At 39.1% G+C, this 144,179-nt stretch overlaps 1 protein-coding gene across 2 annotated transcripts; it reads right to left on the reverse strand.

Moving 5' to 3' along the window:
• Positions 1-47,761: 47,761 nt before the first annotated feature.
• Positions 47,762-99,376, reverse strand: LRIG3 (leucine rich repeats and immunoglobulin like domains 3). 2 transcript variants are annotated; one of them, XM_047868270.1, is made up of 19 exons: positions 98,846-99,376; positions 93,106-93,177; positions 92,821-92,895; positions 68,876-69,007; positions 67,949-68,092; positions 66,793-66,936; positions 66,348-66,491; positions 65,811-65,954; positions 64,810-64,890; positions 63,861-63,932; positions 61,401-61,472; positions 60,739-60,902; positions 58,124-58,444; positions 56,312-56,593; positions 54,885-55,337; positions 53,964-54,122; positions 51,997-52,140; positions 51,628-51,903; positions 47,762-50,395 (listed from the first exon to the last, which is right to left on the reverse strand). In XM_047868270.1, exons 1-19 carry the CDS (start codon positions 99,088-99,090, stop codon positions 50,151-50,153), a joined length of 3,369 nt encoding a protein of 1,122 aa, XP_047724226.1. In that variant the 5' UTR covers positions 99,091-99,376; the 3' UTR covers positions 47,762-50,150. The 2 variants fall into 2 exon arrangements, with proteins under 2 accessions (XP_047724226.1, XP_047724227.1); XM_047868271.1 differs by lacking the exon at positions 51,628-51,903.
• Between the last annotated feature and the right edge of the window lie 44,803 nt (positions 99,377-144,179).

Consider the following 144,179-nt stretch of genomic DNA (forward strand, 5'->3'; position numbering starts at 1 on the left):
TCCTTTTAATATGAAAGGGAATTACATTTGTTTAAATGGTGATGGGAAGGGTGCTGTAGAAAGAAAGAACAAGAAATAACAACAACAACAAATAGTGTGAGGTTCTAGAAAAAGTATGTGGGATGTGTGAGCTCTAACGCAAATGGAGAGTTAGCTCCTGACCTGTCATGAGAAGGAACGGAAGCAGAAGAGATGAGACGTAGGCTGCAGAAGGGATTGTAGATCTGTTGGCAAGAAAGTGAAGTGTTTTTTGGTCTGTTGGTTTTATTTTGTGGTAAAGGTGGAAAAGAGGTACATGGGCTTGTATGTGAGTGTGTACATAGAATGACAATGAAGAGAACACACAAGTAAAGCAGTTGTTGGTAGGACCTCAGGTGAGCCAGCACAGGAGGAAATGAATAAAATAGTTCAGTGACATCGCCTAATCCTTTGGAGAAAGTTAATCTCAGGCTAGACTGTAAAACAGGAATATAGGCCATTCCACTCTCATTTCTAACTGTTTCTCCTTCTTCAGAGTTTTTATGCGTCTCCTTCTCTTTGATCATAATGAACAGAGTCTAATAAAGGAAGTTCACTTATCAGCCAGGGACTTGAGTGATAGTACCTCTCAGGACAGTTTGCATCTAAAAAGAAGAGGTCAGGGGCACCTGGGTGGCTCAGTCGGAAGTGTCCAACTTCGACCCAGGTTATCCTATCAATGGTTTGTGGGTTCAAGCCCCGCATCAGGCTCTGTGCTGACAGCTCAGAGCTTGGAGCCTGCTTCAGATTCTGTGTCTTCCTCTTTCTCTGCCCCTCCCCCACTCACACTTTGTCTCTCCAAAATAAACACTAAAAAGAAGATGTCCAAAGAGGGTAGTGCTCTCTGCCTAACCCAGAAGAGTGAAGTACTAATAAAGAAATGTAGTTCCAAGCAGAGTTTGGGGTAAACAGTTCTATCACTTGCAAGCTATGCAGTTTATCTGGGCCTCAACTTCCCCACCTGCAAAATGTAGACACTGAATTTAAAAGGTTGTATAGAGATTTGACATGATATATCACAAGTTCCTGACAGTCGCTCTTCTTCTTTTTATTGAAGTGTAGCTGACACACAATGTTATATTAGTTTCAAGTATACAACATGGCGATTCAACAATTCAACACATTACTCAGTGTTCACCAGTCGCTGTCACCACACAATGTTATTACAATACTACTAACTATATTTCCTATGCTGTACTTTTCATCCCTGTGATTTATGCATTTTATAACTGAAAGTGTGTTCCTCTCAATCCCCTTTATCTATTTCCCCCATCACCATACCCTCCTCTTCTCTGGCAACCACCTGTTTATTCTCTGTACTTATGAGTCTGTTTCCGTTTCTGTTTTTGTTTTTTAGATTCCATATGTAAGTGAAATCATATGGTATTTATCCTTCACTGTCTACTTATTTCACTTAGCATTATACCATCCAGGTCCATCCATGTTGTCACAAATGGCAACATCTCATTCTTTGCTGTGGCTGCGTAATATTCCAGTGTGTGTATGTGTGTGTGTGTATACACATACATACCACATCCTCTTTATTCATTCATCTCTCAAGGGACAGTTTTTTTTTCTATATCTTGGCTATTGTAAATAGTAATGCAGTAAATACAGGGGTGCGTATATCTTTTCAAATTAGCATTTTTGTTTCTTTGGGTAAATACCCAGGGGTAGAATTACTGGATCATATGGTATGTCTATTAATTTTTTAAGGAAGTTACATACTGTTTTCCACAGTGGCTGCACCAATTTGCATCCCTGCCAACAGTGTATGAGGGTTCCCTTTTCTCCATATCCTAGCCAATACCTGTCATTTCTTATCTTTTTGATATTAGCCTTTCTAACAGGCACAAGGTGATATCTTACTGTGGTTTTAATTTGCATTTTTCTGATGATTATTGATGTTTACTCTCTCACTCTTATTATACTCAAGAAAAATAGTAGTAGTTACCATTGCCACCAGGACTATTATCAATGTGGTTATTCATTCATCAAGCAAATATTTCTGAGTGCCTGTGTGACTCCTCAAACTAACAGCTGACCCAAGAGGGCGAGAATGCAAACAGTCACAATACAACATGCCAAGCACGACACCAGAGATAAAAATACAATGTGTTGTAGGAGCTCAGAGAAGGCAAAGCTAAATGTGCCCAGGAGAGTTAGGGGAGACTTCACAAAAATGGAGAGTATAAGATGGGTTTTGAAGAATGAGTGAGTTTGCTAGATGGAAAGGAGGTAATTGCAGACAATAGGGTTAGCATGGATAAAGAGCCATTGATCAGGAAAAAATACACCTATTATGCAGTTTTAAATACTTCAGATTCCTTGACTTCAGTCTAGGAGTAAACACCTCCTAACCGTTGCTTCTGATCTAGAAATTGGACTTTTAGCCTGAAAAATAGCTCCATAATAAGAAAAAGTCATTTTAGTCAGAAATAGCTGACAAATATCTATTACCTTTAAACAAAGTACAATGGAAAAACATATGAAAGTCCAGTTTTAATGAGTTACTAACAGTCAAACAAATTCCTTTTGTGCAAATGCATCGTAGTTGAGTTATGAGGCTAACACCCCAGTCCACATGCAGAACAGGAAAGCCAGCTCTGGCAAGGCTGTTAGTCACCCCCAGTAGTTCCTATTTTCCTACAGTAATAAAATCCCTAATTTTTATTGGATATGTCATCACCTGAATGCATTTTATTTCTCAGTTTCCTCTTTACTGGTTGTGGTAAAGTAATCTGTGGCCAATAACAAGGGGAGAGAAGGGGTGTGGCAATTTCTGTGATGTGTTCTTAAAGGGAAACTGTGTCTCTTTCTTCCTCTTGTTTTGCTCCTGTGAATGCATATCTGATGACCAGGGCTCCATCTTGAATTCTAAGGACCATGATGGCTCACTTTAAGGATGGTGGAACAAAAAAACTGGAGGCAGACTGGGGTTCAGAGGACTACAGAGTGATGGGTCCAACTCTTAATTGCCTATATACACAAAATTATATGAGATTTTATATTGATGTGTTTTTTATGTAACTCCCTTAAGAAATAACTGTAGCCAAACCTTTATTTGAACTAATACATCAACTAGGAAATAAAACTCTACTACTTTTGTATAATTTCAGATTGGCTATATATTTCTGTGTTCTTCACTCAAAAGGCTATCTTTTTAAGTTGGTGGATTTTTTTTTCCTTCTAAAGGACATGGCGATTATTATTTGATAAAAGCAAATAAATAGAAAGGGAACTCACTATACTTCTACATGGAAAGTAAAATATGAGTTTCTTACTCTGAACCTCCCTAAAAGTATAATTAACTGCCTGGCTCCCCACTCTGAATCTTCCAGTGTCTGACTTAAGTTCTTTCCAGGGACTCACTCATTCAATCCCTCCAACAGCTCTTTGAAATAGCTATTTTCAGTCCTATTGTATTTTCAGCACGGAAGTGAAGGAATTGACTAATGCCTCCCAGCTAGAACGTGAAGGACTTGGGCTTTTAGACCAGGCAGTCTACTCCATAGCGTAACTATTAAACACAACTCTCACCACGCTGTAGGTATGGATAGTCCTTCTAGAAATTCTGTGATTGGAGCTTGTTCACAGCAGAAAAAAATATATATAAGTAGAAGCAAGCACATAAATATCTTGGCATGAGACATTCTTATGGATGTATTCCTTAGTTCTTAGACTTTCTTCCTTGTTCCTAAAATATCGATAGACTGGATTCCGATTTTGCCCTCCATGACTGAATTTTCTGTTCCTCACTCCATAGTGTTTTCTCTAACTCTGCTCTGCATTGTCAGACGCTTGGGACCTGAACATAATTTGGATCATTTGTTGTCCATGATCGTCGTCCTCTTTCCACTCTTTTTGAGCTACTCTACCATTTTCAGTTCTGACTTCAGATTTGTGTCTCTCTCTCTCTCTCTCTCTCTCTCTCTCTCAATCTCTGGAAAAGCCAGCCTCTGGTTTGGAAGGCCATGCTTAGCTTCGGTTTTGGATCTGACTTAACCTTATTTCTAAAACTAGATTCTAGACACTTAGAACTGAGAACACTGAATTTGGCAGATGGTTTGATTCTACAACAAAAGTATGATTAGCTTTGGCCTTGTTGGTCACAATGTAGACGTCCTTTGGCTGGACCATGCACTCAGTTATTCACCATTCACTAAGCACTGGTCACATGCCAGGCATCTTGCTGTGTGCTGAGATAAAACCATGAATGAGTTGGTTCCTGTGCTTTCAGAATACTTACACTAGTAAACAATACTTGCAAGAGGCAACAGTGGTTACAATAGCAGCCATGGTTGTAACAGTAAACAAGTTACAGACTCTGCGTGAAGGATATAACAAGGAAGTCATCAGCTGCCTGGGGAGTGAAGGTTGAGCTGAGTTTTGAAAGCTGTGTGGTTCACCAGGTTGACAAGGGAATGTGGGGTATTGTAACCAAGGAAGCAGAATTTACAAACGTATAGAAGCATAACTGAAAGCTTAGAATAGGACAAAAGGAATAATCGGAGATGGTATGGAAGAGAGGTTTAGAGTTACATCAGGAAATGCTTCATATGCCATGCAGACGAGCTGGGGCTTTGAAGGGATTTAGGCAATCCAATGAAATGATGAGATCTGCCAGGTTAAACCACTCCTTCAGGCTTCTGCACATCAATGTGCCACCAGACGAGTGAATACAGAGAAGTGATTAATGAGCTCTGTGACCACCCAGAAAACATTTCTGGCAGCTGTAGGCCCCAAGACACATCGAGGAATCTGCTTCTCTGGCAACATTTAAGTTAGAAATAAGTCTATTTTTGAGAGTTTTTTTGCTGCTTTAGTCACATCTCTTTTTATCTGCCCCATCACCATATCATAGTTGCTGGTTGCTTCTTCTTTCTATGGATTATTTTCAGGGATTAAGATACAGATTAATTGATACAAAGAAGGTTTGTATTGCCTTAGTTTTGGGGTGAGCTGAGATGGATCATGCAAATCCAAAAATAATTTGGTAGGGCACACATATTCCTATTAGCAAGAAGTACATTCACTTACTGCTCCCCAGTGAAATGACAAAACTTATTAAAATGGAAAATGACAACGTATATGTGAGAAAGCCATGTTGACAGGCCTTAAGATCCCTTCAGCCTAGTCCTCACTTTCTGATGATGCTAGCAAGGGACACTTGCAGGGAGGTCCTAGAGTTACCCTCCCTGACTCCAAACCTCAAGGTTGATGGATAAAGCTGATTACACTTGATGAACTCAACAGCTTTACTTCCACGAGCATTTAACTTCAAGCGTCATTTTGCATCTCCTGTCAACACTGAAATATGTAGCAGATTAGTACCAGGAATTTATCAGGACAATGTTGTTTATTAATACGAGCCCTTTGGAGCAAATAGGAAGTATCCAAGTCTAATTTTTAGAAGATGGAAAAATGGTATGGTTCTAAAAACATCAGATAAATGTATAATATTCTGTTCATTTGGGGCTTTCTAATCTCGCCTCGGGGATCTGCTTCATGTTTCTATCTTTTTTTAACATGAGAACAGCGTTTACCTCCCATTTTACAGTGATTGAAATTCCCAATGCCTCAACTCAAGCCAAAAAAATGAAAAAGAGTACAGGCAAGGAAATAATGTTCCAGGGACAGGATACACATTTTTGCTCAATGTAACAATACCGAGAAGTGAGTATCAAGACAAGGATTACCTCCCTGGATTTTTTTTTAAACAAATGCAGAGGTGGTTATAAGAAGAAATAAAATGTTGAACAGCAGAAGCAGCAGGGAGGATTTCATATTGGATGGTAACTAGTTGAGACATTTTGGATATCTTCTTGCAGACCAGTAATTGGAAATTAAATAAATATTCCCTATATAAAGAAGAGGCACCTGCTTACAGCTTTGTGTTCTATTATTCCTGCTTTTCTCCTTTGATGCCTGATATCCATGTGCTTAGAATAATTCATGAGAATTACTTCAACATTTCAGAAAAGAAGCAATGGATAAAAGCTTGCTGTCTAGAAAAATATTACATAGCTGACTTCTGACACTATAAAGAAACTTGGAAATCTTTCCCCCTGCACTATCTGCAGTAAACCTGGTTTCATTAAAAAGCAACAATTTTAGAGTCAGGTGTCCTGGGCACAAGACCCCACTTCCATTGGTAGCTAACTGTGTACCCTTGGAAAAGTCATTCACTTCTCTGAAATTTAGTCATGTGGTCTAAAAAATGATGGAAGGTGTTTGATAAACAGTGAGGACTATGCTACCTTTAATACTCTATGACAATTTGTTATGTTTTAGATTAAACACAAATGAACTGAGAAAAAGGAAGGCAGAAATTAAGAGTGCCATCATTAATGCACTTGGGGGTATGGGGAATCACACACGAAAATCTGGAGTTGCTTTTTCCCCATACCCTAGGTGGGAATAAGCAGCCATGCATTTAAAAATGAAACTTTGGAACGTAGTGAAACTAACATGTAGGGCTAGAGAAAGAACCAAACCCACAGCTTTAGGGGTGGTAGAAATCCTGATACCAGCTGTATCCTATGGTTCCTGTGGATCTGGGACTCAGAGAGGGAGAATGTGACTCACAAGGAGAACACTTTCCTTCATCCCACAGACCTCGGTTCTTACGAATATTCCAGATCAGTGGGAGACCACTCTGTCTGCCTTGGAGAACCAAGCCAATTTCTGGGCTGGGAAGGAGTAGGTATCTAAAATGAATGCTTGGGTAATGAAAGAAAAATACATCCTCTACGATCCTGGAACATGGGTCTCACAGGAGGTCTAAGGATAGGATTCAGGTTATTCTAAATGAATTTTCTTTCAGTTTGTTTTTACTGCATTGAAATTGGTCCTTTGGACAAACTGTTGTCAAGTTATTAAGGTCCAATTATTAAAGTATTTATTGAGGCAACTCTACAGTGGATTGAGGAGTTACTATGGACAGTGAAATGGCATATGCTTCTCATGGTTGCCAAGTTATGATGTCCAGAATGATTTTTTTTATGAACCCTAGGAAAAAATGTATCCTACCAGTATGACTATAAATATCTCATTACAAACTTACAATATAAGGCACAGCTCAAGTTAGAAAACGTCAGAGAAAAAATGGTACAATGAAACTTACAGATCCTTTGGTTTTATTTTCATTCCAAAAATTAGGGGACAGAAACAGTCTTATTGAGTAGTTGTGCTCTTGCCAAAAGAAGCATAAAGTCAACCAAGCATGTTTTCGATGCATACTAAACAATGTGGGTTTCAGGAGGAGAAAGCTTAATTTTAAAAATCTGGAACTTGTACACTTTTTTTCGTTTACAACCATCCAAAACTTAACTCAAATTAATTCAAGCACCCACACACAAAAATAATATTAGGTTATCTCAATGAACTTAAATCAAGAATTACCTGGCCCCCAGAAAGCAACTAGAACAGGAGACATTAACTCTATTTGAACTCCTGGTTTTTTTCTTATTGTGTTCATTTCTGTCCATTTACTTTATTCTACTTCATTGCAGTTCAGCTTCCACCATTTTTCTGGGGTATGGTCTACATGATAGGAATATATGGGCTCCAACATACCTATATTTTCCATAATATTAATACGTTAAGCAACCTAGAAAAGATCTGCTTTTTTTTTTGGTACAATACCAGTTCAAAAATTCCCAGGCAGGGATCTATTTCACCTAGCATGGGGCAGGTGTATAAACACAGGCTGATCAACTCTGGCCAGGGTTAACATTATAGGAACATAGCTGTTCTTCCTGTCACCAGTGGATGAAAGGTGTAATGTAACCTCTTAGAAAAGAATTGGTATTACTTGGCTTTAATGCATAGAAATATACTGTACACCCTTGATCCCCCAGTGTAGATGTCAAAAGTGTCCTGCTGAAAGTTTTCCACCTTTCCCAGGTGAACTTTGGTTTTGGCCCAAAATTATACTTACCCTGCATTCTGATATAATGACCGGGGCAATGATTCTCTGTGGCCAGGCTTTATGAGTGCAGCTCAGCCCTACTGTATTCAGTTTCAATTACTTATTTATATAGTTCTTTATAACATGTAATATACCCAATAAACAATGGTGGGGAAGAAAAGCAATATAATTATAACAAAAATTTTATTTGATTAAAAGAATGAAAAAGTTGCAGTGTATATTGGCCACTGATCCTTAACATATCCTGATGTAAAGGGATATAAGGTGAATAATAAAATGAGCAAATATCTTGGATATACGCTTGTTAACTCTCTTCTCTAGAAGTCAAGTGGATGCTTTGATTATTCTATCCACTGATTGGGAGGGTTTCCTATAATGGGTGTTCTTCAGGAGTTGTCTTATGATGGGTGTTCCTCAAGACTTGCATTTGACATTGGAATTTGGGAGGATCTCTCCTAAATCACCTCTGTAATTCTCTTTTTGCCAGTACTCTTTTTACCAGTATGTGGGCCTTGCTTTACTGGGTTTTCTGTGAATGCAACTTCTATAAAATGTTTTTCAATTATCTGTCAATTTCACCAGCGAGAATTCTATTTTTAAATAACCAGTGAAAGAGATGTGTTGAATTGAACCTCTAGCCTGAAATGGTCTTGTCTTCTTGGATTCTACTTTAGAGCATCAGTCTTTAGGACTCTTCTCTTCCCTTTCTTTCTCAGTTGAAGGATCTTTTGCACGAATGAAAAACAATAGGTTGGGACAGGGAAGTTTGTGCCTTTATTCTGTACTGAGCCCTCAGCCCCCAGCTGTGTTCCAGCTCTAGCTAAATATACTTTACAAAGAGAGGGTCATCAATGTGTCCACCCCTGTACTATTGGTGCTTTGGAGGAGCACCTTAAGTTCTCTGGGACCGCCCAGATATTCCTATTCCAGTTTCTAGAATGGAATTTATTTGTTTTAATTTCAGAATAGAGTGCAACAGAGGATTTGGTTTTTGCAGTTCAGCAAGGTAAACAATTGATCCCTAGCTGGTCAAAGGCACAAGTTATAAATATGTACTACTGTGCTGACAGCACACAGCCTGCTTGGGATTTTCTCTCTCTCCCTCTCTGTCTCTGCCTCTCCCACACTCGTGTGTGTATGCACACACTCTCTCTCAAAATAAATAAATAAAATCTTAAAGTAATAAATATGTCCTATTGTCTTTGAGCTGCTTTCATTTGAGCCACCTCAAACTGAATATTATTCTTTTGTGAAAAAACCCTAATAAAGTCTGAATGAAGTAGCCAACATATTAAAATATTCTGACACTTGTCGCCAACTCCCCTAAACATCCTGGATACAAGATACAAAAGAAGATAACCAACTGCTATGCTATGTCAATTCTTCTCCTGGTCCCAGGGAAGGGATTCTCGCCATCCCACCCTACCTTCATTCAGTCAGTGTGCAATGTCTGCCCTTACACTCCTTCCTTGGAAAAACAAGTTGTGCACATCCATGCCATGGAATACTATTTGGCAATAAAAAGGAAGCACCTTAATGAAGCCTTGACTCAGTGATGCAAAAGTATGGATGTCAAAAACATTATCCTGAATGACAGGTGCAAGACGTGGCAAGGCATGTAGTCTGACTTCATTTATATTAATTACAAGATCAGGCAAAACTAATCTATGGTAATAGAAACCAGAGGTGATTGTCTCTGAGTGGGAAGTAGAGAACTTCCTGAAAAGGGACACAAGCAAATATCCAGCAAAATGTCTTTGTTGGAGGAGGCCATCAAGAGGATGTGACTGCCCCCTGACCCAAGAGCTGGGCCAGGGCAATTGGAGGCTCCTCATGCCTTCCCGTGGCCTTGGAATGTATGTTCTGCCCACCGTTCCCACATTATGAATTATTCCAAGGACATAGCCTTCAGACAGTGATGTGTTGTTGAGATGACCTGTATGGTATAACGTGATTGAATCCAGTTAAAGCCTTTATGTAAACTTTAAAAATTCTGGAGGGTAGGTGTGGACTCTACTCATCTTGTAGCTGCCCAAGGCAAGCCTCCTATGTAAGTTCCCTTGCTTATTAAACCTGCCACCTACCAGTCTGGTATGACCTGCCTCTTTCTTTGGTCTCTCTTTGGCTTCTTTGTATGGGCACCAGTTTACCCAGGGAACCCTAAGGTTGCAAGCCAAAAATTTTGTTTTGGGTAGTTATTACATTGATGCTTACACACGTGAAAATTTATCAAACTGAACACTTAAGGTCTGTGCATCTTACTATATGTAAATCACACTTCAGTTTAAGACAAAAAACTGGTTTTTCCAGTAGAGGTAATATAAATCTCACTCAAATTAGGTACAGCAAAAAATAAAGGAATTGATTACAGGGATTTGTGAGGGTTTGGGGAAGACAAATGGAATGCATGTGAGTGTAAGAAATGAGCTGGGACCAGAAATTTAAGTGCTCTCAGGATTCAGTCTCACACTAAAGCTGATCTTAGCACATCTCCTTCATTTCCCTTCCATCTCTGCACCTTCCTCTGCTCCTCAGGTCCAAGTGCCAGGAAATACAGATGACAGCAGTCCTTACGTGTCACATGTTATAGGATAGTCCAATCCTTCATTTGTTCAGCAAATATTTACTGATACTGATTATTGATTGTCACAGTGCGTCAGGTACTCTCATAGGCCCTGGGGCTATTTATCTGAACTGGCCAGACAAATCCTCTGGAAAAGTATATTCCAACTAAGGGGAAAGGAGGTGAGAAGTAAAAAACACACAAACAAAAACCACCAAAACAATATAATATTGAGTAGTAATAGGGACACTAAAGAAAAGGAAAAGAATATGCAAGTCAAATAATACATGCCATATTTCAGAGACAGAAGGATTAGTGGGGCTGGATGAGGAGTAGACTGCTAAAAAAACATGAGGCACCTGGTGGCTCAGTTGCCTCTTGATTTCGGCTCAGGTCATGATCTCAAAGTTATGAGATTGGGCGCCGTGTCTGGCTCCATGTGGAGCATGGAGCCTGCTTAGGATCCTCTCTCTCTCTCTCTCTCTCTCTCTGCTCCTCCCCCCACATGCATGGGCGCACACCGTCTCATAAATAAATAAATAAATAAAGTCAAGAAGGTGGGCAGACGCTATCCTCGAGAGCCATAAAGACACGGATGCAGAATTGGCTTACATTTTAAGAGCAATGGCAATCGTTGTGTGATTTTAATCACTGGAGAAATAGGTTCTGGTTGATATTTTTAGACCAAAGATAATAGACTCTCATAGGTAGTTCTGATATCCCTTTCTTAAATGTATGCTTTTCTTAAGTTCTTGATTACGGAAAAGATTTCCTTGTCCAGTCTGGATCAGGGCTCCACCCCTCAGTTCAATGGTTGTAGCCATTGAGTAGGATCATTTTACAGAATCAATGGTAGGCCCTGTACAATTTATATGTTTACAGGAACAAAGAATTTTTAGAAAGGTGTGGTAGACAGACCAACCTATAAATGCTCACTCTATATCCCAACCCAAAAACTAAAGTTCTCTGCGAATTTGTTTTCTTGTACTGCCAACTAGAGATGTGACATAACCTGGAAAGGCTTCAAGGAATCATGCTTTAGAAACACGAGAAGCAGTTTGTGCCTTGGTTTGTGGTTTGTGCCTCTGTCGACATTATCCACTCCAGAAATACAGATATTTCACTCCATATTTTGAAGGAGGTCTTAGAGGAATTGGCAGATGTGCCATTTTCCTTCAGCATAAACTGGATGGAATGACTGATGCGTCCAAGTGCAGATAGTTCCTAGCTTTCTTCCTTCACAGCTTACGAGAGGGCATGGGATCGGGTCTATACGGTTCACTGTTGCACCCACAATGAGCAGCATAGGGTAGGTACTCCATATGTTTGTTGAATCTGTAAATTATGATGCCACCAAAAATGCATTCGTATTTTATGTCTGTTCTGGAAACTTCAAGGAAATTGATGTCTCTGAATTGTTAAAATGAAAAACACAGTGTCTTGGACGGAAAGAAAAATGCTGGGACATTATGGTTAGGTAGTGTTTGAAATTTTTGGTGGCACATCCGGGTTTGTTTTTTTTTTTTTTTGGCCAAAGATACAAGCTCTACACATAATCATGGTTCATTGCAATAATTATCTAACTATTCCCTGCCATGTCTCACAATCTAATAGACGTCCTGATGTGTAGCTGTAGCTGGTACTTCATAAATATTTGCCAAATTATTACCAATATATCAGGATGTATTGACATCAAAGATTTTTTTTTCAATTATCTCAAAATAAGCCTTGTCTACTGCTATGATGTTGTCACTTGCTATTATGTTTCTTCAAGTGGTTTCTAAGAATTAGAACTAATAATGAATTTCTTTTTCATTATGTGCAAAAGTCTATGATTTTCCAGAAGAAAAATCTCACAGGTTTTCATTGATCCTGAGGAAGAAGTTACACTTTTATTGAGGATTAAAGAAAGCCCATGTGAAGCACTTTGACAAGGAGGGGCTCATTCCTGACCTGGATCGTTTGGTGGATAATTTTCACTATGTTAACCTGGTTAACTTTCGGTTTCAGTGCCCTGCAGTTAACTAACGTGCTTCGACAGAAGGCCTGTAATCTCTTTTGACCAAGATGCTCCAACAGCAAATAAAACTGGAGGCAGAGTGCTCTGAGCTGCCAAATATCAAAATAAATCCTTCTGTAAAGTGCAGGTTCTGAGGCAACAAAATAAAACTTGTGGCAAAGTTTTCTGTGAATAAGTCTTACAACACTTCAGAGGAGACTGTCAATAGCTTTCAGAGGATTCTCCATGAGCCTTTGACTCCAGAATGTGAAGAGCCACTGTTACCCCAACATTCAATTTATAGATGAAATGTTCTGTGAGAGACTTTTAAAGGAGGAAGAGAAGTAAGCTTCGGGCCAGGTACTCTGAGAGCACTTCACATGCGTTATCAGTCATTCTCTCTCTTTCTCTCCGTATGTATGTATTCAATGCTGTCATGACCCAGTTGTGAGCCCATGGCAAGAGGTTCAGTCAGTCCTGAGCAGACGATTTAGTCCACACCCCAACCACTTCCATTAAGCTCACACACTGCAGCTCGCTATGTTTTGGTCCTCATTCCCTGGTGCCAGATAGCACACAACAAGGGACAATCCCCATGACCTGAAGTCCATGAAAAATTATTCAAATTAGTCAATCCACAGACAGCCTGTGAACCCCACCCCATCTGGGTTCCCATACAAATATGCCCTCTATTCCCCTCCTCCCCGGGAACAACCCACTGTGCTCCCTTGAGGGGTTGTAAGGAACTTGGAGCTCTGTCTCTCACCTATCTGCGAGTCATTGGCTTGTGTTCCGCCACCAAAAGAGTCCTTAAATCTCCTAAAACACCTTCACAATCCTATGAAGTAAACATCATGGATTCTGTTTTGCAGATGAGGAAACTGAGCCTCAGAGAAGTTAATAAAGTCCCTCAAATTTAATCATCTGTTAATTGGTAGAGCTGACATCTCAGTCCACATCTGTCTATACACCACTACACCTGGCCCTGAGAACGAACTCTAAGTTTATAAATTCAAATATCCTACAAATATGGTATATATTGCAATGATTGTCCGAGATTTCTTAATCTTCAGATACAAATGAGGGAGAGAGAGAGAGAAAGAGAGAGGGAGAGAGACATGACCTAATATTTGGTTAAGGAAAACTGACAAAAAAGTATCAATATCAGTAATCATCACAAGTGATAATGAATCTTCACTAACAATGAAATAACGCTAATATTTGTCATTAAACAACCTTCCATTGATTTTTTTCCCCTTATGAAATACAAAATGAAAAAAGGTATTAAAAGGTTTCGCTAACAGAATATATATCCCTGCCATGCAGAGGCATGCCAGAGCCAGGGCTTATAAGCTTATAACCTGTTGTTAAACTTTTAGGAAATTTGTAAGGCAGTTGTTATACAATTGGAAATTTGCTATGGTTTGGAGGTATTTTAAAGGATCACTTATGTGATTGCAGACCAAATCATCTCTGAGCTGTTTTCCAAATTCCACTACTCTAACTAGATAATCTTACCTCCTCTTTTCTTCCACCTTAATTGCTTAATTACCGATCACCCTAATTAACCCGTTTTCTGGATTTCTATATTCCACATTCTATACTGTGCTACTCAGAAATTCTCATAATTTTTATATTTTGAAATAGTCTGTGAAAAAGTTACATTAAAATTTTTTTTAAAGCATCATATCCACATAGTGGTAGATCTGAATGGTAAGAAACAGAATTCTACTATGAATTACGAAGTAGAAAGTAGGAATTAATTATTTAATTTAACATCAACAAATTACTGTGTAAAGTGATAATAAAAAAACATATGTGCCTTAAGGACAGAGAACAAGGAGTATGTACAAGTGAGACTTTGGGATATCACCCAAGTCATTTGTACTTTAGTATCATTACCTGCAAGATTGAAAACTTCACTTTTGTGTTGACAGAAAAAAAAAAAACAACATTATGAAAGAAAAGTGCTTCGAAGGAAAACACACTGTCCCAGAGTAGAGGCTTACTATAAGGTGCATTAATTTATTTCTGTGATTCTGGTTCACATTTTAAGTTTTAATTACCTTCTCATTTAATGCCTAAGTTTCTCACACTAGATTGTAAACTTTCTTTTTTTTTAATGTTTATTTATTTTTGAGAGAGAGAGCATGAGTGGGGGAGGTGCAGAGAGAGAGGGAGGAACAGAGGATCTGAAATGGGCTCGTGTTCACAGCAGAGAGCCCGATATGGAGCTTGAACCATGTGATCATGACCTGAGTGGAAGTCGGACGCTCAACCGACTGAGCCACCCAGGCACCCCTAGATTGTAAATTTTCTGAGATCAGGCATGGAGCTTTCTCCAGCACCTAATTCAGTCTGTGGCACATAGTAGCCACTCAATAAATATTTCTACAATAAAGGGATGAATGCATACCTAATGACTCAGAATGGATTGCCAGAAATATAGAAGCGGATATACACCAAAGCGATCATTACTGTTTGTGTGAACATGTTTAATGATGTCTTTCGTGATACTGAGGATGTACCATCTGCCTCCTTTCAAAGAGAGAAGGGATAAGGTGTAACCTGGAACAAGAGGAAGGAACGAACATAGGACATGCCTGGTCCATAAGGCAGGTTGACATTGGTCAGTTTTCAATTAGAAGTAGCCATGTCCAGTGGAGAGAGAAATGAGAGCTCTGTTTGTGGCAATCCAGTACTTCCAGAACCCATTGCCACATCCCTGACTCCTCTCCCCCATTCTGCCACCACCAGCTACAACTTCCAGACTCTGAAAGGTCATAGTGGAAAATCTTTGTTCCATGACCTGTTTTCTGCTTCTATATCCTTGTCCCTCACAAATAATTCAATGAAAATCATTTTTTCCATTTCTACTTCTGAGATTTGGTTTCTCTCAAAAGCCAGACTGCTCTTGTGTCCTTACCTGAGGTGTTTTCTTAGCAAGAAAAGTCTGTGTACGTGGACGGTAATGACTAAATCACCTTCTTAAAAGGATATGTCCATGTATCAGATAAGAATAGTCCCCTTTAGAGAGTGCTAAAGAAAACTAGGGGAAGGGTAGGGGAAAGGGGCAGTTATTAAAAAAAGGTAAAATGCTGCTGATGAGTATAACTGATAAAAGCAATTAAGCATTAAGTGTGGAGTAGGGAATATAAAGCATGGCATAAATTACAGCCACACCTCATGTTTCCTTCGTCCCTAGACGTTGACATTACAAACCCCCGTGGCGTTCCAAATCAATAAATTCAGCCCTGTTTAGGATGCTTGTTTCCTTGTGAATGTAGGAGGTGTCTCTCCCAGTGACTCAGCTGCATGAATATCATTAAAGTTATGTCACAAAGAGCTGACCCGAAGTGAAGCCATTAGTAGGGGGAACGAGGTGCAACGGTGCAGAGGAATAGGATTTGGGCAATTAGGAGTGAAGAAAAGAGGTTATTTACTTAAAGCTACTCTGTCTCTCGTTGCTAAAGCACCTTAAAGTTTATCAGCAAAAACCATCTCTCTCTACCTGCTCTTTCACACTGCAATTATTGTACTTTCTTAATCTCAAGAGGATGCCAGTATCTTCTAAAGCAATAAAACCTGTTCTAGAATGATGTTATGGGCTTGCAAAGTACTTTTTCTAAGCCTCCCTAACAATGCCATCTCAAGAAGTCTCCACTTTAGAGATGATATCATATCCCACATATTTGACATATTCAAGGAGAGCAGAGATTTAAAGTACAATTTATTTCTAGTAAAGACAAAACGGAAAGTGTGCTCCATACTGATTGAAAGGCAGCCACGAAAATAGGTTTGTTTCAGACCTTTTTGTTGTTAGCAGAAGCCATAAAGCTCTGAAAAAACCAAAGATATATGATCTTAAATCTGAGTAAGACCAAATAAACCTGATGGCTTTTTCTGAGCAAGAGGTGGTGAGATGGCCTAGAAACCTGTGTTGTGTGACGATCGTGAGATAGATCATACCAATTTAATTGGTATAAAGATTGAAATGGTTGTACAAAATTATTCCTCTGGGGCTATTTTACTGCCAAGATAGTACAGATTTACACCCAGCTAGGTAAAACTTCTTAAAAAGGGCAATTTCTATCCCGAACACAAAGTCTAAAAAGAGTTAAGAATGAATGAAGTCATGCAAACTTATAGTTGACAGTTTTTTGGGGAGCCTGGATGGCTCAGTTGGTTAAGCAACCCACTTCAGCTCAGGTCATGATCTCACATTGGTGGGTTCAAGCCCCCGTTGCTGACAGCTCAGAGCTCAGAACCTGCTTCAGATTCTGTGTCTCCCTCTCTCTGCCCCTTCCCTGCTCGCACTCTGTCTCTCTCTATCACAAATGAATAAATGTTACAAAAAATTATAGTTGACAGTTTCTTTTTTTTTAAAAAATGCATCTATAACTACAGACTATAAAGTAGTCCTTGCTAATTGGATACAAATTCTGCAAACCTCTCTCATGCATGGATCCCAACTCAGTCAGTTACTAAAATGCATGATTATATAAAAATGAAACGGAAAAGAGAGCTTAAAAGAATTGCGTTCCCGCAGGTAGTTTGATGAGTCTCTGAGGGTAAGCCAGGTCCGCTCGGTTTGCTTAAGATCAGCGGAACCTACGGAAGGGATATGAAAGATTAATGACGTTATAATTCAACATTATAGGGTTTGCCAACCATATTTCATTCATTACCCGGTAAATTAATGATGGCCTAAATTAATGCTGCCAACAAGCAGCAAGACAATGCGAAGGAGAGAAAAGCCTGAGCAGAGCTACTCACTTGCTAATCACTCTAAAAAGAAACCCATCACTGCACAGCTCAATACAAACCACATCACCCTGGAATTCTTTGCCAAAGGACCCTCAAATGAGTGAAGACACAGAACATGTTTACAACTACCACTTCCCATAGAAATTGTAGAAACCCTTTCTCAAACCGCGTACCAGACAGCCATGCTGCTCTGGTCCCCCGGAATTGTTCCCTCTTTACCAGCACTAACCAACGTCCAATTGTTTATTTTATTTCACCCCCACAGCAGCTCTCTGAGGCAGGTCGTGGCCTGCCTCAGATGAGGTCGTGAAGTCTTAAGAGAAGCCAAATGGCTTATCCAAGGTCTCTGGCCATCAAAAGGGGAATTAGGACTAAGTCTTCTCAGAGTCAGGACTCCCGTAGAAGGTGCTCTTAGGTGGTGCTCCTCAAATTACCCGTTGTGAAAGGTGTTTCTAAAATTCCAATTTGTTACTTTTGTGATGATGCATTGGTTAAAAAAAAATTACTAGGAAGATGAGATTTTTTTAAAAAACACCGAGAAGATGTAGCATACAGACTCAAATATTTTAGGATTAGGTTCGAAAGGTGTAAAGTTACTCTGTCAAATTGCTACCTTCAATTACCAGTACAGACTGGTAACAAATAGTCCCTCGGCCCACATTGGCCCTAACCCACACTTTGAATAGCAGTGTGCTGAAGTGCTGGTTCAATGAGTATCTACGTAATGGTCCCCAAGCCGTAAGCATTATATGGAAAACTCCTACCAGCTACTAGTTTCGTCATGAACAGAACCATGAACCGAGACTGCTCACAGTCGATCATTCTGTCTTCACCTGGACCTTCCTCCAAGGAATCTTTCCAGGAGATTTCAACATTTGGGCACTACTTGGTGCAAAGGTAGGATCAGAGCCCACGCTTGTTTTCGTGACAACTGATCTGCACGTCTATGGGTGGCTAACGTTTCTCTTGTGCCCGGGCGAAATGGAGCCCAAAAGGGGCAGGGAACGAAGTCGGCTTTGCACTCACCTCCATGGGTCTCGCGTCCCTGCACTCTCACCAGTGAATGCCCAGAACTTGCGGACCACAGGGTGGACCCTGTCTGACAGCTGTGCTTTCTGGCAAGCACTTTGCCTTTACTTGGTTTGTATGTGAGACATCAATATAAATATCAATTTTTCTGAAGGCAGCTTTACATCTTTCTGCAACATTTAAAATAATGTATGCATCGGGGCGCCTGGGTGGCTCAGTCCGTTCAGCATCTGACTCTTGATTTCAGCCAGGTCATAATCTTGTGGTTTGTAGGATCAAGCCCCCATGCGGGGCTCTGTGCTGACCTCATGGTCAGCTTGAGATCCTCTCTGTCTCTCACTCCTCTCTCCCTCACTCTCTGCCCCTCCTCCCCATCTCAAAATAAATAAATAAACATTTAAAAATATATGCATTGTCTGTTTCTTCAACGTTTATTTATTTTTGGGACAGAGAGAGACAGAGCACAAACAGGGGAGGGGCAGAGAGAGAGGGAGACACAGAATCGGAAACAGGCTCCAGGCTCTGAGCCATCCGCCCAGAGCCCGACGCGGGGCTGGAACTCCCGGACCGCGAGATCGTGACCTGGCTGAAGTCGGACGCTTAACAGACTGCGCCACCCAGGTGCCCCTGCATTGTCTGTTTCAAACTAGGATGTTCTCCTTATTTTTATTTGGGGCTCACTTGAGAGAACTGAGGGAAATGACTGGGGTCAAGCTACTAAGTCTTCTCGCTCTTCAGTTTTTTGAGAAACATGTCCTTCACTTCACTTCCTTCTCTTGCCACCATCCAGTTTTGTTCCTTCTGTTCACAGTCAAATTTTGGAAGAAGCACTCATATTACTTACCACCTTCTATTACCCTGAACTAGATAAATTTTCTCGATTCGACTCATATCATTTTTCTGAAACTGCCATAGCTAAAAGTGCCAACCACCTCTTTACTACTTCATACAGTGGATACATCTTAGACCCTCTCTTATTTTATATATCTGAAGTGTTGGATATGATTTACCAGGACCACTTTTTAAAATTACAAGAAGCACCTGGGTGGCTCAGTCGGTTGAGCATCCCACTTCGGCTCAGGTCATGATCTCACGGTTGGTGAGCCCGAGACCTGCGTCGGGCTCTGTGCTGACAGCTCGGAGCCTGCTTTGGATCTTCTGTCCCTTTCTCTCTCTGCTCCTCCCCCGCTAGCACTCGCTGTCTGTCTCGCAAAAATAAACATTTAAACATTTTTTTTAAATAAAATTATGTGGAATAGAAAAAATAAAAAGCAAAACCTCTGGTCCACCTCCCATGAACCACACTTCCGTTTGAACTTTCCTTAAATTTTCTTCCAAATCTATTCCACAAATACTTCTGAAGTATTTATAAATGTAAGACACTGTTCAAAGCATTTTATCAATGTGAACTTATTTAGTCTTTGTAATCGCTTCACGAAATAGGTACTATTATTGTGGTCATTTTTGGGTGGAAGAAATTAAGGCTTCAATTGAAGCTTTTTTGTTTTTTGTTTTTTCCCTTACTCCAATCTAGACTGCGATTATCTGAACGTGCCAGCCAGCTTTCATCTTGGGAGCTCCCTTCACTGCCCTCCTGTGTGGGATCTACTGCATGCTGGATCTGACATCATCCTCTTTCTTGATTTTCTGTCTCCTTTTACTTTTTTAAGAAAGGCCACATGGGAAGTAAAAGTATTATGACTCCTTGCATATCCAAAAATATCTCTATTCCGCTTATATGCTTGAATGATCCTTTGGCTAGAAATACAATTTTGGATTGAGAAAAAGAATTCCCTTAGAAATTCAAAAGCACTGTTTTAATACCTTCTAAAAGCCATTGTTGCTGATGATAAGTCGATACTGGTCTTTTTCTTTAAAATTTTCTTTTTTAACATTTATTTATTTTTGAGAGAGGGAGACAGAGCATGAGTGGGGGAGGGGCAGAGAGGGGGGGGGGGACACAGAATCTGAAGCAGGTTCCAGGCTCTGAGCTGTCAGCACAGAGCCCAATGCGGGGCTTGAACTCACAAACTGTGAGATCATGACCTGAGCCGAAAGTCGGATGCTTAACCGACTGAGCCACCAGGCACCCTCAGTACTGGTTTTTTTCTCATTCCGTGGTACGTGACATGCTTTTTCTGTTCTGGAATCTTTTAATTGCTTTGGTGTTTTGAAATTTTGTATGAAAGGTCTAGTGAAGGCAGAATTATAAGATATCTCCCAAGATTTTCCACCTCTCTGATCTACATGCCCTAGATAATCCCGTGAATGTGATGAGTTTTATTCCCATTAACTGGCACAGTTGACCTTAAGATAGGGAGACTACTGGGGACTTGAATTAATTACATGAGTCCTTTAGAAACAAAGAGCTTTTTTGGTGGTCACAGAAAAGGAAGCCAGGAATTGGAAACACAAAAATGATTCAAGGCACCATTGCTGACTTGAAGGTGGAGGGGGTCACTTGGCAAAGAATGAAGGTGGCCTGTAGATGTGGGAGTGGCCCCAGCTGACAGCAAGGAAATGGAGACCGTACAAGAAACTGAATTCTGCCAACAAGAATGAGCTTGGAAGCAAACTCTTCCCAAGAACTTTCCAGATGAGAGCTCAACATGCTCAACACGTTGATCCCAAGTCATGTGATACCCTGAGTAGAGAACCTAATCAAGGTCCATTTTATTTTAAATTATTAAAATTTTTGGTCTTTCTCTTTCATGTCACAGTTTTTCTCACATATCTGGTAATCCTTTTAATATTATAAGTTACATGAGAACAGAAACTTTGTTGTTTTTCCACTGCTTATTAAACTGTCCATAATTCTTAAATTAATTGAATGAGTAAGTGAATGAATGAATGGAGTGATAGAACTTTGTGTACAAGGGAAGAATATTGATGACAGAGCTCTACCTTATGGTGAACAGACTAGAAGAAGATTTCTTTCAGAGATGAATCCTCTAATATTTTGCCTCAGATAAGTGCTTAGTCATTATGAACACAGAGATGATTAAAGGGACTCAAGAAGAGTCAAGGTTCGGCATACATATTTATTCTGTTCCCTTGTTCTCAACCCCCCTTATTGCTTCTGGTCTTCATTATACCCACTGTCCCACTATGCTAACTGCAAAGCCTCTCCAAGGTTACACTGGAAACACAGGCACCTTCCTTAACTCCAGCCCCCTTTTTTTCATATGTTGAGATAATTCTAGTTTCTTCTATGCTGCTTCATCAGTGAATACTTTTTAATGCACTTTCCAGAAATTTGTTTATGTGTTTATCTGCCAGAGATTCTCTCCATTCTCTTCACTGTTGAGAATTTATAACATTTATAACATTCCATTATTTTCATTTTAGTATAGTATCAAGAGTGGGAGAGGAAGGGAGGAGACACACACGCTCAGTTTACAATCTTGAAGTAGAAGCCCACTCCCTATTTCTCATGACTTTTTCCTACATTTATGGCCATGACATCACATACCTCTCATCAGAGTTTGAAGAGAAAAACAACCAAACTAAATCGATATTAATGTTCATATTAATTTATATTCCAACTAAATATTATATAAATTATAAATATATATTTGATTATATACAAATAATATATATTACATTAAATATTAATTGTAAATAAATGATGTTTCTATAAATGATGTTTTATTGTTAATCGCTTCTCTTTTTATTTTCTTTTCCACACTCTCTTGAGGACTGTGATACCCTAGTTACATATCCACCTTTTTTTAAAAATTTTTTTTTAACGTTTATTTATTTTTGAGACAGAGACAGAGCGTGAACAGGCGAGGGACAGAGAGAGAGGGAGGCACAGAATCCGAAACAGGCTCCAGGCTCTGAGCTGTCAGCACAGAGCCCGACGCAGGGCTCCAACTCACAAACCATGAGATCATGACCTGAGTGGAAGTCGGACGCTTAACCGACCAAGCCATCCGGGTGCCCCACATATCCACCTTTTAAGGAAGGGAGGCCAGGGGCACCTGGGTGGCTCAGTTGGTTAAGCCTCCGACTTCGACTCAAGTCACGATCTTGCAGTCCGTGAGTTTGAGCCCCGAGTCGGGCTCTGGGCTGATGGCTCAGAGCCTGGAGCCTGCTTCCAATTCTGTGTCTCCCTCTCTCTCTGCTCCTCCCCCGTTCATGCTGTGTCTCGCTCTGTCTCAAAAATAAATAAACGTCAAAAATAAAAAAAAAATAAGGAAGGGAGGCCATTTATGTGAGTCAAGTCCTTTTCAGAACTGCAACATCATGCCTATGCCAGCAACTGCTTGGGTCCTTTTGTTTGTTGGAAGCTTCTAGAACATTAGTGCTGCAGAAAGAAATTCTTGCTTTAGAAGTATGGAAATATGTCTGGACTCTTTAAGATGTCTCTAAATTGCTTTCTTGAGGATTAAAAGAAAGATAGCATTTAAATGCAAACATCAAATGTATCAGGTTTTTTAGTTTCTATAAATTTTTAACACAGTTATGGATTTCAATTCATATTATGCATATATAGGGCTTAAATATTTTATTTTTTTTCTCCAGGTAATGGTATAAAATCATGATAGTTTCTAGAAGCATAAAGTGATTATTTCATTTTGTCTTACTAATAAATACTGAGTGAAGCATTTTATGCCCTGTCCCAAAGTAGTATCTTAAATTGAATTTAGTAAATCCAGTAACTTAAACTCCTTTGATTCACCACCTAATCTACATAAATCAAGGTTCCTCAGAGAACTAATTGAAGCTATTTTCCCATTTGTAGTTGAAACAAGTTCTTTTGCAGTATAAGTCCATTTCATAATAAAATTCTTGCTGGTAAATTCTCTTCTAGTATGTAATTGTCATAGTTCTGAAGGCACTCTTAATTTTGGTAGGTGCAAACCGTTCATGCTACTAGGTGCAAAAATCATGAAATAAAGGTGAAATTCCTGATACACACAAATAAATTTGGATGTCATTATTTCTATTGTTCTATTTTATCTGTTTAATCTTTTATAAAGCTTCTTTTTGTTTCAAGAGGATAAATAGACACACACTTTTAAGAGGGATTCTGAAGTACATAGTAAATGAAAGTTAAAGAACTATGTTATATGCTTACATGAAAATATTTCCCTTTTTTCCCCTATTATTCCACTATGTACTGACTTTATCTATTCCTCAGTCTGATTTGGGCAGTAAAAGAACAGCAGTTGCAATAGTACATTCTTAATCTCTACTTGGGATTAAATACACAAATTCGTTTAAGCTTGACAATAGCCCTACCATTGTTATATCATATTACATTAGTACCATTATCTTACAGAAAAATAAACCAAAGATTTTTTTTAATATTTATTTATTTTGGTAGAGAAAGAAAGAGAGAGAGAGAGAGAGAGAGAGAGAGGCAGGGAGAGAGGAAGATGGAAGAAGCTGAGGCCTGATATGGGGCCCAAACTCATGAACCATGAGATCATGAGCTAAGCTGAAGTCAGATGCTTAACTGACTGAGCCACCCCAAACAAAAGTTTTTAGAGTAAGGTGGTCAAGGCCACACAGCTTACAAATGATAGTCAAATTACCAAGTCTGTTCTATCCGACCAGAGAGCTACCCTATGATAAATATTCAGAGACATTCAAGATCAACAAAAAGAAATAAATCATTGATATGAATTTAAGTTAATAAGAATTATTATAATAAACAATAATTTTGTTACAAGCATGTCTATAAGATATCTGGATCAGTTAGGGTTGGAAGAGAGAATTTAGTACCAGTTAATAGAGTTTCCACTCAACCCTCTTGTTTGTCTGATAAAAAATAAAAACAGTGATGAAATAACAGCACTATTTTCTCAGACTATCAAAGTAAGCAGAGGTCTTTTACCCCCATCTAACCTCACTTTTCCAAAATTTATAGGAACTCATACAACGCAATAGCAAATACATAAATAAATAAATTATCTGATTATAAAATGGGCAAAGGACCTGAGTAGACATTTTTTTCCAAAAAAAGACATACAGATGATCGGCAAGCACTTGAAAAAGCGCTCAGCATCACTAATCATCAGGGAGATGCAAATCAAACCATAATGAAGTATCACTCCATGCCTATTCGGATGGCTATCATCAAAAAGACAAAAGATAATGAGCATTTGTGAGGATATGGAAAAAAGAGAACCCTTGTGCACTATTGGTTGCGATGTACAGCCACTCCGGAAAACACTATGCGGGTTCCTCCAAAAATAAAAATAAATGAAACCTGATATGATCCAGCAAGTCTACTCCTAGGTATTTATACAAGAAACAGAAAAGTCTATGTCAGCAAAATACTTGTATTTGATTATTTCTCTAAACTTTATTTGTAAGAGCCTAAAATCTGAAAGAACCTAAATGTCTATCAAGAGGTGAATTGAGTGTGGTGTGTTTATGCAAGGGATACTACTCCACAGTACTGAACTGCTGAAATACACAACACAGTTGAATCTCAAGTGAAAGAAGCCAGATATGAAAGACTGTATGATTCCATGTATAAGAAATTTTAGAAAAAGCAAAAATATAGCAACAGAAATCAGATTAGTGGTTTCTGGGGGACTAGTTTGTAGAGGAAAAAGATTGGCTGCAAGTCTTTGCATAGGTAGGATTTTGGGGGGTGATGAATATGTTCTATGTCATGATTGCTGGTAATGATTATGCTACTGTGTACATTAGTAAAACTTCATCAAATTATACACTTACATCGATAAGTTAGTGAAGTTTACTCTGTGTAAATTATGCTTCACAAAGCTGACCAAATGAAAAAAGAAATGGTGAAAAAAGAAATGGCAAATATTCTAAGAGTTGACCAGATATGAACTTCCTTGAATTTTGTTTTTCTACAAACATACCTTTATCTGTTCTTCCCTCCTTCCCTCAGACCATAAGGTGTCCCTTCTCATATTTAAGACCAAACTCTTTATCTTGACTTGATTTCATTCCTTCTACTACCTTGATTCTCTCCATTTCCTCTAGTATACTGTCTGTGTGTTTTCTACACCACTGGATCTTCCCCAGATACTCCCTCTTAGCCTTGAACAATGATAAAGCAAATAAGAACACATCCATTTCAGCTGTGTTTTTTTCCTTCCCTCTTCAGCCAATCCTGGTGAAATAGGTTATTCTCTGTGCCTCGGCACATGCTCTTTCCTTGCTCAGAATTCCTTTCCTTGTCCCTTCATCCTGCACCTTGCATTTTCACATGATTGACACCTGAACATTCAATGTTATCAATTCCTCCCGGATCTTTCCATTATATCTTATGCAACATTGGGCCTAAATGTTTCATTTTGTGTTCTCCAATTTGCTTATCCCACATTGCTTTAAAACCAAATGATTTTGAGACTGTTTTGAGGGTATGGGATTTGTGTCACTAGTTATACCAATCTATAATGTAGCAAATGCTTTGTGTTAAATGTGAATAATATAGTTTTGTAATGTATAAAACATATATAAATGAGAGCCTCATTTAAAATGTGGATGGTGAGGGGCGCCTGGGTGTTTCAGAGGTTGAGCCTGTTAGGTCATGATCCCAGGTTGGTGGGATCAAGCTCAGCATCAGGCTTCACGCTGAGTGTGGAGCCTACTCAAGATTCTCTCTCTCTCTCTCTCTCTCTCTCTCTCTCTCTCTCCCTCTGCCTCTCTCCCCTTTTGAAAAAATAAAATAAAATAAAATAAAATAAAATGCTGATGGTGAGCCATTTATAGAAATTTAAATTAACTTTGGGGCATTTTTAAAAAATAACTCTAAAGATGGATGACATACTTTAGAAATACCAATCTCCAGCAGAGTTTGCAATACATATCGTGTAATATTTAAAGGGATAGTCTGATTCTGTTATACAGATTAACTAATTCCTCTAGAATTCTGGATAGACTTGGCTTTTGTCATATTCATTATGCCTTGTAGGAGTATTACACACATTTAAAAATGTTTTCATATACACTTTACCATTAGATATGGCCATCTGCACTACAGCAAAGCTAAGGCACGTATTTCCAGGTTATAATGTTATATCTTCCTCAAGTCATAGTGAAACTCCTGCCACTGGAGGTGTTGAAATTGAGACTAGATGACAGACTATCCCCACTGGGCCTTTCTCCATCTTCAAAAAAATACAAATTGACCATAAAAGTCAGTGTCCTCTTGGCTGTTGACAATGACCTTTTAGGAGGAGTTATTTTTTGTATAGGTCATATGTAACATAAAACTTAAAGCTTTCATTTTTTTCTTTAGGATTACAGAACTATAATTTCATCCCAAGCAGTCATATTTCACCAGGCAGCCTTCATGGAAGTATTTAATTATAATTCATGATTTTCCTTACTACTTTAAAAACATGCCTTAATTGTGTTTTTCTATAGGCCTTCTCCCATCTTTAATGACTTGCTATTTAAACGGGCATGGATTAAAATACAACTGCTGCTGAATGTGTGAACTGCCAATAAACTTCACAAACCAAATGCTGCTGGTATCAGATGTCCAATGCTACAAAGAGCTAGCAAGTACCACTTTGCATTAGACACGCTATTATTTATAGCTCATATTGTTGGCATAGGAATGAATCCGTGCAGGTGGGAGCAACAGGAAACACCAATGAACATCTCTTGAACAATAGGTGTCACTCTTCCTCCTGAATCTGAGCCCTATTTGCTTTGGAAGAGCTGAGGAGTTTAGCTTTGTCATTCACTGTTTGTAGATATTGTCTTCATAAGTCAAGTCTTTTATTAGCGTGAATAGAAAATAGTGTTTCCCTTGTCACTTATAGACAATAATCACCCACTTTACAAATTGCTGATTGAAAAGATCATGGTCATTAACATTTGTTGAGCAGCCCCTGGGTACAATGGGCTATAACAGGGAGAAGAGGAAGGAGAAATGAATGAGAAAGTGAAGGGCAGGTTCCAGAGAGAGTGTTTAAGCTGACCATCAAGACTCTTAGACCTACTGGGTGTGCTAGAAAGGCAATTTAGTTTAGCAAATATGTATTTACTATTAACTGAAGCACGGGGATGGTTTAAAAAGATGATTTTAAAAGACCCAGACATAGTATGCTCCCTCAAAGAATGAATGTCCAGCTATACAGACAGAACATGAACATGTAAAAAGTAACTGACAGTGCCATTCAGTAAATTAGGTTACGTGAGTAACGAAGAGCACGAAGGCTGTAGATGTGGACAGCTGTATAAGGAAGAACTTATGGCTTAGAAGAAATCTATTTTGAAGTGGCTCTTTAAAAATGGGCAACATTTGATGCATGGAGGAGAGAGAGGGAGGCTGTATTGAGAGTCAGTGATAGGCTTCTACTTCTACTGTGCTGGAAAGGGTGTAGAAGTTGTTCTGGAATAATAGGAGACAACCACCAGAAGATGGTTTGAGCCATGACTGTGGAAAACCCTGAGTAATAATAAATATTTAGCTTCTTTAATGGATTCTGCAAGACAAAAACAAAAGGGTAACAAAATATATATTTTTTTATTTTCCTTTTTGTGCCTGGAAAGTTGGTTTTCCTATTGTCTTTAATAGCTTTTCCAAATACTGACTTGTATACCAACCAACTCACCTATCCTGGGTAACTGCTCTGAAAGGCACAGGTCCTGGTAACAAACCTACATTTGAAAGCTTACTCTGGGAAGATAGAGACCTGGAACACAAATGACTCTAATCTAGGGAGGCAGAGCCTTATCTGTGTAAGAGAGGTTTCGGGCAAGATGGGATTCGGCGAAAGGATTTGTATCTGGCCGAAGGTATCAGCACACGTATATCCTATGCTTGTTTTGTCTTCGTGCCCAAGATGGCACCACCACTTGAATGTGAGAACTCTTCCAAAGGTTCCTCGCAAAACCAAAGAAGAGCTGTCCAGACTCAAGAAGTGGTGCAATTTCAGGCTCTATGACCCCCAAATGGAGGAGATATTTAAGGTGAGGTCTATCTCTGAGATACCTGATATCTTTCTCATCAGGTGACAGCCACTCTGTCTGACGGGACTCATTGGAGCACTAGGAATCCTTACCTCTGCTCCCTGTAAACGGTGGATTACACACTTGAGCATACAGGTCTGCTCCTGAGTCATGCACGTGGGTAAGCCCACAGGGTCCTCAGCTCACAAGAAAGGAGGGTCTGCCCATGTGCCTCTCAGGGCTGCTAGTGACCTTCTGGCATCTGTACCTACCTGTTAGGGAAAATGGTTACGTCAGCTTTCATATTCAGAAGAAAAGTACTCCACTGACTTTTCAAAGAATACGTTTATTATTGTAGAGAGGGAATGGGGAGAACTGGGTTTTGAATGGACACAGGGAAGATCTGCCCATGTGTCAAAAGAGTCTTTGCTCCTTCACAGAATGAAAATATTGATGTTTCAGAAGGAGCACCATAAATTGAATGTGAATGTACAAAATAATTTCTCTTTTATTCAGTTAACATACGTAGAGGAATTTTTTCCCACAATTACTGTTTTAAAATGATTCAATGCCTGTCAGATACTATGGCAACTGAAAAACATCTGCATACCAGTTTTTGGTTAATTAAAATTTTTTTCATAAATATTCGTTTCTGTTGCACAAATGATCTTAGCTATATGTTGGGCAAATATTATGCTTCCTTCTTGTTTTACAAAAGAAAGAGGATGAAAAGTGCAGTATAGGGAATATAGTCAGTAATATTATAATAATGTTGTATGGTAAACACAATAATAATAACCAAAACAAAAGAAAGAGAATCAAGAAATTGCTTGGCTAGAATTACATATCAAGTCGGTCCAAAACCCACATTCTTTCCAAACCATAACACTAAGGAACCCATAAAGTGATACTTTGAAATATGCCTTTACAAAATTAAGGGAGGTTAAGAATCAAGAAACCAATCTGAGTAGATGTAAGGATTTAGTATATGATAAAGGAAGCAGATTGGGACACCTGGATGGCTCAGTCGGGTAAGCGTCTGACTCCTGATGTCAGCTCAGGTCATGATTGCACGGTTCTTGAGACTGAGCTATGTATGGGGCTCTGTGCTGACAGCACGGGGCCTGCTTGGGATTCTCTCTCTCCCTTTCTCTCTGCTCCTCCCCCCACGTGCTCTCTCTCTCCCTCAAAATAAATTAAAAAAAAACTTAAAAAAAAAGGAAGCATTTTGCATCAGTAAAAAAGGAATGCATAGTTTATGAATAGTCTTTGAACCCTGTTAAATCATCTGGGGAAAAAAGGTCCCTTCCTCACATCAGCATCCACATAAATTCCAGATGGACTGACAATTTCAATATAAAAAAGTTCTTTCAATGAAAGAACTGGAAGAAAATATAGGTGGCTTTTTTGTAGCTCTAGTATGAAGATCACTTACTAAATATTAAAGCAAAGCAAAAGCCATGAAAGAAGCAAGTGATGATATTAAAGAAATACACACACACACACACACACACACACACACACACAAAGAGATATATTTGATTACATAAAATATAAAACTTCTTTAAGCCAAATTACCATATCCAGAATTAATACAAACGACTCACCAGAGAAACATTTGCAAACTATATCACAAAATATTTTATGGTTGGTATATAAATATTTCTTACATATCAATAAAAGGTGAACACCCTAAAAGAACAATGGGAAAATGTTTTGAATAGTAAATCCATAAAAGTAAGAGAAAGAACCAATAAATACATTAAAAAAATTCAATCTCACTGTCACAGGGATTGACTAAGCTCAAAGTTGGACTGTGTGTGTTCAAATCCAGGCTTGCAAAGCTAAACATTTTTTTTTTTTTTTTTTTACTCAGGATAAATTATTTAGTTTAACCTTTTAACCTATGAAGAAGAAGTTAACTTTTGTGTGCCTCGTTTTCCTTGCCTGTATTGCGATGGTATTAATTGGACATACCTCATAGTATCTACTTGATAGGATTAATACGAGGATCAGATAATGTAATTCATTCTAAGTGCTCTAAAAAGTGTTTTGTTTTGTTGGTTTTTTTTTTTTTTTTTACAACAAACACCGGGAATTTTTGTGTAAATTAAAATATCAACAAGAATCTATTTTTCACTTTTGGATTCTCAAAAAATGTGTAGACATCATAATACTTTTGATAAGGACTGGGAAACTAGTCCCTCATATGACTGCTAATGAGTATAAATTGATGAACTCTTTCAAAAGAACAAAAATATCAAGCTTTAAAATGTATAACTCCTTTGCTCTAATATTTCTTCTTCTAGATATTTATTCTGAGCAAATGAGTAATGTTTGTTAATGGGGTTTTTCATTAGGAAAAAATTAAGTAACTTAAATGTTCAACAATATGAAAATGATTTAATAAATTATGATACACATATGTTCTCTTTTATTGAGGTATAATTGACACATAACATCATATTAGTTTCAGGTATATAATATTATGACTTGATATTTGTATATATTGTAAAATACTCATTATAGTAAATTTAGTTATATTCTTTAAAAGTATGCCTGTGTTAAATATATACATGTAATATATATATGAATATATACACATAATATATGTATGAATATATACACAAACATTATATTTAATGCTATATATATAATTTGTATATATGGTGTTCTATGTGGAAAATAAGGTGCAAAAGTATGATCAGATTCCATGTAGATAATACATGAATATGATGGACACACAGGTTTATCACTGAACAGGGGGATGACAAATTATTTGAAATTTCTTTCTTAACCATTGTCTTTAAAACTTTACAATGATTACTTTCATAATAAGTGCATTGCTGTTGTTTTCCTTAAAAAGACAAAGAAGAAGTGGGGAATGCAATAGGCGTGTAGAGGAAGCTGGTTTCAGATACCCATGTGGTCCAAACGCTAACATGATAAATGGGAGCATTACCCCTAAGGCTGTACCTCATCCAAATGATGAGTGCCAACCCAGCTCTTGCTCATGTGTTTGTAACTAACTAGATTGAATGGTTCTTAAAACCAAGGCAGAGCGTGTGAATGTCCTGAGCTAAGACAAAAACCAACTTCTTGACTTTCCCATTAACATCATTTAAACTTTGGCAAATTACCCACCTACATGCATATGAATTAGTAACTCTTGTGGTTAATAGAAAAATTGCGTTCGAGGGGCGCCTGGGTGGCTCAGTTGGTTGAGAGTCTGACTTTGGCTCTGGTCATGATCTCACTGCTTGTGAGTTCGAGTCTTGCATCGGGCTCTGTGCTGACAGCTCAGAGCCTGGAGCCTGCTTCAGATTGTGTCTCCCTTCCTCTCTGCCCCTCCTTCGCTTGTGCTCTGTCTCTCTTTCTCTGTTTCTCTCTCAAAAAGAAATAAACATTAAAAAAAGTTTTTTAAAAAGAAAAATTGCATTCAGTTTTCTGACAAACAGTTATTGAACATCTAATTCAATGCCAGTGCTTTGCTAGGCCTTGGGGAGACTACAGAAAAGAATAAATGCTCTGACCTGCTCTAGTAAACCATTCCCTCAGGTGAAGGAGAGAGACACTTAGCAAGCATTGGTCGTAGAGAGTGGCAGCTGTTATGATGAGGGAAGGGCCACACGTTGCTACTCACTAGGTATTTACAAAGTGTCTACTATGTGCAAGGTGCTGCCACATACACTGAAGATATAGCCATGAGACTACTGATCCCTGCCTTTGTAGGGCTTACGTTCTAGTGAAAAAGAGAGAAAATTAAAAGAAAAAAAATAACCATGTAGGTAAGATGGTGGGAAGTTGTAAAGAAAACATAAAGCAGGAAAAAATGTGGGGGAGCAATTGTCATTAGATAAAGAATAAAGGGAACCTGCCAGAGAAAATAATATTTGACTGAAGACCCAATGGAGTGGAAGGAATGAGCCATGTGAATATTTAGGGTAGGATCACTTTGGAAGAAGGAAAGGAAGAGGAAGGAGAGTCAAGTAGAAGCCGAGGGTCCTCAGCAAGGGCAAAGGCTCTGAAGAGAGAGCAGGGTGGTGCTTTCCGAGAACTCTAAGTTGTGCGTGTGGTTGGAGGTACTGAGAGAGGAGAGCATATAGTAGATGGTGTCAGAGAGGTAAGGGTGGTAATCTAGACCCTACATGGCCTTGGAGACAAATGCAGAGGTCCTTACCTTTTCCTGTCAAGTCACTGCAGTGTTTTGAGCATAGGAAGGGCCCCCCCCGCCCCCCATAGGTCATGCCCTGTATGTCGTTAAAAAAAAATGACATCAACAGAGGATCACTCTGTTGTTTTCTTACAACAGCAAGGATACCAATTATGAGTATTTTGCAATAATTTAAGTGAGGATGGAAGTAGCTTGGAACAGACTGGAGGCAAGGGATAAGGTGAGAAGTTGCTGGATTCTGGATATATTTTGAAAGCTGAGTCACCAGAATTTGCTGACGGATTGGAAATAGGGTATCACAGGAAGGAGGAAGTTAAAAGTGATTATTATTTTTTTAAAACATGACCAAGGAAAGAATGGAGTTGCTATTAAATAAAATGAAGAAGATGATAGGAGGAGCAACTTTTGAGGGTGGCAGATAAGGAGTTCAGTGCTTAGCATTGAAGGCTGAGATGCCTGCAAGCCATCTAAATAGAGATGTCAGGGAGGCAGAGGAATAGGAGTTCAGGGAAGAGATTAGGGCTGGGGTACACACGTGAGCATTATCAGCATTTAGATGGTGTTCAAAGTGAATGAGATAGGACAGTGTTCAGAAGACTGGGTGTAGACAGAGATGAGAAACGGTTCAGACTCTGATGTTAAGAGACTGCGAATATGAGGTAGAACCACCAAAGGAGGGTGGGAAGGAGCAGCCCTTGGGATAGAAGGAAAACATCCCGGAGGCCAGGAGAAGAAAATGCTTAAAGAGATGGGATAGATCAACTGTCAAATGCTGCTGGGAGGTCAAGTATTGGTAGGACTAAGAAGTGGCCACCGGATTTGGAAACATGGAAGTCATAGGTGACCATAAACTGTAACAAATACAATTTTAGAGAAGAGGTCGGTACAGAAACATGAAGGGGGTGGGCCCACGAAAGGGTAGAAGGTGAGGAGTTAGATGCAACTGTTCCAAGAGTTCTGTGGTTTAAAAAAAATAGCAAAAAGGAAAAAAGGGAGGCAAAATGAAGCATATGGAGTAAGAAATGGTGTCCAGATGGCATCCAGATTTTTATTTTTAAATAAGAGAGAAATAACATTGGTCTGGATCCTAATTTCAGGAATCCAGAATACAGAGAAAAATTGATGATGCCTGCAGGAGAGGAGAAATTACTGCCTCTCTTGAGGAGGCAAGAGAAAAGCCCTAGTGTCTCAGTGTGGTTCTCTAGAACAACAATGCTTCATACGTTAACGTTTTGATTGGGAGGGTAAAATCACAAGGAGGCAGACATGAAGGTAAAGGGAGAGTGGTGGGGAAGGAAAGTAAGCAAACCTAAGAGAATATTACCGATCTGACCACAGCTTGGTGGCAAACTGATTGCTCAGTCCTGCAGGACATCTTCTGAGACGCCATACCAGAGAAATTAGCGAAGTTCCCAAACAGTGCAGAATTTGTTCAACAGTTCACACCTCCCTTCTGAAAACCCAGCGTAGGAGGCAAGAGACTGTTAGGTTGCTCGTGGCAGAGAAGCGCTGGTCAGTGCACTGATCTGAGGTGATGCAGACACTGGCAACAGAACAGAAGGCTCGGACTTAGGACTGGAGAACTGACAGCTCGTCCAAAATAACAAGAAAGACAGGAAGTTATTTGAGCATAGATGCATATAGGTTGGGGGGGGTGGGAGTTTGTGAAAATTCTCTTCTGTTTGCTTCTATTTTCTCAATAAAATCAGCTGAGTGAGGACAGGGGATTGATGAAGTCAGGGAGGCCCTTGGAGAGGGGAGGTTAAAATGATTATTTAGGAGAGTGGAAGGAATAAAAAGACCGGGGAGTCTGAAAGCACTCATCTTGTCTAGCAAGTCTGCAAAAGCTTCCTGGAGAAAGGGATCTGGGAGCTGAGACCTTAAGAATGAGCTGGAGTTAGTCAAACGGACAGGGGACTTACCTTCTGGAAAAGGGAATATAGTATGTGATAAGACCTAGGGACTAGAAAAAGCATAACACATGTAAATATTGCCAATCGCAGTGCACAACGAGCAAAGTGTAGGACTTTGTAAAAAACAGATGGGTGGAAGATTTGCTTTTCAGGTCTTTTATTTCATAGGGGTTTGGTCTTCTTAACAGCGATAATAAAATACTTGATGAATTGGGGCGCCTGGGTGGCTCAGTCGGTTAAGCGTCCGACTTCAGCTCAGGTCATGATCTTGCGGTTCCTGAGTTCAAGATCTGCATTGGGCTCTGTGCTGACAGCTCAGAGCCTGGAGCCTGCTTCAAATTCTGTGTCTCCTTCTCTCTCTGTCCCTCCCCTGCTCACACACACACACACACACACTCTCTCTCTCTCTCTCTCTCACACACACACACACACACACACACACACAAAAATAGACATCAAAAAATTTTTAAAAAGTACTTGGTGAATTAAGATTATTGAAGTGCAAGTCAAGTGTTAAGAAATTTATACATACTTGTGAAATTCAGATACACTGGGAGTTCCTGGTGTCCCTAATGAAAGTCACAGTTAGTCCCACGAGCAGAAAAGTAAGCATAGCTGCAATTCTCAAATACGAAAAGTATTAATCATTTTGCAAATAATAGACTACATTATCTTCAGGTCCTCTGTAATATCTTTCTAGCTATTACATCAGAGAAGAATTTAATGATATACTTATGATATTTAGTATCCTTAGTAAAAGTGTCCTAAGATCACATTCAGAATTACACAAACACACATCTATGCACATACATAGATATTCATAACTTTGGCAGGGAAGCTAGATAAAATGTGAAATGGAAGAATGTAAAAATAAAACCAATTACCATCTTGGCAATAAGAGTTCTTTCACTCTGCTTGGAATTTCTCTGAAAATAAGAGGATGCATTAGCATCAATTCAGAGAGTAATATGTTCCAATACTTACATCTTTAGGATGTTTTACCCTTCCCACAAATAATCAAAAGACACTTGGACATGATGACATCTTAAACTATAGAGAATTAAGACCAAATAGACACAGTAACGAGACTCCATTTTTTAAAAAGTCTCACTTGGGGTTTATTCAAAATTTAAGTCTTCAATTAAACATACTAATAGTGTCTTACTTACCTTGTGTGTTCTGAGATCAGGCATCACTGAGGACACCCCTTTGATTTTATTCATTCTTCACTGTCGTGTGGACGTGTCTACAGTGTTCTCAGAGTTATGTTAAAAGCTATGGAGAATACTCAAAAAAGTACCTGCCCTTGGGAAGATTCCCAGAGAAAACTCACGAGAACCACAGTTCTCCTTTCATCCCTCACTCAAATAAGGTAATTGGCTCAAGTCCATGAGGCTTCTCCAAGCGAAAGAAGGGTCTGGTAGAACCACATGAATCATGAATGCTTCCATCATCAGCCATTAAAATACAGTGGAAAATTTAAGTCACCACATGCACGGCATGCTGTGGTCCACAGAGGGGGAGAAGTGGTGTGCCTCCTTTAATTACTCCCACAGAACTGAGCACATGTCTAGCCATGGTCTTTTCTTTTACTATTTTCCAAATAATGAGTACTCTAATTGCTTCAGTTCAAGCAGCCCTTGCTCATTTTAATGGTTGGCTGCCAGTGTTCTTTCTCTTTCTTTCTTCCCTCTATTCTCTACACACACACACACACACACACACACACACACACACACACACGCACACACAGAGTCTCCCCTCCCTCCCCCGTTTTTGGTCTGAATTTGATGAAAGTCTGGTTTCTACTCCCTGAAAGTTTAAGTGGTTAAATTAAATCACAACTTGCTTTGGTCAATCATCTAGGGAGCTCTTTAGGAATTGGGGAAACATTTTATTTACGACTCAGCTTTCCACCTGTGCTGACATGGCACGGGATTTACAGCTATATTGAAAGCGTTATAACCAGCACCTCAGAAATTCCACATTCTCCTGAGCTGTATTATTATGGAACATTTGCCAGGCAGCCAATTGCTGTGTCAGCCCCTAATTGATTTATATTAGCATCTGTAGGAACGAGGTGGAGTGAGGATGGGGGTGAGCCCAGGCCGACTTCAGACTACCCCATTGCTGGGTCTCCTATGGACACGAGAGATTTGCAAACAGCATTGAACAGAGATACTGTGTTTTCCTTTTGTTTTGTTTTTAGGCAAGATGTTTAACATTACAGATGTTAACACAGCCAGTATAAACTTTTACTACCTTGGGAAAGGTTCGGGGAGCCTAGCGTCTCCCTGCCAGGCTGTCACTTAACTGTAAAGAACACGCGGCCCTAAAAGGTGAGCTGCATGTTTCCCCGGAGGGCAGGGGCTGGGGGTTGTGGATAAAGAAACCCAGAAACAACTTCAAAATGTTTTCCTCTTTCAGCCTTCATTTACAAAAATAGTAGTTAGCTCTCATAGCTCTTTTTTACACTTAGATTCCCCACCTCCTGGATTAGAAACCTACATCTACCTATATTGTTCATTCAGAAACACCCGGACTGAGGTTGGGTCCACGCTGAGGGACCCTGGAGAAATCAGCAAAAGGGACCATGGTGAGAAGGCCCAAGACACTCGTTCACTACAACATGGGTTCTTGGAGACAAATGGTTTGCACAAGAGCTTTCAAACAATGGTGCTCCCGGAGTGTCTTGGCCAACATGATTTTAGATGTTAGCATCCTTGATGGACGTCACAGTCTCTGCACTCCCTAACGTATCATGTCTGGTTCACAGCATACATTTAGATCATGGGCCTGGTCTCTGATGTACATGAATCTGCAATGATTCACACACTGTCGTCGTGAAGCTTCTGCAGGAGATACAGGGCAGGGATGAAGGATGATGGGAAATGGGCAAGGTGTGAGTGTGGGGAATGCAAAGCTTTCTCACGGAAGAAAGGAGTTCCTTAGGTTTGTCTAGGCTTCGGGCTGTGGGGCAACCACAGCTGAGAGTAACTTTAGGAAAGGCCTGCCTCTTTCTACTGCCCGCAGAGAACTACTGGCTGGTCAGCAGAGGTCCTGGTGGCAGGTGCTGGATGCGGTGTGCCTGGCTGACAGAGCTCCTAGGCCACAGCAGACCTGTGGCTCCTAGGCCACAGCATACTGGGTTACAGTATGCCTTCATCTCCCCGTGCCTGGATTATAGTATACTTTGTTTGTAGCATGCTCGTGTCACGTGCTGGTCGGGCACCATGTGCCTTGATCACAACTTGCTTCAGTTACACTCCTTAGACTTGACACACCTTGGTCAGAATGCACCTCGGTCACACCAGGCTTGTGCCATAGTGCTCCTTGGTTCCCAAATGGCTTGGTCCCAAAATATTGGCCATAGAGACCCTCTAACATGGTGTACCTTTGTTGTGGCACTAGTGTGCTTTGGTCATAGTATATCTTGGCCACAAGTATGCTTGCTCTCTTGTGCCTTTGTCTATGTAGATGGGTCACAGTAGCCCTTGGTCATTGTGGGCTTCTGTCTCTATGTTCTTGGCTCACAAAGTGCCTAGCGTGCCCAGGCCACTACACAATGATGGTCACTCACCGCTGGGTATCTGGGTGCCTGAGTCATGGCTCATGTGGGTCACAGCATTGATGCGGTTATAATGTGACTTCTGTTTACAAAGTAACGGTAACTGTAAATAACCCCCTGGCGTGAAGTGTTCTCACTGGAGGTGGAGAGACAAGTGGGATTCCAGAAGCCAAGTAACAGAGGCCTCACATAGCCAGTAAGATAGGCAGGTACTCAAAATCAGTATACCTATGGTATACATAGTAACAGACTTTGTGTTGCAGAATGCTGAAGTGAATACTTTAAAAACTATCTCTATGCTAATGACTCCTGAATTTATCAATTCTTTCCAGCCCCGTATGTTCATCTGCCTGCTCGACATTACCACTTTGAATTGATGCATGTGTCCCAAAGTGAGCTGACATTCTCTTCTAACCTGACCTTCCTGCCTTCTTCCCCATCGGAGATTACACAACTCCAGGGCTCAGGTTGCTCAGACCAAAACTGATGGTCACCCTGACTCTACTTTTTCTCTCCTACCCCACACCCAACCCATCATCAAACCCTGCAGACTCTAAAGTCAAAATATATAAACAATATAATCCTCACCACCTTCGTTGCTATAGCTCTAGTCCAAATGACATCTTTCCTGGATTATTAAAATCGTCACATAATTAATCTCTTCGCTTCCAAACTTGTCCTCTTTACTCTGTTATCAACATAGGCACTAGATGAACCTGTTAACACGTAAGTCTTTTCTCTGGTGAAAACTCTTCAAAGTCTGTGTCCACTCCGCTGGGAAAGGCCGAAGTCCCTGCAGTGACTCCGAAGGACCCACAGTCTGACCCTGTGTGTTACCTCTCTGGTGTTATTCCCCTACTCTTTCTCTCCAGGCCTCCCCCTTCTGGCTGCATGCCCCTGCTTCAATGCCTTTGCACTTGGGAGTTTCTTGGCTCCATGTGGAGAGCTCTGTCCCCAGACATCAACAACGCTGAATCCCTCACTTTTTTTCAGCGCTTAGCTCAAATGATCCTGAATTTTGCCTTACTGCAAAGCACATTTCTTTGCTTTGTTTTTCTTAGCATTTGCCACTCTGTAACATACCATGTATTTTAACTCATTCATCTTGCGTATTGTCTGTCTTGCACAGTGAGTTCAATGAGGGCAGCAACTTTTATTTAGTCTTTGTATTCCCTACAAGTGGAACAATGCTTGACATACAAACGGTGCTCAAGACATGTTTGCCAAATGATTGAATATTAGGCAGTTACTACATTTTAAATGTCCCTTTTGCTCTCTGTTTTTTCTTTAACCTTTCCGAAAACTCTTTTGAGGTTTCATTGTCCTGTACACTTTTGACTCTTTTATCTATTCACTGTACAAACTCCTCATCTCATACCTCTCAGGACTTAGACTAACTTACATGCTAATCACTCACATCTCTTCATCAAGAGCATTTTTCACTCTCCTGACCTTTCTACTCTCTGACAGCCCAATGAAATTTCCTCTTGGTTTTCTAATACTGTCCTCAAATTGTATGAAATAAAATTCATTGCTTTCTTTCTCCAAATTTGTCATGTTCTGTATCTCAGTTAATGGTGCTAGAGTCTAATCACAAAAATTAGAATTTTGGTATCTTCTTCAGTTTCTCCATGATACTTCTTTTTTTTAAAAAAAAACATTTTTTTAAATATTTATTTTTGAGAGAGAGAGTGTGTGTGTGAGTGGGAGAGGGGAAGAGAGAGAGAAAGACACAGAATCCGAAACAGGCTCCAGGCTCTGAGCTGTCAGCACAGACCCCAACGTGGGGCTCAAACCTGAAAACTGGATCATGACCTGAGCCGAAGTCGGATGCCCATCCGACTGAGCCTCCCAGGCGCCCCTCCATGATAGTTACCTCCAATTTCTATTAGAAGACCTCTTTTTGGTCAGGATGACAAATTTTGATTTCTTATTTCAATCTTTACCTAGTAAATATAACATCCATGTATGCGTCTATGGATGTATGTACATAAGACACACACACGCACACGGCACACAGCAATAGGAGAAGCTAAAGTCACAGTCCTATTAAGTTCTAATTCAAAAACCTGATGGAACCAGAAGTTTGACCAACAGCCAAAAGTTCCTCAGGCATCAAAGGGAATGAAGCCAGGCTTACTGCATGAGATTGGGCACTGCAAGAGACTCTCTACCTGTGGAATGCAGTGCAAAAGGCAGTGGCTACTGACCAGGGTGAAGGTTTTCAATCTTTCCATTTGCAGCACTTAAGACAGGCTGGACTTGAACCAAGCTGTCTGCTACTCCTCCGACTGAATGGGACAAGTGCTGTATATCATCCATAGTTTCTACTATGAAAACTACTTCTTGGGGAGCGGTCCAGCTATGCCCCCAAGGCTATCATAAAAAACACTGTAGAGAAAAACAAAAGTGGTCCTATAGGGAGAAAAGAAAAATGATCAACCTGCAAGCCAAAATTCCAAAGCACATAACTAAAAGAGACAGTCAATAATATTGACAAGTGGGAGATGGTGTCAGTCTCGAAAAAAATACAAATAATGGAACAATCTATACATGATTTTAAAACCTTTTTATTTAAGATTCTCAGAGACACACAAAAGCTATGACCCAGGGAAAAGTTGTGAAATACCAACTAGAAGATATAATTCAGAAATGGTTAAAAACAGATACAGCTAGCAATTGTGTGTATATAGACAGCGTCCTTGACTTTAAAAAAAAGGAGGACCTTCTACAATGTAGTCAAAGAATTAGAGAATTCAGACACTACTGGGCATTTGCCTACAACAAACACAGAAGGAGAGTAAATTAAAAATGTAAAAGATAATTTGAGGTTCCAAATTACATCTCAAAAGGGATGTCAGACTTCAAAAACAAATCAACCCTTCTCTAGAAAATAATTTTCCAGACTTCAGGTTATGAGTTTTCATATCAAAAGTGCATCCTTAGTTGCAGGTATGGTCAATAAAAATAAACCCACATTCACACCCATCGCAGTGAAATTGAAAGGCATAAAAGATAGAGTAAAAGTCTCAAAAGTTATGAGAGAAAAGATGGATTAGCAACAAAAGAATGACGATTTTACTTAAAACTGATTTCAACTAATGATTCTGGAAGACAACAGAGTAGTATCTCTGAAATGCCAAGAGAAAACTACCATCGTTTTAACACTTTATATCAAGCTAAACCATGATTCAAGAGTGAGGAACCGATGAAGACTCACAAAGGCCATGAAAATGTACTTTTCCGCAAGTTAAAATAACTCTTAAGGGATAGAGTTCATCAATAAGAAAAATGAACCAAATGAAATTAAACAGGAAAACAAAAATGGTCGAAGTAATGGTAAAATATGTTGGGCAATCTATAAAGCCATCTGCGAGAAAATTCTAGAAACATCATTGGAGAGAGTGGAGGTGGTAGGAAGTGGTAGGAACTCAGGAAGAATGTGTTAAAGTCATTCATTAAGAGAAGGACAGAGAAGATTTCCTTCTTGCTAGAAAAAAAAAAAAAACAAAACAGAAAAATGCATGTTAACATTTTAGCAGTAAATTCCTAAAGAGTAAAAATGCAAACAACAGGTTCCAAACTAGCAAGGTAAAAGAAGAGTGAACAAGAAAATTTTCAGCAATCTAACAGAAGTCAGGAAAGGGAAAAAAAATGGGTACCTGGGTGGCTCAGTTGGTTGAGAGTGAGACTTGGGCTCAGGTCATGATCTCACAGTTTGTGGGTTCGAGCCTTGCGTGGGGCTCTGTGCTGACAGCTTGGAGCCTATAGTTGGCTTCAGATTCTCTTTCTCTTCCTGCCCCTCCCCACTCTTGCTCTGTGTGTGTGTGTGTGTCTCTCTCTCCCTCAAAAATAAGCATTAAAAAAATTAAAACTAAATAAAAAATTAAAAAAGGAACGGGGAAAATGAAGAAAGCATAGAAAAAGGATGGGAAACAGAAGAAAATAAAATGGTAAAATCCAAATATATTAGCAAAGTCAAATGGTAATAGCTTGAACTCCTCTATTAGAAACTAAAAACCACATTGGGGGAAATTTTCAGGTACATTCTGATTATAAAGGATATTTTTTTTATTGTGATAAAAAAGACAACAAAATTTAGCATCTTAACCATTTTTAAGGGTACCGCTCAATAGGGTTAAGTGCATTCACATTGTTATGGAACAGATCTCCAGTGCTTTTTCATCTTGTAAATCTGAAACTCTCCATAATAGAGTCCCCCTTTCCCCTAGCCCTGGTAACCATCATTCCACTTTCTGTTTGTATGAATTTGATTACTTTAGATACTTCAGATAAGTGAAATTATACTTTTTATTTTTATTTAACAAATTGTTTTAATGTTTATCTTTGAGAGAGGGAGAGAGAGAGAGAGAGAGAGAGAGAGAGAGAGAGAGAGAGGATTGAGAATATGAATCTAAAGCAGGCTCCAGGCTCTGAGCTGTCAGCACAGAGCCCTATGCGGGGCTCGAACTCACAAAATGTGAGATCATGACCTGAGCTGAAGTCGGACACTGAACCGACTGAGCCACCCAGGCTCCCTGGAATTATACTTTGTAAATCACACAAAAAGATGGAAAATAACAGGATTGGAAAAGAGACATAAAGCAAATAGAAAATTAATTGGTGTAGAATAAACATTAGCCACTCCAATCAGCTTATGTTCAGAGCAACACTGCTTTTTAAGGAGTGGGGCGTAGAAGAAGAATCAATGGAGGAGACCAAGAAAAAAAATGAATGGGAGAATCATGAGCAGAATAAGAAGAATGTAGAGATTCAGAAAGTAAAGATTATGCAACAATATATTAGTTCAGTCAAATAAGGACCTAAACACGTGAGCAAATGTAGAAGTTCAGAGTACTGATGATCTCTATTGGTGATCTTGGCCAAAGCAATTTCAGTTGAATTTGAGCAAATTCCTGTCTCTCAGATTGAAGAGGAATTGTGCTTTTGAGAAGTTTGAGAAAAAATGGGTGAGAAGATAATGTACAGGTGAGGCTAAGGGAATATAAATATTGCTTTACAGGACACATATAACCATTTTTATATATTGAGAGCAAAGAGATTAAGCCAGAGGGATGGCAACATCTCTCTCCAGCTACATCTCACATACATTTCCTTTAACACAGGGCCACTCACTGGTCCCTGAACAGCCCTATACCTTCACCTGTACTTTGATATCGGTACTGTTTCCAGGGTCTAACATTTCCTTTCCCTTTTTTGCCACTTCTTACTCATCCCTTTAGATTTAGCTCAAATATTCCCTCCTTTGTTAAATCCTCTCTGACTCTCCCAGGAGAACCAAACACTCGATCCATTGTATTCATTGGGTTTGTAAATAAGTCTGTTCTTCTGTAACAAATGTTATTTATACATGGAATTATCTATGCCATTTCTAGGTATGAGTCTAGCCATGGATTTCTCCTCCTTAGTATAAGTCATATTTCCCTGCTTCTTTACAAACCTGGTAATTTTTTTATTATTGTATCAAATATTATGCATTTAAACTTGAGTGCTGTGTATTTTGGTATTTCTATAAATATTCTTGAGCTTTGTTTTCAAAGACAGATAAGTAACTTTGAAATAGCTTGACTCTTTTGAGTCTTCATAGTTTTTAGGTGGGACCAGAGCAGTCTTTAGGCCTAATTTTGCCCCATTACTAAGGCAATGTCCTGGGTAGTCTACCTGATGCCCACTGAATTATGAAGTTTTACACTCCAGTTAGTAGGACCAACTACTGCCCCTGTGGGAACTTCGGAAATGTTCCTTCTAATTCTTTTCCTGGCCTTGGGTTGTTGCCTCACACGCATGTGCTAATGGGTATTCAACTAAAGACTCAAGGGGAACCTGGGCAGATCTCTGAAATTGTCTGTGTAGTTTTCTCCTATGTAGTACCCTACACTCCCAACTCTCTTTCACTCAGATAGATGGTTGGACTCCAGTTGGTCCCCTCTTCCAATGCCACAGCCTGGTATTAGAGGGCTCACCTTATTGATTTTTATTTCCTTGGGGATCATTGCCTTGTGATTCCCAACGTCTAATGTCTGAAAATGACTGTTTCAACAATCATTATGTTTCAATGAGGAAAAGAATGGGAAGCTAGGAGCTGGGAGATTTCAGATTAAAAAAATAAATATCAACAGTGAAGTTTTTACAGTTATACATGCATAGCCATAAAATTTAATCATTACTGATTAAATTCTAACTTTTGATCACCACGATATTTTGCATAGATTTAATGGCTTCTCCTTCCCTATATAGCTGTTATTATTCGCATAGAGCTTCTCGGGTATTAGCATCCATGTAATATGATATGTGAATTATAAAGCCACTCAAAAGGAGCTACACTGTGTAGGCAACAGGTTTTTTTTTTCTTCTCCTGGTTGTGATAAGCTTATAACTACTTGTGTCCCGAGAAAGGCAAATCACATCCACTATTGATTATATTAATACCTACTTTTATTGAGAATTTTACCATAAGAAAATCATCACTGTTTTATCAGGGTGTGACCTCCTGAAAAGAAGAATCCTTCAGTGATCCAGGCCATGTCTCATTGACTTTTGATATCCCAAGAGTCTATCACATTGCTGGTACTCATGTGTTGTTAAGAGACCTTGAAACACAGTTGCAAAAATCTGTATGACCAAATACACTCAATAAGCCTCCTTTAAAAGTATATCCATGGTTGAGGTGGAAAGAGAGGACACTGTAACAGTGGTGGGATGTACCACTGCAAGATGATGCTCAGTAAATGCTAGCAGGGTCAGGGACTTAGTGACCCACCACAACAGTGGAACCCAAGTCCTGGCATCTATGTTAGGGCTGGTCATTGAGGCCAAGCTGTTCATTTTTAAAAGGGAGCTTGATAAATTAATGAAGAACAAAGTCAATGAGCATCTTGGGCTGTTCTTCATATTAAAATATGATTTCAAGCAGGGGCAGGACAAGCTGTTATAAATACACCCCAAATGCCATGTTCAAGTGCAATAAGCACTTTTTCCTCACTTATGTTGCTAGTCTTCAAAGCAAATATCCCAGGTTGGTGGGGAGACCGTATTCCATTCAGCCATTCAGAGACCCAGTCTCTCCTACAGGTGAAGTCAAGGAAGAGCAGCTCTCGGCTATGGCTTTCCAATCAGACAGCTGCAGGAAAAGGACATGGATGGGTGCTTGTAAGTAAAGGTTATGTGTCCAGGCTTTCTACTTCTGTTCACATTCCACTGGGGGGAAAAGTCACACAGCGATAGACACACCTAAATGCAAGGTGACTGAGAAATATATAGTAGCTGGGCGGCCATATGTGCAGTTCCTACCCAAATAAAAATCTGTTGACACACCTGGTCACCTGTTTACTTTTAGTAAACTGAACCGAAAATTATTTTCCTGCTGACTGCTGGACCAAATCATCTGGTGATTGTTTGAAAAAGAAACAAAGATCTTTTGGCTTCCTTTAGTTCTTTCTAGAAGGCATCCTACTGACACACAGGTTAACTGTTCTTAGTATTTTTCATACAATGACATCACAGCTGGCTTTGTAACTAACAGCTTCCTGTGCTACTCTCATGACAGTTCATATGAAGTTCTATGGGAAAACATTGCTACGTGTGGGGCAAAAAGGAAAAGCTTGCTTTTCAAGGAGCTTCTGGATTCTAACAGAAGAAAAATAAACATTTCAGGACAATAATTTTTTCGTATGTCTAGGAGTTTCTTTGGGGAAAAATATTTATGAGTATTTAAAATATTTAATTTTAATATTTAATAGCCCAAGCATCTAAGATAGCACCTAAGAGTACTCAAAAAAAAGTTTGCAAAAACAAAAATGAGAAAATACACACAAGGACAAGAGTGTTGTTGCCAAATTTCAACTTTAGGCTGTACATGTGTCAATATAAACCACAGAGGCGCATAGGGGCTGGTCAGAGGTACTGTACTGTTCTCTGAAAAGCTGGGAGTAGGGCGTTGCAAAGCAGGTATGGTTTGAAGGGTGGGCTGGATCTATGAGTGAAAGATCTTATACACCATAAATGGGATTTAAAGCTTAGCCATCAATGGTTTTTAAACAGGAAAGTGACCGATTCAGATCTAGTTTAGAAAACTAATTTTGTGAAACAATGAATCGGGTAGGAGACAAAGGACAAAAGACAGATGAGGGTCTGAACTTGGCAGTGGCAATGGGCTAAGAGGGAAGGCATAAACCATCTTGAGGACATTCAGGTGCAAAATCAATAGGAGTGGTGATTACTGATGATTAAACATGGAAGGGAGTACCAGAAATGAAATTGTTCTAGGATGCAGGTGGGAAACCTGGATAATCAACTTGTTCTAGGACATGCTGAGTGAAGTGCATTTAACACTTGTAGATAGTTCCATTAAAATTACAAAGTTAGTTCAAAAATAGCTACCGGGGCCAAAGCTATAGCATTTAATGCAAGGTATTATAAGTATTTATGAACCTGCTTCCTGTCCCTCTGATTAATTAGGACAAGGATTTTACTCATTTCTCTATCACTGATTCAAAATATACATACAACTAAGTATATAAGAAATGTCTGACAGTTGAGAGTGTGTTATCGAATTTCCACTCTGAGCTGTAGATAGATCAAAACAAAATCATATGCAGAAATATCACAGTAACTACCAAAACAATGACAATAATCTCATGAAGGCATTAGGTGTTATGTTTAAACAGGATTAAAAAAAAAGTTTACTTGTTAAAAGCCAAAACCAACCATAAAACCCAACAGAGATACATGAAAATTATAGAAATCCAAGAGTGAAATTGTAACAATTGTGGATTGCTTTGCCTTATTAAGATGTATTCTTAAAAATTCTTTAACTAAAACATGTAATTCTAATAAAAGGCTACATGCAAATACTGATTATAATTTCTTATGCTCATGGATATCAATCATCATACGGGAGGATACAGAATTCGGACCCTAGACACTAAAACCGGTAGAAATGATAAATTATCTTGAAATTTTTACAATAGAGAGATTTGGGGAAACTGTATACATTTCAATCTATAATATAGATTTTCATGTTTTTTTAATCTCAGTAATACATCTCAAGTTAAATCAAACATCTTTATTAAAAGACACCAATTATCAGATTTCTCAAAAAAAAAAAAAAAAAAAACCAAAACCAAAACCAAAACCAACCAAATGGTCCCAAATATTGGGATCAATATTTCTCTGTTAAAAGACTTTCTTTTTATACTTTATACTTTTTATACTTTATACTTTTTATACTTTATACTTTTTATTTTTATATTAGTTTAAAAAGTGCCTCATGGAAAAAGGTACGTTCTGGTAACTGGATATTTCTCAAATATTGAAATAATTCAATTCATGAAGAAACCGTACCCCTCTTTGAAGACTCTAATAGTTTTTTTGGCAGGACGCTGAGCTATTCAATGTGTTCATGGAATGCCGTCTTAAAAAATAGTGAGTTCTAAATTATCCTATTACACAAGTCCAACCACTGCAGATTCCGAGAGTGGGAGGCACACAGCAGGCTCTCTGTGGTGACATTTGGTTCTCCTTCTTGAAAAATACCCCTGTAGCACATCTATTGTAATGTTGGTTATAAATTACTTCCTATCACATTAAATCAAAAGGACTAACACCCTTCAGGTGTGTACAAATAGCAATTCACTTTCCTTTTTGACATCAAGTTTTTAAAAATAGTACCATTGGCTTTATTCTGAGAAGTAATTTCTGGCTTCTGTTAAGAGGACTGTGAAAGTGAGTTGTAAACGTTCCACAGACTAGACATTACAAAATATTGCTGGGGCACCTGGGTGGCTGTCGGGTAAGTGTCCCGACTTTGGCTCAGGTCATGATCTCACGGTTCCTGGGTTTGAGCCCCGAGTCAGGCTCTGTGCTGACAGCTCAGGGCCTGGAGCCTGCTTCGGATTCTGTGTCTCCCTCTCTCTCTGCTCCTCCCCTGCTCGTACTCGGTCTCTCACAAAAATAAACATTAAAAAAATTTTTTTAATGTTGCCTGCCACAATTATATAACCTTTATCTCCGAATATCTTAAAAAACAGGTTGAGATTACACACAGTAACGATGTTATCATTAGCACTGGTAATGAAGAAAACACTATGAAAGTGGCGTGAACATCTATTAAGATATGTTGTATGTGAATTAGTCTTTATCAGAAAGCACAGAAAGATTACATTGAAAAATTTTAGGCATTATTTTTCATAAACTAAATGATTTGGTATTTATCTTTTTCTGAAGTCTGTATTATTCTAGGATACATTAATACTTACTAGATTCATTTTGTGATTATATACGTTCTTTTCCTGCAAATGTCAAAGAGAAATTGAGCTCCTGTTTTTCCACACAGCTAAAATTATCTGTAATCCATATATACACACAGAGTAAAAGGGAAAAATCATATTAAAGTAGAATGAATATAATTTTTGAATTTCAAGTGCTAATGATTTAAACTTTTGTGGCTAAGTCCGGAAAAATGAAATCCTTTAAAAGAAGTTCTTAATCATTGAATAGGCCCCCATCAATGCTTGCAACACATCTGGCAATAATGAAGACAAGTTAATAAGATTTTGAAAGTCTGGCAATATGATAAAGCCAAAGCATACAAAATCACTTCTCTGCACATAGTCACTGGTGGTCCAAGGAAGGATCAACTTCCTGTCCTAGACTCTGGTGTCTACATTAAAGGAAGAAAATCTTACTACAGTCTGGGGTCGTTTCTGGCTCACAGACGACAAAACTGGACACTCCCTAAGCAGGAAAACGTCACCCCCCAACATATCCTCCGAGAAGAATCTGCTTTTCTAACAACTGCTTTCACTTTAGTTCAAAGGACTGAAAATGGCATAAATTCACACCTTCATCAGGTTGGATTTTAAAGCTTAATGTGCTATGCATTAACTCTTCCCATATATATTTAACTATTCTTGGGCAAGAGGATTGGTCTTTAAACTATAGACGTAAACAAGAATTGTCTTTAAAAAATCCAATTTCATCACCTGAATTAGTAGACTTAAGTTTATTTCAAGTAATTGAAATAATGTCACTTAATTTTAAAGATGACTATATTCATGTTTTGTGTGTATATACGCACCATGTAATGACATTTTCACTTAAATACTATTTAAAACAAATATTTTAAATAGTTTAAGTAACAGATTTGATACTCAGTTTTTACCAAAAGCAGGATAACCAAATTAGGAAAATATTTTAATTCTTTAGAATAGCTTAAAAGTACCTTTTTTATAAGAACTGCTCATCCAACACAAAATCAGTAAAAAATAGCCAAGATTTCTATCAGCATCCCACTATAACCTGGAACAGTAAATGAAAATCACCTCTGTTATAGCCACTTTAACTACAGAAATGTGCAGTAAACCATGCTCTTGTTATAATTAAAGGGATGGTAAATGTGAAACTATTTGGAAAAGCACAAGGCATCAGGCCACATAAGGCATTATTATAATTAAAGAAACATGGCTTGGGCAGTGATTTAAGCAATGGTGGTTGCACTACATTATACCAGACTATACCAACAAATCTTTGTTTGTAAAGTTAGAAATAAATTAATACACCTCAAATCTTTGTAGCTCTTTTTCGTTGTTTGTAATCTTTGTTTGTAAAGTTAGAAATAAATTAATACACCTCAAATCTTTGTAGCTCTTTTTCGTTTACAATGTGCTTTTATATACACTAATCTGATTTGAGTTTGCATTACCTCAATTCTGTGTGATAGGCAGAATGGTCAGTTTTGGCTCATATTTTAATGTGCTAAGTAGAATTTCCTTCAATTTGGACATGATAATATGAAATTATTAAGCCTAAAATGTGTTGAGAACAACAAAAACTGTAATTGTATAGATGGGGCTTGGGATCAAAATGACACATTTTATTAAATGCAATGTGCAAAATAAAATGAAGTGACCTCTATTCAAAAAAGGTACAAGACAGGTATTAATTAAAATGTTTTAGTACTCATTTTCAATAAAAAGAAATCTGGCATTATAAAAATACATAAAATAGTCATGGATTCATACCATTAATTTACGTTAAGATTTTTTTTTCACATAAAACAAAGTTAAAATAGTTTAAAAAGGTATCCTTATATGAAAGTTACTCCCAGTATAAAATTTTTTATAACTTTTTGTAATTTTGGTCCATCTGTATAAATAAGACATTTTATCCTTTTAAAATTCATAACTCCATTTAAAAACATAGGATTCTCTCTCTTTTAAATAAAAGTCTGCTTGAGGTAGTATGTTAGAGCTCTTCTTTGCTCCTACTCAGTCTAGGTGTCCAAGTCATAAGACTGAAAATTTGGAGTCCTATGGTTTTCTAAGGTCTGTTGATAGGTACACGTGTGATTTTCTTGCTGAAAATCTGTCCTTTCTTTCCCATATTCCTCTGACTCAGAGTCCAAGTCTGGGGAAGAATGAGCTTTTAGGTGAAACGCTCTTGGCTGACAATCTGATGGCTGTCCAAAGCTTGAAAAAGCATCCAGGTGAGCTCTCTTCAGAGGCTTTCCAAATGTTCCTGAAAGAAAACAAAAAACAAACAAACAAAACAAAAAAGACCTCTTAACATATGGGTCCTTTGGCTAGTATGGATATCAAAACACATTTTAAATGAAGGAGCATCTTACCCAGTGAGCACAAATAAGTGTTTTGTACAAGTCACTTATGGTTTCAGGTATATGTGCATCTGTGTTATGGAGAGAGAACTTATGGAACAGAGCTGAGGAATGAACACATATGTCCAATCGTTGCATTTCATAACCTACAGTAATATTAATCACTGTGCAATGAAGTTCCCCAATATAAGTTCTTCCAAATCCTAGCTTTGTTACTGAAGGGTCCACAATTTTCCATGAAGGAGATTTGGATTGTTGGTTACAAGTAAATTGTGCCTAGATACAGAAACTTTCTCTCAAAATCATCCTTATGCCTTGCCCTTTCTTCTTCACTAACAAAATATTATTTGACTCAAATTCTTGTCACAGTCACATAAAAGATATTTTCATTGTTAAAAGAAGGAATATAAGTAGTTACACTGTGACAAAACAAAATTTCTTAAAAGCTGGTAAACGGTTTTAAAATTCCATTTTTTAAAAACAAGATAATTTGTGGTTCATTTTCCCATATCCTCACTCAGTGAAAAGATGGCCTCAGTTCTATCCGTTGCCTGTCTGAAGCACTAGACCAAAAAACTCACAAATGAGTCTTGGCACTAGCCAGTGTCTACCACCACCAACTTGGGCTTTAAGGCTCTGACGGGCTCCTCCGCCAAAGCAGTCCGGCTTGGCAGACGGGCAGATGTTGCCAGGCGGGACGCTGTCCACCCTCCGACCGTGGTCCAAGTGTGAGTGCCACCAGACAGCCCAAACCACAATCATGCAGCGCGTACAACTCCACCCCAAAAGCTGCCGTAGTCCAAAACCACTTTTTCCACATGGCTGACAAATGGAGCTCCTAAGTCACTCCCCAAATTCTTGTGTTCTAGATGATGCCACACACAGTGTTAACCAGAAAGCTCCTAGGGCTTACTTACGGATTACATATATAATCAAGGAAAATCCCCCGTGGCTGACTCCGCCTTTAGAAACACGTGTACTAACTCACAGGATGTCACGACAACACCATTTCAACAACAAGAACAACGACAAAACACTCTTCACAAGTTTGGCATCTGAGGCGCTCACTGCTCTCCCACATACAACATGGAATGTGAGTCCTGAGTTGAGGGGTCTACTAAGTTAATAAACTCACCCATGAAAGAATTACTTGAAGGAACTGATGCTGGCTCTGGACTTAGACTGAAATCTAAAGAGGACTTGTTTAGACACAAACTTTTCATTCCGGGTCCTTCATTCTGAGAGTAAGTGGAGTTGATTAATTTCCTCACATGTGAAGGCCATCCTACATCACTGCCATTCTGTTCACAGGATTCTTCTGAAGGATAAGGACATGGGTAGCACTCCTTTTTCTTTATGTGACTGGGCTCACAGTGGTCCATTAAAGCTGTTCTCAGGTCAGGGCCACAGCCTTTCGAATTTGCGGACATTATCAGAAAGAGCCAGAGTTAGTGCTTCTGAAAATCTCTCCAGGAAACAGAACTCAGATAAGAAAACCACATACCTGTATGATAGGTTTCAAAAGGATCGGAGCCACATACATTCCCCTTCAAATACACAGGGCCTGAGGATCCCAAAAAGGGACAAAGGAATGGATCCATGGAAACTTCCACATCGGCTTCACTGCTATTGTCGATATTGCACGTTCCTTTAAAACAGACATGTCGGTCACCAAATGAATTTGATTCAAGTATCCTTCAACACTGTCTCCACTTTTGGTATTTTCCATTATTTAGAGATAAAAATTTTGGATAGAATGACATATAAAAGAAATAAATTGCAGAAATTTATAGCAGGAAATTTACTGAGGCCTATGGATTAGTAACTAACTAAATCCGTGCCATCTTACAGAAAGAGCACTTGATTAACCATCATACGGACGTGTTCACCTCAGTGAGCCTCCCCGCCCGGCTTACGAGAGAAACTGATCTGTGTCTGCGTACAGCACCTAAAGTAGCCATGGTCTGAAACACATGATGGCATCAGCACTGCCCCCTTCCTCCATAATGTCACAGGTGAGCAGGATGAGGAAGGGGCCTTCAGCAAATGATCTCTGAATGCCCAGCTCAAAGATGAGCTCGGCCAAAAAAAAAAAAAAAAAAAAAAAAAAAAAAAAAAAAAAATCCCTACTGTGAGTATCTGAGCCAAAAAACCCAGAAATGATATGCCAGTTAGCAGTGGCCACAGTAGGGGGAGGACAAGAGATGCGGTGCAGGTGAGAGATACCATGATAGGCCACATGCCTGAGAAGTAGGAACCGGGCAGTCTTCGAGAGAAGAGACTGTGCAGAATGTGATCAGTGATGCTGGTGGCCTCTGGAGCTGCTGACAGCACCAATCTCCAGCCCCAGCACCCACGTGACAGCATTATTGCGTTCCAGTTCTGTTGCTTTAAACTTTCATAAATGTCTCTGGTAAACCCTGCTACATCTGAACAAGCTGGGGCTTCTGCCCTTTGCACCCAAATGAGCCAAACCAGAACACCCACTTGGGTGTGCAAATCTTCTATCTCTACAACGCTGCCTTGCCAAGCACTTTGTGATTATTTGTTGAAATTTTTGTCTCATCACTGACTATACTATGAGACTGAAAACAAGTATCTTCCCTCTTGACTACAGAGTCCACCACAGAGCAGATATTCCATAAATGCTTGTGGGACAAGATGGTAAAATGTTTGAAAAGAATGTCAATAGCTTTCACTTTTTGAGCCTTTTGGTATGTGCCGAGCACTATGCAGTTTTCCAGTATCATTTTAATTTCACAACAACCTAATAAGTACTATAGAAATGCCCAAGATACACAGGGAGTAAGTGTCAGAAGTGGGTCTTGAACCAAGCCTGCGTGCTTGTCTTATGCTGCCTCCATGGTTATTCTAAAAAACCACACAGTTCTTTTTTTAATGCTTATTTTTGAAAGAAAGACAGAATGTGAGTGGGGAAGGGGCAGAGAGAGAGGAGACACAGAATCCAAAGCAGGTTCCAAGCTCTGAGCTGTCACCACAGAACCCAATGCAGGGCTCAAACCCAGGAACTGTGAGATCATGACCTGAGCTGAAGTTGGAAGCCGAAGTTGGAAGCCGACTGAGCCACCCAGGTGCCCCAAAACCATACAGTTCTTAAAAAGTCAGAATTTGATTCCTCTCATTTGACTTTTAAGACCATACATGAAACCAGTTAACGTCATTTAAAAAAGGAGAACGTTCAGGGCCAAAGAGCATTTACGGTGTAAAGAAAATACTGCGTTGCATGGGGAAATTAAACTTTAGTTCTTCTATTGGTCTTCTATTATTATCAGAAACAAAGATTTTTCCAGTATTTCAGAGAACAGCATAAAAGTATTTAATTTCAAGCTTTGCTAGTGATGCTAGGCCAGTTCCTGAATATATGAGTGTATCGATTTCTTGAACTGTACTTCAGCCTTCCATCAAATTATTTCAAAACAACTACAGCCCGTGTTCATTTTAAACACTTACCGTTACTGTCGTGTTGCGGTAAGAAAAATCCGCCTCCTGAAGAAGTGACGAACTGGTGGTGGCTTCCACTTTCTGAGGAGATGTACCCATCCTGCCTGTCGGCTAAGGTTCCCTGAGATGACAAATAACTAGGGATATCTGCTGGCAAGTTGGTCTCATCTACAATCCAACAACAGCACTCTGTTAACCCAGGATGACCGTACATACCCCACAGCCTTCCTTGATGAACAGTAAATACTGTTTGGGTTTCTGTACAAATCAAGTAAACCTACTCCTGAAAACCCATCTTGATTGTATAGTATTTAGGTAAGGAAGATTAGGGCTTTCTGTCTGCTGCTCGGCGAGCACAAGCCCATTTTCTACTGATCTTCTCCAGAATACCCCTCCCAAATTTCAAAAAATAAAGGCTTAGGAATTTTCATGGGATGTATCTAAGCTCTTGAATTAAGCTTGATTTCTGCCATTTTTCCAACTTGATATTTACCAGCAGAGGAGTCTGCACATATTAGTCAAGTGACAGCCCCCTCCCACTAATAACAGGATCCTCCCCAGATGGCTGCACGCACATGACAAGACAAAGAACTACGTCAGCGTGTAAAGCTCACAGCTGAAGGGCTGCTCCTGTTCTCCATCACCACCGTATGAAAGAGTGAGTCTGTTTTACTCTGTGATTTGGGCTGTATCTCACAGCCAACAGGATATTCTGATGAGGTTTTAACAAAAAGGATTAATCTTTAAACATCAGCTTTCTTTGGGGCTGAGGTGTTATTTTTAGCTAACCATATTTCTGCAGCTTGCAACAAGTGAGTCACCCCTCTGCCATGGCCTCAGGATGTGAGACACACATTCTAGACGAAAATTACCACGGGACCACAAACACACATGACGACGGCCTGCTGTGCCAAGCTTCTGTTTACACACCTGTGTTGGTAATGCTGCAATCTTCGTTCCTCCGCCTTGTGTGGTATATGATGACCACCCACACGAGCGACGTGCCCACCACACAGCAAACCACTGCTATGATCACGACGCCCACGGTGGCCCATCCATCGTCGTCTAACGACGAAGCGGTCATCTGAGGGGAGTCGCAGGTGGGAGTGGGGATCACACTGAGGCGCACGTTGCCTCTCTCAGTGCCAAGGGTATTAGACATTTCACACGTGTACTTCCCAGCATCGCTGACATCAGAGTCCACAATGATCAGCAGCTGATTGCCTGCTGCAAAAAAGTGCCTTTCGGTGACCACCAAGGGGCTGTCATCCTTGGTCCAGTTCAGTCTGGGAGGAGGGCTACCTCCAGCAATGCACTGCAGGACGGCCGTTTCTCCCTTGGTTACAGTTCGGTCCAACAGGGGCCGCAGAAAGGATGGTGTCTCTGAAATGACAAGTTATGCTTTTAATCTAAATGAAATTAGGTTTTGCATATCATAAGACCCACTAGTTCAATTTACTAAAATTGGCACCTAACAATGTATTCTTCCACATCTTAATGTGTACACTTCTTTAAGAGCCTAAATGTGTATACAACATTTGGGATTTCATTTCATTATTTGGCTGTCATTTATTGTGACACCTGTTAAGGATAATATTTACTATTTTTCAAATCTCAGCCTCTCTCACTCTTGGCAAGATTGGGAATTGTGGAAGAGGGGCAATGTGAAACATTTTAGACATTTCTTAGAAACAGAACATATATATAAAAATAATTTTAAGCAGGGGGATGTGTTGATGGAGGAAAGATTTCAGAATGTTTAAATGTTTTAAAGGGAAACTTTCTAGTGCTACATGTCCAAACCTATATTTAAATTATGAAAGTATTTTTATTTTCTGGTATTCATAGGTTACTTTGCTCAACTCTTTCAAAGATACACAGATGATTAACATATTCAAATGCTTAAAAAGCTCCCGTTTAGGCAAAAGGTAAAAGACAAACTCCTGATTTCCAGAATGGCAGGGCAGGCCACGGAAAGAGAACAGGTCCTTCCCAATCTGCTCACATGTTTTTTTTTCCTTAAATATTTTTTATAGTGTTAGGATTATTGGTAGAGACTGGGCAATGGGAAGAGGAGGGCAGAGGAAAAGGTGACTCCAAAAAGGGGAAGCTTCAAAGCATTTACTTTTCTCCTGCCCTCGGAACAGAAGAAGCAGATTCATCTCACTGGCCTCAGGCTAGAAGATGTAACGCACTCCCCACGTCGAGCTCCCAAGAAGCCATCTGCCCTCTCCAAGGGAAGGCAGTGTCTTATGGATTACCTCTCACCCTCACAACTTGGGACACTTAGGGCCTCTGGGGGAGCTAGTTATCTTTAAGATTAACTTACATCACGGAACCTGACAACAGCCACTTACCTAGGACAGTCAGAGTCGCATTTGCAGAAATGCTTCCTGCACTGTTCTGAGCTGTGCAGCTATAAACCCCGATGTCCTCTATCTTCACATCCACAATAAAGAACACATCGTCCTCAGGCATAACATGCATGCGTCTCTCCCTCGCAGCAGGGAAGTCTGTGCCCCCGTCCTTCTGCCAGGCTATCTGTGGGGCTGGATGCCCCAGGGCGGCACACTCCAGACGTGCCATTGCCCCGGCTCGGATGGTAAGGTCCATGGGGGTCTTGGTGAAGGAAGGAAGCACTGAAATCAGATAAAGAATATGGGTATCAGTGCTATGGAGTTTTAGGGGTTCATTTCCATTCTGGTTTTTTTTTTTTAAGTACATACCTACCAATGCCCCTGACATAGTTAAGGCTGGTGTTATTTCTGATTGCAAGATAAGGAATGTAAAGCTGAGATGAAGAGGTGCCCTCAAGGTTACACAGACACAGAAATGATGAAGTCAGGCTGAAACAACACAGGCCACCTGATGTTCAGAGTGAAGGTCTTTCTGCTATTTTCAAGATACTTCTCAGTTCCCTCAGTAATCATCTGTGAGATCTTGGGCAAATCAATTAATCTCTTTGTACGCTGACCACTCTCTCCTGGCTCCAACATTCTATGACTTTAGATATGTGTTTTGTCCTACAATTTTAAACTCAAAATTGTTGTATGTGTCAGGCCTCAGCAATCATTTGTAGAATGGATACATTAATGTATCATACAAGAAAATCTCCTACCACGGAAAGTACAAATGATTAAAGTGGTAAGACTCCAGTCATAAAAATGTATACCAGCCACACAAAGTAATTACATATTTTTACTAACACTAGCTAATACTTACTGTCTTTAGTGAGCACTCACCATATGCTAGGTATTCTGCTAAGTTCTCTGTACCAATTATTTTATTTAATGAAGATCACACCTCTCTGTAAGGTAGGTACCATTATTCCTAATTGAAAGATGTGGGACGGGGGGGAAGATGTGGAAATGGAGGCATAGAAAGGTTAAGTAACTTGCTAAGGGTTACAGAGCTATAAGCACGAGTTGCAGGATTCCAACCCAGACCTCAGAATTAAAGGCGGTGTGCTCTAACAGCATACATCATGGCCTCCCCACATCAGACTAATACATCGTTGGGGTGTCTGAGTGGCTCAGGTGGTTGAGTGTCTGACTCTTGATTTTGGCTCAGGCCATGATCCCAGGGTCGTAGGATTGAGATCCACATCAGGGTCGGCACGGAGCCTGCTTGGGATTCTCTCTCTCCCTCTGCCCCTCCTCTGCTTGCACGCACACTCTCCAAAAATTAAAAATGAAAAAAAATGGGGTGCCTGGGTGGCTCAGTTAAGCATCGAACTTTGGCTCAGGCCATGATGTCATGGTTTGTGAGTTCAGGCCCTGTATTGGGCTCTGTGCTGACAGCTCAGAGCCTGGAGCCTGCTTCAGATTCTGTGTCTCCCTCTCTCCCTGCCCCTCCCCCACTCGCACTCTGTGTCTCTCTCTCTTTCAAAAATAAATAAACATTGCAAAAAATTAAAAAAAAAAAAAGACTAATACATTGTGAACTCCCAGGAGAGCAAAGAGTGTCTGATTCAGTCCTGTGTTACCCACAACAATGGGGTCCTCGACACAATAACTGCTTGCATAGATGCCAAGACTCTTAATTTTGCAGAGAGGCAGAGAAGGGAAGGGTTAGGTGGGAAACTCTGAGCAGAAGACAGGGTCAGGATTAAGAGAAAACCAAATCTAAAAGGCGTCTTTAAATGCAAAAGGAAAAGTCAGACCACATACTATTTACTGTGAGCTTGGCTTTGACAGAGTAGGATGAGCCAAAGTGATTGGAGATGACACACTGATATCTCCCCTCACTGGTGAATTCCACGCTGCGCAGCCGGAGAATGGTGGTGTACTCCATCACCTCGCCGCCTTGGGCCCGCAGGTGTGCGTAATTTTCCATTTCAGCATCATGCAGTAGTTCATTGTCTTTTTTCCAAGCAAAAGTCATCGGGGAATCACTGCTGCTGGCAGCCGAGCAGATAAAACTCAAATTGGAACCTTTTATTGCCGACTGTGTTTCTGGCTGAACCGTGATCTGGGGTTTAGGAAAATCATCTGTTCAAAATGGAGGGGAGAAAACAAAACAATTTTAAGGCTCGAGAGTCCAAAAGGTACTCACTTTTTAATACCAAGAAACCCAAAACAAATGAGGGCTTAGGTTTTACCCTTTGTGTATGTTTCACAGATGGACTAACAGTCTTAGTGTTGAAATGATGGCCTGGGAGAGTGTTTATTAACTAATTTGTTCACTTCAAAGAGAGACTGAAACTTATTTATCAGTCACTAACTGAGAGGAGACTGCTATTTTGGAAGATAGGTTATCCTAGGCCCCTTATGCTTTTTTCATACAGATACAAGAAGAAATCAGTTATGGAACTTCCAGGCTCAGAGATCATACTTAAATGCTACTTGTTTTGGGGAAGTGCGATTTTTTTCCATGTTACCCATGAGTAAGCAGCAGGGAAATTAAGAAATCACTATCACTAAAGACAGCAATTAACACCTCATTTACCAAAGACAGAACCCATATTAAAAAGCAGTAATTTTTAGATACAGCAGAAAAAGATAATCCTGCAGTGAAAGAAAAAGCATCTTTCAAACTTCCTGTGAGACCCTGGCTTCAGCCTGGGGTTTCGGGTGGACAATCAATCAGGCTGCTGTGCTACACTGTTGGAGCTACATTATAATTAGAGCTGAGCAACTCTTTCATTCCAAACAGCTATTTTTAGTTCTCTGTTACTTTTTGGAAAAGTTACCTTCTTGAACTGCAGTTTCTTGGAGATGGTCTAAACCCAGAAGGAAAACAGCTTAGAAATACTGAAATGTATTATTTGGGTGCTCTAGAAAAACAACTCGTGAGTGTGTGTGTGTGTGTGTGTGTGTGTGTGTGTGTGTGTGTGAGAGAGAGAGAGAGAGAGAGAGAGAGAGAGAGAGAGAGAGAGAATGATTATGTATACCTCTGTGTCTACACATGTGTGAATGGGGCATGGGAATGTTCTGATAACTCCAATGCTGCACACTTCCAATACCATGCTGTAATCAGGATGGTTTCTTCTTCCGTGGAATTATTCTAAAATTCTCATCTGGTATATCAATGTTTAGATCCACAATGGAAGGAGTGACAGAAAAATCTAAGGACACCATATGTACGTCTCAAAGTAATCGCGTTCCTATCTTGAGACTAGAGAACTGTGAAATAAGCACCATGGGAAAGGCATGGCTCAGGCCCTTCCAGATGAGTGCCAAAAGCTTATTTAGATCCAAAAGCTACATCAGACATTTTATTTCCAGAAACCGTTGGCACTGTTTAATGCTGCAACCTAAAAAAATATATTTTTCTTGTACTTGACTAAACAATCGCAGGCAAAGCAGTTTCAAATAAATTTTTAAAGGCCAATGTAAAATTAGGTTCTGTAATATCTTAACACACACGCTAAAATTTAAGCACAAGTCGATTTCGTGTTCTATGTGCACATTTATTTTTACAAAGGTCTCCATGGTGGTGAATAGTAAACAGCAGTGTGGTGTGGTAGACAGAAGCCTGCACCAGGGAGATGAGAACCTGGGTTTTGATCCGATCTGCTGACTAGCAATGTGAAGTGTGAGATTTCTGACACTGAGATTCTTAGATGCTATGACAATGGACCTTACATTTATTTATAATAAATTCAAACTTTCTGCTCCTTATAGTGCTTTACCCACCGGGAGCAAAATTGTTAACGGCCCATCAATCATAAGCAGATAATTTTTCTCTTTCTACTCTTAATACACAGCATTTACACAGGGGTTAGTTCAGCCTCTCAACAACCCCACGGTTGGGAAGGGAAGTCCACAGAGTTCCCATTTCACGGACACAGAGATTGAGATTTAGGGAAGCAGGAGGGCTGCCCCTGTCCTTCAATTCTCCCAAGATCCAATGTCCTACTCTTTCCATCAAACCACCCTGATGTCAAAACAATGACATTTTGGAAAACTCTCATCTGTAACATTAAAATCATCACGATAGATCCATTTACATCTACCTCAGCAGACACGGAAGCTTCATTAAGAGAACAGGAGCTTAGGGGGCGCCATTAGGGATGGCCCAGTCTGTTAAGCATCTGACTTCAGCTCAGGTCATGATCTCACAGTTCATGAGTTTGAGCCCTGCGTCGGGCTCTGTGCTGACAGCTCAGAGCCTAGAGTCTGCTTCAGATTCAGTGTCTCCCTCTTTCTCTCTGCCCCTCCCCCACTTGCACTCTTTCTCAAAATAAATAAACATTAAAAAAAAGAGACAGGGAACATAAGCTTATTCAAAACCATTAGCTGGAGGGAAAAAGAAGGAACGCAGAGGCAACAGGTACACTCACCACACACAAAGCCATCCGGGCTAACAGCGAAAATACTTCTTCCTTTTAGCAGCTGAGGATGGGCACAACTGGCATTTACAAAGCTCTGAAAGTTGTTTTCTGCCACCCACTGTGGGAGCCATTTTAGCTGGCAATCGCACAAAAGGCTTGATGTATTTAAATGCCTGAGGAGAGTAATTATGTTCAATTTGTTTTATATGAAATGCAGATTCTACAAGTAAACTAACTCAAGTAAATATTAACAAAGCAATGAACGTGGAAACCAAATACACACACCCTATGAAATAAATATTCTCTAGTCCACCTTAAAATGTAAGAAATGTATTAGCACCATGTTGTTTGTTCTTACCGACCTGCTGAGGGAGAGGGACTGATGATATATCAAAAATCTCTCACTACTGAAGACCTGTTACTGGGATATTCATTGCCCTGCATTAGGTCCCAAAAATGTAAATTGCAAATTCCTAACAGAAACAAAAAGATACTCCTCTTTTCGACCAAAGGAATAACCAATTCCCTTTGCTTTCTGGTATAAAAATTAAGTAATGCTAAGGACATGCTAGACACTTTTCATAGACACGTGATCTAGGATGACCTACCTCATAAGAGCTCCCCCCACCATGTTTTATTTGAAACCCTTGGAAGGAAAAAGAAAAGCTTACAATTGCTGAAGTTTCTTCATCTGTGAAAATGCATTGCCTTGTAACGACATGATTGCGTTGTCACTCAAATCTCTGAAAACAAAATACATTAGAGCGAATTATGGTCACTGCATGCCTCAGGGAAAGGCTGGGCCCACACCCCTCACCCCATTCACCGAACTACTCCATGCGCTAAAATATATAAACCATGCAACTCCAGAAGAACACAAGAAACTTAGATCAAAGAACAAGAATATCTATTTGTATCAGAGGTAGGTTCTGTTATAATAAAAGAGATTTGCTTTATATCATTATGTACAGGTTATTTGACTCCTAAGGGCCTAAGCTGTTCTGCTGTATTTTTTTAAATAGTTATATGGCTTGTTCTGCTGTGATACTTTATGGTTTCTCATTATTCAAGTTAGTAACTTGAGAAGTTAGAACTTCAGAAGTTACTGAGAGTAACTTTTAAATACACAACTAAAATTCTTCATAGTTATCCTTTTTAAAAAACCCATCATGCATCAAATCCTTTCTATGACATGCACTGGGTTAAATGACTTAACATTTACTCCTCACAGCAACCCAAAAGAAGATGGTTTTACTACCTTGTTCAGCATGACAGGCACAGCTAAGATGCAAACTCCATTAGTTTCAATTTCAAAACCTATGCTCTTAGCAGCCCATTCTGCAACACACATGTATGTCACTGCTAAAGACAGTACGGTGTTCAGACGAGATGTACTTGCCGTAACACACTCTGGGAAGCGCATTAGTAAAACCAGAGAATATTCTAGGCTGACTTTATTTGTAACTAGTACCTACAAGCAGTTTGAATTAAAGCACTCTCCACAATGATTACTACTCTGGTTTTCTTTACAGGTCAGAGTGTACAAAAAGGATTTTGAATGAGATGAGGGGCAAGAGAGGACAGAGTGAAGGTACCAAACATGGGCAGAGAAAGAGGCTGGGAGAGTCAAGAAGGTTTAGAAAGCTAAAGCCGAGGTCAATACTCCACTGATCCACTAATTCCACTTTCCCAGAAATGGAATGGGTCAGATGACAAACCCTTTTGGCTAGTTTCCCTCTGAAAGCAATTTGTTTCAAGAAGTCCAGCAACACTGGCCCGCCCTTCCAAATTCTGCAATGCAGAATCACCCTCCTCCAGCCCGAACTGTTTCTGTCGGTGTGGCTAGCCATCCAAACCTCCCTCAAACTAACAAGTGAGTCAGAAGGCAACAAGGTGGTCGTGGATAATGGTGAAATCTTCCCTCTTGATACGCAGTGCAAACACGGGTACAACCAAATGTGTATTGTAAATCAGAACATCTTTTGTCGAAGTTAATAGTTATTAAAACTTTTGGCTACAAACATTCCCTAACAGAGTGGAGACATTTAGTATCACTTTGTACTTTTGCTGGACAAGTATAAAACACAGATCCAGTTGTAAGAAGCTGGTCAGTTCAAGCTCATGCAGGTTTCGACTCCTACCAAGGTTGGCTAGCTTGCCTTCCTAGTGGCTGGAAATATCTGAGTCCCTGAATGTAATTTCAAAACTGTGTGCCAGGAGTTGCTAAGAGGGGGTGGTGCAGAGCTCGTGGAGGTGAGAGCTGCTCGGCACAGGGACGCCTACGGCAGAGGCAGCCCCGGTTTGAGTCCTACTTCTGTCAATTGCTCGCCGATGGACTGGTAGCAAAATGGAAAAAGAGAAAGAACAAAGGTGGAAAATGGACTGTCTGCTTTACAATTAACCACAACAACAAACTACTAAAAGCCTCCCAGTAGTGCTACTAGTCTCCTAATGTCATGCCTGACGACCGCGGGGAGTGGTCTTTGTATCTTTAAAATTCAAGTCACCATCTTAACTGTTCGATGGAATCAATGGACACTCTGGACTTCCATTTCTTCACTTCAAAATAAAGGTAGTAATAGCTATTGAATAGTTTTTCCTTTTTTAGAGACGGAGTGCAAGCAAGGGAGAGGGGCAGAGGCAGAGACAGAATGTTAAAGCAGGCTCCACGCTCAGCGCTGAGCCCCATGTGGGGCTCGATCCCATGACCCAGGGATCACCTGAGCCAAAATCAAGAGTCAGACACTCAACCAACTGGGCCACCCAGGTGCCCCTGAATAGTTTTCTCATGAGGATTAAATGAGACTGTATATAAATACCTGGCATAATGCCTGACATGGATATACAATAAATGGTAGGTTTTTGAAAACTAAGTATGTCACCCCTTGAGAAAAATAACTAAAAGAAAACCCAATAACGTGCAGCAATGTCCTCAAATGCAAAGGAAAATATATACCTATATACTGCCATGAAGATATAGATAGGTAGACAAATAGGTACAGGATAAGCAGATGTGTACTTTATGGTACAGAAAGGATGCCAACAAAATTACATTCTACTTTATCTTTCATGACACATAAGTAGATAACCATCTCAGATTCCTTTAGGGTAACTAAATTCCAGTCACTCACAGATGTTCTAATGCGTCCAAACCAGTAAAGGCTTTTTTGGTAATAGATCGAATCCGGTTCCCCTGGAGTATTCTGGGAAAAAAAAAATTACATTGGAACAGTTAAAGCCATTTGGGGATGGAATTCTCATGAAAAGAATTGCTTTTAAAATCATTTGGGAATAATTCGATTTTCTTCAATTAAATAATGTATCCTGTAAAAATGTTATCATGCCATCTATTTCAGTAATACAGTTCAGCACGGTCTCAAAGCATTCAGCAGAGAACTCAGCAAAAGTAGGTATTTAGTAAGTTACTCTGGCAGTTAAATTAAAGCAGTGATTTTGAAAGTCTTTTTAGGAAGAGGTAGAAACTTTCTTCCAAGTAAATGGTCTCAAAAACTATAATCAGTAAAGAAGATATAGTGGAGATCTTCTCTTTACCCTTCCTCCCCATGGACACTTTCATCATCCACAGAAGCTTAGGGCTATATGAAACTCAACCCGAAAACTTAAAACCCAGAATCTGGCCATCTACAAGGCCACTTTAAGGCTAAATAGAAGCAGGTTTTCCTCCTCTACTGCTTGGAACCTACTGCAGTACTATCAGTGGACACTGGGTCACTCCACTTAAAAACTCCTGTGAGCAGAATACAACTCTGAAAGGTTCAAAATGGCGGACTTAGTAAGCATATTAATTTTTATACAATGATAATCCCAAGAGCCTAAGCACTCAAAACAATTTAACACTCTTATCTAGATATTAAAATAAGTTACAACTCACCAAAGTGTTGAACAAAACCACCATCCCAAGGAAGAAAAGCTAATTAATACCCATCTTGTGTAACAATACTCATTTGGGAAAATGTCCAAGGGAAACAACCAGATATAAAGCCTCTAGTTCTAAACTCTTCCAAATGTGAACGTGTAGGTCAGAGAGAGTGAGACAAACATGAAGCAAATCCCACTCACAGCCGCCTCAGTTTGTCAAGCCCAGAGAAAGCACCGTTCATGTCTTCAATAGTCCAGGAAATTTCATTGTTCTTCAGATCCCTAATTATTGAAAGAAACATTACTGAAACCGGTACCAGATATTTAACACAAGATACAAACACTCCCCTTAGAGATATGCTCAAAAAGCTAAGATCACCGCCCAGGTGGCATATAATTTGTAACAAATTCTTCATGATCCCTCACATCATCTCTACCCCTTTCAAAACAATACAAAAATTTCTCTCTCCCTGCCCTCCTCCCTCAACAACATTTTAAGTTTTGCTGCCCCAAAATCAAGACAGTTGAACCTGTCCTATTAATTTCTCTATCAAGATGACTCAATTCTGAAAGACCTGAACAGTCTGAAAAATACATTAAACTTTAAAACCACAGCTCCAACCACATTAGCAGGAGTTGGCCAAAGCACACAGCATGTCTTTCAATTATGTCATGCTTCAAATAGGGAATGGAGCAAAAATTTCTGACAGTGCAAAAACCAAAAACCCACTGCATAACATTAAAATGAACATTTCAGAGATATTCCAAAGGTCAATTAATCCAAAATTTTCTCTTAGGAGATGGATTAAATCTGGATATAACTTGTATGATAAACAGGCATCTTCCTTTGCTGTCCTTTGTAGATCTTTTTGCTCTGGGTAATTTCTAATCTGCATTTTTATAAAGAAAAATCAGTGGATTTACAATCGTTTCCCCTTTGAGCAGTTACCAACTTCCTGGAGATCTTGAGAAGGCTAAGTGTAATCACCAAACCAATCTGATCATTGTCCTTTTTAATCCCTCTAAGAAACACATATGGATGAAATGGACCTATTTTAATCAAACTGATCTGGGAAAGATTAAGACACTACTTCTGAGGCTGTAGATATTTCCTTCACAACAAAGGAAATCTGCTTGGAGAAAAGTGGGCACATTTAGGAACCAATTAGGTTCATGTACGGAGAGCAAAATGTGTAACTTACAAAGTCTTTAAACTGGAAAGCCCCCGGAAGGCACAATCAGCAATGTAGCTGACTTTGTTATTCCCAATGTGCAGTGTATTTAGTAAGCTTAGGCCCAGGAAGCTTGAATCATCCAACCTCGATAAGTGATTGAAAGTTAGGTCCCTATAAAAACAAAAAACAAACAACAGCTTTTATTTTCCAATTCAACACAACGATTTGTTTTCTAAACAACAGGTGATATATGTAACCACAATAATTCTTATTTTGACACTCTGCCTTCTTAATAATACTCAGGTAAACATTGTTTCTAATCCTAGTAATTAAAAAAATTCTCTTTATTTGAAAATAACCGTCACTGATTTAGCCCATGTGCCCCAGAAGTCAAATAGCAGAGTTGGCTTCAACTTATCACAACAAAAATATGACTAGGTTGCATGTGAAAAAAGCTGTCACCTTGGAAACTTTGTTATGAAAATTTCACAGATCAGTGGTAAGAAGCTCATGCTCTGGCATGATCCCTGCTCTCAAACCTGGGGAGAATAGAAGGCAACTCACAGCTCACTGAGTTTCTGGCAGAACTCCCAGGCATCAGGGCTGATCCTGTTGATGGCATTTTGGCTGAGATGAAGTTCCTGCAGCATCAGCAAGCCGTAAAGCCAGCCTTTGGTAATCTCTGTTAGGTTGTTATGGTCCAGCTGCCTACATTTACAATAAGAATCAAAAGCAGGATCAAAAGTTCATTATCTAGTCTTTTCAAAGGAGACATATGATTACAACCTATTACATATTCCTATTGTTACAAGATGTTTAGCTTTTGTGATATAAAGGCATCAGCCAAAAGTACCATGTGCTTCTAAATTTCAGTCACATTACCTGAAACAAAACTGGGTATTAAATGAGGAGACTGTAACATAGGATTTCAAATAAAGCTAATGCATGTTCACTGCATGGTCCATGGTTGTACTACCTAAGCAGGAACTGTAGGATAAGCCATACTTACAAGATTTCCATGTTGCTCAGCCCCCAAAAAGCTCCATCCATAAGTTTTGTTACTCCATTTCTTTGCATTTTCAGAGACTTCAGAGCACCAAGCCCTTGGAATGTGAGCCCATCTACATTTCTAATCTTGTTTCGGTTCAGTTCACTGCATTGGATATAACAGTTAAACGGTTAGCTTATATGACAAATTCTGGAGTTAGTAATAAAATGCAACATTACTATAATATAGTTAAACCAGCCGGTGTTAAATTACATGGAATGTTTTAAATTACTAAACATTTTTAGTGAGAAGAAGTTTGATTTATTAGCAGTGAGGGCATTTCCTTCTGAAACGTGTGATGTATTTTTAGAATGAAATACTGAAACTAGACTACACTTTAATTTCTAAATTGTCATCTACTCAGTATATTTGTCTCTAAATTATCCAGAGTGAGAATACCGAATATAATGTTAGAGCATGAGGTCTATTTCGGGGGCAGGGCCGTCAAGCTTAGCTTGCTTACAAAAGTTGGTTGGTTACTCTCTTTGACGATTCTTTTTATGTTTAATGCTTTCTCTTTAAGGCAGTCCTTTTCAACCTTGGTTGCACACTGGAATCACCTGGAGAGTTTTAAAAATTACCAAAGCCTGGATCTTACCCCCAGAGGTTCTAATATAATTGGTCTAGGGTGTGGCCTGGACATTGGGATTTTTAAAAGCTCCCCAGTGTCTATAATGTGCAGCCAAGGTTGAAAACCACTGTGTTGCAGGAGCCTGTTCACAGATCATTCCACTGCTATTAACGAGACAATTCTCTGCAGCCACTTAAGCTATCAGAGCCTCCTGGAGTTGTCGGTATTATTCTCATAAACCACAGCTGTTGAGAGTCACCCACGATGTCTTCTGTGCCACAATGACGCCTTTGTGTGGAGATTGTTCAATGATTACACTGTGCATTCCTTCAGTAACAATCTAACTTGCCCTGTCAGGCAGGAGTCTGCACTAGGTGACTGTGAAAGCTCTTTCCAATTCAGAAATTCTACCACTCCACCTCTCGATGGAAAGACAGCCACATCCTTGCTTCTAAACTCCTTTGGCCATGTTGTGGATTTTGGGCAACAGATGCCAAGGGTTAGGAGGAGCTGAGGAAACAATATCTAAGAGAACATTTTACTTACAGGTGTTGTAGTTGGGACAGTTTAAACATCTTGGGGGGGATAGCCGGGATTCGGTTCCTGTTCAGCTTCAACACCAGGAGTGTGTTGGCCAAGCTGTCAAAATACCCAGGTTCCATCGAAGTGACCCGGTTGCTGTTGATGTACCTGTTAAAAGTTTGAAGATGAGCTGCTCTTTCCGGTTCTTTGGAAAGTTAAAGCACAAACATTCTTTGTGTTATAATGTCCAGAGAACCTAACTATCATCTGTAACAATGGACACTTTAAAAATTAAGTATTCAGGTCCTTGTGGACCAACGCTAAACTAGGGTTCACAGGTACTGCTCAGGAAAGAGTGACTGGAATATCTGAAGGTTATACAAGTTTGTTAGGGATGCTTATCCAATTTTTATAAAATTCACTTACTAATGAAACAGTGGTTTAATTTTTTCAAAGGAGCACTTTTAACTCCACCTATTTTTTCTAACACTCAAAGGAGGTCTAATTTTTTTTGTTTACATTTTTTTTTAATGTTTATTTCTATGAGAGCGAGCGAGCATGGGGGCACACGAGTGGGGGAGGGGCAGAGAGAGCGGGAGACAGAATCCAAAGTAGACTCCAGGCTCCGAGCTGTCAGCACAGACCCTGCCGCGGGGCTCGAACTCACGAGCTGTGAGAGCATGACCTGAGCTGAAGTCAGACACCCAACCGACTGAGCCACCCAAGTGCCCCGGATGTCTAAATTTTTTGTAATCCAAAAGTACAACAACAAAATAAAGACTGTGGTTATTTGGGCTTACAGCAAATTACACATCAATAAAAGTTAAATGGCTGATACACCAGCAATTTTTTAAAAAGGCAGATTTTATTATATCCTAAAGTTGATTTTTTGTTATTATTACAATGATATTTTCATCATAGGTGAATATTTTTGTTAAAGAACTGACTTACAGATATTTGAGTTGTAGGGGTGGAAGGGGAATTTTAAGCTCTGAAATATTATTGCTGCTCAGGTCCAAAGTTTCGAGGGATTGAAACTGTTTCAGATGTTCAGGTAATACTTCAACAATCCTGTTTCCAGCTCTGGAATTTAAGGATAACACAGATGACAAGGTTAATAGTACAACAATCTGAAAGGCCATTCCTAATTTGTTCTTCAGAATTATGGAAAATTGATTGCTCTAAACTGTACTTTTAAAAGTTAAACAGCAACTCTTGAGTCACTTCAATTTTGCCTTAAACAGTAAATCATAATATTAGAATGTATGAAAAACATTCCTATGTAAATCTGAATGTGTTTACCAGTTGTGGTTACCTAGGTGCTATGCACTTAAACTGATTTTTCTTTATGTTATTTTATTACCAGTCCTTCTTATCATTTTATTATATGTTATGTAAAATGACTAGCACCGAGTTGGCATTCTAGGTACTGGTGTGTTAGTTCCCTATTCTTTTTCTTGATTCCTAATCTATTTCTAATTCTTCTCCTGGAGAGTACCCACACTATAGGTACCAATAACCTTAAAATAATCATCAGGTTGGGGTTATTTTTTAAAGCCACGCTAGAGAGCTCTCTTTTCTTTAAGAGACAGCAAGTTTCAATGTATTGCTATACAGTCTTCAAAAGCAGTGGATGTGCTCCAGGGCTTTGAATATTATAGAAGTATTACATAAAAAGCACACCAGTCTAAAGAATTCCTAGAGAACTAGATTAATAAAGTTTGATATTAACAGCCTTAAACACCTGACCATGATGACCAATATGGTAGGTAGCCATATGTAGCACTTTAAATTAAATTTAAATGTTAAAACTCAGTTCCTTAGTCACAGTAGCCACATTTCAGGTCCTCGACAGCCACATGTGCTTGGTGGCTGTCAAATGGGTCAGTGCACATACAGAATATTTCATCACTGAAAGTTCCACTGGTGCACCCTACATAGATCACAAATGAAAAATGAAACAAAAAAAGAGGCCAAGTCAATCTCTTAAAAGGTCATTAACACAACAGCTTTCAAAGGGAAAGTCAGCATTAAATGACAATCTTGCTAGAGAACAGGAATCAAACTGATGTGCGAGCCATCTTATTTGTCATATTAGATCAGGAAGTGTGGACTTCTTAAACCATCATTTGGCGGGGGAAAACAACATGTCAAGGTAGGAAGCTAGGAAGGCCAGGATGAAAACAGAGTCCACCTGCAAAAAAAGTCTCTTTACAATCCAAGGAACAGTGAAACAATCTGAAGGCTCTGGGCAGAACTCAGAAACAGGATGAAAACAGAGTCCACCTGTAAAAAAAAAGTCTCTTTACAATCCAAGGAACAGGGAAACAATCTGAAGGCTCTGGGCAGAACTCTGTGAATGTCACATGCTGACGTTTTTATACATAGTCTATGGTTAAGCCTCATTTAATGAGAAAACTTAGGAAATACAGCTCATATGTGTATCTTTCTACCAATAACGTATTTCTATAGTGCTTTCAGTTTATTCAGCTCTTTTGCATTATTATAACTCACAGGGCTCTCACCATCTCAGAAGGTCCCTGAGTTAGGAGCACCTCGTATGTATTTTCACAAGATCCTACACTGTGTTCTGACATTGCACTTTTACACTGCTGATCTTCTCTGCCAAACTGTAGCGAAAGTAGGGATATGTCTCTACCCCTGTCTTGGATTGTATATGAAATCTAATAATGTTGAGAACGTCTCACATGTCAAGCCGAGGCTAAGCATTTTTCATATGTCGTGCCATTTAATCCTAATAGCATTTCTCTAGTGTAGATATTATAGATAACTGCAAAATTAAGAAACTAGAGCTTTTAACCTAACAAAGCCATACTGGTCCCAAAGCAAGGCTTATTTCATAAAACACAGTGTCAGATTTATTTTGGCAATTCAATTCTTACATGGAGATGCACATCCAGAAAGGGCCACTACTTCCCACTCTTGCAGACATGTTTAACTTCTGGTTTCGAACTAATGTGGGAATCAACACCGGCTCACAGAGCCATCACCATGCCAACAATAAAGATGCCCCGGAAACAGGGTCTCCCCAGTCTTGCTTGTACCCCAGGAAGATAACCCAGGGGTTTGCACGTATTTGCCATACACCAGAGCTTCTAGAAGACCGACACTCTGAATAGGCCTTAATGTCGGGTGCTGATTTCCCTGCCAGAAAGGACAATAAGGGGAGAAAACAGGTTGGATGCTTTCTATTTAAACGACAAACTAGGGGCGCCTGGGTGGCTCAGTTGGCTGGGAGTCCGACTTCGGCTCAGGTCATGATCTCACGGTTAGTGAGTTCGAGCCTGCACTGGGCTCTGTGCTGACAGCTCGGAGCCTGGAGCCAGCTTGGGATTCTGTGTCTCCCTCTCTCTCTGCCCCTCCCCCACTCATGTTCTGTCTGTCTCTCTCTCTCTCTCTCTCAAGAATAAACAGTAAGAAAATTTAAAAATAAATAAAAATAAAAATAAACAAACTAACAAAACTTGTCAAAATACTGTTAAAACCCTCCATATGTTACTTTTAAGGACTGCAGGGATTCATGTCTTGATCCAAGTCATCTGGGAATCTATGTTTTGAAATAATCCTATACAAGGTAACAGGCATAGGTGATGTGTATCTTAAGAACTGAATTTGTCTGAGATAATAGTAAGGTTAAAAAAAAATAAAGGATTAACAGTCCTATTTACAAGTAACAAATATCAAGCCCCTTAGACTCCCATAAAGTCTTACAGACTTTGTTTAGAGTCAAGTCAGCCATGACCTCTGATTTTGACCATTTCCCACATCTGGATTTGCCAGTGTTTAAACTCCTTGATCTAGTTGTGAGGTATAGGGTAATGCAACAGAGACAATTAGTCAATTTCTAGGTCCCGGAGATGGATTTAGTCCAAGAGAAAAGCCACAGGGCCTTAGGGTCAGGGTGTGTGGGTTAAACAAAACCACACTTTAGGGGACAAAAATGTTCTCTTAAACACATAACCCAAATGTTTGCATTACCAGGATGTCCTCCCACAAACAGTAGAGTAACCCTGAAATGCCCCTCTGTCTCCACCCCCCTCCCTGTCCCTGGTCGCTACCTCCCATCAAACTCTGCATCTGGTTTTGGCCCCCAGGCTGTCTGACGCTGGTACAGCTACACTTAACGTTTAACAACACAAAGAAAACGCTCAGCTATAGATTTTTGCAATAAACGGAACAACCTGGTTTTTTGTGGGAAGGAGAGGGAGGCCTACAGGTGTCTATCACGTTGGTCAAATAAGGCTACAGGTTAGATAACAGGCCATACAATCTTTGGTTTATATGTTCGTTTGTTTATTAAGTAATTATGAACAAGGTATTAAAACTGCCAATTACTTGAGTGACGAATAAAATTTTCCTTGCAGTTAAAGTATGCTCCAGCCAAAGCCAGCAATTTCCTGAACTGCACACTTCCTAAATTGCAGTGTGAAAGTGCTCAGTTACAGACGGAGTGTGCACAGTGCCCTCTTTGTCAGCCCTGCTTCCTCGCACAAAAATCCCTTACAACTGCCAGGATAATAGTCCCTGTATCACAGAATTTTAACTCTGTTCTAATGGAACTGAATTAAATCCAAATACCAGTTTCGTATTAGCTCTCAGACTAACTGACAAATAACCACCTGATATGTACCAGTTTAAACAAAACAAACTTGCTTTATATCATGCAAGAGTTTTTAAAAAAGGAGACAGCTCCATTAAAAACTAGATTGAAAAACCTTTCTAATCACCTAAAACCCTCAAAATAAACGTAATTCTAATAGAGTTGGTCACAAATAGCCGCTCTAAAAGACAAAGATTCAATTCAACTCCAGCTTTAATTTTTCTCCAAATATGGATAAATGCCAAAATTGATGAACACACTGAAAGCACTGCAGTTAATATTTTTGGCAGGATATGTGCAATGCTTTAACGAAAACAAAACAGTGTGAATGCCTTTTTCCACGACTTGATGTGGAAATGCCATCTCTGCATTGTTCAAAATAGACAACATGTATGTCGTGTAAGTACTAGAAGGCATTTTAACCTTGTGCAAATCCACCTAAAAAAGACCGTGAACATTTTGGTCATCTGTGTCTGTTGACAGTACAAGGTGTTCCATGGTCAAATCACTGCTGAGGTCAAGTATAATTAGTCCCTTGTGGACACACACAGATCTGGGGGCTTGGGCTGTCGGAACGCAGATGGTTCCCTGAGGCTTCCAAGAAGCCACAGGAAAAACAGGAGTCCCAGGTATAGCCTTGGCTTCTCAGGACCAACCATGCTGGTTTCACTTTGTTGCTAATTTCCCACTTCCGGCCCACTTTACCCAATACCTTTAGAATGCCGAGGCAAATAAAGCTTACCATTTGCTTATGGGATATTTGCTCTGTGAGTGCTGAAGATCTAACAAGGAACAAGATGGATATGGTCCCTGACCTCACGGAGCTTACGTTCTGGTGGGGCAAAGACGCAGGCAGATGAAACCAGTCACCAGAGTGATAACTGCTGTGATAAGACTGCAGTGGGAGAAGAACGACCAGCTTTTTACTTTTTAGGAGTAAAAGGTGGGGGGGGGGGGCAATGGTCAGCAGAACTTCCCAGAGCAAGGAGACGGGGCTAACGCTCCAAGCAGAACCAAGTATGAGTAAGGTAGGGCTTCCCTTGGAAGAAATCAAAGAAAGAAAGCCTTGATGGCTGGAGTAGGGAGTTCCTGGGTCAAGACTGGGGAGAGATGAATCCAAGAGTGAGGTAGCTGGGAGAAGAGGAGTGCAGGCCAAGTGGGACCCTGTAAACCACTGTAGGCACTGGACCTTTGTCTCAATCAGCTGGGGGAGGAGGGCAGAGGACTTCGAACGTGGGGTAGCAGTATCAGGTGTGCATTCTAGAAAGGCTGCTCTGGCAGTGGTGGGTAGAAACACTGGTGAGGGCAGGTAAGACCAGGTGCAGGAGCACCAGCGGGTGCAGAGGACCAATGACGGTGTGTCGAGATAACAATGACCTCTGCCTAGCGATCAACTTTGGGGGTGAAGCACCATTCTTCATCTGGTTCCCCAGGACACAGGCTGTGCTTTTCTCCTCCCCTGACATACAGGCTCAGGTTTCCAGTTCTGCAGCCTCTGGACACTGGAACCCAATTCAGCACCACTCGCCACTACCACTCGTGTGTTGTGCCGCTGACAGGGAAGGCCTTGTAAAGCATGGGACACAGACTAGGATTGCGTCTCGCTCAGGTCTGAGATGCTACTGAGCAGAACAGCCCTGTACTGGCATTTTAATGTCTGTAACCGCTCGGAAAATGGACAAATGTGTTATTCCCATCTATAAGAATGTCCCAATTTGTTCCAATACTCTCAACACCTGCACTGAATGTAAACCCAGACTAAATTATTAACAGTAAAATATAACTTTCGAGGCTAGTGACAGGATCACTTGGTATGATGATTTACCTTCTGACTCACTACTATCTCCACAAAGTGTAAGAGTCTCAAAAGAATTTCATGGACTCTTAAGTGGATATAAATGGTATCTGTTTATTTCCAGAGTCTGAGAGTGGAATATTCTTTGTGAGGAGCCAGAGTATCAGTTTTTTTTTCACACTGGAATTCCTGAACTAAGTAAACTGTAGCGTCTTGATGAATAAGAAATATCTGTCAATAGTTTCAACTGTCTCCTACATACTGCACAAGGTAACAGGCAGCTTAAAGTTTCTCAACTGTGATGTGTAAAGACGTGCAATCTTGGCTATTCAGAGAATGTTATATGCATGTGGCATTTACCTTTTATTTTTTATTTTTTTTTTAAATTTTTTTTTTCAACGTTTATTTATTTTTTGGACAGAGAGAGAGCATGAACGGGGGAGGGGCAGAGAGAGAGGGAGACACAGAATCGGAAACAGGCTCCAGGCTCTGAGCCATCAGCCCAGAGCCCGACGCGGGGCTCGAACTCATGGACTGCAAGATCGTGACCTGGCTGAAGTCGGACGCTTAACCGACTGCGCCACCCAGGCGCCCCTGTGGCATTTACCTTTTAGAGAAGGTGTGAGCAGTAAAGTTCACTCTGAACCATATATGTTGCAATGCCCCCTTTTCTTAGAATGCATTACTCTAACCACATCACTTATGTCCAATTCAGTGACAGCAGCTAACAAATTGCCGGATCTGTGGTCTTTCTATACAACCACAGGACAAGCGTATTAATTGTATTGATGGGGACCAATACAGTGGGGGTCGGCCTGGCCCCAAGGAAATACTGATTTCTATATATAATTTGCAAACAATCAGTTTAGCACCTATTTATGAAAGAATTACAAGTTGTTAAAGAAAACGTTACATTTTGCAAATACATTAAAGGTCACTTACATTTCCAATGATGACCTTCTCTCCCCAAGAAAATGCTTCCTTGAAAACTACCTTGGCTGAAATAACTAACACCCCATAATATTAGGCTTCTTTTAACAGAGAGACTTGGCAAGCAGAGAGCCTCTCCCAAGCAGATAAAAATAAACTGTCTCTGCTCATCTTTTTTTCTAAAAAGATAATTAAGAAGTTTCATTAAAAGAACACATGTTCAGACTGGTCCGCTGGTACTGTGGCATCAAAGAATACAGCCAATTGAAGAAACTTTTGCAAGGAGAAAGATTCTTGATTAAGAACTAATGATACTAAGCAGCAAATGAACTACTGTAAGGAGCAAAGAGTTCTTTCAGCTAAAAGCCAGGTCAACATAAAATATAATTGTCTTTTGGATCAAAACATGAATGAAGATGGCCATATTTTAATATAGAGGTTCTACAATAATCAGGGCCTTCTTCATGTGCCAATATAATACATGTTATTTGCCAATATAAATACATGTATTTATAATACATGTTAAAAATGAAAAAAAGAAACAGGGGTCAAAAACCCATTTTCACTACATATGAAACCACCTGTTTTGATCCCCAAGTGTGAATTCAACTTAAGAATCTTTTTTAAGTTTATTTGTTTTGAGAGAGACAGAGACAGCGTGAGTGGGGGAGGGGCAGAGAGTGGGGGGTGGGGGGAGAGAGAATCCCAAGCAGGCTCCACACTGCAAGAACAGAGCCCGATGCAGGGCTCGAACTCAAAAACCGTGAGACCATGACCTGACCTGAAACCAAGAGACAGACGCTTAACCAACTGAGTGACCTGGGTGACCGATGTGTGAATTCCATTTAGTCCTTTATGTAAACAGAGATTTCAGGGTGAACCCGCTAATGTTAAATGTCAAAGATACTTACTGAACAATTATCTGAATCTCAAACAATTTAATTACGTACAAAAAAATTTAATTTCTAAAATTTAACAATTTTCTCTACCTCTCTTGTGAGGCAGAGGCTTTCCATAAGAGAGTTTCATATGCCAGACCACTGTTAGAGTTCAGCTGTGAGTATGAGTTTCCCCTTACCTTGGGACTTACTTGTGAGTAGAGAGGCTAACTCATCTTTGGTTCCCCAGAACTTAGGATTAAATGAATGGGTTTGAGACCAAGAGTGACCAGTGCTTCACCTAGAAATTCTAGATCAAGCTTCAGATTGGCTGGTAAGGATTTATCTCAACTATGGTTCAAGACGCATATGTACATCAGAAAATACTATGACCATTACAGCTACCAGCCAAAAAAAGTAAAACTGCCATTCCATATGCTAACCAACCTGTTAAAAGTAGGATCTCCTTGACACAGTAATTGAAATCACAGTTCCCTAGCAAGACTTTGATTCTCTTCCTGGCTCTGTTTTGATTTACCACACTTTGTGGACCTTGATTTTCTCACCTGTTAATCAACAGGACATTGAATAGACCGATTTCATCCATGTCTAAGAGGCTGTGATTCTGGATTTGGATGATGAACTCTGCAGAAGATCAGATTTGTCACGAAGTCTTCACAGAACCATTATTAGAAAATGAAGCCTGGCTCTGGAGGGATTTCACCTCCTTCCTCTGCGGGGGAATCTCACTGCCTGGCTGCCCAGTCTTCATCCTCGGTTTACTTGTTCATTTTCCTGGGGCATATCCTCCACCAGCTTTACAAGAAACCATGCACAGAGGTGCTTTCCTCAGCCCCCATTTTGGAGATGACTTAAACAGGATTGATAGTTTAGGTGTACACAGAATTTAGAAGTCATTCTCCCTTGGGATTTTGAAGACATTGTTTTACTCTATATCCACAGCACTCATGCAAGTACTCAGAGGAGCTGGAGGCCATTCTGATTCTCTATCCCAGGGTTTCTCAAACTTTGGCAGGCATCAGAACTGGGGGGTGGGGGTGGGGGCATGGCTTCTCCTCCAGCAGGTCTAGGTGGGACCTGAGAATCTGCATTTCTACCAAGTTCCCAGGTGATGCTGATGCTGCTGGCAGCACACTAGAAGAGCCACTGTCAACCCTTATAGGTGACCTGTTCTGTGTTTTCTCCCCTCCTCTCAGAGCTTCTTTACTCCTGGCATATGGAAACTGCACAGTAATGTCTCTAGTATAGGTCTTTTTTCAATTGCTGGCGCTCAGTAGGGCCTTTCAACCTAGAAATGTGTGTTTCTCAGTTCTGGGAAATGTTTTATATCTCTGATAATTTCATCCCTTCTATGTCCACAGATGTCTCTGTGGAATTCTGATTAGACAGGTTTTAGATTTCAGTCTGATATTCCTATTTTCTCATTTTTTCCTCTCCCATTTTCCATCCTTTGTCTTTTGGTTCTTCCTTTTGAGAGAGTTTTCAGCTTTCTTCCAGTACTTCTATTGCCTTTTTAAAGTGTCTGTTATCTTTTTAATTTCTAAGGCTTCTTCCTTATTGTCCCAATATTCTTTATTGTCATGTACGAATTATTTACCATTCTTTACTTATTTTGTGGATGTAACACCTCTTTTCTTTCCACACATATTAGGTTGTTTTGAGATTCCCTTTTCCTTCCACTGTCTCTGGCTCTCTTTTTCCATTTATTTCAGTCAAACACTGATTTTATTAGAAACTTCTACAAAAGTCTGGCAACCACTGGGCTATCCATTTATATTTAACACAAAACAAAAGTCTGGCAACCACTGGGCTATCCATTTATATTTAACAAAAAACACTCAAAAGCTTACTGAGGGTGGGGCACCCGAGTGGCTCAATGGGTTAAGCGAAGGACTCTTGATTTCAGTTCAGGTCATGATCTCATGATTTGTGAGATTGAGCCCCACACTGGGCTACGTGCTGACAGTGTGCACAGCCTGCTTCTGATTTTCTTTCTCCTTCCCTCTCTCTCTCTGCTTGCTCTCCCTCAAAACAAACAAAAAACCAAACCAAAACAACAAAAACAACTTACTGAGGGCTGTGTGTGGAACAGACTTGTTGCCTGGTGAGTCCCAGCCACAGGTGGCAGGCAGAGTGGCGACCTATTTCATGATGGGATCTCTTACATGTCTTACTGCTCTGATCCTCCAACCTCCAGTCTGGTAAGTCTAAGCATGATTGCTAGCCTCTGGAAGGGCTAACAGGTACATAAGCTGAGGTGAGGCAGTGTCCTCCTCAGTGTTCAGATTAGATTTAATTGCCCTGATGCTGCCCTGAATCCCCACTCCTTCTCTGCCCAGTAGGTCTTGCCTCCTAAATTCTAGAGACTCATTGTTTCAACTCTCCAGAGGGTAACTTCCAGTCTTCTGTTCATGTCAATCACCGGGCTTTGAGTTTGGAGGAGGAAGCTGGAGGTCTCACTCCTTCTTATAAAAGAGTTTTAGCCTTTCCCCCATTTTCAGTCCTCCTCTGCACCCGAACCCTTATAGTCCTTGAATTTCTGAACTCAGAATGGTTCTGCAGAAAAGAAGTCTGCTGCTTTTGGACTCCACTCCATTTTCTCTAAGTCAGTTACAATTTGTCCATTTGCGTGCAAAATTTTTATGACATCTCTCATGTGGACGGTCTCCTTTCCTGTTTTATCTTTGTTCCTATCTGTGTGCATTTTCTTTTTAGACCTTTACTTCCCTTTTAAGGGAGTTTTAAGGTGCAGGGTGAAATGAATTCAGTTAGTCCACCATGCTTGATAGGAAGTCTTCAACAGAACTCTAATGAAGAAAAATGGATTTTCTCTAAAAACCCCAAAATAAATCACAAAACCTTCCCTCAAAAAAGCTACTGTAATTTTTTGCTGGAAAAAAATCATCCAACTTAGATTTGTATATTTTAATGAAAAGTTAGCCTATATAAAGGATTTTCATTTAAGATGATGCTACAAAGCAGAAAACACATTATTTTGAACCTCAAATTAAACAGTTCTCATATAGAAAATTAATTCCGTACAAAAACATCAGGCTAAATTAATGTTATTTTACTGATATGGTTCACAGACGAATGGACTAAGAACATCTCAGACACCAAATATCTTGATTTAACCAAGTATTTAAACTGTCCTTGTGGGGCACGGCACCTGATTGGCTCGGTCGGCAGAGCATGTGACTCGTGATCTTGGGGTCATGAGTTTGAGCCCCATGTTCAGTCTAGAGTTTACTTAAATAATTTAAAAATAAACAAACTGGCCTTGTGAATAAGACACAGAAAATGTGGTGATGATGATCATACAGGCAATTGAGATCACATCCCTTAACTTTTGTTCACAGACTGACATGAACCTTTAAAGGAAGCTGCTAGATACAAAATCAATGTACCTAAATCTGGTGGATTTCTATACACTAATAATGAAGGAGCAGAAAGAGAAATTCAGAGAACAATCCCATTTACAAATGCACCAAAAATAATAAAATAGTTAGGAATAAACTTAACCAAAGAGGTGAAAGAGCTATACTCTGAAAACAATAGAACACTGATGAAAGCAACTGGAGACAACTCAAAGAAATGTAAAAACATTCCATGCTCATGGACTAGAAAAACAAATATTGTTAAAATATCTATACTACTGAAAGCAATCCATAGGTTTAATACAAACCCTAACAAAACACCAACAGCATGTTTCATAGAACTAGAACAAACAATCCTAAAATTTGTATGGAACCCCAAACTGCCAAAGCAATCTTAAAAAAGAAAAACAAAACTGGGGGATCACAAGCCCAGAATTCAAAATATACTACAAAGCTGTAGTAATAAAAACAATATAGTACTGGCTGCAAAAAAACACACAAAGATCAAAGAAAAGAAAGCCCAGAAATAAAATCCCAATTATATGGTCAACTGATCTTTAACAAGTATATGCAATGGGGAAAAGACAGTCTCTTCAACAAATGGTGTTGGGAAAACTGGACAGCTACATGCAAAACAAGGAAACTGGACCACATTCTTACACCATACAAAAAATAAGTTCAAAATGTAATTAAGACCTAAATGTGACATCTCAAACCATAGAAATTCTAGAAGAGAGCACAGGAAGTTATTTCTCTGACACTGCCTGTAACAACACCTTCTAGATATGCCTTCTGAGGCATGGGAAGCAATAGCAAAAATAAACTTATTGGATCTACATCAAAGTAAAAACCTTCTACACAGGGAAGGAAACAATCAACAAAACTAAAAGACAACCTACCAACTGGGAGAAGATATTTGCGAATGACATATCTTATAAAGGGTTAGTATCTAAAATACATTAACAACTTCTACAGTTCAACGTCTAAAACCTAAATAATCCAATTGAAAATGGGCAGAAGGCATGAACAGACATTTCTTGAAGGAGACATCCAGATGGCCAGCACACATGAAAAGATGCCCAACATCACTCATTATCAGGGAAATGCAAATCAAAACCACAAGGGAGATATCACCTCACACCTGGCTAAAAGCAAAAACATGAGAAACGGAAAGTGTTGGCGAGGATGTGGAGAAAAAGAAACCCTCTTATACTGTTGGTGGGAATGCAAACCGGTGCAGTTACTCTGGAAAACTGTATGGAAGTTCTTAAAAAGTTAAAAATAGAACTACCCTACAATCCAATAATTAATTGTGCTACTGAACGGTTTACCCAAAGAATATGAAAACACCCCTATGTTTATTGCAGTAGTATTTACAATAGCCAAATTAAGGAAGCAGTTCAGGGTCCACTGATAGATGAATGGATAAAAAGAGCTGACACACACATACACACAATGGAATATTACCCCGCTATAAATAAGAATGAAATATTGCCATTTGCAATGAATGACATGGATGGAGCTAGAGAGTGTAATGCTAAGCAATATAAGCCAATCAGAGAAAGAAAAATACCTCATGATTTCACTCATATGTAGTATTTAAGAAGTAAAACAAATAGGGGAAAAAAGAGAGACAAACCAAGGACTCTTTAGAGTACAAATTGATGGTCACCAGAGGGGAGATGGGTGGGGGGTTGGGTGAAATAGGTCACGGGAATTATGAGTACAGTTAACTTGATGAGAACTGCGGAATACATGGAACTGCTGAATCACTGTATTATACACCTGAAGCTAATATAACACTGTACTTAACTACAATGGAATCAAAATTAACAACGAAACAGGGAAGCTGCCAGTGGCTGCAATTGGGTCTGTGGCCCTTGTGCTCTCAACATTCGTATGAGCATGGACAGAGGTAGGAATGATCAAATGTGAATGTCCTAGAATTAAACGTATATGTCATCTATTAGATGAATCATGATGCCACAACTCTCAATGTACTAAAATGATGGTCTAGAAGCAATTAGAGAAATTAAGTTGGGGTAAGTGTTTTGAATTTTTAATTAATCATTTTTAAAAGGCCTATGTGAAATTCTCATGAAAATGACAATAGACCTGGGGAGCTTGGATGACCACAACTCAATATGAGCCAAAAATACAACACTGTCCTTAAAAAGTCAACACAATTTTAAGCTTCATTAATGTCCAGTAATCTGGTCAATGGGCATGATCCCACCGTATTTTGTGGTGGACTTACCTCAAATATCTTGTCTGGGCACATTTTACACTGTCACAGTTAATGACGTATGAATAGGGCAACTTTAAGAATCTAGACCTGTACTGTCCTGGACAACAGCCACCGGCCATGTGTAGCTATTTAATTTTAAATTAAATAAAATTAAAAATGAAACTTTTCAGTATACTAGCCACATTTCAAGTGTTCAATATGCATGTGTCTAGTAGCTATCACAGGCGACAGCACAGATACAGAGCATTTCCATCAATGCAGAAAGGGCCACTGAATACCACTGGTCTAGACTCCATGTCATATAGGAAAGGATAATTGGAATTTGAGCCAGTAAAAGAGAAGGCTTTAAGAAAACCTCATGTTTTATGACCTGTAGGTATTATTATGCAGAAAACAGAACAAAGTTGTTTTTCCCAATACAGAGAACTAAGGCTATAGGTAAAGGCAGGGGAAGAGCTCAGCTTAACAAATAAAACATCCTAGTAACTACGACTATTCACAGTGGAATGGCTTGTCACCAAGAAGTGAGGCTTTGTCCCTGGAAGTGCTCAAAGGGAGGCTGGATAACCTCCTTTTCCAGAGATCTCTCCATAGAGAGAAATGTGTCTTCCCATTCTAAGTTACTAGGATTGCACGCAGATAGTCAAAACCAAGAAAAAATGGGTTGTGACCAGTTATACAATCTACCGAACTGTTTTTAATTCCCCTCATCCTATAGTGGACACTTAAATGGGGATGATGGTGAGGAACTGAAAGCAAAAAAGACAGGAGGAGGAGAAAAAAAGAAGGATTTATACAATTGACTACTTTCCTGATTCTGCAAACATCTATTCATCTTTAAAGAGTACTGCCTCTATTCCTAGGCCAGTACCTTGTTCAGGATTACATGGCAATTAGTGACTAACTTCAAAAAGCGTCTTGTTTTTTTTTCTAAAAAAAAAATGTTCGTTTTGATTCTATTCCAATGTTTGTTTTGGAATAAAAACATTTAAAATCGCTCATGCACAGTAAAACTGACCGTCCAAGAATATACACCATGTTTATCCTGTGTTGTAGGGTACCTGCAGCATGAACGTTACCTCGATATTCCATTTTGCCTTCAATCTCATTCTAGAGACTGGTCTATCTACTGGCTAAAGCTTCAGAGGGAGGAAGGGAGACTCTCAGGCAGGTGATTTTACATTTATAATTGCCTCTCCTTTCATGTTTCGAATTTAGTACTTATGCAACTTTCAGCCAAGAGAAGAAGCAGTGGTACAGGTTAGAGGCCTGTTTCACTGTTTTGGTCTCTCTATCCAACTAGAGCCTTGAGCCTCTCATCTGTGGAAGATGGCAGCGATACTGAAATGAGGATGAGAAGGAGGAAAAGCAACTAGGCCAGGAGAGAGACATGTTCACTCTTGCCACCCCATCATGAAAAGCAACTGGCTGTGACTTTATTGTCTTGTCTGTCTTGGCAGCACAAGCCTCATTCAGCACAGAAACGTCTCTGGCAGAAGTCGCACTTGATACTTCAAAGCAGCAATCGAAATGGCTAGCATGAAGTTGAGGGGAGATGAGAAAATGCTGCAGGTTCAGGTAAACATCGGTAATACACGAGTTTTGGGGGCAAGCTATGCTGGAAGGACAAGTTCAAGGGAGCGGGGAGTCATTTCTATGGGGTCCGAGTACCACCACTCAAGAAAGATGTCCACTGGGTCACTACATCAAATCTGAGACTGTTGTTACCTTGGAAAAAGCAAGTGTTAATAGTGAAAACAGTTCTAAGTGTATATGGAGAGGCGTGAACAGAAAGGTTAACTGAACAGTGTCTTCTATAATTAACTGTATATGATATTAATTAGGGCTATCCATTTGGTCGTTCATTCAACAACCATGCACTGTCTACCAGGGGCCAGGCACTCACGCTAGAGTTATAATTGGGATGAAAACACACACTCTCAGCTTTTATGAGTTCCATTCTGGTGGGGAAAATGGACATTAAAAAAATCACACATACAGGGTGCCTGAGTGACTCAGTGGGTTGAGCGTCTGACTTCGGCTCAGGTCATGATCTCACGGTCTGTGAGTTCAAGCCCCGCGTCGGGCTCTGTGCTGACGGCTCAGAGCCTGGAGCCTGCTTTGGATTCTGTGTCTCCCTCTCTCTCTGCCCCTCCCCTGCTCATGCTCTGTCTCTGTCTCTCAAAAATAAATAAATGTAAAAAAAAAATCACAAATACACAACTGACAAATGTGACTGCAGGTATGACAGCATCATAGACACTGTAAATAAAGGTGATAAGAAAATGTGTCACGTGAAACCTAAGTCTGACTTAGCAAGAGTTAGGAAAAGGGTGAGTACTGTGGGCAGAGAGGAAAGTGTGCAAAGGGAAGTGACGCAGAACAAACTGGCACACTCCTAAAAGCAAGAGCTGAGTCTGGAGAGGGCTCAGCAGGGGAAGATTCAGATCAGGCAAGCGCCTTGTAGGTCTTGTGAAAGATTCTGCTCTTGACCTAAGAGGAGTGGGGAATTCCTGAAGGGTTTAAAGAGCCACGGCATGATCACAAATGTTTCATATCTAAATTGAGAATTCAAACACCTAGCAAACCTGTATTGTGGGGACTGGTTTATGATTAATTGTAAAGATAAACGTAGAGTGTAACAAACACATCTTTGTGTACAATAAACTCTTTTATGTGCAAATCACATATAAACATTTAAAAATCCAATAAAAGAATACAACTTATCATATTAAGATGTTTATGTGTTTATTTTGTAAGACCTCAGCTTTATGAGCTTATTTCCATTAAACACAATAACGTCTGGGTTATTTACACTGGTAAAGGCTATAGCCTTCAGATGCAATGTCCTTTAAATACAAAGACACTAGTCCATTCATCCACATCACTAGAGCAGACATTTAGGGATGAGTTCTTCAGTTAAGGTGGTCAAATTCTATGGGCTCATCTACACCCACAAACGGTAAAGATGATATGGTTTATGTCCACTTAATCAGAACAAAGCTCCCAGATTCCCCAGAAACTTAAGATTCTAATTTTGGCTAAAGCTTCTTCCCATTTCCCTAATTAACATGACACATTGGTAACCTTCTTTCAGACGCTGACTTATATAGGTTTGGTTTAAAAACAAACTATTTGAGCTTTACCACAGTTACACAGTTGCTTAGTTACATCATCACTTGAAATTACATCAATCATCCTATGTGAAAACGTATGTAATGCTTGCCTTCCTTTTATGCAGCTTTATCTGAGTTATAAACTATTCAAATATCAACACGCTTTAAAATCACAAACTGAGTTTGAGGAATTATTTAAATCAACTCTGTGCCATACAACCAAGCAATGGTCTCTTGAGTCACCATCTCCCAAAGATGATTTTATTAGTCTATAACAAAAAATGCATGCTTATGGATGAAATTCCCACTCAGTATGGTGTTGGCTTCTAGATCTATCTATGTTCTGATATATATATATATATGTATTCTGATATGTGTATATACATATCGTGATATATATATTCTGATATGTATGTATATATTGGTACATATATTCTGATATGTGTATATATATAATATGTGTATATATATTCTGATATGTATATATATATTTTGATATGTATATACATATACACATACATACATATACTGCAAATCTCATTTTTAATTTTTTTTATTTTTGAGAAAAAGAGAGAGAGAGAGAGAGAGAGCATGCACGGGGGAAGGGCAGAAAGAGAAGGTGACACAATCCAAAGTAGACTCCAGACTCTGAGCTGTCAGCACAGAGCCCGATGTGGGGCTCAAACTCACGGACCATGAGATCATGACCTGAGCTCAAGTCAACGCTTAACTGACTGAGCCACCCAGGTGCCCCTGCAGACCTGATTTCTAATCACTAGTTCAACTCCACCCTTTTCATCATACAGAAGTCAATGTCTATATGATGCCTACCCTGTGGTCAATTTCCTTTTGTGGGAAAGAGAGATGTGGCCCTAACAGACAGCAAGGGCCAGAGCACAGGATAGTTCTAAGGATGGATGGATAGCAGGTATTTGGCAAATCGTAACTGTTAATGATCAACAGCACATTATTTATCTTCATGGCAATTGATTTTGAAAATGAACATGGTTTAGTGACTTGAAAAAAAGGAAAGAAGATTCTGCGCTTCAATGAAATGTAGTCATTCTCCTGATTAACAAAAACGTCATTTCCTCCTCCAAACCTGTAAAACACTTAGGTGCATCACTACCAACTTACCCATGTCTCCTTTCCTTCTGTGGACCTCACTCACGCTCACGTTCCACACACACTGAAACTACAGCTCTCTTCCGCACTGGGACAGCCCTAGGCATCTCTCCATCATTCAGGGCATCACCCTACTCGCAGCATGCCCTTATTGTCTGTCCTCCCCCGTTATTCCTTATTTAAAGTCCTTTGAGGGCAGAGGCCAAGTCCCACTTTTCTTTGTTCCCTAGCACTGAGCACATAGGTGGTGTTGCTGGGCACCCCGAGCAGCTCAAAATCCACCTATAGACACACAAGTCCTCAGGGTAGAAATGCTGTTCAGTCATTACAACTGAGTTTTCACCAATTCTTTGAACTACTGGAAGAGAGCAAAAGTTTTCCACATAAACCACTCCAAATGCAAACGCAAAGTTCTACCTCCCTTCCTCAACTATGTGGCCAGGATGTTTCTCAATCCTGCCTTCCCCCTGTGACCCTCTGGCTCCAGAATCCACTCTGGCCCTGCTGCAAGTGCTGCTGCTCGCACCTCTCAGAGCCGTCTCCTTCTGTTCACTCTGCCATTTGATCCTGCACCGGAACCACAGGAGATGGAGGGGCAGACATCTCACACCGTGTTTACAGATAAAGAAGAGGTGACGAAGTCGGCCTGAGGTCAGGCAAGTCACTGGTGTGAGACAAGACAACAACGTGTGCACCCCATTCCCAGTTCAGGTCTTTCCACTGTTGTACAACGGCCCCACGGTCTCTCTCCTGACTCAGATATTTAACCTCCTGCGTGCCAGATTCTGGGCTGGGCTGCTGAGGGACTAACAGCTCAGTAGGACATGAGTCCTACCCTGGAATGAGACATGTGACAAATGCCATTGGAGAATCTGAGGGAGTTTCAAAACTGAAGGGAAAAAGCCACCTTTCTTCTCAGAATTCCATAATATCATGCAGGCCACACAAGCTGCCAGCATCCCCAGATGCCCAGGACTGTTCCTTGCAGCAGGTAAATCACATTAGACCTCAGGAAAGGGCGTAACCCCCGTACTTCCCCACATCCCAGAGCATCCCCGGTACAGGAGGGCACGTGATGCGATGGGCCCCATGTCACACCACGTCAGGCTCTAATGTCAGCACATGAGGGGAAAACATCTATCAATAACACACCCTTGAAGATCCCTTTAAGACAACAGCGAAGTGTTCTTATGCAGGCATATTCTCCCTCCCTGAGTCCTATACGACCAGTTTTGCCTTAAGTGTTGGAACAGATCGATTATGTATTTTGTTATTGTTTCTTATTTTGAATTTTCAGTTCAGGACCTGATGAAGTAGTTCACATGTATGCTGGGCCCAAAACCTGAAGACCAAAGTCATCCCAGGTGGGCTGAGATATTCAAACTAAGAAAGGCAAATAATGAAGGGGGGCTTTTATTTCCCACACACTTCCATCTCAAACACACTGCAGGGCATGCACTCACTGGCTAGAGCGGGGAGCTGAATCCTTTCACTACTTAAATTACTTCTCTTGTTCTTTCTTTTACTTATTACTATTGCTGTTGTTATAATTTATTATTATTTACCAAGCATGCAGAGTTGAAGACACATTAAGTAAAACACACATATGCTTGGTCTTCACTGTAAGTTTTTAGGTACTGGTATAGACTAAGTAACAGGAAATCTGCCTGAATATGCTAAGTGCGTGTGGCTTTCCATATATACTCCTTAATTTGTATACCTAATTAAGCACAGACTACATGCTATTCATCTGCCAAGTGCTGGGGAAACTAAGAGCAGGCCCACAGGCCCCAAAGTATACTACGGGAGAAAAGTATGAAAAAAATCATTTCATTACCATGTAGGAGTTGGACATACAAGGCGGGAGGGCCTGGATAGATTAGGGGAGGCTTAAGGAGATGACCCTGGCACATGACCCTTCCCTCACCTTCAGGCCATGATTCAAGTGTCATCTTCTCAGCAGACCTCTCCCTTCATCCCCATTTAAAGTGTTTGGGGTGGCTTTGGGCTTCTGGGTGGCTCAGTTGGTTGAGCATTCGACTTTGGCTCAGGTTCCCTGAGTTCTCATGTTCCCTGAGTTCAAGCCCCATGTCAGGCTCTATGCTGACAGCTCAGAGCCTGGAGCCTGCTTCAGATTCTCTCTCTCTCTCTCTCTCTCTCTCTCTCTCACTCTCTCTGCCCCTCCCCCACTTGCACTCTCTCAAAAATAATAAACATTAAAGTAAAAAAATAAAAAATAAAAAATAAAACTGTAAACCCCCTCTTGCCACAAACCCCTATTACCTCAGCTCTTTTTTCTTCCTAGCCCTCATTACCTTCTGAGCACATTTTTTATTTTACTTTTTTGTCTTCTTCCATGAGAAGGTCAGCTCTGTGAGGGCAGGAATTTTGTCTGTTTGGTCAAAACAGTAATCTCAACCTGAGACGGTACCCAGCACATAGCAGGATTTGGCAAATACTCAGAAGCCTTCCTTGAACATATTAAAGGGCATCCGCCAGGGCTCTTCTCTGTTCTTGCTTTCCCAAGAGATAAATGCCAGAACAGCATTTATCAAGAAACTGAAGGAATCTTTAAACAAAAAAAATTGTTACTTAGTGTCCTCTTACTCCTCACTAGAAATGGAACCTTCACAGCGGTGACTTGTCTGTTTTGTTCACTGCTATGTCCCCAGCACTTAAAACAGAGTCTGGCATTGTGTATTTATTCCACAAATTTCACTTGGGTGAATGATCATCATCATCATGATCACAGCTCATATTCACTGAGCACTCAGCATATGCCAGATGGTTCTATCTGTATTCTCTTTTCAGATCCTCACAACCCTAGGAGGTGGGCACTGTTATGATTCTTATTTTGTAGATGAGGAAACATAGACAGAGACTTGCCCAAGATCTCAAACCTAGTAGATGGAAGAACCAGCAAATAATTCCAACTTAAGCTTTGCTTTAATCACTGTTCTGCTGCTGTGACACAGTACTGGCATCACTCTTGGGCTACCATAGTGGTTCCCCCATCATCTGTCCCCTCTACACCACCCTCCGGCCACCTTCAGGACATCCTCCACACTAAAGACAAAATGACACCTTCAGATAGCGAAACTCATCACCTCACTCTGCCTTAAATCTCTCCATTGGCTGTCCATTGGTAGAGTACACATTTTGAGGTCCCACCAGCAATGTTTATAATAACCACCCTCGAAGGATGACATTATCATTTCTAGAAAAATTACAGGCTATAAAGAACATGATGGGCTTGGGAGAAATGCTCTACCCTTGAGATAAGAAATAACGAGAAAAGGCTTATTTGATTATAACTGGATTCCATCAGCGGTTCCAGAAATACTTACTGAATATCTAATCAGAACCAACTAGGTAGATGTGTTAAAATGGATATTCCTGGGCCCCACCCAATCCCATTAATTCAGAATCTCTAGGGAGAGGGTCAGGAAATCGACATTTTTTAACAAGTACTCTGGGTATTCCTTTGACATTCAGGGACCTAAGTCTTTTCAACTCTAACACATAGGCAAGTACTTACATGTTGAGCAATGCTATATAAAACCACCAGTGTCAAGGCCAAGATCTAACCAACTTTATTTAATGACCAGTGAGAACTCTTTTGTTCAATAATAATGTTATGTAACAATAATGTTATATAATTCAACAAAAATGCTCTAACTCAAAACTGCCCGAACTCAAGCCATAATTTTTACAGATGTCCAATGTTTGAGTGGCTCATGCTGCCTCACAGGAGGTCAGAACTACCATGTCTGGTGAAATTAACTTATTTATGCCAGGTCAACAGTTTTATTCTTTTAAGTTTGTTTATTTTGAAAGGGAGAGGGAGAGGAGAGAAGAGGAGAGAGCGAGCGAGCATAAGCAGAGGAGGGGCAGAGAAAGAAAGAGGGAGAGAATCCCAAGCAGGCTTCGCGCTATCAGCACAAAGCTGACGTGGGACTCCATCTCATGAACTATGAGATCATGACCTGAGCTGAAACCAAGAGTCGGGCACTTAACTGAGCCACCAAGGTGCCTTATCAGGGCAACAGTTTTAATGTATGTTCATTCCAAACATTATTGCATTTCTTCCCTTAACATACAGCATCCTGCCACGGCTACAAAATAGAAAAAAAGAAAAAAAAAATCACACAAACCATGTGCTGCCTCTAGCATGTCAAATGTGCTCTGGGTGGGATTCAAAGAAAAGCAAGTCTATTCAGGTCTTTTACATTCTGACAGACCCCTAAAAAGGTTAGAGATGAACTTTGTTAAGGGAAAGTTCAATGCTCATCCAACCACCATCCCAAAGACCCTGGTATTTTACCAGGCTTCCCTGACATTATCAGAAGTGGTCCCTAAACGAATTCATCTCTGGACCTGGGATGCCGTTTGCTCCTGGCTCCTGAAGATGAGAGAAGGTGAAGGTCTCACCAGGTGCTCTTCTCTGCCTCCAGCTAGGAAGGGTCCCCACTGCACAGAGCAGCAAAGATATGGAGAACCAACCTTAAATCTTTTTGCTCAAGACTCCCAACTGATTTTTCCTTTCCTTTAATATGTTTCCAAATGATTTAACTTGCACAAATGACTCCCAAAAGCCTATTTTCCTCCACAAATGTTATGAAAAAACAAAAACAAAAACCAAACACCTTGATCAAAAAGAAGTCAAACAGTCCTGAGACCTACTTTGAGAGACATGGTGGCTTAACTGTGGTGCCATGGCAAGTTTCTAATCTAAGCCATGGGATGTGGTTGAACAATCTCTTTTGAAATTTCAGAAATTTAAGTACTGATCTAATGTTCAAGTACTTCTATATAAAAGAAAGTGCTCTGTCCTATACAACACAAGACAGAAATTAACAGTGCTTCAGAAACAATGACAGTGTACTGCAATATTGAAAGAGGACTACAGGAGAAAACAACACATTTGTAAAAGAAAACAGCCAGAGAAATACATTTTTCAACATATTTTATAGGCATGAAAACAATTTTTCACTACCTATATTGAATTAGCAGTCCCATCACATAAATAATCCTTTGCGGATGCTGTGTAATCTAGGTAATAAATAGGATCTCTCATTACATAAAAATGAACAAAATAATCCCCGGTCAGACATGCTGCAACACATTAACGGGAAAGAAAGTGAGAGTCTTCAAGTTCAGTAAAAGATTATTCAGCGCTCACTAAAGTAAAACACAAATGAAAACAGGGAGGACGGTTCAAATTTCGAAGGCTTCTGTCTTTCCAGAGTTCTTTTTCAGTTTTCAAATTATAAAGGAAAGCTTGAAGTGTAATTAAAATCACCTAGGTTGTTTATTTCCAATAGAAGTTTCTAATTTCCTTACAAGTTCTTACGATTTCAACTCTATACCAAGTCAAAGAGAAGACTGTTTTCCCCACCCCACCCAGATTCTAAAACTCCACGGTGGACCCTCTCAACCATGAAGCACCCAATGACCCTCAACTCAAGACTCTCTTGAACATGCTGACAGAATCTGCCAATACACAGGACGAGAACAGCAGGGGGAAGAGGCATTCCCTGGGATTTAGAAAGGCCCCACTGGTCCAATGCGAACAGCTAAAGCTGTTTAAGATACCAAAACCAGTACTCCATTTCGACACCAAATTCTTAAGCAATTATGAAAGACAAAGAAAACAGGTATTAATGCTAGCATAAAAATGTTTCTTAAATTCAGTGTTTATTTGTCAAATACCAACTCCTTTTTCTTTCATTCCTTTCTGTTTCTGATCTTTGGAAAAACCACATCAGTATCAAATGTCACTTAGTTCTTATTCAAACAGAGGAAAGCAGACACAGCGGCTGCACTCGTGACTTAGGTGACCTGGGCCCTCAGTAAAACCCAACCTCTATAAATCACCAGATGTAAGCAATTGGGTAGTGATCACTTTAATTAATTGAACAGCTTTCCTGAAATTTACTGTATAATTTCAACCCTCACAACACCTTTCCTAGAAGCAAGCAACAATGGTGGTTTTTTCTTAAGTTGTATTAGGAAGGAAAACATTTTAAGCTCAATGGCTTAAATATATTTTTAAATTATTCAAGATCATGGTGGCAAACTACTTAAATTTTAGAAATTAAATGTTGCACATCCTACATGCTACCCTTAAGTGCCGAAAGTCAAAATTATGCCAGAACCTCTCCAAAGCATGAGTATAAACATGTTATTTGTCCTAAAAATACAGGAAATTTAGCACAATTTTAATTTTATTTGAAAACTCATCTTCGTAAAGTAACATGCAGTGGTGTTTATAACTTCAATCACATACTTAATTTTAACTGTATAAAGCTGATATTTTGATTTATTGTCTCTGAACCTCGATTTCTGCTACAGGTACCACACTTAAAAGAGAATACTTCAGTGTCTTATTACCAACTCCCACTTCTCACAAAACAACTCCAATCACCCTCCACCAGGAACTATGTAATACCTAACCCACAGATCCCATGGCGACCACTGAGCAATAACCAGAATTAGTCCTAGTCTACAGGACATCATCCAACTCCTGTCTCTATGAGGTGAAAGCAGCTCTTCTGAATCTTGGAGACCAGTTCAGCAATGAGAGCAACACATAAAGTGTGTTGTTACAATGGTACTTCAAATTTGGGAGAAAATGGCTGGAAAACAAGTCAACCAATTTAAAAAATGCTTCTACATTATCTATAGAAACATTCGTATTTTGCTTGTAAGACCTTTACTCTAGCAGAACTGCTACTACCCGTGGTCCTTGCAAACATACACACAAAATCCTAAGGTTCACTTACAAGGAGAGAAGTGTAATATTTGCTGAGACTGGTCCTAGATTTGGAATGGTCTCCAATTCATTGTTGTTCAGTTTCCTTTAGGTGCCAAAAAAAAAGGGGGGGGGAGAAAAAAAGACAAAAAGAATGCTGATTAGATAATCTGTAATTCACAGAGGTAAAAACTTTATAAAATTAAAGATACCTCCCAAATTAAAAGTTTTTAATAATTTACTGTTATCTAAATGTTCTTTACAGTTAAGTGGTATATTTTATTCAACCTCAAATAGAAAGTAAAATAAGACTCACACTTCTCGAAGGCTCTGAAGGTGGCTCATGGAATTTGCCTTGATTAAAGACAATCTGTTGTGACTCAAGTCCCTATGAGAAAACAAAAATAAAGTTATAGGTGGTTTCAAAAACAAATCACTAACGGTCTTTAACAAAGTGCAAGACAGTTATGAAATATCTCTATCAACACTAGTGACAACATAAGAAATAACTGGTCCATCCTTTCCCCAAACTAGATGGTAACCAAACTGCCAAAATCAAAAATACAAATTCTGAGGACAAAATTAGTTCAGAAGGCTGGCAGATTCAAGTGCTTTGAGCCTACAAATTTTTAGGAGATGTTTTTTGGCACAAGGTGAACAGATCTTTTGTGAACTGGTTGTTTTGCTTCACCCTCCCCATCCCCTGCCATCTCCTCGCTTCCAACCTGATATGATGAAGTCATGGCCTATGAAAAGTGACTAATTAGGCAAGCTGCTGAAACTCAAATCTCTAAAGAAACCTTTTTATTATTATCATAAAATTAAGCATCGGTGTCTTTATTACAGTCAAACAAAATAGAAATTGCTTTTTATACATATTTGTTTCTCTGGGTTTAGGCACCAAATTATTTCAAGTACCATTTTGTGTGTGTGTGTGTGTGTGTGTGTGTGTGTGTGTGAGAGAGAGAGAGAGAGAGAGAGAGAGAGAGAGAGAAGGAAGCCACCTGAATTCTACTTTCCTGAATTTCCCAAATCTCAGTATCTGATAATGTAATGTATAATTTAAACCACATAAACCACCTACAAAGTAGGCTGTATAGAAACCTATGATCAGATTTTTTTTCAGTATAGAAACCTATGATCAGATTTTTTTTCAATCATTAAATACATCTGCTTCTTACTCAAAGACTTAACCTGAGTAACAATTTCCATAAGACAGCATTATTTTTAAGAAAGCAAAACAAAACTTCTACTTACACAATATTGTAGGCCAGGCCATCATCTGAGCATTTAAGATTCAAGAATTTTAAAGAAACCCAGTAAATATTTGATGGCATTCCCTTTATGTGTTAATAAATTGAATGTGCGCCTTCCACGTGGTATAATGAAAACGAAATGGTTGGAACAGCCATCGAAAATCAGGCTTACAAGCAGTATGGCTTAAAGCTCTCCCACTGAAGGAAGCTTACCAACCCTTACCAAATTAATTCTTTCAGTGTTTAAAAATGAAGACTTGTAACTAACCCAAGTTTTAGGTAACCAAACTTGACTGGAGAAAAGCATGAACCAAAAATAAAGGGCCGAAGAATCACATCCAGAGAAACACAGTGTAACTTAGGTGCACATCTATTAAGCTAACAATTAGAAACCAGCAATCCTTTCAAGTCTTTGAATTTTTATTTTGAGAATAAACCTGGATTTCTCTATTTCACCTAAATAGAAAAAAAAAATCTGCAAAGGTTTTATTTGAAACATGTTTGCTTAAAGACCTACCAGACAGTAACAGACATGAGTAGATTTGTTCTGGTAGAGTTATAACATGAAAAAAAATCTGGCACAGTCTTTAAACTATAAAAATCCTGCAATTACAACCACTGCTGTGCATGCTCACCACGCTGGAGCCAGACACTTTCCCTCACGGCCCAGCTCACGTCCGTCTGGAGTTCATCAAGGAACCCGTGGGCCCAACAACTCACGTTAGGATTCAAACAAAACCTGTGTGCTTTTAGCACCACAGACAGTCACGGATTTCCCACAGGGTTTCAAAAACAACCAGCGAAAAGAGTCCTTCACCTGGGAGGTAGCCTGAATCAACAGAGAGTCTCATTTGGATCCACTTAACTAAAGAACATTGAACCAGCATAAAACTGCGTCCCTGATTGTTTCAATTTTTAAAAGGAAAAGGGGAGCCAATCTGGCATTGCCTTTTAATACAGGTGGTTTTCTTTTTAATTAGAAAAAACTAAAACCACACTCTTCGCTTCGTTTTAAACATTATTTCATAGGGCAATCCTGTGAGAAAAGAGAGCGAGTGTTGAGCTTTTTTTCAACCAGTAATGGGATGAGATCTCCAACAAAAGACCTTTAAAATGAGAAACTGCCTTCCAAGAACTATGCACATGCTGGGGACCACTCATTTCTGATCCAGAAGCGGGAACTGGCAACCTTAAATATTTCAGTTATTGCAACACACTTCCATTCCTGAGTTTTGTGTACTATTAAAACCACATTATATGTGGGAGGAAAAAAAAATCACCTCTTAAGTGACTTTTACTACTAAATACTTAAAGCCACGAATCTTTGAATGCATCTAAATTTAGATTTAATACAGTTTATGTTTCAGAAATGATTACTTTCCAGTTAAAGGATGTCACATTTTCCTCAGTCTTCCCTATATTGTTTTTATGGCTAAACCACATTAAAAACAAACACAAGTCATACAATGTCGATATTTTCTTAAACCCGCAAGAACATTCAGGGAGAAAAGCAGATTCTTCATTTTTAGGGTTCCATTAATGACCACCTTCCCCAGGAAACCTTACTAAAAAACTCTGTAGAGTGAGGTTAATAAATGTGAAAAGTGGCGAGGCAAGGAGGTGTGAACTATTTACCTAGAACTCAGCCGGCCAAATGCTTGAAAATTAAATGCTACATGGTAGAGAAAAGTCTTCCTGCACGTTAGCAAGCAAATAAATATACATGAAAATAATTCATTTACAACATTTGGTTCCGGCCATCATTTTGTTCCTTTTAGCATTTGGAAATCTGACTTCCAAGTCAAATTTTAAAATGCAAATCCAGCTCAGCTTCTTAATCAATCCCACTGGGGCCTGCAGAGCTGCAAATTCAGCAGAAATCTGGAAAGCTGAAAAACAAAAAGCCAGGCTGTAGCTGTTTTAAGACACTGATCCAAAGTGACTCATAAATCAGCCTGCTATGTTCAAGTTTTAGTCTGGAAAATACAGAAAAACAGCTGTGAAAACCATAAGGCCCATTACCCCCACTCCAGCCCCAATTCTGGTACCGAGCAGAAGATTTCTAACAGGAGAACACTAAAGCCACACCAGCAGAAAGTACCTTTCGGACTTTCGCCTCAGCCCAGCTAACTCAAACATCTCTGTGTGATAAGATAATTCTGAAACTCCATTGAGATTTTAATACGTTTAGCTCTCACTGGCAATTGAGCAACTTCTCTGTCTTTTGGCTAAAGTAACATATTCCAACAGGCACTCCTCTTTGGGTTCAGAACTCTGTAAGTGCAAACTCAAAAGATGTAAACTCAAGTCTGCCTTTAAAGGCAGTTTGTAAGCAAAGACTTCCAGTAGTTACTGTTTTAAAAGCCACTTTCAGTAAAGTACTACAAGTTACTTTTGGAAAAGAGAACTACGGTATTATTATTTTACAGCTCAAACTACTCAATTTTTCACACACGAGATTCTTAAGGCAATACATTACAACCGAATAAAGTGAACAAACTACATACGCACGTACATTAGATTTTAACTCGCAAATTCAACAAAAGACACAAAACACAAAGTTTTCCTGAATGGTGCTCTCATCAATTAGTCCTAAGGCAAATGTTTACTATCTTAATTACCCGAGAAAGAGTTAAGATACGGGAAAGAATGATACGTACTCTTCTGTTTAGTTCTCAACTCTGAAACAGTCTACTTAAACGCTTTTATAATTGTGTAAAATTTAAGAAACGGTGATCTTATGCCTCCTGTTCCAAACACCAAGTAACAGAGAAGTAAAGCCCAATTCCACGTGTTTTTCTGCTCCTTTCAAAGGTGGAGCTAGGAGACCTCTAGAGCTTTAGGAACAAAAGAAACATTTATAATAAAGAATTTAGACCGCATGGCTTGGTGACAACTACAAAGTTGGTTAAAAGTCACACAAGTACAAGGATGACAGAACTGTCCAATGAGTGATCACAGTGGGGCTTCTGACAACAGACCTGGTGCTTATTTATACAAGTGGAACTTATTTTCACATATATTTAAGGAATGTGTACTTGTACTGAGACAATTTACTGCTGGCGGAAATGTAATTAAAGATTGTGCTAACCAAATAAACTGTAATTTGTTTTTAGTGTGCCACCAAATTATCTGCAAAACAAAATCCTAATTAGGTCAGCTACTTTTAAGACAACGTTTCAATAGATATCAAACCCCTTTTGGTTTAACTCAACTTCTAATCAAGACCAGTACAGTTATTTTTTTTTTTTTAAGACATCCAAGTTCACACCAAAAATATATATTGCACACTGGCATGACCCAATAGACTACTTGGCAATGAGAAACTACTAATATAAGTTTGGCGAATGATTCAAGCATTTCTAAACACACCCCAGGAAGGACTATTCATTTTCTTTTTCTCATCTCTCTATTATTCATACATGTTCACCTCCAGTCATTCAAATGTTCAGTTCCATATGTTGTCAATAGAGCCATTCACATTTCATGAATAAGGCAGCATGACCTCCACAAGAAGCAATTGAACAGAATTAGCCACAACTAATTGAAAGTCTTCCTGCTTAGGGTTAAAGCCCTTATCTCCTTTCAATTGTAAAAAAAAAAAAAAAAAAAAAAAAAAGACACTATTAAAACATCATAAGAGATTAAATCATCTAAACCTTTAATTCTACTTTTCTGTTAAAGTAAGGTTTATTAACACAAATAATGTGCTTTTGGGGCCAACAGTCCCACAATTCACAAATAAAGATTTTGATTAGCGCAATGATTTAAAAACACAATTTCTTAAACTACCAGACTAAACTTTCTACTACTATTACCAGGATGAAGGCAGAATTTGCGTTGCAATTCTGCTAGGCCCAAACCTAAGGATTAAGGATGGACTGACTGTATTTCAACTTTTTTAGACAAGATAACTTTTTAATTTTTTTTGAGAAACACAAGTTTTGATTATTTACATTTTACACAAGTCCGCCAATTTTAACAAAAGACTGGGGCCTGGAGAGCCTAAGGAGAGGACATTTGGAAAGAATCAGCCTTTCCAACTAAACTACATTTTCTTCCTTGTTCTTCCACGCAGTTGGCAGTGATTTCAAGTTTTTAGACTTCACAGCTAGCTTCCAAAAACTTGCATAACAGCGTCCAGTCCTCTGTCCTAAACTGTTTGCTGAGAAGCTACAGAAATCACGCCCTTCGTTCTGAAAACTAGTTCCTTTCTTTCCGTATCTACTCATCAGTCTCGCCGACTTCTTACCGGAACCAGGATGCGTTACAATTTGGTGGAGGCTTTACGGAATTTCTTATAGGCGAAATTAAGCACAGGGGAAGAACAACAAAAGGATGTCTACTACAGCTTGGACGGAACTCTGGCGAGGGGGACTTCTCAAAGGCTCACTCAGTTACTGGTTAGGAACAGTAAAGGGGGCCAGAACCAGTTAGAAACTGTAGTTGAGCCACAGGATCACACACTCAGGGAGAACTGCAAACGCCGGTAACACGTAGGTTGCCACCTCTCCTGTCCCGCCCTCGCAGGGGAGCGCAGTGGAATCCCCTTGGCAGGCTCAAGGCTCAGGACCCAGGCTCTACCCTTTGCAGTTGTCAGCAGCTCCCTTCCCCCGTCCACCTGCAGCCAGGCACCGGGGTAGAGAGACTGAGGCCTCGACGGCTCCTTTTCCATCCCCACGGAGCGCCGCTCGAGGCCTGGGCCAAGAGCAACTGCTCCAGAAGGGCCAACTGAGCGCCGAGCCCCAGGCCCCTTGCGAATCTCGAGCGGCTCCCCCCAGTGCCCTCGAAAATACTTACAGCCGAGCGACCCACGGCGGGAGCGACTCGGGAAGGCGCGCCAGCCGCTGGCGACTGCAGTCCAGGAGGTCCCCGAGGCAGCGGCAGGGAGCGGGACACAGGCGCTCGGCGGCGACCCCAAAAGGCTGCCCGAGTGTCCCCGAGCCGCCGCGACCGCTGCCCTCGGCCGGGCCCAGCCGCCCCAGCACCGCGCACAGCAGCAGTCCCAGCGCCACCGCCGGCGCGCAGAGCCTCGGCGCGCCCATCGCACTCTTGCGGCCTCTAGCTCGGCCCGGCGCTCCGCAGCCGGCGCGCGCTCGGGGCTCGGCACAAACTTGCAGCTGAGAGTGGCCGCCCGCGCTCGGGGCCGCGTGTGCGCGCCCTGTCCGGCGCTCCGCGGCAAACTCCTTTATTTTACGCCCCGCAGCGAATCCCTTTCATGCCCCGGAGCAGCGAGAGGAAAACCGGAGAGGACGGCCAGCTGCAACGGCGTTGCAGCCCCAGCAGCCTCGGCGCGCCGAAGCCCCCCTCGCCCGCAAAGAAACTTTTTGCCTCCTCCCCGCCGCGGTGCGTGAAGTCCCGGCGCGGTGGAGTCGGGAGGCGGGTCGTGCGGAGCCGTCGAGCGCCCATTGGCCGGCCAGGCCCAGTCGCCCCGAGTCCACGTGACAACAACAGGGCTCCAGCCCCGGGCGGGAGCGCGGGAGAAAGTGGAGCTGAGATTGTAGGAAATTTGGAGTTAGAGTTTCCAGCCTCTCCGGCCAGCAGTCTCCACTACGTCCTGGGAAACATATATCAAATGGAGTTGAAGAGAAAAAGGGAGTGTGCAAACAACTGAACACATCATTAGGCCAGCTCTCGGAGTTGGAGGTATTTTGGCAAACTTGAGAGGAGTAAAGTTAGTCCTGTTATCAGGAAAGTTTTCAATTCCAAATTAAAAAAAAAAAAAAAATAGAAATTATCCACAGATGTAACGATGGTTTCAGTAAAAATACGGTTCCTTTAACATTAATAATGGCTGATTTTTTCACACACATATGTCAGCTCTAAAGATAAAAATAATAAAATGTAAAAGTCATGTCATTGGAAACGGTATATGGCGTGGAAATAGCCAGCCTTAGTGCATTGGGTCGAGCTGGGGGGAAATTCTGGGAAATGACCTTCCAGTAAACTGTGATGGCAATCGTAGAGCGTATGCAATAGCTAGGAATAATAAAAATAGTCAACAGTCATTTCAAGGCAAAATGAAAACTAGGACCTTGGAGGAGGAGGTTAATATAGGCCCCATAGTCTGCCTGGGCTTTGAGTGATGACAAATTCTGATTGAGAATGCGATCAGGCTAAAAGTACTGGTATACCTGCTTAGCTAGGGGGTGTGGGGACGGGTGTTGGGGAGTGGGGTGGATTCAGGCATATAGGACTTCCCCAGTGAAGTCTGTGTCCTGACTTACTCCTGCAGGTGGTTGGGGCCACAGGATGTTGGAAACCTCAGAGATAATCTGTGAACATCCTCCTCCTCTAGGTGAGGATATATACCCAGAGAAGGTAACTAATCTGTTTGTGGTGAAAAAAGGAAGCTTATTTGAAACTTCAACTTCTGCGGTCGTTGTTTCTTGCAGGCCATCTGCCAAAGCATTCCTTAGGGGACTGCTTAAACTGTTCATTATTGAGGAGTGGACGTAGTTTGTCCAGTGGAGACTTTAACTCCAATTCCAGTGCTCTTTGATTTCTACTGCAGCAAACCACCTGTTAATAAGCACTCCCATTCTTGGGGGAGAGTAAACACTCACTTTGAAGTTGAAGAACACTTTAGATATGATATCCCATCCTCTTCCTTTCACTACTGTTAGTGTCAACTCCACCACTTTTTTGGATGATGTACAATTAAGAAATATTTATAACGATGTCATCTCGGTTTTGAATGATCACTCTGCCTGCTTGGAGTGGTCAAGAAACACCACAGTCGTGCTGTGTTCAGCTCAGTCTCCCCCATCTATTTCATGTAAGGAAAATCAAGCTTAGTGCTTTGGAGTTTTTAGAAAGAAGTATGCCATTATACATGTGCCTTTATGTATAAGTGTGGTGGCTTGCTGATTGACCTATCATCCATGTGATGGAAGCAGTCAGAAATTGGCTACCATTTGGGGGAAGTTTGGCTCATTTTCTTTCTCCGTTTTCTACTCTCCTTATTTCATTTTCTGTTCATTTCACTTACACCTATGTGCTGACATTTACCATATCCATATTTCCAGCCCACATCTTTCTCTTAACTCGAGACTTACATATTCAACCACTCTTAGGTATTCTCAAACTGGACGTTCAAATGTAACATGTTTAAGATTAAATTTCATCACCCCTGAATCTTACTCCTTTTCTTCATGAGTTGGACATCTCAAGGAATGATGAAACCTCCCTCTTTCCAGATGGCTACAACTCCAGAAACCTCATTCACCCTTAGTAGTCCTCATTCTCACCACCACCTCTGCATTTGATCAATTAGCAAGTCCTGATGAAGCTAGCAACTAAATGTATATCTCCTCTCCATCTCCAGAGGTGTTATGCAAACTCAGACCACCATCAGCTCTTGCTTGGATTACCACTATAGCCTCCTTCCTATCTGGCATTTCAGTCCTTTCTCCACAGTGCACTCAAGTGATAAGCCGAAAGATCATATCTGAACCTGTGATTCCAATGCCTAATTCCTACTGTCCTCAGAGCAAAGTTTAAATTCTCTAGCATAATATAGTCTCTTTTTGTATTTGGCCTCTACTCACTTCTTTAACTCATTTCATTTAATCGTGTTCATTTTACTCCAGGAACTACTGGCAATTCTCTTCCCATGCTGTGCTCTTTGCCTTGTCCCTCCTTCGTACCCTGGGGCCTCTGTGCCTCTTCTGTCTGGTTGGTTTGCACTTCAACTTAAGCACCCTTCTTTTGGAGAAGGCTTCCTTGAGTCCTATCCCTCCACTTCCAGCATATCCTTCCACTTCCAGCATATCCTTCCAGCATATCCACTCCACTGGAATGTAATTGGCCATTTTTACTGTGCTATTTCCTAGGTAATGCTTAGAATTTTCCATATAATCATTTTTCCTGTACATTCTTCAAGGGTTTTACCAGATATATATTAATTAAATTACTTAAAATTTCAGTATTTCAGTTTCTCCATCTGTGAGTTGGGAATACAATATATATATATTTAAATTTGACTTCCAGTGTCAGTTCACTGTATTAGCTGTCACCCTCTATTCCCTCTGTATTATTTAAGGACTAATAGCCATGACTAGCTGAAATCTAGAGGCTACCAGCCCCTCCCTAGTACACCCTTTGCATGTTTGCTCCTACCAGTAAGATCCATAGTAGTTCCAGACTTGTTTATATCTATAATTACACAAGCGAATTAAATATTATGTTAACCAAATAAATTTGAGTGCAATCAAAAAGTAGCTTTATTCCTTATAATGAATAATGATTTGGATATCTAATGAAGAATTTGAAACTGGAGAAGATTCTTAAAAGGTAATCGCTAAAACACAATGCCATCAGATTAGATATGGGCAAGACAATTGAATAACTGGGGAGAAATTATAGATTAGAAGATTTCTTCACACAGATTGCTTTGTAAGCATCTTTAAGTTCTTATTTCACTTCAAAGTAATTGTAATTGGGAATCAATCAGCAGAGGATGTTTTATGGATGTGGCTTATGCTTGCTCAGAACTTCACATGGTCTTTGAGCAAACTGTGAAGACATGGAAAGGTTTTAGCATACATTAAATATGGCTATTCTCCATCTCAATATGACCTCAACTATTCAGTCAATAGAAAGAGGAACTAGTTCTACATGGGAACTTTAAATCACCGTCATATTTTCAGAGACTTCTCAAACCCTTTATGAACCACAGGACGGAACTTCCATGGGGTTTCTGCTGAATGAGAATGTTCCTCACAGCCCTGTGCAGCTTCTTTTGTAAGTATGCAGACAATAGGAATGGAGGCAGAGTGCCAGGAAACATGGTCTGTAATAGAGGAGGAAAAGGAACGTAAAACTTTGTTTAATCTTCCCAAATTTATCAGTGAATAGCAGTGATTCAGAAACCATCTTAATGTGTCATTGAATTCTCTGATCATCTCATGACGTAGTTTATCTGTACACACACACATACAAATACAGTAGTATCACATGTTGATTCTCCATTCTTGTGGCTAATCTCTCATAAAAACAGATCTAGTATGAAGTAGCCAGATTCATTTTGAATGGAGGTCTTTTAACATTTGAATTAAGATGAGATCAAGTGTTGGATTTCTGTACTCCTTCAGAGGTTTACACTGGTTAACTGGGTAGTTGAAAATTGACTCTATTGGAAATGACCTAAATCACACCAGACAGTTTCTCATTTATAACTTTGTCCTGGTGAATGGCAATTCCCATCCGTTTTTAAAACAGCCTCCAGCTGCCCATTTTGTGGTTAGTATAACCCGGCCCCAGTTCTCTTTTCAGTTTTCCTGTTTTTTTTTCTTTCTTTCTTTTCTCCTTCTGGCAAGTGTGAGACTTTCTTATCTTGAGTGTTGGCAAGGGCAATGACTCACCGATAAAAAGTAATAGAGGTGCTAAGCTGTCAGTTTTAACATCCCAGGGCAAGAATGAAAGCTAAACACTCAGTACTTGCTTTATCATGACAATGAATGGCACAGTTTGTGTAAGTGTGAACTGTGAAAAGGAAAAAGAGATAAGGCAAAGGAGGAAGAAAAGCACAAAAATCCCCAGATAATGATGCCAAAAGCAAATGTTGCTGTACTCTGTAACCTAACCATATCTTTTCCCATTCATTAAGGCATTTTAGAAGAAATAGATAACCCCCCTTTCTCACAAAAAAGTGCAATGTTTTACTTAGAGAACAGGAGACTAGAGTCTTAACTTTATAAAAGCTCTGCTATGAACATGTCTTAACTCTTCAGGAAATATTTAGAAAAATGAAGATAGCCACCCATCTGTTTCTCTCAAGTTGGCCAACCATGCAATATTACTGTAATTGAAAACAAACAATGTTATCTGAACATTCTATTCATCCAACCCCAGATTACACATATGCTGTCTTTTATTTTACCCATTTCTCCGGTCACCCACTAGGAATAATATGTGCTTTGAGGAAAATTCATATCGTGGACAGAACTGGATACCCTGGAAATCACCTAGGTGTAGCCCGGAGCCATTGGGAGCTGGGAACCTTGAGGTAGGGGTGGGGAATGCGTGAAGGCTCAGGGCTGTGATCTCCCCTAGATTCTCCTCAGTGGTGTGTCCTTTCCCAGCAACAGATCCTTTCAGTGGTCTCCAGTTTCTCCATTTTTTAAGGGACTTCCAGATAGGTTCTCTTCTTTCAATGTCTGTTCTCTTCTTTTTCTGTAGCCGGCAGTAATACTAACTCCATGGGGAATCTCGATGCATAAAAAATAGCCCACCCTGTCAGAAATGCAGAATTCCAAACGCTTGAGAAATTGTTATAGAGGATGCAAGGTAGAAGTCTGATAGGGAGGTCATATACGTGGAAGCTTCGGCGTACCATACCTCGTCACATTGGCCTGTAAAACAGGTGAAGAATGACACATTTGCTGTACGATAGTATTGTGTTACTGCAAAGTCCTTCATAGATTCTAGTTCCTGCGACTTAACTCCCAAGTTGCTATTTTCTAATGATATTTCAGGGAAATAAAGTGAATTCACTATAGAAACATTCTCCTGCTGGGGTTTTTGACAATGGACTGTTGGAATTAAGGAAACCCTCAACTATTTGTCCTGAGAAAAGTAATATTTAACTTTAAGATGGAGAACAACGACAAAAACATTTTATAACCTTAACAGAAGATCCTTAATCTACGTGTATGACAGCATACTATACATATCCTGAGATTTTTAATAGGTCTTTTATTATGGCATATCAAAAAGTTACTGCATGACTCAATTTGTTATGATTTATCTTGTGAGGTCAAAAAGAATCATTAGGCATATTTACTGAAAAGATTCATATATACCCCCTGGAAACTTTCCTATAGAATATTTTTCTTCTACTTCTTGCGTGAACAGTTGGCATATACACTATTCTAAGAATTAATATGCATTTCCAAAACATGAGAGCACTCATAAATGAGTTACTTATTGCTTTTATTTATGGTTTCATCCTCTTACACATTCGATGTTTACTCAAGTCTATCAAATTATTAACGTGAGTGTGCCATGAACATTCTCAAAAATCAAGTCCCCTACATTATTAAAAACTCGGTTTCTATTCTTTAAGGATCCCTATCAAGCTACAGTGTTTACTGTATCATCACTCATAAGTATTTCAAATAGAGAATGAAGAAGAATTTTGGTTGTATGGGGTCGGTTTCAACACGGCATCATGCTCCTGTCATAGTAAAGACAGAACAAGTACTTTCCTGCTAAAATCTTAAGTTTTTAGCCCAAAGCTTTACACATTTCTGTTGTTTATACATACATAAAGAAAGATTCCCTCAGAAACATTGACATGGAGCTTGAAGACGCTTTCAAGGGCACCTTGCTTATTGGCTTGCCCCGGGCACAACCGTGTCTGCGGCAGGCAGCCTCCTCCACTCCCATGGCAATTATTTCAGACTTGAACACCTTTTTCAGTCAGAGCCTTCATCTTTAAAGCCCACACAAATAAATTCCTCCTGGTCTCTTGCTGTCATTTGAGCTTTTCTGTTTCTTCTGGGCAAAATAGAAGCTATTCCCAGAAATATTCCTTAGTTTTCCTCTTTGCACATTAAATAATTACAATTCTTTCTAACTCTTTCTCACAAGCAGTACCCTTCCTCTATCTAACACCCTCATGAGGATCGAAAATGTCTGTTTTTTGGTTGCCTTGCGTAGGTGAGTATGGCAAAATAGAAGTAGGAGACTCCTGGGACTCCACAAGTGAGGCTATTCAACCTTTGTCAAGCTTTAGCTATTCTTACAATTTTCTAAACATTTACTGTGTATTAACTCATTTATTACTTACCACCACCATGTATGATGTCATCCCCATGTGGCAGATAAGGAAACTGAGGTATGGAGATGCTAAGGAATTTGCCTATGTCGGAATTGGGATTCCAACCCAGTTAATCTTAACTCCACAGTGTACTCTCCTAACCACTATGCTACACTGCTTTCCACTAGAGTCAGAAGAAGCAAATTTCCGAAATGCTCCAGAGAAGGGGTTTCCAACTGGTAGATTGGGATCAAGACAGGAAGCATGCCTGGCATTTGCCTGGTAATTCTTGAGGATGCTTGACTGCAGTCATTGTTTCTCCTTTCCTTCCCTCCTTCTTCCTTGCTTTCTTCATTGATCCAAGTTTAGGGGGAAAATTGTCTTATGCAGATGTATGAATAAGTCACCTCATATTCTGATCATAAAGGTTAATATCCCTACCCTAGTTTCAGAGTACTCCTTCAAATGTAACCATTACAAGATTAACCATATGTGCTCAGGCAGGACTGTCCCCCTAAAGTTCTCCTCTGCAATGTCACTACCCCCTCACCTCCAGGAGTGTTGCATCAGGTGTCATTGGCATTTTAGAGTCAGTGTTGTAGGAAAGTACTTATGACTTGCAGGAGAACCTAGGTGGTTGGTAATCAGAAGAAGGAAAAAATGTGGAAGGGGAGACAGGTTTGGCTTTCTTTACAATTTTGTCTAGGGCTGCACCTAATTAGGGGAACCATGAATGGGATACATTTGTCCAAGAAGCCCAGAGAAAGGAAATATTAATACTAGAGATTATATTTCAGCTGTTGAGATGGTTTTCATGTGGTAGCAGAATTTTCTTTTAGCTTTTGGTTTATTAGCTAATGCTCATTTTTATGCTTTTCTACCTCTTATACAGAATTGTTCTTAATGTGTCCCCCAAATTGGCTGATTTTGAATTCTAGTTTCCCAAGCAGTTTTGTTTTAAAGCCTGCCCTTTAAGTCCATTGTCCCAGGAACATCTCAGAGGCTATAGGGGACTGTGCTCAAGTTCTCACAGTCTTTCTCATATTCAGAGATACAACTCAAGTTATGATATAGTAATTCTTATTATATTCATTTACACTTATTAAGCCATCTATCACCATGACGAATAGTTTCTATTATGAGTAATAGAGTAGACAACGTGAAAATGAACTTACTGGAGTTTTGATTAAAAATCTATATTTTTCTAATGTTGTAAGCAAGAGTGCTAGTGACACAAGTTCCCCTGGGTTAAAAATTGTGAATTCACTTTTTAATTTTTATTATCATCTAATATTAAGAGCTCTCATCTGCAATTTTATGAGTTTGTACACAAAACTAATTCATATAAAAGTATATTGATTTTTTCCAGGTATTTCTTAAATACATTAGGAAAATAAAACTTATTTCAACAGTTTTTCTGAGAACATTAAATCATTTAATGCAGTGGTAAAATTTGGAAAAGCCAAGACCTATCTTAAAAACAGGAATTTGGATATAATCTTTATTTCAGCTAATGAGAGTATACCATAGGAAGTTAATGAAAGCATGAATAATTAATTACAGTAAATGCCGATGGATCTGTCCCAAAAGGATTCATAGCATTAGAAGTTGATGAGCATTTTCCTGAAGTTTGTGATTATTCATTGAAATTGATATGCTTGTAAAGGGAACAATAAAATGTACTATATTTTTTTCCTTGTAACTTTGGATCTTTTCCTATAGTTTTAATGAGAGTACATGCTAAATGTCTCAAGGTGAGGGTAGAATTCTCCATCTTGTTAGTAATTATACTTGACTTCTTGTGATCCAATATGAGAATGTTGGAAACAAAATTATGCATAATTTGAACATACTGATTGCAGTCACAAAAGCTCTTTCTAAAATTTTTGCCATAGGCAAAAAAAAATTTTTTTAAATCAGCTTTTATAAAATCACTCAAGTGTAGCATGCTTGCTTCCATTAAAAATAACTAAATTATCCTAAGGCAATCCATATTTGGTAACTACAGTTACTTCTTTAAGATGTGTTTTATGTGTGACTAGATCTGAAATTAAGAGCAATCTGTTTCTTAAAACTGATAAGTAAAAAAAATAAAGGGTTTAGGTCAGAGAATCTTTAAAATATCTTGTATTTTTGTCATCCTTTGCTCTAAAACTTTATACTGAATATGATTCCTCTGTGTACTATTAGAAGGCACAGGATAAAACAAAAGTACTGATAGATGGTAGTGTTTCTCCAAGGGTGATCATTATAACTTTAGCATCAGACCCAGGGAAGGAGGCTCAATAAACAAAAAGACTATTTGGCCCTTTTCTCAACTTAACTGAATCAGAAATTCTATCGATGGGTTCTGAGGATCTACATTTTAACACACCCTCCAAAGTTTGGGAATCTGCAAGTTGCTACTCTGGAATTGTGGGGGACCAATTCTCCTATTACCATGTAGCCTTTTTATAGTTTCATTACATGGGTGATGAAACCCTTACCATAAATTCATGAAACTCCTCTCTCTTTCTACCCTGCTCTGTCAAATACATAATTGAAACGTACGGAGTATGGAAAAGGATACCATGATTCTATCTTGAGTAATCATGGTTGCCTAGGACCACTATGGAAATTTGGCAAAAAAGAGGCATACTTTCCCATACGTTTACATGGACAAGGATACATTCTATGGTGCCAAGCAATAGATCTTTGTATGCTATGTAATGATACATAATATGCTGCTGTACAGACCAATTTGTACAATCAGCTAACACTGAAATGTCATGTATCTCAACAGGCCACACTGTTCAGTGATCTATTTATGCAAAAGGCTAAAGAAGAAGGACTTAAATAAAAGTTATGGAAAATCTAGAGATCAGGAAGTTCCTGAGTATATTTCTGTAACAACACTTGTTAGGGGTGTGTGTGTGTGTGTGTGTGTGTGTGTGTGTGTCTTCCTTATGATGTGAGCTCCTTGCATCTTGGAAGCCAGGAACTGTCTTACTGATTTGATTTGTGATTTGATCTGCCATTTAAGCTAGTGGCACCTGGTTCTTCTCCGCTCTTCTCTTTCTCTCACAGTTTACAACTCCCCTCCCACATCAGCGAGTCCTGTCAATTCTATTTTCAAAATATATGACGATTCTCACCAGTTTCCACACCTCTATTCCCATGACCCAGTTCTAGCTATCATTGTCTTCCTCCTGGATTAGTAGGAAAACCTCTTACCCAATCTCTGATGCCACTCTTGAATTCCTATAATCAGTTCTCCACAAAACAGTTCAGACCTTCTTAAACATAAACCAGACTCCTCTACAGATCCCTCTACTCTGCCCAATTCATAGATTCTCTCATACTTGAAATTAAATCCGAAGTTTTCACCTTGGTGTGGTCTGCAAGGCCCCACAGGAGCTGCTTTCTTCCCCAACCTTATCTCCCACTCCTCTGCTCTGATTTGTACCACTCTCCCTCTGGCAACACCATACTTGGTCTCACTCTTATTTCTGGAACATACCAAGGTTATTCTCACCTGAGGACAGTTTCAATTGCTGTTAATTCAGTCAGGCCTAGACTGTGCTTCCTTGATCACCCCCTAGTTCATTCTCTCCTCATTAAGGTCTCTGCTCAAATTTCACCTCCCAGAGAAACTTCCTTCCACAGCTTCAAAATAACCTCCCTCTCCTCCCTCCCTGTCCCTAGACAAGCTCTAGTTCTTGGCCTGTTATTTTATTTCCTTGTATTATCACTACATGAAATTACATTATATGTGTTTTTTTTTCTTTTCTTTATTTCTTCCTTTCTCCTTCCTCCTTCCCTCTCTTTCTTTTTTCTTCCCTCCTTTCCTTTCTTCCCTCCTTTTCTTTCTTTCTTTTTCTTTCTTTCTTTCTTTCTTTCTTTCTTTCTTTCTTTCTTTTTTTCATGTTTTTCATCAGAAGGTAAGCCCCTTGGCCAAGTGGGAACTTGGTCCTGTTTACCACTGAAACTCCATGCCTAGAATATGTCTGGCATGGCATAGTAATCAGTGAAACATCATTAAATGTCTGTATCCCCAGAGCAATTACATAATCAGAGGTTTATATATGGGGCTAAATGTCTCACAGAATGGCTATTAGAAGCTTTGTGTTTCCAGTTACAAATATTCACCTTAAACAGAATGTGCCCCTTGCAGGTAAGTGCTCTTACCTGGTCCTACCTCTGCTTCCTTGATCATATTTTCCATCAGAACAGATTTGTTTTCTCATGTTTGGATGAATGAAAGTCAAGTAGAAGCAAGTTCTTATTAAATAAAAAGCAATTTGGGCTTGTTTGAAGCCTATAAAATAATCATAAAATTAATTTTGCCCAACAGAAGGATATAGGGTGGCATCCAAATTATCATGAAGCGAGATAGTATCAGAAATAAGACAATAGAGACTTAGTAATAGGCCTTTTTCACTTGTTTCTCTTTCTCTATGTCACTGAGAACCTAAATACCCTGTATAATAACCCACCTGTTATTGGTATCCTTTCCGTTACAATTTCAGATTCCTCCTCAGATTCTCAGGGGATACCAATTTAGGTTTTAGGCACTAATTGCCTCACTGTCACATTTCTTTATGGAAATGTGTCTTTATGGGACATTTTAAAACCTGCATAAATGAAAAGCTGAAGAATCCCAGCCAGTACAGTGGTCTTGTAGAAAGGTGTCTACCTAGTCATACCTTAAAAAAAATACCTTAAAAATATCATCTGCTATTATAGGAGCAGAAGTATGGCTTCTGACAACATTATCCAGAGTGGTAAATAATGGTAATGATTAATGCAAGTGAAATAATAAAATGGCTCCATGTTACAGTCCCCCTCCCCCTTAGAATTCAGTTAGAGGATAATTTCACACTGGTAGACAACTGCTTCCCACATGTGAATTACAGTTCAACTAGACCAATGATGTCATTGAGATGGAATAAAGAGTGCTGTGATTTTTAGTGATAGCTATTTCACCACAGCTGTGAGCAATGTGTTCCATAAAGACTGGTATAATTCTCCCAGGAGCCATGTTAAAACCTCACTCTTGCCACTCTTTAGTAAAATATAATGATTAAAAATGGATGCTAAAGACATTTACCCACAAGGTCAGTATTTTATGTATTTCCTAGTTTAAAAAAAGTTTCTGATATTATTATATATATGATACATTAGGCTGGTGTCCAGTATGTGCTTTATTATTAAGCAAGTCTGCAAATTCAAATAAGAAGGTGATCAAATACAATAAGGGTGATTTTCTGGTTTGAAATAAAAGTATAAGCACATGGTGCCTTTGAACTTTAAATATTTGAAGAAAAATAGCCCGGGTCAAAGGTAGAGCCAGATTTTTTTTTCTTTAAAAGCTTTAAGATTGCCTACTCTTATTTTGGTTGGATTAAAGCAAATCGTTAGCATTACTATAACCCGGGTCAGAGCTGGCCTTGGGGGGATGGCTCTGTGCCCAGCAGACCCCTTCTGAGGGAAAACGGCCATGGTGGCCTCTCCACAGGTGTCCTCCATGGGGCACAGTTTTCTCCTTGTGGGGTCTCAAGGATTCACCATTGAATTTTCATTGAAGAGAGAGATTTCCCAAAATGGGAAAAGGAAAACAACACCCAGCAACTGAATATATATTAAGTAGCTGTATTTAGCATAAAGAAAGTGAAGTCATTCCGTGTGTTTAGTCCTTCACCTGTACACGCCACATCTGATGTGATGCGACTGAGAAGATTGCAGACTTTGCCCGAGACATCTGTCTGTCCAGGTCCTAGTTGGCCACATTTTGCAGAAAGACCATTTATTCAGGTCATTGCAAAAATAAAGCCTCCTGGGTTGGGTTTATTATAGAGGGAAGGATGCTTATCCAGGAAGGTTGAAGGCTCAATAGTGAATGTGGAAAATGCCTTTGCTGTGTTCTGAGCTTATATATTCATGAGCTCTGAGAATGCGTAAATTATTTCTAAAGTATTTATCATGATATCCCCTGAATTTAGACAAGTGCCTAGCACCTAGCATGTTTTATATGCTGAAAAGGGTTGTGTGTATGTGTGTGGGTTGAGATGGATAAAAGGAAAAAGGAAGAGATAAAGTGGGAAAATGAAAACGATGCTGAGTATCAGTTCTAAAAAGTGGTATGTGGCCATTTTCAGAGAACTACATGGATCCCTGAACTGGAAGAAGAGGCTGGTGAACAGAGGACAGATCGATGTGGGTTTTCAAGACTAGGACGGTGCACTCTGCAAGGTAAGGACATTGAATGCTCCTCCCAGTTTGGAAACAGGGCTGGCCTGACAGTTGACAGAAACCGTCCGTGACAGGGACAATGGACGCAACAGACACCTTTGCTCCTGTGGTAAGTCCTGCTCAGTAACACCTGCCTCACTGCCCAGTGCATTTTTTCCTTGTGGTATCCCCTCCTACTTTCCCCACTAGGGTGCACATAAATCTTAAGAACACCATGGATTGGCCTGTAGGACTGGGATATGTAGAGTGGTTTCCAAAGACACTTAATTTGCAATCAGGAAGTAACTCAGACATCAAGCTATTTTGGCTTAATTAAGAAAAAAAGATCTCTGACAGCTACAAGTGGAAAGTTCTTGGGATGGGACAGCTTTTAATAGCTCCAGACTTGGCAACCTTCAAAAGAAGTGCTGCCAGGTCTTAATTTTAAAACTAAGCCTATATTTATGCAACATTTAAACAACTGGTTAATTTAGTGAACTATCGTCACGATTTGATTTGATGACTTGTAGATGAACAGACCTTAGATTAACTATTTCACCTTCCAATCACTTGTCAAGATGTTGCAAAAGGAAGCTGATTTCTGTTTCACACAACTGAGATTTATGGTATCATTAAAGAGCCAAGGTTCAATGACTTTAAACTGTGCTTGAATAATGACATAAAACACTGTGTTACATTAATAATGGTGGGGGTATGAAGATTTGCTTTTAAACTTAGTGTGACTTTTTGGCTTTTACTTTAGTGACATATTTATCAAAGATAAGTCTGTGCTGAGTGTTCAAATGTGCTTTTAACCAAGCTTTTATCTTAGAAAACTACAGCAGTCTTTTTATTTTGCATTTTATGATGTTAATCTCTTTCCTCCGATTTACCCTATACTGTTAAGGAAACCTTAAATATTATTTCATAGTGTAATTTTCCTCCTTAAAAACTTTAATGCTGTATATATGTACAGATATTATCATACATATATCTAATTGGACATATGAAAAATAATAAAATTATGGATAGATATACACAAAGGTAATGGATATGGAAGATTTGATTGCATTTTAAAATCCTTGTTTCTTATCTGTGTTGTCCTATTTTCTGCAAGGGGCACATCTTGCCTATGTAAAAATGTTTTTAATTTCTTTTTATTTTTAAAAACTTCCATAAGGCCCACTGCCTTGGTTAAAAAAGAAACAGGAAAAGTAAAAAAGTAGAAAAAGTAGAAAGCACATAAGAGTACAGAAAAAATCCAAACATGGTAGTAATCATATCATAATCAATGTAAACAAGTTAAATTCTTCAGTTAAAAACAATCTCAAATTGAATTTTAAAACAAATAAAAAAATCAGCCATATTCAGTTCATGGGAGATACACTTACAACATTCAGATAAAGGTTTAAAGTCAAGGGACAGAAAAAGTTCGTTTACCTCTCAGTGGTAAACTAAACAAATTGGTGTAGTTATTTTATTGTCAGAAAAAGGAAACTTAAAGTCAAGAAGCATTCCTAGAGATGAATACTTCAAATCACCTCTCAGATATGAGTTCTATATTTTTTGAAGTTTATTTATTTTGAGAGAGAGACAGAACACATGAGCAGGAGAGAGGCAGAGAGAGAGGGAGAGAGAAAGAATCCCAACCAGGCTTTGCACTGCCAGTGCAGAGCCCAATATGGGGCTCGGACCCATGAAATGTGAGATCATGACCTGAGCCAAATAGCTCGACCCTTAACTGACTGAGCCACCCAGGTGCCCCAAGAGTTCTATTCCTTTTAAAGTAGTCTTCATGCCCAATGTGGGGCTCAAACTCACGACCTCAAGATCAAGAATTGCATGCTCTACCAGCTAAGTTAGCCAGGTGCCCCTAACAGTTTTATTTTTATATGCACCTAATAATATAGTCTCCATTTGCACTAGAAGTTTTTATAATATGTATCTCAGTAGTAGATCAAAGCAGACAAAAACCATCAGCAAAGCTATGTAAGATTGAACCGTACAGTTAACAAGTTTGATCTGTTTAACATTCAGGGAACGTTACACTTTACAGTTGGAAAATAAACATTGATATCATACAACTCATATTTCCTAAATCCAATGAAGTTGGAAATTGGTAGCAATTATGAATCTAGGGAGAAAAAAAACATACTGAAACACTTAATACATTTTCAAAGAACCAATAGATTGCTAAAATTCATAATCAAAATTATAAATATTTAGAACTAATTGGTAACAAAAATATTATATAATAAAAATTTGGGGTAGAAACTAAAGTAAGTTTTGGTATAGGTTTTATAGCCGTAAGTACTTACATTAGAGGTAGGCTCAAAATTAATGATCTAGGGGCGCCTGGGTGGCGCAGTCGGTTAAGCGTCCGACTTCAGCCAGGTCACGATCTCGCGGTCCGTGAGTTCGAGCCCCACTTCGGGCTCTGGGCTGATGGCTCAGAGCCTAGAGCCTGTTTCCGATTCTGTGTCTCCCTCTCTCTCTGCCCCTCCCCCGTTCATGCTCTGTCTCTCTCTGTCCCAAAAATAAATAAACATTGAAAAAAAATTTTTTTTAATTAACGATCTAGTAATATAAGATGGTTTAATATTAGAAAATAAATCAATGTAATTTACTACATTAGTAGATTAAAAGAGAAAAAGTGTTTAATTATATGAATAAAGACAGTAAAAAAAATTTGACAAAATTCAACATTCATTCATGATCATAGGTCTTAGCAAACTAGGAGTTTGGAGCTTCCTTAACCTGAAAAATGTCATATGCAGAAGTGTACAGAAAATGTCATATTCCATGTCAACTATAAGAAGCATTATTTTTATAATTCAGAACAAGCCAAAGATGCCTACTCTCATTGCTCCTAACCAATGTTAAACCATTAAGAGTTTTGCAAGTTTATTTGGTACAAAAATTAAAAGACAAAACTCAATTCTATATCCGTGCACCTATAAAAACCAGGAAAGGTAGTTAAAATAAAATGGAAAAACACATTCTTTCTAATGTCTCCTAAATCAATAACAACAAGTAGCCACCATCACCCGCAACAAAAAACCTACCAAAATATGATGCCTTTTATGGAGAAAATTGTAATATTTTATTGTAAGATATTAAATAAGACCTAAGTAGGAACATATATACTATGTTCTCAGGTCCTATATTACGAAGAAGAGAATTCTCTTGAATTTTAGCTAAAATTCAAAGTAATTCCAACTTGATTTTTCATGGACTTGAATAAACTAATTTTAAAATGTATGTGGGAGAGCAGAGATGAACAATGTGGTGTTACTTGCACAAGATGTTGCGATAGTGTATATTGTCACAGAGAAAAACCAGTGGATCAGTGGGACCAAATAAAGGATCTAGACACAGATCCTTCCTGGTTTAAAGTGTGACCTTTGGAAATAAGTGGGAAAAGAAAGAACAATGTTATAAATGATGCTGGGAAACATTATAATTCCTGTGGAAAAAATAAAATTGAGGCCTTGTCTCCTCCCATACACAAAAATTAATTCTGGGGGGCTAAAGACTTAAATGTGAAATGCAATCTTTGAAACAAATGCTTTGAGAAGACAATAGAATAGAATGTCTTTATTTTTTTAATTTAATTTTTTTTACTTTTTAATTTTATTTTTGAGAGAGACAGAGTGGGAGCAGGGGAGAGGCAGAGAAAGGGAGACACAGAATCTGAAGCAGTCTCCAGGCTCTGAGCTGTTGGCACAGAGCCTGAAGTAGGGCTCGAATTCATGGACTGTGAGATCAGGACCTGAGCCGAGGTCAGATGCTTAACCTACCGAGCCACCCAGGTGCCCTAACAGAATATCTTTATATTCTGATATTGGGGTATGGAAGCATCTCTTAGGATATTTAATATGCATTTGAATTAAATATTTTAGTTTAGCAGAGACACCATAAATAAAAAGAGTAAAAAATAAGCCAGGGACTAGGGTGAAATATTTCCAATATATGTCACTGAGAAATGATTGCAAACTAGTGTGTGTAAAGAATTCCTTCAGCTCAGAAAGTTGGGAAGAAAACCCAACAAAACCTAATAGAAAAATTGGCAAAGGACATGAATAAACATTTCACACAGGAAGAAACAGCAAAAGCTCATAAGCATATGAAAAGATGATAAACATCATTAGTAATTAAATCAAATTCAATTTAGTATATTTATATGTCAAACCACAATGAAACATTTCATATGCACCAAATTAGCAAAGATTTTAAAAGTCAGAAAATACCAAGTGTTTACAAGGATATAGAATAGGGGTGGCAAACTTTTTCTGTAAAGAGCCAGATAGTAAATATCTTAGTCTTTGCAATTTATAAGGTCTCTTCTCTGAGTAACAACTCAATTCTGCTGTTGATTCACAAATGCCACCACAGATCATGCATAACCAGTTGGTGGCTGTATTTCAATCAATCTTTATATATAAAAACAGGTGGTAGGCTTGATTTGGCTCATGGGCTGTAGTTTCCTGACCCTTGATGTAAATGAAAGAGAAATCACATGAGAGTATACGTTGGTATAAATCTTTTGAAATTATAAACAGAAGAGTCTATGCACAATCCACACCTACATATGTAATGTAGAGTAACCCCAGCATACGGACACTGGAGGCCCATGCAAGAATGTTCATACCAGGATGTTTACAGTAGCAAAATATGAGAATCATCTCAAGTGTATATCACCAATAACATGGATGCATTTATTTTGAAGTAGTCATGCAGCAAAATACTCTACAGCAGAGAACACAGATGAACCACAGCTATATGGATGCGTCTCGAAATGAGTGTTGAAAAAAAAAAAAGTAGGTCACCAAAGAATACAGTATGATCCCATCTGAATAAAGTTCAAGAGAGGCCACACTAAAAACATATATTTTTTAGAATCATGTGCGAGGTGACAAAACGAAATGGAGAAGCAATAGAATGATTATACAATATGCAGGACAGTGTTCATCTCTTTCAGGAGGGATGGGATATGATCTGGGAAGGCCACACAAAGGTTTCTAAAGTACTAAGGCTGTGCTGTTTCTTAACTCAGCAGATCTTTCAGTTGGTTTTCATTTTATTCTTTAAATGCTAAATATATATATGTTATGTACCTTTGTCTATGTGGTATTTTGCAAGAAAATATCATTTTAACTACGGTATGTGATCAAGTAATGTTTCAGGAAGATGACTCTGGCTGAAGTATTCAGGACAAACCCGAGAGGAGGAACTATCAGGCAAACTAGAGTATTGCATGTATAGGGGACAGATGTAAAGATCTTGGGTGGATACGATGGGAAGAATGGATGAATCCAGTGACTTTTTGTTGTTGATGATGTTGTTAACGATTTGGGTCTCCTTTATACTTTCTGAGTACTTAATATAAATATTTAAGAAAATGAGGAAAAAAACTATTGAAGAATGTTTGAGTAATCTAGCCAAGTAATTTCCCCCCAGAAGAGCCTAAATGAAAATGTTTACTGGAAAAAGCACAAAATAGAAGGAACAAACAAAAATTTGTGTTTAACATTCCCAAGGAAAGTTGAACAGAATTTGTTTTGCCATAAAATAATAAAAGGTCATATTAATATTATTTAACGTACAATGGAGAAACCCCTGGCATTAGACAAATGGTAGCTGCTTAGAATTCGGAAACATGGGAAGAAATGTGATTATCTTCCTATGGTGGTTAAAAGCGTGGGTTCCAATACTGGGCGGTCTTTGGCAATGTTTTTAATGTTTCTAAGGCTGAGTTTCCAATCTGTAAATGGGTATAATGATATCTATTTCAGATAGTGTTTGTGGGGCTTACTGTAATGCTTTTATGTGCTTACTGTATTACGTAACACAAAATAAACACCTGGTAAGTGACAGGCAACAAAAATTATAATGATATTTTTTGTAAACATGATTAGGTCTTTTACAAGAAATAACTGGTAAGTTTTTTTCCTAATACTTTTATAATAATATTTTTGCAAATGGAACTATTAGCCACGTGGCTTTGCTGCTTTGCTGTTATGGCTCTTTTCCTCCATGACTTTAAAGAAACTGAGTAATACAACTGGATTTATTTTAACTCATACTTTGATACATTTATTTTTCTCTCAATGACCTTGGAAAGGGCAAATTCACTGAGTAAGACTAGTTATGATTCCATAGAACATAGCTCACACTTCTGTGATTTGGGGTGTACCCTTAGAGAAAAACATTGAACTTACATACCTCACTCCTACCGTCTGTAAGAGGTAGACGGGTAAAAGCTGAGTTTATGTGCATTTAAATTCTGAGTTGTAAGCTTCTCTTTCCTGTGGGAAGCTCAGTTATAATAAAAAGAGTGTGTGAAAGAAAGGAAAGTAAACCCTTGCAAAGGAAGGAAGACTCACTGTTTGGAGTGAATAATTTAAATCAACTGCCTATACAACTCAAATTGTGCTGATAATAGTTGAATTTCCTGCTTTATTTTTTATTGGGTACATTCAATCCTTAATGGCTCAAAACTTTTTTCCCCCATTTAATAGTATGAACAATAAAGTCATGTCTTAGCTACATGAATGGGGATTACTTTAGGATTTAAAGATATGCATTGCCTTGGGAGAAAAACATACAACCTTCAAGGTGAAACTTGAAATATTGCCTTTAAATTATTAATTATATTTTATGGAGATACTATTTCAATCTCACTTGACTTTTGAATTCGATTATTTAATGCTTGGGGCTATACACAGCTACTATAAGAAATTATCTTCAGAAATATTTTAAAAGAAAATAAAGACAAAGAAAATGGAAACTTTGCTTCTTTATGAAAAACCTGAAAAATCTGTCTAGTAATTTTCTTAAACTAATTAAGTAGGTGATCTGTTAATTGTCATATTTGTAATATTTTAATAGTAAGTTACTAATCACCAAGCTAACGTGTATATAGTATCTAATTTGCAGGTGGTTTTCGTATGTTTTACATAAGAGGGAAAATTAGATTTTCTTTAAGATGTAGCCAGTCTTTGTAATTTTGGGGGGTGTATGGAGGGTAGTGGTAGGCTTGTCACTTCTAATTATAAGTTGTTTTCATTCACTTGCTCTTCTTACGTAGGTTTTCATATGTCAATCTAAGTAAATAATGAGAAAAGGTCAAATAAATACACATGGGATATCAGAGACATTCTTGCCAAGGAATGCATTCTTTAGAAAAATTTCACGACAATATCTCACAACAGCTTTCACAACTAGGAGAAAATAGATGACGAACAAAGCCATGTTTATGTAGATTAAAAGCATGGATACATTCAATCATAACAATTAAAAAAATCAGTATAAGATCCAGTTAAAGTAACTTTTTATGACTTCTTAAAACAAAGGATCTAAATGCATGTTTTAGGTTTTGAAAGTTGTATACAGAGGAGCCAATCTCAGTGTCAGTTTGGTAGGATACACATCCTCATGAAAGTGGACCAAATGGTTACAATGCCCATATCTCTCTCGGATGGGTGACACAAGAAATGGTAAGCCATGGACTGAATTGGTATCCCTGTTCACTCAGACTGTTTACTGTCTCTCAGTGATGAAGGCTGGAGGAAGAATGACAGGCCAGAAAACCCAAGAGTGTGTTAGTAAATTAAGTGAAAAATAAGAGATAGGCTCAAGCTTATTTACTCCACAGCAATATAAACATAAATGACGGAATCCAAACTTCACCAGATTGAGAAATGATTATAATGGCCAATACATTTTAATGCTTATGATACACTAGAAACTTGACTAAGAACTTTAAATTTTTTATATGTTTTTATTTTTGAGAGAGAGAGAGAGAGAGAGAGAGGACTAATGAGGGAGGAGCAGAGAGAGAGGGAGACACAGAATCTCAAGCAAACTCCAGGCTCTCAGCTGTCAGCACAGAGCCTGACGCAAGGTTTGAACTCATGAACTGCGAGATCATGACCTGAGCCAAAGTCAGATGTTTGACTGAGCCATCCAGGCACCCCATTGACTGAGAACTTTCTATCTCTCATACCATCTCTTGATCCTCTTGACAACACTGAATTATTATCACCATATTATGAGGAAGGAACTGAGGTCAAGGGAAGCTAAATAAATTGGATTGAAATCACAAGTTCAGTAAATGAATGAGCTAGGTTTTGAACTCAGGTCTCTGATTCCAGTCTATATTTTAAACCTCTTACTGTGGTTCTGGGATAAGAGAAGACTACATTCCTCTCAGTGTAGGAGATCATCCTACTGTGAGACCAGGAGTTAAGCATTCATTTGATACTAACATTCTTGGTCAGTTTGATTTCAGGATCTAGTAAAATATTTGTGTCCTCTGGGTGATCAATGGTAAATATGAAAGCTCTGATAAGAAATCTTGCCTGTTATCATTTAGATAAGCTGAAGAAAACATTCTTTAAATGTTCCATCTGTTAGCTAAAGGTTCTTTTTATGAATAGCTATCAGATTTCCAACTGCTGATGGACGTCCAGCAAGGGTATCAGAATAAAGTGTCCCCAAAGAGTTCATTTTAGGGAAGCAGTGAAATAAATGTGGGAATATGCACTAAGTCAATTATCGTAGCCATTTTAGATGATAGTGTAAAGTCTGTGTAGCATCATAAAGGAAAATAATAATTAGCATATGCAGAATACAAGGTGCATATATGGTATGATCATGGCTGTATTTTAACAGGCACTCCTAGAAAATGCAAAAATACATCAAATGCTAACAAATGGTTGTGTCAAGTCGTTGGGATTTTTTTTTCTCTAATTATAAGTCTTAACTAATGTACTTAAATTCCTTTTAAAATAGGAAAGAATGAATAAATAGAAAAACAAAACAGAAAAGCAAGAATGTATTTGAAAGAGACATTTAAGGTTTGTAATCCACAGAGTGTCTTGACCTGTGGATGTGGTTGATGATCAAAAAGGAGGAGCCAAAGATGATTCCTGGTTTTTCTGAACCATCAGATGCATTCTCCAAGATAAGAGGAGGAGCAGATTTGGAAGAAAGATGCCTGAGTTCAGTTTAGACATTGCTGAGTGTTGCACTTAACCCAAATATTGAATTCAGGAGAAGGAGGAGAAGATTTTTGGAGAAAACAAATCTGTTAAGTTTTTGTCATTAGGTTTGTTATATGCCAAATATCCACCAGACAACTGGTAATTTTATACTGATGTTAGGAACAGAAGTTAGGGGTAGTGATTATCATCAGCTACCTGCTGATGCATAATGCCTGCAACTCTGAGAGTGTGTGAAATCATCCATGAAGAGATTCCAGGGAGAAAAGAGAGCCAAGGACAGAACTTTGAGAGACTCAGGTGTGAGGAATGGATTTGAAAGGGGAGATTGGGGCATGGAGTCCATTTCAGAGGCTGGTACCTTGTTTCCTCTGTGAGTTACTGAGAACATGGAGAATGGACATATACACTGAAAGTAAAACCATTTTGGTGTAAAACTGTGTTAGGTGAGGAAAAAAGGAAATGAGGATAACTTCAAGGTACCTACTGTTTTGAGTGACTGAGTGAATGGTGGTGTCACCAACTGATTAGTGGGATAAAGAAGCTTAGCAGATGTAGCAAAAATTTGTGGATCTAGATTTTGGGTTTCAAATTTCCATGGCACAACCAGAGAGAAATAGACAGTCAGCAGATAGATCTGGCATGGTGAGGTCAGGGCCAGTGATAAAGACCACTGTGGAGATGGTGGTGAAACCCATGGAAGTGGGTACAACATCCCAGAAAGGGTAGGTCAAACAGCATCAAATGCTGCAGAGAGGGCCAGGACAAGGACTGAGAGGTAGCCATTGATTGGGCTGTGGGAAGAGTCATGGGTACTTGGGGTCAGTGTACAAGATCAAAAAGCCAATTGTGTTGGGCTGAGTAGTGAGTGGGGATGAAGAAGTAGCAACAGCAAAGACAGACTCCTTTCTTAAGAATGTTGGTAGAGGTGCCTGGGTGGCTCGGTGGGTTAAGTGTCTGACTGCGGCTCAGGTCATGATCTCACGGTTGGTGGCTCGAGCCCTGCGTTGGGCTCTGTGCTGACAGTTCAGAGCCTGGAGCCTGCTTCAGATTCTGTGTCTCCCTCTCTCTCCCTGCCCCTCCCCTGCTTGTGGGTGTGTTCTCTCTCTCTCTCTCTCTCTCTCTCTCTCTCTCTCTCTCTCTTTCAAAAATAAATTAACATATTAACATGAAAAAAAGAATGTTGGTAGATAGAAGGTGTTGAGTCTCTCAGACTGAGGAAGAGACGCACGGCATGTTTTTAGGATGTTGATAATGAGTCAGAGAAGAAAGAATGGTTGAGAGTAATATGGAGATAATGGATAAAGTAGATTCTAGAGATGGTGTTAGAGGGTGGAGTGGGAATGGAGTTGCCATGGAAAGAATAGTGATACCTATTGCTCTGAGGGGACCACCCTGGAGTGCTTTGCAAACAGTAGTTCTCTCCCTCTCTCTCTTTATACCAACTTAAATCTGTGTTACAACTAGACTGGCATTGTTCCAGAAAAATAATTAGCAATCTTCAAACTAATAAGTTCCTAGCACTCTTCACCCTTGAGCTAGCTATTCGAATTACCTAAGTGAGAAGTAGCTCTATTAATAATCAGCTCCTAATATTTGGGTTGACTGTCCTTTTGACTTTGAAATCACAGTATATTTCCTCTCCATCCTTTGGCAGTGGAGACTGTCTTACTTGAGAGGTGCCATTAGGCCCCCCAAGGGAATACTGCATGGAGCTTATATCTTAAGTAAGATCACCCCCCAGGTGTCCTCCAAACTTAGCGAAAGTCTATGAGGCAGCAAGAGAAAAATCAATTTCACTTACATGTATTTTAAGCATATATTACATTTTTTCCTTATATTGCCCCAAGTCTTCATTTTAAGAATGAAACAAACAAACAAACAAACACCTAAGACCTGGAAAGATGAGGTAACTTGTTTGGGGTCCCACGGCTAGTTGGTAACACAACAGGAGATACAAATGGGGCTTTCTGACTTAAATTCCGGTGCTTCAGCCTATGGTATACAGTCAACACTTTACATCAATCGTGTGGATGCTTCTTTGTTCTTTCACTCTTTTCCTCTAAACATATACCTATACTTTATTGTATCTGGCCTCAAACAGTAGGCACATCCACTTATTGCTCGAGATGATCTAATTTAGGTCTGTTGGAAAGTTTAGCTACCTATGTATGTGACAGGAACTGGCTGCCCTGTAACTTGAAATACTATTTATGCCTGCCTCACTGGTGATCTTATAAACCAGCCGTGGCTGGTTTATTTAGTAATTATCCCCTTGGTCAGGAGAATTGGTTTGGGGGACTTCTTCAGCTTTAACTTTGCATGGCACCATGTGCTCTATCCTGAGTAATACACAAGCAATAGAAAATAGGAATGAGGGTTGTCTGGCTGGCTCATTAGGTAGAGCATATGACTGTCGATCTTGGGGTTTGAAGCTGGAGCTCCACATTGACTGTCAAGGTTACTTACAAAATAAAATCTTAAAAAAATAAACCAACCTATCTTAGAACTGGTATGCTATTTGTCCCAGAATTTGGTTGGTTCTAGTTTTATAGATTTAAATATAAAACCTGTGACAAGAGTCTTTTGAAAAACGAGCCTTTAAGGTTTTTTTAGAGGAGGAGGCGGTGCCTGGGTCAACTGAATTAAACATGACGTGGGCTTCCCAGAGTGGAAATCGGAGCCTCTCAGAGAGCGCTCGGTGATTGGACTGAAGGGACAAATACATCAGACTTGGAAAGCGTACAGGTCTTATCAAATCTTATTTATACTCTTGAGGGTGGCAGCATGTAAAACAAATGAGGATGTGTCACTATTGGTGTCTAAATCCCATGAGGGTTTTTCAATGCCTTCCCAGGGTAATAACCTTACTTAGTTTGGGTTGATGTCATTTTGTTTCAGCCTTAGATGTTCTTTTCTATTCCACGGACCTTTGCCTTTCATTTTAATGATGCTTTTTGATGACAGAGATGGGGCCTAACAAGCAAAACAAGCCAATATCCACTGCTGACTATGTTGTATTTAAGGGTATCCCTTCAAGGACAAGACATAAATGAAGTGTATCAGTTAGGAATGGGTTGGTCTAACTTTAACAATTTTGTGGGCAGGAACAGGCTCAAATTATAGCTCAGCGGTTGGGGAAACCCTCTTCACTCTAAGAAGCTGAAGTCAGTAACTTAGAAATAACACTAGTGTGTTGGATGTTCTGACGTGTAATCCTTATTTGCAATGGGTGGCACTGTAGTGCGTGTACTTTGGCACTTTAAGGTCTGAAAATTGTCAAAGCAATATTTTTTTTAATGTTTATGTCATGTGATTTTATTTTTCTTTGATTTTAAAAGGCATACTTGCATCTTGTCCTAAATTTATAAAAAACAGAATAATATAAATGGAAACTAATACCATACTAAACCTGTGTGGAGGTAATCCCTGTAAATATTGGCCTTCTTTTCTCCTATATTTAAAAAAAAGTTACTCATCATAATAGTATAATAACAATGCCAATAGTTATAATAGCAGCTAACATTTATTGAAAATTATGAACCAATAAATTCATATTGACTCTATCAGATGAAGAAATTAAAATAAACATACAGAGTAGTGCTTTATACATTCTATGCGCTTTATATACATTTCCTTATTTGATTCTTACAAGCATAATATGGGGTAGGTGATATTACTGTTCCTATATTACAAGGGACTACAATACAGAGAGGTTCAGTAACTTGCCCAAGAACACACAGAGTAAAGTGGTGGGGTATTTGAATTCAAATTTAAGCAGTCTGACCCTAGAGTCTGAATACTTTACCATTACCCTTTGCTGCCTCATATACATGTTCATTTATATTTGATTTAAATCATATGTTAGAAACAATGTAATGTGTGCCATTTTTCCACAAATGTATTATCATAAGGATTTCCCGTGGTAATAATCTCTTCATAAACATAATTTAAATAGTCACTTAATGCATCATTATATGACTATATCCTGTTATATGTAGTTGTTCCCTCTAAGTGAGGCATTTAGGTTATTTACAAATTTTTCATATTCTAACTAATGCTATGATGAAGTTACTTTTATGTAAATCCTAGCATTTCTTATTATTTTCTTAAAAAAATTTTTAAATGTTTATTTATTTTTGAGAGAGACAGAGACAGAATGCAAGTGGGTTAGGGGCAGAGAGATAGAGAGACACAGAATCCGAAGCAGGCTCCAGGCTCTGAGCTGTCAGCACAGAGTCCGACGCGGGGCTCGAACTCACGAGCTGTGAGATCATGATCTGAGCCGAAGTCGGTCGCTTAACCGATTGAGCCACCCAGGCGCCCCACTTCTTATTATTTTCTTAGGATAGATTTCTAGAAGTAGAATTATTGCTTGCTATGGAGACATTTTAATGTTATACTTTATAAAATTTCAATGATTAGAAGTCAAATTTGAAAAAAAATAACCATGTCTACAAATAAACTCCGTCTTCTTTAAACGTTAATTAATGGGATTGCTTACATTTTGGAAGCTTTCATGATGTGATGAGAGAAGGCAGGGGTCCAAGCAATGGGGAAACCATTCTCTAACTCCAGCCTGACCTTTGCTCATTAATAAGCCACTGCCTTATCTTTGTATGCAACCCCTGGAGCTAATCCACACATGGATTGCCCATTGATTTTGAATAAGCTGTCTTCTCAAAGCAGCTTTTTAGGAACACACAGAAAGAAAAGAAATTAGGCCAGAGATTGCAAAGCCTGTATAAATGCTTAAAAGTCACAATGTGCAATGTTGGTCTTCATCACAATTCACAAAGACCTCTTTGTACCACAAAAATAAAATAACAAAGTAGAACTCCATTCTGAAGTAGTGTCTAGCATCCATATGGGAATTTCAAGGTATGTTATGAAATAAAGGCATGATGAGCTCTCTGCAAACATCTGTATTTTCACAGCAGAAGCCAGTTCCAGTAAAGTGTGTAGGCCTAAAGTTGCAGTGGTGTGACTTGGTAGCTGAAAACGTGATCTGCTTCCTTTGGTCACTCACCTGCTCTTTGATATGTTCTTGTTTAGGGCTTCCTTCTGTTGTTCATTCTGGCTTTATCAGTCCTATCCCCTGGTTCCGATTTTATTTAACCATGATGCTGCTCTCTTCTTGCCCTCTGATAGGTTCTCTTATATTTTCTATCTTGCTGTCCTTCTGTGGACTCTAAAAGTTAGAACACCATTTATTTGGCTCTATATAGGTTTTTATATACATATATGCATTTACATATATACGTACACATGTGTATATGCATGTATATCTCTACATATATACCATACACATGTGCGCGCGCGCACACACACACACACACACACACCTGGGGATATTTTAAATATATACTGTCTTCACTCACCAGTGGGCCTGACCCCGAGGTGAAAATGTGAATCATTATTCAATATCCTCTCTTTATTCCTTCTGTTCACTCATTCAGTGTTTTCTTACGGTCCCGTGTCCCAGTCAGGTTTTTCCACACGGGCCCAAATTTGTCATGACTATTTTTTGAAAAATGACAGCTACGTAATTGATTGAGCAAATTCAAGGTAAATGAAGGGACATGTTCCTGGCCCTGGTAAACTGAAGAGTGAAAGCATGAGGATGAAATGCAAGTGATGACAATGAGAATACATCCATATGTAATAGCATTTAGGATTAGCTAGGAGATTAAGTTCCTGCAGTTTTACCTTTCCTTAAATAACATACAAATGCCCCCTTTCCAATGCTCCCTCAGGGAAGGTAGAACTACGTATAATGTTACCTATTATAAAGGATCTATTGCTTCTTTATTCAGAAGCTTTAGATTTAAATTTTTGACTTTCAAGGAACACAGCATAAAGAACTCCCTTTGGTGAGTCTCTACATACTAGAGAGCAGTGGCTCCCAAATTTGGCTGCACATTTGAATCACCTGGGGAGATTTATAAAAATGCAATGGGGCATGGGAATTTATATTTTTCAAAGTTCTCCAACTGATTTTGATGCTTAGCCAGGTTTGGGAACTGCTGTTAAAGTGGCTGTTTGGATATTAGCTAAGTCAGCTTCTGTGCCTTCAGTGGGTATGCGGTAGGAGGCTAACAGTCACTGAGCTCCCATGTTGTGCCAATCACCCTGACATTTTCTACCCCGGGAAATTTGCCTAAGTTTATAAGTGGCAGAAACTGGTCAAAGAGGTGAAAACAAGACTCTGCACACTCATTCCTATGCAGCCTCTCAACGAAAACTAAGGCACAACAAAAGGTAAGGGACAGGCTGAAGTTAAAAATTCACTCTCTCATCCTCACATCTTAGTCAATCAGTTTCTTCACCTTAGAATGGAAATAATATCTTTGCAGGATAATGTTTACTTAACTTTATTCTAAAATAATTCTATACTTCGAGAAGCTTTGCAAAGGTAGTACAGACCTCCTATATACTTCTCACCCAGCTTCCTCTAATGTTAACATCTTATGTAATGTAATATCTAATATAATAAACATTGTATACAACCATGGTATATTCATCAAAAGTAAGATAATAACATTTGGATTTGTCCATTTTTTCCATTAATGTATTTTCCCAATTTTTTGAGAAATAATTAAAATACATCATTATATAAGTTTAAGACATACAGCATGATGGTGTGATTTACATATATTGTGAAATGATTACCACAAGAGGTTCAGCTAACATCCATCTTCTCATATAGATACAATAAAAAGAAAAGAATAAAAGTAAGAAGGAAAATAAAATTTCTCCTTGTGATGAGAACTGAAAGGATTTATGTTCTTAACAACTTTCCTGTATCTCCTTTTCTGTGAGTTGGTGTGTGCGTGTGTGTGTGTGTGTGTGTGTGTGCGTGTGTGTGTGTGTGTGTGTGTGTGTGTGTTTAGGTTCTGCATATAGGTGAGATCATACAGTATCTGTTTTTCTGTCTGACTTATTTCACTTAGCATATTGCTTCCAGGTTCATTGATGTTGTCAAAATGAGGATTTCCTTGTTATTTTTTATAGCTAAATAATATTCAAAAATTACTACAACTCCTTTATTCATCCATTGATGGATACTTAGGTTGTTTCCCTATCGTGGCTGTTGTAAATAATGCTGCTATGAACATGGTGGTACAGATACCTCTTGAGTTAGCGTTTTCATTTCCTCTGGATATATTCCTAGATGCAAGATTTCTGTATCATATGGGAGTTCTGTTGTTTTGAAGACCCTCCATACTGTTTGCATAGTAGCTGTACCCATTCACAATCCCCCCAAAGGTGCACAGGGGTTATCTTTTCTCCATATTCACACCAGCATTTATTATCTCTTGTCTTTTTTATGATGGCCATTCTTAGGTGTGAGGTGATATGTCACTGTGATTTTAATTTGCATTTCTCTAATGACTAGGGGTGTTGAGCATATTTTCATGTACCTATCGGCCTTTTGCAGAACTTCTTTGGAAAAATGTGTATTCAGGTCCTGTTCATACTTTTTAATTAGGTTGTTTGTATGTTTGTTTTGCTTTTGAGTTGTACGAGTTTCTTATATATTTTGGATATTAACCCCTTATTGGATGTATGGTTTGCAAATATTTTTTTCCCATTCCATAGATCATCTTTGCACTTTGTTGATGGTTTCTTTGGCTGTACAGAATCTTTTGTTTGATATAGTCCCACTTGTTTATTTTTTGTTTCTTGTGTGTTAGATGTCATATCCAAAAAATCATGACCAAGACCCATGTCAGGGAGATTTATTCTTATGTTTTCTTCTAGGAGTTTTATGGTTTCAGGTCTTACATATAAGACTTTCATACATTTTGAGTTAATATTCATGAATGGTCTAAGATATAGGTCCAGTTTCATTCTTTTACATTTGAATATCCAATGATCTCAGCACCATTTATTGAAAAGACTATCTTTTCTCCATTGAGTATCCTTGGCTTCATTGTTTAATATTAGTTGACTATATATGCTTGGGTTTATTCCTGAGTTCATGATTCTATTCCATTGGTCTATTTACCTGTTTTTATAGCAACATCATACTGTTTTGATACCCATAGCGTTATAATATAGCTTAAAATCAGGAAATGTGGTGGCTCTGCTTTATTCTTAGGATTTCTTTGCCTATTCAGGGTCGTTTGTGATCCTATATAAATTTTAGTATTTTTCTTCTGTAAAAAATGCCATTGGAATTTTTTAAAAATTTTTTATTTATTTTATTATTATTTTTTAAAATTTATTTTTGAATTTGTATACAAGTTAGTTAGCATATAGTGCCACAATGATTTCAGGAGTAGATTCCTTAATACCCCTTACCTGATTAGCCCATCCTGCCTCCCACAATCCCTCCAGCAACCCTCTGTTTGTTCCCTATATTTAAGAGTCTCTTATGTTTTCATAGGGATTTCATTGAATTTATGGATGGCTTTCAGTAGTAACAATATTAATAAATATTGTTTAATATTTAATAATATTAATACTTGCAGTTCATGAGCACAGGATACCTTTCTATTTATTTGCATCTTCTTCAGTTTCATTTATCAATGTCTTGCAGTTTTTAGAGATCTTTCACCTCCTTAGTTAAATTCATTCCTAAGTATTTTATTGTCTTTGATGCTGTTTTAAACAGAATTGATTTATTTATTTTTCAGAAAATTCATTGTGGGTATATAGAAATGCTTCTGATTTTTGTATGTTAATTTTGTATCCTATTACTTTACTGAGTTTGTGTATTAGATCAAACGGTTTTTTGGTTTGAGTTTTTAGGATTTTCTGTATATAAAATCATGTCATCTGCAAAGAGGGACAATTTTACTTCTCTTTTTCCAGTTATCACACCCCTTTTTTTTTTCTTGCCTGATTGTTCTAGCTAAGATTCCTAGTGCTGTGTTGTATAGGAGTGGTAAGAATGGGAACCCTTGTCTTATTGCTGATCTTAGAGGAAAAATTTTCAACCTTTCACCATCAAGTATGAGAAGGCTTTTGTTGGCTGTGGGTTTGTCATATATGGCCTTTATTATGTTGAGATATGTTCCTTTCATGCCTAATTTATTAAGATTTTTATCCTAAATGAATGTTGAATTTTGTCAAGTGATTTTTCTGTATCTACTGAGATGATCATATGATTCTTTTCTTTCATTCTGTTGATGTGATATATCACATTGATTGATTTGCATACTTGAACCATCCATGAATTTCAGGGATCCATTTCATGGTCCTTTTAATGGGCTGCTGAATTTAATTTGCTAGTATTTTATTGAGGATGTTTGCATATTCATCAGAAATATTGGCCAGTAGTTTTCTTTCCTAGTTGTGTCCTTATCTGGTTTTGGTAGTAGGATAATGCTGGCATCATAAAATGAGTTTGGGAGTGTTTCCTCCTCTTTGATTTTTTTTGTAAGAGTTTGAGAGGGATTGGTGTTAATTCTTCTTCAAATGTTTGGTAAAATTCACTAGTGAAGCTGTCTGGTCCTTGACTTTTCTTTGGTGGAGATTTTTGATTACTGATTTAATCTTACTGGTCTTTTCAGATTTTCTATTTCTTCCTGATTCAGTCTTGGTAAGTTGTATGTTTTTAAGAATTTTCTCATTTCTTCTGGATTGTCCAGTTCTAGTTCTAGTTTCTTAAGGTTTAGAGTTCGTGTGTTTATTTGAGATCTTTCTTACTTCTTAATGTAGGTGTTTATTGCTATGAACTTACCTCTTAGAACCACTTTTGCTATATCCCAGAAGTTCTGGTATGTTGTATTTCTATTTTTGTTTGTCTCCAGAAACTTTTTTATTTCCCCTTTACTTTCTTCTACGATTCACTGGAAGAGTGTTGTTTAATTTCCACGTGTTTGTTAATTTTCTAGTTTTCCTCTTATTATTGATTACTAGTTTAATGCCATTGTATTCAGAGAAGACAGTTGGTATTATTTCAGTCTTCTTGAATTTGCTAAGACTTATTTTATTGTCTATCATATGGTCTATCCTAGAAAATGTTCCATGTGCTCTGGAGAAGGATTTTTATTCTGCTGTTGTTGGATAGAATGTTCTGTATATGTCTATTAGATCCATTTGGTGTACAGTGTTGTTCATACCCACTGTTTCCTTATTGATTCTCTGTCTGGATGATCTATCCATTGTTGAAAGTAGGGTATTAAAGGTCTCAACTATTGTATTACTGTTTTTTTTTAAATTTTTTTTTCAACGTTTTTATTTATTTTTGGGACAGAGAGAGACAGAGCATGAACGGGGGAGGGGCAGAGAGAGAGAGAGTCACAGAATCGGAAACAGGCTCCAGGCTCGGAGCCATCAGCCCAGAGCCTGACGCGGGGCTCGAACTCCCGGACCGCGAGATCGTGACCTGGCTGAAGTCGGACGCTTAACCGACTGCGCCACCCAGGCGCCCCTGTATTACTGTTTATATCTCCTTTTAGTTCTGTCAGTTATTGCTCTATATAGGTGCATAAATATTTACAATTGTTATAGCTTCTTGATGTGTTAACCCCTTTTTCATTTTATAATCACCTTCTTTGTCTGCTTTTACCATTTTTAGTTTAAAATCTATTTTGTATGATACAAGTATAGCTTCTCCTGCCTTTTTTTTTTTTTTTTCTATTTCTGGTTACCATTTGCTTCAAATGTCTTTCTTTCATATCTTCACTCTCAGTCTTTGTGTGTCTTTAAGGCTAAACTGTGTCTCCTGTAGGCAGCATATTGTTGGATCCTATGTTGTTGTTGTTGTTTTAATCTATTCAGCTCTTTTAATTAGAGAATTTAATCCCCTTATGTTTAAAGTAATTCTTGATTGGTAAAGACTTACTACTGCCAATTTGCTAATTATTTACTGATTATTTTGTAAATCCATTGTTCCTGGCTTCTTATCCTTTTATATATATATATTGATATATATTGATATATTGATATATTTTGGTGTTTGTATGCGTTGACTTCTTTATCATGTTCTTTTGTGTAATTGCTACAGGATTTTTCCTTGTGGTTCCCATGAGACTTACAAAAAAAAATCTTAAAATTATTTTAAGCTGATAACAACTTCAACTTAATTTCAAACTTTACATTGTTACTTCTCTTCCCCCTCACATTTTAGGTTATTGATGTTACAATTTGCAATTTTTGATATTACATAACTATATTATTAAAGTTATGGTTATTTATACTGCATTTTTCTTTTAACTTTTAAACTAGATTTGTAAGTGAATTATACACCACTATTACCATATTGTAGAATCTAACTATGACTATATATTTACCATTACTGGTAGTAATGTTTTATGTTTTATTGATGATTAAAAACATCTGCTTATGTTTTAATGATGTTAATTAGCATTTGTTTACTTCTACTCAAAGAACTCCCTGTAGCATTTATGTAAGGCAGATCTGGTAGTAATGAACTCACTCAGCTTTTGTTTATTCAGGAAAGTATTTATTCCTTCTTTGTTTCCAAAGAACAGCTTTGCTGGATATAGAATTCTTGGTTAAGAGTTATTTTTTTTGGTATTTTGAATATATTATCCCATTCTCTCCTGGCCTGAAAAGTTTTTGTTGAGAAATCTGCCAATAATCTTATGAGGCTTCCCTTGTACTGGGCTACTCTCTTTTCTCTGGCTGCTCTTAAAATTCTTTTTTTGTCTTTGACTTTTGAGAATTTAATTATAACATATACCAGTGTAGGCCTATTTGGTTTAAACCTATTTGAGATCCTATAGGTCTCATGGATCTGCATGTCTGGTTCTTTCCCTAGGTTGAGGAAGTTTTCAGTCTTCGTTGCTTTAAGTATACTTTCTGTTCCTTTCTCTCTCTTTTTTTTCTCCTTATGGAACTCCCATGATATGAATATTATTTCTTTTCATTGTGTTCTACAATTCCCATAGGCCTTCTTCACTCTTTTTATTCTTTTTTGCTCCTCTGATTGGGTAATTTCCAATGTCCTATCTTCCAAGTTGCTGATTTTTTTTTTTTTTTTTTTTTTTTTTTGGTCTGCATGATTGAGTCTACTTTTGAACCTGTATTTAATACTTTAGTTCAGTTATTATGTTTTTCAGCTTGAAGATTTCTGTATTTTGTTTTGTTGTTGTTGTTGTTTTTTGGTGGTTGTTATTTCCTTGTCAAACTTCTCATTTTGTTCACACATTATTTTCTTAATTTCATTTGTTTGTATTTTCTTATAAGTTCATTGAACTTCCTTTAGAGGATTATTTTGAATTCTTTGTCTAACAGTTCATAGATCTCCATTTCTTTAAGGTTACTGTTTGGAACTTTATTAGTTTCCTTTGGTAGTGTCATATTTACCTGATTTTTCATAATCCTTACATTGGCATCTATGCATGTGAATAATTGGTCTCCTCTGCCAGATGTAACAGGTTTGCTTTGGTAGAGACAGTTCTTTACCAGTCTGCTCAGTTTGGATTTCCAGTTGTGTCTCCTGGTAATGTCTTTGGGTAGGTGGGCCCTCCTATTATGGTCCCTTTTTGGTTAAGGCAACCATTCAAGGTCTGAGAATAGGAATGGGGGGATGTGCCCCTGGCTGAGAATAGTTGGATAAGACTGCTGGCTTGGTTTCCAACACAATTAAGTGTGTAGGATGGGCTCTTCAGTTTCCTGGATTCTCTGATCAGGCTCAACGTATGAGGCTGGGTGTTGTATCCAGCAGTACATGGGGCTATAAATTAGCTTCCATGCCTTGGCAGGCCAGTAGTTCAGAGTTAGGGGCTGTACAGCTTATTGTTTGGGGGTGTGAATCAGGCCAGAGTGTGCACTGAATTCCCTGGTCAGGTGAGGCCACTGGTTTTCCTCTGAAGATGGGGAAGACCCATGAGCTGTACACTTTGCTCAAGTGGCATTGTGTATTATGTGTGTATGTATGTATGTAGGGCTTTTTGAATGGGCTATGTAGCTTTCCATGTGCTCCAGTTAGGTTCCCTAATCAGAAAGGCTGAAGGCTTTATTCAGTCGTGAGTGGGGCTATGAATTAGAATCCCTGTCCAGGTGCAGTGGGAGAAGCAGCTCTTAAGCTGGTAGAACTCTTTGCTGTGTTAATCGAGCTGACCTGCACACCAAGTGTCCTGACCGAACAGAGTCACTGGCTTTGTTCTGCAAACTACCGGCTCTGCCTGCCTACCTCTTGGCTCAAGTATGACTGGGCTGCACAGCTTCCAGGAGTTGTCACCAGACCTCCTGGTCAGATGGGGCAGGAAGCCACTCTCCCTAGTGAGTGGGGCCCTGTCTTAGCTTTCTTGCCTAGGCAAGGGAAGCCTCCATGCCCAGCATTGGCTTTACTCTGGGGCAGTACTCACTTTTGCCCACCTGTCTCTCAGCTCAAGTGCCAATGGGCTGCATTGTTTCCAGGAGTTGTCACCAGTCCTTCTTATCAGATGGGGCCTGAAGATACTCTCCACAGGCTTTGATTCAGTTCCTTGCCTTGGTGTGGGCAAACTGGGCTCTGGGGCTGGCAGAACACCTCATCTGAGAATCCAAATTAGGCAGATCTTCACCCTCTTGAGTTCCCTGGTCAGGTCGTGCCCCTAACTTAGTTCTGTGTGTGAGCAAAGGCACTGGTTGGGATTACTATTTGAGCACTGCAGATATGAGTTTGGTCTATCAAGATGCATGTGCTGGTTTTTTTCAAGCCCCTACCCCCTTCTCCATCATAGTCAGATTCTCTCTGGTTGAGTCCTGTGGATTTCCCTGCAATCCCTGTTATATAAGATTAGAGTAGGGGCTTCCATGAAGCAACCCACCATGCTGGGGGGAGGACATTGATTGTCCCCCACTAGGTTATCTTTTCCCACTGGGTTTGAGTGGGAGGCTCAGGGGACACCTCTCTGTGTGAAGCCGTGGGGGAGGGACAATGCAGTCAGCATATAGTCACTTCTCTGATTTTTTTATTTTTTTTATTAAAAAAAATTTATTCATATTTATTTTTCGAGAGTCAGAGAGAGAGCATAAGCAGGGGAGGTGCAGAGAGAGGGAGACACAGAATCGGAAGCAGGCTCCAAGCTCTGAGCTGTCAACACAGAGCCCCATGCGGGGCTCGAACCCATGAACTGTGAGGTCATGACCCAAGCCAAAGTCAGTTGCTTAATCGACTGATCCACCCAGGCACCCCACTTCTCTGACACTTTTAAAGCAGTCTGTCTTGGTTTCTGTGGTATGGGGGGTGCTTTAGCCGTGTTCTAGGATTCCCTCACTGGTGTCTTGTGCTTTACAAGTTGTTGCTTGTTCTTCTTGGGAGGGAGAGTGAAGTCAGGAACATCCTGTGTCATCATCATGATGATGTCACACATCAAATGTATTTTTTTGTTCCATTACCCATTCCACAATACCACCCTGCATTTTGCCACTGTTTCCTCCTATTTGTAACCATTTCTCAGTCTTTCTCGGTCTTTCATGATGTTGACACTTTAAAATAGTGGTCAGGTATTTTGTAGGATATCCTCCATTTTGGAATTTATCTGATATTTTCTTATAATTAGACTGATGTTATGAATTTGGGAAAAGTATACCACAGAGGTGACACACCCTTTCTTGTTTCACTGCAATAGTACCTTTGTAAGATTTTTGACAATGTATAGCCTCTCAATAAAGATATGTAAGAAGATACTACATGACTATTTGCAATGCTGAAATAGTCCTTGCATTTAGGCAGGATATTCAAGACCTGTTCCAACTCTAAAAGCCTAAAACTAGTAAGTGAACATTACAAATAAAAAATCACACATATAAAATGAATAGGGGTTTGGGTAGAGTTCACAGTCTGGAAACAATCAGCTCTCCATCTTAGAGAGTATTAGGATTTTCCTACATGGGGACTAAATTCAGAATGTGGTATCTCCAGTATATTGGGGGTTTTCACCCATGTGAAGGCTTTATGATAGCTCCTGAAAAGGCATCTGTAAGTGAATCTTTGCTTTATGTAATTAAAGCCCCTGAGTTGCTTTTGTGGTTTTCCTCTGTGTTACTAAAAATTAAATTGATATGTAGTTGAGTGGAAAGCAGTCTAATTTGAAAGAAAGCAATGATCTGACTATGACTGTAGTTCGGATCTGTTAAGTTACCCTTTTTGCTTAATTTCTCTAACTGTGAATACTAATTCTTACTGAAATATACTGACTTATATTGAACTCAGGACATATCTCCAAGAGTGGAGGCTGTGGCAGGATGTGGTGTTTGGGATTTAACCTGTAAGCACAGGCTTTCCTGTCTCCTTTCTGATTTGAGCTTGGGGAGCTCGTTTGTACTGCCCGGTGAAGAGATAATCCCAGGCTTGGGAAGTATGAAATGGCTTGAAGAACTGCTGGGAGGAGGAGGTTTTTCATATTTTCCCAGAAATGTTGAGATTTGTAGGTGTGGAAATACCTTCTGGGCTAAGTGGTGACCAAACCATATGGAGCTTTATTGTCACGCCTTCAGGATACATAGATGGGCACCCTCCAGATGTATTCATTCATTTTAAAACCACTGTTTCTGCACTGTTTTCATTCATTTTAAAACCACCAGAAGTGAATGGAGTTATTTGCTCTTGCAAGACAACTGTGAGAAAGAAATGTTCTTACATGGAAAACAAAACGAAACAAAACATATCCCCAGAAATACAATGCCTACCCCTGGCAAATGGGATGTGATGTGGTTCACCTAGAAGAGCTGGTGTCATCTTTCAACATACGTATTATAAAGGTGTTTCATTATAAAGTATAATTTAAGGAATGAAGACACCAAATAAACTAGTTCATTTGAAATGTACTAAAGTCCCTCTGGAGAAATGAAGGACAGCTGTGACACTGCAAATACGATGTTGGGGTGTTTAGCGCCTATCTTGGGAACACTATGGTGCCGAGGAAAATGCTCTTGGCAAACAGAATGTCGGTTACTGCCAAGGTTGTAGCCACCTACCAGATGTATGCACCCAACAAATCTTACCTTTTGGCTTCATCTGTTACATTGGAAAGTCAGACATGACTTCTAAGATCCAGTTTCTAAATTCCATAGTTCTTTAATTTTTTTTGACACTTCATCCTATATATCGATGAAGCCATTGATTCTGTGTTGCTAATATACTGTATGTAAATATACTTAAATTTCTTTAAAATTTCAGGAAATACTTGACTATACACTTTCCCAGCTTGAAAAAACAACTTGTAAGTATCTCACACAGTTTAATCATTTGTTTAAAAAATCGATACATTTTTGCTTTTGTGTTTCTTAACTAGATAAAATGACTGCTTCAGTCCTAAGGGAGAAACTAGTTTAGTTATGAGATTTGAGTATCTGAAATAGAAAATAACCTAAATAACCTTATACATGAATAAACAATTTAACGAATAAATTGTCTATCTGCCCAAGATGTTCTAAGCTATTTTATTGGCAGGAAAATGGTAAAGTGTTTGGAAAACAGTTTCATTGTGATAAGTATAATCAACACATTTCCTGTACTATAGTTACAGACCTGTTCATAAACAACATTAAAAGAAAAATAAAATGACATAATGTCTGGGAGGGAATTCTCTAATAGAAACAGACTGAAGTCTATGGTTTGTGGTTTTGCAAATAAACAATTCCTTCCAGGAGGCCCTCTTGACAGATTTGTCCTGATGGTAGGAGTATCTTTCAGCTCTGAACCAAAAGTGGGATCATTCCACTGTGGTCTGTTCCATTCTGTTATCCTTACTGACCAAAGTGGGAGAAGCAAATGACCCAATCAAACTAAAAACTATACTACAAACTTCCTAGCTCCTTCCTTCTGGAACTTTTGCCAGCTCTAACTAACTTTTTTTTTTTAAAGTTTATTTATTTATGTTGAGAGAGAGAGTACATGGGAGGGGCTGAGAGAGAAGAAAAGAGAGAGGGAGAGACAGAGTGAGAGAATCCCAAGCAGGCTCCACACCGTCAGAATGGAACCCGATGCAGGGCTCGAACCCACGAATCGTGAGATCATGACCTGAGCTGAAACCAAGAGTTGGATGCTTAACTGACTGAGCCAGCCAGGTGCCCCTCTAACCAACTCTTAAAGCATGGGGTGAGATACATTTCAAGGATCATTAGAGGTTTATCTTCAGTAAATCCCCCATTACACGGAGAGGCAGATGGAGGTTTGTGATGGGCCAGATATGTCACGAACAAGTACATATGTCACTTCACGTTAAATTCTAGTCTGAGATCAATCCCGACTTTAAAGTTAATTGTGTTGAAAAATAATGGGTAATCAGGCTCTTCAATAATGGTTTTCTATAGTCATCTTAATCGTTTGTGATAAACCATATTCAAATAAACATGTGGACTGCTTTGGTATCACTTTCAAGTCAGAACAGTTATAATCTACATAGAAAATAGCAAAGTCAAACATTGTCAACATGTGTCTGAAACTTGTTGACTAGGATCCCATCCATCAGTTGTGTGACAAATATTTAACATCTGGCTCTCTGGACAAAAGCTCTGATTTTGTAGTGCTTGCCTGTGTCTGTGGTGTAAATATTCCACAGTGGTTAGTTTCAAGCTACAAAAGTTACTGTATGTGGAATCAGGAAGAGATGAGGCACATCAGTCCTTAGACGCCAGTATGAGCAAGCTTTATCACTAAATGAGTACACCCTCTACACGGATGGAGAAAGAGGAAGACCAATGGGTAAAGTCAGGGCCACGGATTAGAAAGCACAGAGGAAAAGACATGTTTCCCAGGTTCAGCCCGGCAAGCCCAGCAACGTCAGGGATGTCTCTGACTACTTCAGAATACTAAGAATAACCGTCTTTACAAAAGCAGATTAAGATCAAGATGCAATTCTTTTTTGATAAGACTTTTTACCACTGTTTTAAAAATCGGATTCTTAAGAATTATGTGTTTGTAATCCAAAATTATGTATGTAAGGGACATTCCTGTATGAAATTAGAGAGTACTCTTGGATCCTTTGGCGTACCAAACAGGAGACACGACCAGCAAGTAGTGAATGTCTTGTCCAATTTCTGAATGGACACCACTCTGTGGATCTTAGCAAGTTCAGCTTCTTACAACTTTGAAGAAAAACTTTGGGAGCTAGGACTTTGCTGCCATGGGCTGTGCAGGGTGGCCTGGGTGCCTTTTGAGGTAATGCTTCAGCATGGTCAAATCCCCTTTCTTACTCCTGTGTCCTAATTGAGCCTCATTTCTATGTGTATGCCTAAAGGAGAGCTAGAACTACTGTCCTGGCATTTGACAGGAAAGGCTCTGAAGACAAAGCTGATAATGTCTTTTTTATGAGAGTTTTCATTTACGTGTTTTATGATGTTTGCTATAATCAAAACACATGTAAGCCTCATATCTTTTTGGAATGCCACTATTCCTTAAACGCCTTAAGTGTCTGCTTAAAACACATCTTCTTCTAAGGACTTTTTTTTTGTCATCTGTGGGAGCGAATGAGCCTTTAAATGTCAGCTTCACAAATCTTTTAAACACTTTCTCTTTTTGTCCTGTTTCCTTTCCTTCTTTCCTACTGTCTGTCCTTTCTGTCCTCTCTCCGTCTTCTCCCTCCCAGTCCTTCCCTCATCTCTTTTCAGGGAGAATGAGAACAATAAACCTAGAAAATGAATTACAATTGAAATACAAATACAGGAAATTCCAGAGTTAAGCTTCATATGGCAGAGTTAACTTGACCATCAGCATGTTGCATTTTTTATTTTTATTTTTCTGATGTACTGACTACATTAGGGTAAAGTAGCCAGATGTCCTGCATTACGCAAGACAGTGTCTTAGATTTCAGCTTTTTTTTTTTTTTTTTTTTTTGCCTCTTGACAATATTTCTGCACAAACATACCTACCAGGGCGACTCTGCTGAGTGGCTTCTTTTGATTACAACAATGATAAAAACCTCCCTGACCAAATTTGTCTTCTGGAGTCCTTGAAAATGGGTGTTTGATCTGAGATAAACTACAGTAGTTTCGAGAAGCAGCATCAGAGAACTAAATCACTCACTGGTAAGATTTCTTCATCTAATGGACTGATTACCACTTATTGCCATCTAGCAGAGAATATAGTCCATAACAAAGGGACAGGAGGTTTTTCTCCTACTAGAAAGGGGAAGTAAAGAAGGTGCTTTTGCTTGAGCAGCAGGGCAAACAGCAATGGGAGGCTGGAGGAAAGAGAGGCTAGATACAACGGAAGTGATTATTTAAAGGAAGGGTGTGGGAAGTAGGAAAAGCAAGAGGCTACCTGGGCACACTTGACGTTTCTGACTGTGCTGTGTTTTTCAGAAACCTGAGTTCTTACCCTGATTCCCTGATCTTCCTATTCTTCAACCTTCTTTTTCTTCAAAATTCATTTGTTTTTGCTGCTCAGCATAAGATTTATTTGCTAATCCTGAAGGCATTTATTGCTCTCATTTCCACAACTAAAGAGAAAAGCCTATCCACCTGACTTGATTCATCCTCTGTTTTCTGATGATGCTCATTTAACACCGCACACTCCTAACCTGCAGTAAGCATGCATCCCACATCTATGCTAGGAATCTCTAAATTTGAAATCACATCTAAAATGTACGGTGACTTTATCCTAGTGATAGAACTCTAGGTCTAGAGGTACCTGGGTGACTCAGTCGGTTAAGCATCTGACTCTTCATGTCGGCTCGGGTCATGATCTCACATTTTGTGAGTTCAAGCCCAGCATCGGGCTCTTTGCTCACAGTGCAGAGCCTGCCTGGGATTCTCTCTGTCTCTCTCTGTCTCTCTCTCTCTCTCTGTGTCTCAAAATTAATAAATAAACTTAAAAAAAAAGAACTCTAGGTTTAAATTTGTGCTGACATGTAGTTAAGTAAATACATTTTGGTCAAATCATGTGGAACATGCAAGTTGTCCCTGAGCTGACCCACTCTTACATTTGTAGTCTGACCTCCTATTGTTACCTACTACCCTCAGACCTCTGCTCCTAATATTATAGTTAATCATCGAACATACTGTGCTGTGTACTATTTTTCTGTCCCTGTACAAGCTTTTCCTTTTTTCTGGAATTGCTCCTCTCAACATTTCTTTTCTCACTTCTGGTTGAAATATGTGTGCCTTTTCATAATGAGGAAAATAAAGAATGGCTTTTATGTTAGAACTAAAGTATGCTAAATATTATTTAGTAAAGCAAATAGATAAGAACCCCTAGAAAATTTTTTTTTAAATTTTTTTTTTCAACGTTTATTTATTTTTGGGACAGAGAGAGACAGAGCATGAATGGAGGAGGGGCAGAGAGAGAGGGAGACACAGAATCGGAAACAGGCTCCAGGCTCCGAGCCATCAGCCCAGAGCCTGACGCGGGGCTCGAACTCACGGACCGTGAGATCGTGACCTGGCTGAAGTCGGACGCTTAACCGACTGCGCCACCCAGGCGCCCTAGAAAATTTTTGAGGAATAGTAAGGGGGCAGGCAGTAGTAGGAGATAGCTAGTATTAATAGTGTTATCAGATGTTAATAATGGACAATCAATGAATAAGTCAATTAATTAAATTTTATAAAGACCTAGAGAGGTAGATCTAAATATACATACAGACATATAACGGTCATAGATATAGAGTGTTCATCTTGAATCAGTTGTGAATTCATCCAAAATTAATTTCTAAATTAAATACTATTTATATTACAATTTCACACTTTTTTTCATGGAAAATGACAAGCTGAATCTGATATGGAAAAGAAAATATCCAAAACCTATAAAAAGAGTTAATAATAATTAAAACAGTGTGGGCCTAGACAAATGAATGAACGAGACACAATAGAATCTCCAAAATGGACAGTGTGTATATCAGACTTGATATATGATAAATGTGACATTTCAAGTGTTATGGGACAACTCTAGTTTGAAAATACAAACTGTGTTTCTATTTTCCAAACTTAAAGAATAAAAATAAAGTATATTAAAAACTTCAGGAAAAAAATATAGAACAGTATCTTTAATGCCTCAAGCTAGTGAAGGGTTTCATAGATAGGATGAAAATCATTTTAAAAACTAAATCATAAACAAAGTTAAAAACAAGTGAAGACAGGATAACTACATGTAACACATATAACAAAGGGCTATGGTGTCTGTATTTTAAATGTTAAAAACTCCCAAGTTTCATTAAGAAAAAGACCAGTCAATAGAAAAATGGGCAGGTCTGTAAGCAGTCAAAGTAGAAAAAAGGTAAATAATAGATATAGGTAAATAATAAATGAATAGAAGTATGTTTTACTTCAGTAATAAGAAAATACTAAACAAAAATTAGGTGCTACTTTGTAACCACCAGATGGGCGGTCTTTAAATATTTGCTAATAGTGTATTTTGACAAGGGTGTGGGGAAACAGGCACTCACACACAGCCAAGAGAGCAATGTGGCTCCATTTATTAACAATTAATTGCACATAACCTTTGAGCCACCAGTTTACTTCTCAGTAAACATCAGAGAAATTTGAACAAGGAAGCATTTGCAAAGATAGTCACTGAACAGTTAGTTGAAAGCCTGAGAAGCTCATTTTGCTTTGTCAGGAGGGAGTGTCTAAACATAAAGGAACTCCAGTGCACTGTAGACATGTAAATGCATCTAGGATATATTAGCGAGAAGAGGCCTTATTTAATTAAGAACAAATGATATTATATTTGTTCAAAATGCATATATAGTCACTGATTTCATATTTGTATGCAAATGTATAGAAAAAACTTTGAAAGGATTGACATCAAACTGATAACTTGGCTGCCTAAGGGGATATACCTTGGATTGGGAAGGTAAATGTTCAAAGGGGATTTCAGCCTTTATCAAAACAAATCCTCTCGTTAAACACTGGCTCTGGCACTAGGTTATGAGGCATCTGTGAAAGTTTATTTTTGCACTTTCACTCTCACTGCTGTGTTCAAAGTTACAAAATTGTCCCTTTCAGCAAAGCTGTGAGTCCTCCTTGTTATCAGTGGATGAGTGTAGTGGGAAGTCAACTTGTAGAAGCTCCGGAGAGTGATAACAAAAGTCTTTCTGGTATATGTCCAGGAGACTGAGTGACTGCCCTGCTCCACGTCCTTGAGGAAGCACTTCATTTAAGGAAAACTAGAGCTGACATGAAACAAGGTATTTTGGGGAAACTTAAACATGAGACAATGCCGCATGGTTAAGGTTACAACCTGGATTTGCAGTTGTGTTTATTGGTACATCTCTGAGGGGAATCCTTGCTTTCAAAGTAGGTTTTGGAAATGGAGAGTGTATTCTTTTCCTCCCTTTGCCCTGTCATTCTTTGTGGCCACATGGGTGCTTTGGGAACATCCACTGTGGCTCCTAGAGTTCTGAGCCATTGAAGGCTATATATATATATATATATATATATATATATATATATATATATATACATACACACACACACACACACACACATGCATATACATATGTATATATGTATATGCATGTATATATATACATGTACACATATATATATGTATTTTTATATAACTTATTGTCAAATTGGCTTACATAAAACACCCAGTGCTCATCCCAACAAGTGCCCTCCTCAAAGCCCATCACCCATTTTCCCCTCTCCCCCACCCCCCATCAACCCTCAGTTTGTTCTCTGTATTTAAGAGTCTCTTGTGGTTAAGAGTCTCTTGTGGTATACACACACACACACACACACACACACACACACATAACATTTTTACACTATAGATCAACATTTTGAACTTTAGTCTTAGAGGATCTACATAGCCATGGTCTCAGTCTTAGAAGATTATTGTCAAATTTCTTAAGTGTGCTGGCTTTTTGTTCTGTTCTTAAGTTGATCAGATGGTTGTAATTACTTGGAAACAGATATGTGTGATTGTTGTGCATTTGGAATAATTGATGGTGACTGAGAAAATGGCCACATGGAGATTTCTCTATTGAGGATCCATGTGAACCTTGCAGGCCTTGAGTGTCTGACCTATGTACACAAGTGGTTGAGATGGGCTTGAACCTAGTGTCTGTGATGTATTTTCCCCAGACTCTCAATTCATGTCATAGTTGAGCACCTTGAACTTTCCAGGAAAGTGCTTCAATTCCTAACTTTTCTGTGTTAGCTGAGACCTGATCTTTGTGGTAGGAGATGTTATGGCCTCTCATTTATTGGTGGGCCTATTTAAAAGGTCAAAAATTATGCTGTTTAATTTTTGGAGTACTCAGTGCACCTATGAGAGAGATGAATAACATTATAGTCATTGGAA

The sequence above is a fragment of the Prionailurus viverrinus genome, chromosome B4 (genome assembly GCF_022837055.1).
Source record: "Prionailurus viverrinus isolate Anna chromosome B4, UM_Priviv_1.0, whole genome shotgun sequence".
NCBI lineage: Eukaryota > Metazoa > Chordata > Mammalia > Carnivora > Felidae > Prionailurus > Prionailurus viverrinus.

What these genes read in the sequence shown, in the direction of transcription:
- LRIG3 (XM_047868270.1), bottom strand. Translation starts at nt 99,090, where the DNA reads ATGGGCGCGCCGAGGCTCTGCGCGCCGGCGGTGGCGCTGGGACTGCTG. An exon ending in CCGCCGTGGGTCGCTCGGCT is followed by an intron (nt 93,178 to 98,845) that starts GTAAGTATTTTC and finishes GTTTTCTCATAG; the next exon opens with GGACTTGAGTCACAACAGAT. An exon ending in CCCCTACAACTCAAATATCT is followed by an intron (nt 68,093 to 68,875) that starts GTAAGTCAGTTC and finishes AACTTTTAACAG; the next exon opens with GTACATCAACAGCAACCGGG.